General features: G+C 50.2%; 8 protein-coding genes, 3 long non-coding RNA genes and 1 pseudogene across 35 annotated transcripts in view; 5 read left to right on the top strand and 7 right to left on the bottom strand.

Moving 5' to 3' along the window:
* Positions 1 to 18,390: 18,390 nt before the first annotated feature.
* On the bottom strand, positions 18,391 to 31,338 carry LOC132532792 (uncharacterized). The gene is made up of 3 exons (XR_009544722.1): positions 31,244 to 31,338; positions 30,360 to 30,488; positions 18,391 to 18,800 (listed from the first exon to the last, which is right to left on the bottom strand). It is a non-coding gene; the product is annotated as an uncharacterized LOC132532792 (long non-coding RNA).
* LOC103114782 (Y-box-binding protein 1-like) lies at positions 26,773 to 27,992 on the bottom strand (annotated as a pseudogene).
* ASPSCR1 (ASPSCR1 tether for SLC2A4, UBX domain containing) lies at positions 31,277 to 59,803 on the top strand. Of its 5 annotated transcripts, none has more exons than XR_009544718.1 (16): positions 31,277 to 31,407; positions 32,207 to 32,262; positions 34,726 to 34,840; positions 38,952 to 39,052; positions 44,876 to 44,933; positions 46,604 to 46,677; positions 46,968 to 47,373; positions 55,987 to 56,126; positions 56,272 to 56,353; positions 56,570 to 56,636; positions 57,191 to 57,253; positions 57,502 to 57,554; positions 59,146 to 59,217; positions 59,326 to 59,395; positions 59,473 to 59,633; positions 59,721 to 59,803. XR_009544718.1 is itself a non-coding variant. In XM_060171736.1 (16 exons), the coding sequence occupies exons 1-16, from the start codon at positions 31,306 to 31,308 to the stop codon at positions 59,732 to 59,734; spliced, it is 1,611 nt and encodes a 536-aa protein (XP_060027719.1). In that variant the 5' UTR covers positions 31,277 to 31,305; the 3' UTR covers positions 59,735 to 59,803. The 5 variants fall into 5 exon arrangements, 3 of the variants coding, with proteins under 3 accessions (XP_060027719.1, XP_060027718.1, XP_060027720.1); XM_060171736.1 differs by having other exon boundaries at positions 57,194 to 57,253; positions 59,146 to 59,197; XM_060171735.1 differs by having other exon boundaries at positions 59,146 to 59,197.
* On the bottom strand, positions 50,423 to 60,489 carry LOC132532791 (uncharacterized). Of its 2 annotated transcripts, none has more exons than XR_009544720.1 (3): positions 60,355 to 60,489; positions 59,805 to 60,246; positions 50,423 to 51,373 (listed from the first exon to the last, which is right to left on the bottom strand). It is a non-coding gene; the product is annotated as an uncharacterized LOC132532791 (long non-coding RNA). The 2 variants fall into 2 exon arrangements; XR_009544721.1 differs by lacking the exon at positions 60,355 to 60,489 and adding an exon at positions 60,281 to 60,315.
* Positions 60,490 to 60,638: 149 nt separating this feature from the next.
* CENPX (centromere protein X) lies at positions 60,639 to 64,035 on the bottom strand. Its single transcript, XM_016188784.2, has 5 exons — positions 63,944 to 64,035; positions 61,544 to 61,595; positions 61,417 to 61,470; positions 61,185 to 61,273; positions 60,639 to 61,103 (listed from the first exon to the last, which is right to left on the bottom strand). Exons 1-5 carry the CDS (start codon positions 63,971 to 63,973, stop codon positions 61,089 to 61,091), a joined length of 240 nt encoding a protein of 79 aa, XP_016044270.1. The 5' UTR covers positions 63,974 to 64,035; the 3' UTR covers positions 60,639 to 61,088.
* LRRC45 (leucine rich repeat containing 45) lies at positions 64,006 to 70,572 on the top strand. 7 transcript variants are annotated; one of them, XM_060171731.1, is made up of 18 exons: positions 64,006 to 64,298; positions 64,559 to 64,632; positions 64,977 to 65,038; positions 65,389 to 65,459; positions 65,592 to 65,806; positions 65,978 to 66,106; positions 66,990 to 67,102; positions 67,254 to 67,312; positions 67,474 to 67,551; positions 67,689 to 67,824; positions 67,906 to 67,983; positions 68,058 to 68,169; positions 68,256 to 68,326; positions 68,860 to 68,952; positions 69,145 to 69,237; positions 69,607 to 69,780; positions 69,858 to 70,005; positions 70,142 to 70,572. In XM_060171731.1, exons 1-18 carry the CDS (start codon positions 64,021 to 64,023, stop codon positions 70,336 to 70,338), a joined length of 2,181 nt encoding a protein of 726 aa, XP_060027714.1. In that variant the 5' UTR covers positions 64,006 to 64,020; the 3' UTR covers positions 70,339 to 70,572. The 7 variants fall into 7 exon arrangements, with proteins under 7 accessions (XP_060027714.1, XP_007524529.2, XP_016044253.1 ...); XM_007524467.3 differs by having other exon boundaries at positions 64,161 to 64,632; positions 65,628 to 65,806; XM_016188767.2 differs by having other exon boundaries at positions 64,161 to 64,632; positions 65,628 to 65,806; positions 69,855 to 70,005.
* A 314-nt stretch (positions 70,573 to 70,886) lies between these two features.
* RAC3 (Rac family small GTPase 3) lies at positions 70,887 to 72,998 on the top strand. Of its 3 annotated transcripts, none has more exons than XM_007524466.3 (6): positions 70,887 to 71,146; positions 71,558 to 71,629; positions 71,706 to 71,823; positions 71,904 to 71,966; positions 72,280 to 72,439; positions 72,564 to 72,998. In XM_007524466.3, the coding sequence occupies exons 1-6, from the start codon at positions 71,112 to 71,114 to the stop codon at positions 72,692 to 72,694; spliced, it is 579 nt and encodes a 192-aa protein (XP_007524528.1). In that variant the 5' UTR covers positions 70,887 to 71,111; the 3' UTR covers positions 72,695 to 72,998. The 3 variants fall into 3 exon arrangements, with proteins under 3 accessions (XP_007524528.1, XP_016044268.1, XP_016044267.1); XM_016188782.2 differs by having other exon boundaries at positions 70,982 to 71,146; positions 72,280 to 72,443; positions 72,564 to 72,624; XM_016188781.2 differs by having other exon boundaries at positions 70,984 to 71,146; positions 71,904 to 71,930.
* A 5,840-nt stretch (positions 72,999 to 78,838) lies between these two features.
* DCXR (dicarbonyl and L-xylulose reductase) lies at positions 78,839 to 80,606 on the bottom strand. Of its 2 annotated transcripts, XM_007524465.3 has the most exons (8): positions 80,448 to 80,605; positions 80,279 to 80,376; positions 79,807 to 79,961; positions 79,676 to 79,718; positions 79,484 to 79,583; positions 79,327 to 79,391; positions 79,119 to 79,236; positions 78,839 to 79,028 (listed from the first exon to the last, which is right to left on the bottom strand). In XM_007524465.3, the coding sequence occupies exons 1-8, from the start codon at positions 80,497 to 80,499 to the stop codon at positions 78,925 to 78,927; spliced, it is 735 nt and encodes a 244-aa protein (XP_007524527.1). In that variant the 5' UTR covers positions 80,500 to 80,605; the 3' UTR covers positions 78,839 to 78,924. The 2 variants fall into 2 exon arrangements, with proteins under 2 accessions (XP_007524527.1, XP_060027712.1); XM_060171729.1 differs by lacking the exon at positions 79,807 to 79,961 and having other exon boundaries at positions 79,676 to 79,738; positions 80,448 to 80,606.
* Positions 80,607 to 83,513: 2,907 nt separating this feature from the next.
* LOC103114734 (carbonyl reductase [NADPH] 2-like) lies at positions 83,514 to 85,060 on the bottom strand. The gene is made up of 8 exons (XM_007524464.1): positions 85,009 to 85,060; positions 84,736 to 84,833; positions 84,496 to 84,650; positions 84,371 to 84,413; positions 84,188 to 84,287; positions 84,007 to 84,071; positions 83,728 to 83,845; positions 83,514 to 83,620 (listed from the first exon to the last, which is right to left on the bottom strand). Exons 1-8 carry the CDS (start codon positions 85,058 to 85,060, stop codon positions 83,514 to 83,516), a joined length of 738 nt encoding a protein of 245 aa, XP_007524526.1.
* Positions 85,061 to 85,247: 187 nt separating this feature from the next.
* Positions 85,248 to 86,323, top strand: LOC132532661 (uncharacterized). Its single transcript, XR_009544567.1, has 2 exons — positions 85,248 to 85,375; positions 85,424 to 86,323. It is a non-coding gene; the product is annotated as an uncharacterized LOC132532661 (long non-coding RNA).
* Positions 86,324 to 118,938: 32,615 nt separating this feature from the next.
* Positions 118,939 to 122,243, bottom strand: RFNG (RFNG O-fucosylpeptide 3-beta-N-acetylglucosaminyltransferase). Of its 5 annotated transcripts, none has more exons than XM_016188766.2 (9): positions 121,869 to 122,243; positions 121,313 to 121,361; positions 120,723 to 120,828; positions 120,491 to 120,644; positions 120,298 to 120,386; positions 120,028 to 120,193; positions 119,743 to 119,828; positions 119,537 to 119,614; positions 118,939 to 119,164 (listed from the first exon to the last, which is right to left on the bottom strand). In XM_016188766.2, the coding sequence occupies exons 1-9, from the start codon at positions 122,139 to 122,141 to the stop codon at positions 119,116 to 119,118; spliced, it is 1,050 nt and encodes a 349-aa protein (XP_016044252.2). In that variant the 5' UTR covers positions 122,142 to 122,243; the 3' UTR covers positions 118,939 to 119,115. The 5 variants fall into 5 exon arrangements, with proteins under 5 accessions (XP_016044252.2, XP_060027710.1, XP_016044250.1 ...); XM_060171727.1 differs by having other exon boundaries at positions 119,514 to 119,614; positions 121,869 to 122,242; XM_016188764.2 differs by having other exon boundaries at positions 120,723 to 120,825; positions 121,869 to 122,241.
* GPS1 (G protein pathway suppressor 1) overlaps positions 122,204 to 124,252 on the top strand; it is a 3,937-nt gene continuing 1,888 nt past the window's right edge. For 4 of the 7 annotated variants that reach the window (XM_016188760.2, XM_060171717.1, XM_007524463.3 and 1 more), the window contains exons 1-6: positions 122,204 to 122,307; positions 122,738 to 122,830; positions 123,186 to 123,367; positions 123,584 to 123,748; positions 123,829 to 123,964; positions 124,067 to 124,144. In XM_016188760.2, coding sequence (XP_016044246.1) covers positions 122,275 to 122,307; positions 122,738 to 122,830; positions 123,186 to 123,367; positions 123,584 to 123,748; positions 123,829 to 123,964; positions 124,067 to 124,144 — 687 coding nt within the window. In that variant the 5' untranslated portion in view covers positions 122,204 to 122,274. The remainder of the gene's footprint in view (positions 122,308 to 122,737; positions 122,831 to 123,185; positions 123,368 to 123,583; positions 123,749 to 123,828; positions 123,965 to 124,066; positions 124,145 to 124,252) is intronic. The other 3 variants (XM_060171719.1, XM_060171720.1, XM_060171718.1) reach the window with 1 other exon arrangement.

Here is a 124,252-nt window from a genome sequence, read left to right as displayed (position 1 = left end):
CAGGCCTGCAGGTGTTTCTTTCTCTCTGCCTCTCTATCGTCCACCTTCTCTCTTAATTTCTCTCTGTCCTATCCGATAAAACGAACAAATGAGTACCAGGAGAGTGGATTTGTAGTGCTGGCACCAAGCCCCAGTGATAACCTTGGTGGCAAAAATAAAATAATTCATGTATTTATTTTATGAGAGACAGAGAGAGAACAGGGAGAAGGAAAACAGAGCATAACTCCACCATTTTTAGTTCTGGGGATCAAACCTGGAACTCTACACACTCAAGTCCTGTGCTTTACCTGCGGAGTCATCTCCCCAGCCACAAAGAAAATGCTCTAGAGAGTTGGGCAGTAGCACAGCAGGTTAAGCGCAGGTGGCGCAAAGCACAAGGACTGGCATAAGGATCCGGGTTCAAGCCCTTGGCTCACCACCTGCAGGGGATTCGCTTCACAAGCGGTGAAGCAGGTCTGCAGGTGTCTTTCATTCTCTCCCCCTCTGTCTTCCCTTCCTCTCTCCATTTCTCTCTGTCCTATCCAACAATGCTGACATCAATAAAAACAACAACAATAACTACAACAATAAAAAAAAAACAATAAGGGCAACAGATGGGAATGAATAAATAAATAAATAATAAATGTTCTAGATTAACTGCAGTCTTTGACCACACAACATTGTGAATGTACTGAAAACTCCAAAAGTCGAATACCCTTGACTGGTTAGGTTAATGTGAATTTTGTCTACAAACAAACCCCCACCCAACCCAAACACTAATGGATCAGAGCAGTGCAGGCCAGTGCAGGTGGAACTTGGGTCACCATGGCTGTGGGGGTGATGCCAGGTGGGTGGGATAGGTCAGCCTCACTCTGGAAACCCTCCTGGACTGGGGGCTTCGGACCCCTTGTGCCCCCACTGGCCTGCTAGGCTGGTGGGAGCAGGGTGTGGGAGCAGCTGTGAGCACTGTTCAGTGACAGTTTTCAGTCGCAGGCGAGTCTGGCGATCCTTCAGATCCAAGGCAGAGCAGGGGGCACAGCAGGCTTGGAATATCTGGGGTAGTGGGATGCTCAGGTTTAGAGATAAGGACAGTGTTGGACCCAAGTAACTCCTGGAGCAGCCCCACAGACTATGGGCACTGCAATGCTAGACCTGGACTTAGCCTTCTGTGCCTACCAGGTCTGGGTGGGTTCTGCCTCTGCCTCCTGGCTTCTTGGCTCCTGTTCTATTACTTCTCCCATGGAGCTGAGAGCCCAGCTGCATGGGGACTAGGTTGGGCTGACTATCTAGGGAGGAAGTTGGGGGTCCCAGATGAGCAGCATGGACTCATGGTCCTGGGATGGACATGAACCCAGTCACTGGGAGAAATGAGTCAGAGAGGAATGTTCTAGAAGCAGGAGTGAGGACCAGTGTAGAGCTGGCCCAGGCTGGTGGTCAAGTCCCAGGGGAGTGAGCTCCCCTCCGTTGGCAGGGGTACTGGGCCTCTAGGGCCTCCAAGACATACAGCAGCTGCTGATAAGGGTGGGACTGGCCCCAGACCCTCAGTCTCTGCTGGGGCCCCTCTTCTCTCCAGGTGCTGCCTGCATCTGGGACCCAGCTGCTGCCTAGTGGCTTTAGCTACCACCTTGCAAAGCCACCTGGGCTGCCCCAAGTCCCAGACACTGGCCTCGAAGGCGCAGTTGGTGTCCACCCCTCACCACCTTGCTGTGAGGGGGATCCCTGGCCTTCAGTCAGCTAATGGCCTGTGGCCAGCTCCAAGCTGGAAGAGGGCATCCAGGCCAGGCCCTGCTGGACTCCCCTTCCTGTTCCCTGGAGCCCCCTTCCATCCGCAGGAACCTCCCTCCACCTCATAGCCTGAGACCAGGGTGACAGAGCCCCTAGTCTGGGCAGTCTGATGGGGGGGGGAGATGTGTGATTGTGTGTGTGTAGGCACTGGGTCAGGTCTGGGCCTCTTTGTGCACAGCCTGACTCTGTGAATCAGGTGGCCAACATGCCCTGACCTCAGGACTGAGAGCAGGGGGGCCAAGGTGCTTTAATTTGAGGGGTCTAGGGGCTCCTTGCCTGATGGCTGGTGCTAACAGCCCCATCCAAGGCTGGAAGAGAGAGGATGTGAGGGTGGGTTTCCGAGGTATCACAGGGCAGGGGCACCCCCATGCTGCTGGCTCCTCTGCAGGTGAGTTGGGCACCAGGGAGGCAGGGCTGCTGGGTCCTAGTCCCAGCAGGACCACGTGACCCCCAGCGCCGCCCTCACCCTGCACGTGGTCCCCCGGGCAGCAGACAGAAAGGCTCAGATTTGCCACCGGGAACCTTTCAGCGCCAGACTTCAAAGGGGGCAGCAAGGCGGTGGGGGCGGCGGCTGCCTCCCTTAAAGGGCCAGGCCGCGGTGTAATTAGAAACAGACTTGGAACTCCCCCATGGGCGGGCGTTTGCCCGCCTCTCCCGGGACCCTGGGTTTGCTCTTCGGGACTAGTGAGCGGGCCCGGTAGGACTGGAGGGAGAGGGCCACCCTCTCTGTGGGCTGTGAGCTTTCACCTCCACCCGGGGGAGTGGGGAGTGCGGGGGGCCCAGGTCAAGGTGGGGCTTAGACGCCCAGCTTAGAGACCTGGCTCCCTTCAGCAGCGTATGAGGGTCTTATCAGCCTGGGGGGGGGGAGCTGCTTAGAACAGTGTGTGTGGGAGTCTCATGGGGAGCACTACAGTTGGGATGAGTGGGACCCTGTCCCAGGTGAGGGGACACTGAACTGGACGTTTGGCTTACCTTCAAAGTAAGGACAGAAGACAACCGCCAGAGAGCTCCAAGATGGGGGGAGGGAGCCAGCCAAGGGGGGTGGTGAGTCAGAGAGGGTCCCCCAGAAGGTGAGAGTGGGCAGAGAGCCCTAAGCTGGGGGCCCTCCAGCAGAGCATGGAAGCAGAAAGTGAGGAAGAATGTAGGGCTAGAGAGGGGGCTCTACCAGTCAGGAGCCCGAGTTTTATTTTGTGAAAATTATTTTATTATTATTATTTTTTTACCAGAGCATTTCTTATCCCTGGCTTATGGTGGTGTGAAGGATTGAACCTAGGACTTTGGAGTCTCTTTGCATAACCATTATGCTATCTAACCTCACCCCAAAATTATTTTATCTAATGACAAAGAGGGAGAGAGAACCAGAACACCACTCTGGCATATGAGGTGTCAGAGATTGAACTTGGGACCTCATATGTACATCCTGAGCTCTCCTACTGCACTACCTCCCCACTCTTTTTATTGGGGTGAGAAGTCACTGCCTTGCTGATGAGATGAGTGTTTCCAGAAGGATCTGTGTCAGGAAGCAGATTGTAAACTGGGCCAGTGCAGTTACATAGGCCATGCCTGGGAAGTGGGGGAGGAAGGGCTGCCTCCCCTAGGGGCATAGCCACTTGCCTTTTGTGTAAGCCATCACCACCCCACCCACAGGTCAGAGGACTGTGAGTTCCTAGGCCAGCTATGGGCTTTTTCACTTGTCACATGTGACCTCAGGTCCTCAAGAGCCACTATTTAGAATAGTTTCTTTGGACAACCTTGGTCCCATTTAGTGACACCTACGAAAATGATCTCTAGGGGTCGGGTGCTGGTACAACTGGTGAGCACACGTTACAGTGCACAAGGACCAGGTATGAGCCCCCAGTCCCCACCTACAGGGGAAAAGCTTTGCAAGTGCTGAAGCAGGTCTGCAGGTGTCTCTCTGTCTCCCTTCCTTTTTTTTTAAGAAGTTGAAAGTTCTTTTTTAAAATATTTATTTATTTCTTCCCTTTTGTAGCCCTTGTTTTTTTTTGTTGTAGTTATTACTTTTGTTGTTATTGATGTCGTTGTTGGATAGGACAGAGAGAAATGGAGAGAGGAGAAGACAGAGAGGGGAGAGAAAGATAGACACCTGCAGACCTGCATTACTGCCTGTGAAGCGATTCCCCTGCAGGTTGGGGCTTGAACCGGGATCCTTATGCCAGTCCTTGCACTTTGCACCACCTGTGCTTAACCCTCTGCACTACCGCCCGACTCCTCCCCTTTTAAAAAATTATCTTTATTAAATAGAGACAGCCGTAAATTGAGAGGAAGGGGGAGATAGAAACAGAGAGACACCTGCAGCCCTACTTCACCACTTGAAAAGCTTTCCTGTAGGTAGGGACCAGGGGCTTGAACCTGGGTCCTTGCATACTGTCATGTGTGCTTTTAACCAGGTGCACCACTGCCTGGCCCCCTCTCTTCCTTTTTTTTTAAAAAAAATTTTATATTTATTTATTTTCCCTTTTGTTGCCCTTTTTTTAAAATATTTTTTTTTGGATTTTTTTCTTTTTTCTTTCTTATTTCCTTTTGTTGCTCTTGTTGTTTTATTGTTGTAGTTATTATTGATGTTGTTGTTGGATAGGACAGAGAGAAATGGAGAGAGGAGGGGAAGACAGACACCTGCAGTCCTGCTTCACCGCCTGTGAAGCGACCCCCCTGCAGGTGGGAAGCTGGGGGCTCGAACCAGGATCCTTATGCTGGTCCTTGTGCTTAGCACCACCTGCGCTACCGCCTGACTCCCTTGTTGCCCCTTTTTATTGTTGTAGTTATTATTACTGTTGTTGTTATTATTTAAAAATATAAATCTTTTTTATTTTTTTATTTTATTTATTTATGAGAAAGATAGGAGGAGAGAAAGAACCAGACATCACTCTGGTGTTGCTGGGGATCGAACTCTTGAGACCTCATGCTTGAGAGTCCAAAGCTTTACCACTGCCCCACCTCCCGGACCACACCCCTCTCTTCCTTTCTATCTCCTCCTTCCCTCTTGATTCCTGACTGTGTCTATCCAATAAATAAAGATAATTTAAAAAAATTTAGGGGGGCAGGTGATGGTGCACATGGCGCAAAGTGCAAGGACCAATGCAAGGATCTCCATTTGAGCTCCCAGCTCCCCACCTTCAGGGAGGTTGCTTCACAAGCAGTGAAGTAGGTCTGCAGGTGTCTGTCTTTCTCCCCCTCTCTCTGTCTTCCCCTCCTCTCATTTCTCTCTGTCCTATCCAACAACAACAACAATAACAATAACAACAACAAAATGGAATAAATGGCCACGAAGAGCAGTGGATTCATAGCGCAGGCACTGAGCCCCAGTGATAACCCTGTAGGAACAACAACAACAATAACAAAAATTTAAAAAAAAATTTTAAAAAGGAAAATTGGAGGGCCAGGTGGTGACACTCCTGGTTGAGTGCACATTACAATGTGCAAGGATCCAAGTTTGAGCCCCCTGTCCCCACCTGCAGGGGGAAAGCTTTGTGAGTGGTGAAGCAGTGCTGCAGGTGTCTCTCTGTCTCTCTTCCTCTCTATCTCCCCCTTCTCTCTCAATTTCTAGCTGTCTCTATCCAATAAATAAATAACTGTATTAAAAAATTTAAAAAAGAGTAAAGTTGTGAGTCAGGCAGTAGCGCAGCAGGTTAAGCACACATGGCACAAAGCACAAGGACCAGCGTAAGGATCCCAGTTCAAGCCCTGGCTCTCCACCTGCAGGGGAGTTGCTTCACAGACGGCAGCGAAACAGGTCTGCGGGTGTCTATCTTTCTCTCTCCCCCTATCTGTCTTTCCCTCCTCTCTCCATTTCTCTCTGTCTTATCTAACAATGATGACATCACTAATAAAAAACAACAATAAAAAACAAGGGGAACAAAAGGGGAAATAAATATATATATATAAAAAAAAGAAGAAAGTTATCTCTAGATCCCACTCTGAACCTTCAATGTTCAGGTCCAGGGTTTTAGGCCCCAGTGAATGAGGAGGGAAAGTAGGCAGGCAGGAGGGTAGATATGAGGCCCTGCACACTCCCTCAATAGTTTGGACCTTTGTGACAGCTACTTAACCACAGTGAGATGTGGGTGGTCCCAGAGGTAGGTCCTGTGTGAATCATTGGAACACAGATTTTTTTTTTAAAGATTTATTTATTTATTTATTAATGAGAAACATAGGAGGGGAGAGAAAGAGCTAGACATCACTCTGGTACATGTGCTGCCGGGGATTGAACACAGGACCTCATGCTTGAGAGTCTGATGCTTTATTCACTGCACCACCTCCTGGACCACTGGAACACAGATTATACATGTCAGAATGATACTCTGGTTCCCCATAAATAAATAAGTAAATATTAAAGACAAAAACATCCTGCAGAGTCAAAACATAACATCGTGCCAAAAAGGATGCGAAAGAAAAACCCTCTGGTCCGTATAAATGGAAGTGAAGAATTTATATGTCAACCTGACTATGATTGAGGAAAAACCAACAACTCAGATGGCTTCTGGGTACAAGGCTCTATTTTGATAATAAGACAGACATCAAGGACAAAAGTAGCTACATGGGCATTACCAACATAGCTCATTTGTATAGTGCGCTGCTTTGCCAAGAGTAGGACCTAGGTCTGGCCCCCACTGCAGTGGAGAAAGTTTTGGTGCTATGGTTTCTTTTTATTAATTTATTTATTTACTATGGTTTCTTTTTATTTATTTTTTATTTGGATTGCTTTAGTTCTTTTAAAAAATTTTTTATTTATAAAAAGGAAACACTGGGGAGTCGGGTGGTAGCACAGCGGGTTAAGTGCACATGGCACAAAGCGCAAGGACTGGCTAAGGATCCTGGTTCGAGCCCCCAGCTTCTCACTTGCAGGGGAGTCGCTTCACAAGTGGTGAAGCAGGTCTGCAGGTGTCTATCTTTCTCTCCCCCTCTCTGTCTTCCCCCCTCTCCATTTCTCTCTGTCCTGTCCAACAATGACGACATCAATAACAATAACCACAACAATAAAACAAGGGCAACAAAAGGGAATAAATAAATAAATAAATATTTTTTAAAAAGGAAACACTGACAGAACCACAGGATAAGAGGGGTACAACTCTACACAATTTCCACCACCAGAACTTCGTACCCCATCCCCTCTCCTGATAGCTCTCCTATTCTTTAACCCTCTGGGAGTATGGACCCAAGGTCATTATGGGGTGCAGAAGATGGAAGGTCTGGCTTCTGTAATTGCTTCCCTGCTGAAAATGAGCATTGACAGATTTATCCATACTCCCAGCCTGTCTCTCTTTCCCTAATGGGGTGGGGTTCTGGGGAAGTGGGGCTCCAGGACACATTGGTGGGATTGTCTGCCCAGGGAAGTCCGCTTGGCATCATGGTAGTAGCATCTGGAACCTGGTGGCTGAAAAAAGAGTTAACATATAAAGCTAAGCAGATTGTTGACTAATCATGAACCTAAAGGCTGGTATGTTGTAGATGAAGATTTGGGGGTCTTCATTTTGAAGATAGCTAGTAGGCCTATTTTAGTTATATTCCAAAGGCCCCATGACTATACTAGTTTTTTCCTGAGCCTGACATCTGATATACAGGTGAACCTAAGTTGTTGTCTGGGTAGATGATGTCACAACTGGAAAAAGGACCAGAAAACTGGATCAGGGAAGAGAATAGCTCCCAAATATGGGAAAGGTGTATAAATATTGTTGGTGATATGGTTTCTTTCCTTTTCTCTTTCTCTAACTGAAAAGTCATCCTGGAGTGGTGAAGCCCCAGAGATGATAAAAAGAAAAAGAAATACCTAAGTGACACCTTGAAATTTCCTTAGTGGTTAGTTGCTGATTTTCTGAAGTAATTTCAAAGCTCTCTGGAGGAACACTGGAGAAAAACAAATTAACAAGTGGAATGATATGATGAAAGTAATGCTTCTCACTGTGGAGAAAGGAATATTTACTGAAGCTGTATGGCTTTGCCATTTTCTGCAGTTTGGTACTGGCTGAATATTGGCAATTTCATATAAGGCAATCAAACACAAGTATGTCTGGAATGAGGGAAGGAGGAGGCTGTCTGGGAGATGAGTTGAGGTAAGTTCAGGGAGCTGGTTCTATACCCTCAGGGGACTCAGTGTCAATGGGCACTGTCACTCCAGCTCCTGATTTCCAAAGTCTGTCCCTGTGAAGTAGAGTTTCCTCAAGAACAGTTAGGCTCAGTGACAGCAAGAGTGTCTCAGGTGGCAGAAGTGAACAAACACTCAGAGAAAGGTAAAAATATGTAAAAATGATGCAGGGAAGATGGTTGTCTTGAGAATGGCACTATAGGTGCCATCAGCTAGGCTAAGGCCTGTAGTTAAATCTCCAATTTTAATTAATTAATTAATTAAGCCACTGTTAGAACTTTCTGCTCCAAGTTGACTTCTTCAGAGAGAGAGAGACAGACAGAGACAAATTGGTAGAGAAAGTCAAAGAGGGAACCAGGTGGTGGTGCACCTGATTGAGTATACACACTACAAGCCCCCGGTCCCCATCTGCAAGGGGAAAGCTTTGCAAGCGGTAAAGCAGTGCTGCAGGTGTCTCTCTGTCTTTCTCCCTATCACTCCCTTCCCTCTTGATTTCTAGCTGTTTCTATCCAATCAATAAATAAAGATAATAATTTTTTAAAAAATAAAGAAGTCTCCTATATATAAAAAAAAAGTGGTCCGGGAGGTGGTGCAGTGGATAAAGCACTGGACTCTCAAGCATGAGATCCCAAGTTCAATCCCTGGCAACACACATACCAGACTGATGTCTAGTTCTTTCTCTCCTATCTTTCTCATTAATAAATAAATCTTAAAAAAAATAAACAAGGGTGGAGAGTAGATAGCATAATGGTTATGCAAACAGACTCTCATGCTTGAGGCTCCAAAGTCCCAGGTTCAATCCCCCGCACCACCATAAGCCAGAGCTGAAAAGTGCTCTGGCTAAAAAAAAAAAAAAAAAAAACCCAAAAAACAAGTGGGCAGTTGGGTGGTAACACAGAGAGTTAAACGTAGGTGGCACGAAGTGCAAGAACTGGCTGTAGGATCCCGGTTTGAGCCCCTGGCTCCCCACCTGCAGGGAAGTCACTTCACAGGTGGTGAAGCAGGTCTGCAGGTATCTATCTTTCTCTCCCCTTCTCTGTCTTCCCCTCCTCTCTCCATTTCTCTCTTTCCTATCCATCAATAACAACAATAATAACTACAACAACAATAAAAAACAAGAGCAACAAAAGGGAAAATAAATGAAAAATTAAAAAAAGCATTGAATTCAGAGCTTTACATACAATTTATAAAAGGTTTAGAATCTAAGCAGGTAAAAAAGTCGATTCCCTCAAATATACACACAAAAAGGGAAAATAAATAAGTAAACATAAATAAACACATGAAAAAAACAAAACAAAACCAAAGCCTAAAAACAACGGCTGTCAAGGAGGTGGTACAGTGGATAAAGTGTTAGACTCTCAAGTATGATGTCCTGACTTGGATCCCTGGCATTGCATATGCCAGAGTGATGCTCTGGTTCTCTCATGTGAATTTCTCTCTTTCTCCCTCTCCCTCTCTCTTTCAAATGTAAGAAGGAAATAAATCTTTTTCTTGTCATTGTTGTTGCACCTTTTTCAGAGCTCTGCTCATCTATGGTTTATGGTGGTGCTGGAGACTGAACCTGGTGCCTTAGGCATGAAGGTTCTTCTGCATAACTATTATGCTATCTCTCCAGAAATAAATCTTAATGAAAAAAGGAGGGCAGGGGTAGATAGCATAATGGTTATGCAAACAAACTCTCATGTCTGAGGCTCCAAAGTCCCAGGTTCAATCCCCTGCACTACCAGAAGCCAGAGCTGAGCAGTGCTCTGGTAAAAAAAAAAAAAGAAAGAAAAGAAAGAAAACCCAAAGGTGAGACAGTATATTGGTTATGCAAAATGGCTTTCAAGCCTGAGGCTTCAAGGTCCTAGGTTCAATATGAGCTGCAACCCCCACCACACACACACACCACCTCCATTATCCAGAGCTGAACAGTGCTTTGGTCTTTCATTAAAATAAATAATACATAAAAAATGGTGTTGGGAAGTGGTGAAACTGGTTAAGAGCACATGTTACCATGAACATGGATCTAAATTCAAGCCCCCAACTCCCACCTGCAGGGGAAAGCTTCACAAACTGAAGTAGTGTTGCCGGTGTTCCTGCTTCTCTCTCTCTCTCCTCTCAGTTTCTCTCTGTGCTATCAAATTAGTTTGAGAGAGAGAGAGAGAGAGAGAGCAAGCAGACTACCTCAAATGGCAGCACATCACTCTCATACATGCACAATACAAAAAGGAGAGATCGACCTTGTTTCTAGGAGACACACAAAAAAGAAAGATGCTGTGTTCCCAACTGACTAGCAAATGACTCAGAGAGAGTTTCTGCATATGGAGGGAGATGAGAAGCACCATGCAAAGCAATGGGGAGCATGTTTGAAAGACACAGGGAGCCCCTCAGGCTGTTCTTGAAGCTTCAGAGTTTGAAATTATATAAATGTAAAAATTCACCTCCCGGGGATCGGGCGGTAGCACAGCGGGTTGAGCGCATATGGAGCAAAGCGCAAGGACCAGCTTAAGGATCCAGGTTTGAGCTCTGCACCTGCAGGGGTGAAGCAGATCTGCAAGTGTCTGTCTTTGTTTCTCCACCCCTGTCTTCCCCTCCTCTTTCTCTCTGTCCTATCCAACAATGACGGCATCAATAACAACAACAATAATAACTACAAGGCCAACAAAAGGAAAAAAATATTAAAAAAGAATTCACCTCCCCACCTTCACCCAAAGAGAGAGAGGGACACACACACACACAGACACACACACACACACACACACACACACACGTGCACAGGAGTCAGTTTGAAAGAGTTTCTCACCAGCAAATTGGATCAATTTGAGAATTTGAGCTTCAAACAGAATAACTGAATGAAAAGAAAAAAATCCATGACTTCATCTTAACTCAGTTTTTTTTTTTTTGTCATGTCTGGGGTTTTGCACATGTACTATTTCACTGCTTAGGGCCAACAGTTTGAAAACACACACATACACACACACACACACACACACACACACACACACTCGGGGTGGGGGAGAGAATGGTACCCTAGCACTGTACCATCATCCATAGTGCTCTTTTGGTACTGCCCAAGGGTACTCCCACATAGTTCCTGGGTTCAAACCCACAGCCTCACATGTGCTCTACTGTGTGGGCTAAATCCCAGCCCAGTTCACAGGGGTTTTGTGAAAAGGGGAGGCTTTTCTTGATTAAAAAAAAAAAAAGGAAATAAAGAAAGAAAAAAAAGAAAAAGTCTTAGAAAGTATAGAGGGGAGGGGCCAGGTGGCAGCACACCAGGTTAAACAGTCACAGTACAGTGCACAAGGACCCAGGTTAAACTTCATGTGTGGTGAAACAGGGCTTCAAGTGTCTGTTTCTCTCCCTCTCTGTCTGTCTTTCCTTCCCCATTCAATTTCTTTTTTTAAAAATTTATTTTATTTATTTATTCCCTTTTGTTGCCCTTGTTGTTTTATTGTTGTAGTTATTATTGTTGTTGTCATCGTTGTTGGATAGGACAGAGAGAAATGGAGAGAGGAGGGGAAGACAGAGAGGAGGAGAGAAAGACAGACACCTGCAGACCTGCTTCACCACCTGTGAAGCTACTCCCTTGCAGGTGGGGAGCCGGGGTTCAAACCGGGATCCTTATGCTGGTCCTTGTGCTTTGTGCCACCTGCGCTTAACCCGCTGCGCCACAGCCCGACTCCCATCCCATTCAATTTCTTTCTGTCTCTATCCAATAAGAAAGGAAGAAATAAAGAAACAGAGAAAGAAGGAAAGAAAGAAATGGATATGGTAAAGTCAGAAAGCCATGGCTTGGAACCATGGATACAGCGATATATCAGGGATAGTGTTAAGACTCTTGGGTAAGTAGATATTTGAAAAAAAAATCCTCCTGGGACTAGGCGGTGGTGCACCGAGTTCAAGCCCTGGTCACCACCTGCAGGGGAAAGTTTCACGAGTGGTGGAGCAGGGCTGCAGGTGTCTTTCTGTCTCTTGCCCTCCCAATCTCCCCTCCCCTCTCAATTTTGCTCTGTCTTTATCCAATAATAAGTAAATAAAAGTATTAGAAGAATGAGGAGAAGGATGAGGAGGAGATGACCTCCTAGGTCAAGAAATAGCTCATGGGAGCTGGGTGGTGGTGTATCGGGTTACTTGCACATGGTGTGAAGTGCAAAGACCAGCATAAGGATCCCGGTTGAGCCCTCGGCTCCCAACCTGCAGGGGAGTCGCTTCACAAGCAGTGAAGCAGGTCTGCAGGTGTCTTTCTCTCCCTGTCTCTGTCTTCCCCTCCTCTTGGTTTCTCTCTGTCCTGTTCAACAACAATGACAGCAATAACAACAACGACGATAAACAAGGGCAACAAAAGGAAAAACAAAAATAAATAAATAAATATTTTTAAAAAAGGATAGTTAACCTGGGTGGGGAAGTGTCTTGGTCTGCCTCATGTCCTGGCACCACATGGGATTCCCACGATGGCAGGGGAAATGCTGGTGCTGTGGGATGTCTCTTCTCTCTCTGAATGAAAAGTTGGTCCAGCAGAGGTGAAATTGCACTTGTGTGAGGGTCTGGCTCCCCCAATAACGCAGAACAACAGCTAAAACAGACCCTCATGTCTAACATCTATCCTGTACAGGCAACCTTGCTCTTGCAGGTATCTGCAGATCTCATCTAGACAGATGTTCAAACTCTGTTTCCACTAATAGGCCATGCTGATGTATTGGGTTCCTTGACAGCTGCCACCTGCTGCCTCAGTACCCTAAATATTTGGCCTCAGAAAAGGAATAGAGTCATCTTGTGAAGCAGCTTAAAGAAAACAGGGTCAGAGTCTTAAAAATTGTGATATACAACTTTCTGGGGCCTAAAAGTTTTTAACCCAAGACATAGCCTAATGGCAGCCTTCAGAAGTCTTCTGCTTCTACTCACTTCCTTGATTGGAATGTGTACTGGGCAAGAGACAGTGTCAGTAGAAGGCAGCCATTGTAGTCTTCTTGTTAGAGCTAAAAGAGCACAATTTTATGGAGGTGGCTTGATAGGTCCTGATGAAATGTTCCTGGGAACTGGCTGCCAGGCAAGTCGATTCAATGACAATGAAATTGAATTTGATTATCCTATTATTCTGTGTGGAACTCAGAAACAGAATTTCTTTGATAGGTCTGTCATTCATTCCTGGCTTACCTACTATCCAAGGTCTCTGGCAATTGCTGCTGAACTTCATCTGGAGTGTTCAGTTCCCAACCCATATGCCCTGTTGGATGCGAACTCAAGTATTACAGTGGAGAGCCCTGTACAGGTTCAACCTTGGTTCTTGGTACAGGATAGATACTGTGCAACTTGTGGCCTGTACCATTTCAGAGACCAGTGGTCACGGCCTTTTTATGGGCTCTCCCATTACTTATCTCAAAACAGGAATTCTTTCAACAATTAACTTCAGAAGTACATGCCCTTGAACCCTCGCTAGTGATACAGAAGTAATCCAGTCCGATGATGTCAGTGTCGTATTTTATATATTTACATGTTTTAATCAAATTTTAACCTTTTGTGATTTCTTTAGTGATGCCCTTGAGAAAAGGTTATTTGTATTTTTAACCATCTTTTAAAAATTATTATTATTATTATTTTAACCAGAGCACCGTTCAGCTCCGGCTTATGGTGGTGCGGGGGATTGAACCTGGGACTTTGGAGCCTCAGGCATGAGAGTCTATGCTAGCTACCCTCCGCCCTATTTGGAACTTTCAATGTGACTCCAAATCCATGAATAAAACTTGAGGTATTTTATTACATTTCTAAAAAGAAAAAAATTGTGATATATATTCAAGTGGAGAAGGCTGGGTGGTGGTTTACCTGGTAAAGTGTATAAGCTTATAAAGCTTCCCCTGTTTGGTGCTCCCATGGGCTCAAACCTGGGTCCTTGTGCATGGTAAAGTGGGCATTCTACTGGGTGAGTCATGTCTCAGCTCCTGACTTATTGTTGTCAATAAATAAAAACTTCATTTATTGTGGTCTGGGAAGTGGTGCAGTGGATAAAGCACTGGATTCTTGACCATGAGGTCCCAAGTTCAATACCCAGCAGCACATGTACCAGAGTGAAATCTGTTCTTTCTCTCCCTCCTATCTTTCTAGTGAATAAATAAATTCTTAAAAAAAAAAAAAAACACTTCATTTATTGAGAGGGGGAGAGGGAGAGAGAGAACCAGAGCATCATTCTGCCACACTGAGGACTGAACTCAGGGCCTCACACATGAAAGTCTCTACCACTACCTCCCTAACTGCCAGAATGGTCACTTTTATTTTTTAAAGATTTACTCATTTAGGGTGGGGGTAGACAGAATAATGGTTATGCAAAAAGACTGTCATTCCCGAGGCTCCAAAGTCTCAGTTTCAATCCCCTGCACCACCATAAACCAGAGATGAGCAATGCCCTCATTAAAAAAAAAATTCACCCACACCTATGGACATCTAATCTTTGACAAAGGGGCTCAGACTATTAAATGGGGAAAGCAGAGTCTCTTCAACAAATGGTGTTGGAAATAATGGGTTGAAACATGCAGAAGAATGAAACTGAACCACTGTATTTCACCAAATACAAAAGTAAATTCCAAGTGGATCAAGGACTTGGATGTTAGACCACAAACTATCAGATACTTAGAGGGAAATATTGGCAGAACTCTTTTCCGCATAAATTTTTTTTTTCCCTCCACGGTTATTGTTGGGCTTGGTGCCTGCACCATGAATCCACGCTCCTGGAGGCCATTTTTCCCCCCTTTTTGTTGCCGTCTCGTTGTGGTTATCATTGCCATTGTTGAGTTGCTTTGTTGTTGGATAGGACAGAGAGAAATGGAGAGAGGAGGGGAAGACAGAGAGAGAGGGGGAGAGAAAGATAGACACCTGCAGACCTGCTTCACCGCTCGTGAAGCGACTCCGTGCAGGTGGGGAGCCGGGGGCTTGAACCGGGATCCTTTCGGTCCCTGCGCTTTGCGCCACGTGCGCTTAACCCACTGCGCCACCGCCCGACCCCCTCCGCATACATTTTAAAGACATCTTCAATGAAATGAATCCAATTACAAAGAAGACTAAGGCAAGTATAAACCTATGGGACTACATCAAATTAAAAAGCTTCTGCACAGCAAAAGAAACCACTACCCAAACCAAGAGACCCCTCACAGAATGGGAGAAGATCTTTACATGCCATACATCAGATAAGAGTTTAATAACCAACATATATAAAGAGCTTGCCAGACTCAACAACAAGACAACAAATAACCCCATCCAAAAGTGGGGGGAGGACTTGGACAGAATATTCACCACAGAAGAGGTCCACAATTTGGGTTTTTTTAAATTTCTTTATTGGGGAATTAATGTTTTACATTCAACAGTAAATACAATAGTTTGTACATGCATAACATTCCCCAGTTCCCCATTTAACAGTACAACCCCCACTAGGTCCTCTGAATCCTTCTTGGACCTGTATTCTCCCCACCCAACCACCCTAGAGTCTTTTACTTGGGTGCAATACGCCAATTCCATTTCAGGTTCTACTTGTGTTTTCTTTTCTGATCTTGTTTTTCAACTTCAGCCTGAGAGTGAGATCATCCCATATTCATCCTTCCGTTTCTGACTTATTTCACTTAACATGAATTTTTCAAGGTCCATCCAAGATCGGCTGAAAACGGTCAAGTCACCATTTTTTACAGCTGAGTAGTATTCCATTTTGTATATATACCACAACTTGCTCAACCACTCATCTGTTGTTGGACATCTGGGTTGCTTCCAGGTTTTGGCTATTACAAATTGTGCTGCTAAGAACATATGTGTACACAGATCTTTTTGGATGGATGTGTTGGGTTCCTTAAGATATATCCTCAGGAGAGGAATTGCAGGATCATAGGGTAGGTCCATTTCTAGCCTTCTGAGAGTTCTCCAGACTGTTCTCCACAGAGGTTGGACCAATTTACATTCCCACCAGCAGTGTAGGAGGGTTCCTTTGACCCCACACCCTCTCCAGTATTTGCTGCTGTTACCTTTTCTGATGTATGACTTTCTCACAGGAGTGAAGTGATATCTCATTGTTGTCTTGATTTTCATTTCTCTGACAATCAGAGACTTGGAGCATTTTTTCATGTGTTTCTCGGCCTTTTGGATCTCTTCTGTGGTGAATATTCTGTCCAAGTCCTCCCCCCATTTTTGGATGTGGTTATTTGTTGTCTTGTTGTTGAGTCTGGCAAGCTCTTTATATATGTTATTAAACTCTTGTCTGATGTATGGCATGTAAAGATCTTCTCCCATTCTGTGAGGGGTCTCTTGGTTTGGGTAGTGGTTTCTTTTGCTGTGCAGAAGCTTTTTAATTTGATGTAGTCCCATAGGTTTATGCTTGCCTTAGTCTTCTTTGTAACTGGATTCATTTCATTGAAGATGTCTTTAAAATGTATGCGGAAAAGAGTTCTGCCAATATTTTCCTCTAAGTATTTGATAGTTTGTGGTCTAACATCCAAGTCCTTGATCCACTTGGAATTTACTTTTGTATTCGGTGAAATACAGTGATTCAGTTTCATTCTTCTCCATGTTTCAACCCATTGTTTCCAACACCATTTGTTGAAGAGACTCTGCTTTCCCCATTGAATAGTCTGGGCACCTTTGTCAAAGATTAGATGTCCATAGGTGTGGGGGCTCACTTCTGGGCTCTCAATTCTATTCCACTGGTCAGTGTGTCTATTCATGTTCCAGTACCAAGCAGTTTTGATGACAATGGCCCTATAATACAGTTTGAAATTTGGGAGTGTGATGCCTCTGGTTCTGTTCTTTTTTCTCAAGATGGTTTTGGCAATTCTAGGTCTTTTCTGGTTCCAGATAAAGATTTGTAGCATTTTTTTCTATTCTCCTAAAAAATGTGCTTGGGATCTTGATGGGGATAGCATTAAATTTGTAGATGGCTCTGGGTAGTATATTCATTTTGATGATGTTAATTCTTCAAGCAGCACAATTTGTAATAGCCAAAATCTGGAAGCAACCCAGGTGTCCAACAACAGATGAGTGGTTGAGCAAGTTGTGGTATATATACAAAATGGAATACTACTCAGCTGTAAAAAATGGTGACTTCACCGTTTTCAGCCGATCTTGGATGGACCTTGAAAAAAATCATGTTGAGTGAAATAAGTCAGAAACTGAAGGATGATCTCACTCTCAGGCAGAAGTTGAAAAACAAGATCAGAAAAGAAAACACAAGTAGAACCTGAAATGGAATTGGCGTATTGCACCAAAGTAAAAGACTCTGGGGTGGGTGGGTGGGGAGAATACAGGTCCATGAAGGATGATAGATGACATAGTGGGGGTTGTATTGTTAAATGGGAAACTGGGGAATGTTATGCATGTACAGACTATTGTATTTACTGTTGAATGTAAAACATTAATTCCCCAATAAAGAAATAAATTAAAAAAAAAAAAAGAAAACACAAGTAGAACCTGAAATGGAATTGGCGTATCGCACCAAAGTAAAAGACTCTGGGGTGGTTGGGAGGGGAGAATACAGGTCCAAGACGGATTCAGAGGACCTAGTGGGGGTTGTATTATTATATGGGAAACTGGGGAATGTTATGCATGTACAAACTATTGCACTTACTGTTGAATGTAAAACATTAATTCCCCAATAAAAAATAAAAAAATAAAAAGTAAATACTTTTAACTGGCAATCCTCCCCACCCCCATTCCTTAAGTGCAGTGCAGAGAAAGAATCCAGGGCCTCAAGTATGTGTGGCACCAGTGGTGACTTCCCAAGCTAATCTTTTCATTATTCCACTTGGAGTGAGGGTGGGGAGCAGCAGAAATTCCTCAGCACTGCTTTACCATTCATTGAGCTCTCCAGGTGCCTCCATGCTGCTCCCCTGTGGCCCCTGCAGAAACTGGAACCCATGACCTTATGCATAGCAAGGAATGTACTGTCAGGTGAGCCACCTGCTGGTCTTCAGATTTGTCTTTTTTAAAAAAACAATTTTTTTACACTTTATTTATTTATTCCCTTTTGTTGTCCTTGCTTTTTATTGTAGTTATTATTGTTGTAACTGATGTCATCGTTGTTAGGGCAGAGAGAAATGGAGTGAAGAGAGGAACACAGAGAGGGGAGAGAAAGACACCTGCAGACCTGCTTCACTGCCTGTGAAGCGACTCCCCTGCAGGTAGGGAGCCAGGGCTTGAACTGGGATCCTTGAGAGCTTGTTTGGAGGTTCTAGCAGGGAAGCGCAGCTACTCATATACCCTGGACTGAAGACTGGTCCGTCTCTATTCAGGAAAGGCCATCCTCTTTGACAGAGCACGCAGCTTCAGGAGGGACACACATGGAGTGGTGAGGGAGGAAGGGGACACCCGCCTAACCAGCCAGATCAACCAAATTAACCCTTCCAATCAATGGGGTGACAGATGTCCCAGCCAGATCACCCTCACATCCATGGAACTGGGATCCTTATGTTGGTCCTTGTGCTTTGCGCCCCATGCGCTTAACCCACTATACTACTGCCCGACTCCATTGATTTGTCATTTTTAAGATAATAAGATTAGGGAGCAGGAGATATAGCTCACTGGGAAGGGCATATGCTATGCCTTGCCTTTGTTCTTTTTTAAAAAAAATTTATTCATAAAATAAGAAATATCAACAAGACCATAGGATAAGAGGGGTATAATTCCACACAGTTTCTACTACCAGAGTTCCATATTCCATCCCCTTCCTTGAAAGGTTTCCTATTCTTTATCCCTCTGGGATTCTAGACCAAGGATCATTATGGAATACAGAAGGTAGAAGGTCTGGTTTCTGTAATTGTTTCTCCACTGGACATGGACATTGGCAGGCCGATCCATACCCCCAGCTTGTGTCTATCTTTTCCTTCATGGGGCAGGGCTCTGGGGAGCTGGGGTTACAGAAACATTGGTGAGGTCGTCTGCCCAGGGAAGTCAGGTTGGCATCATGGTAGCACTTGCAACTTGGTGGCTGAAAAACATTTAGATATAAAGCAGAACAAATTGTTTAATAATCAGGAACCTAAAGGTAAGAATTTAGCAGATGGGATTTGGGGTCTCCATTTTGGAAAAAGCTAGGAAGTCTACTTTAGGTATATTCCAGGGGGCCTGTGATTTTACTAATTTTTGCCAACAGCTAACATGCAGATAGGCCAAAAGTATTTTTTTTTTTTTTTTTACCTGTGTAACCTCTGAGTCCCTGTCAGTCTGAGCTCTGAGTTCATGGTCAGAGCTGAGAACACTCTAGACTGCACTCATTTCAGGACCTGTCTTCCTCGAGTGGCAGAGTAGGCTGACCCAGCCTCCCTGCGGAGAGTGGGGCAGTTTCTACCACTGTTGTTCTACATCGAAGACAATGTCCTGCCAAGGAAGAATGGCCCTTTTCAATGACTCATGTTTTCTTCATCTTTCATACTGCCAGATATTTAAATAATTCACACTAAACTCAGTCTCTATTCTTTTTTTTAATACTTATTTATTTATTTTCTTTTTGTTGCCCTTGTTGACTCAGTTTCTATTCTTTAGAATTTGTAAGAAAGTCCTATCTTGAAAAAAGCTCTAGTAATGCTAGAATTGGATATACTGTATCTCATTGTGTAGCTTGTTTGCCAGATGGCACAAAAAAAAACATGCTTCAAAAAAGTACAGAGGGAGTCTGGCGGTAGTACAGCGGGTTGAGCGCACATGGTGCAAAGCACAATAACCGGCATAAGGATCCTCGTTTGAACGCCTGGCTCCCCACCTCTGCAGTTCAAGGCAGTGAAGCAGGTCTGCAGGTGTCTTTCTCGCCCCCACTCTGTCTTCCCCTCCTTTCTCCATTTCTCTCTGTCCTATCTAACAATGACAACATCAACAACAACAACAATAACTACAATAACAATAAAAAACAAAAGCAACAAAAGGGAAAATAAATAAAAAATTAAAAAGTACAGAATTTCAGATAGTTCAAATATCAAATTGCCTTTCCTATGAAGGGATACAATACTTAAGTGATAAGGTATCTGCTAAAAGAAAGGGCAGTAGGACTTTCATGTTTATTTATTATTTTAATTTTTATCTTAATTTTTTTTTTTTTTTTGCCTAGGGTAATCACTAGAGCTCGGTGACTGCACACAAATCCAGTAGCCTTTTTTTTTTTCCTTTACATTTCTGTGGGCACCATTTTTTAAAAATAATTTATTTCTTTATTGGGGAATTAATGTTTTACATTCAACAGTAAATACAATAGTTTGTACATGCATAACATTCCCCAGATTCCCATTTAACAATACAACCCCCACTATGTCATTCATCATCTTTCATGGATCTGTATTCTCCCCACCCACCCACCCCAGAGTCTTTTACTTTGGTGCAATACGCCAATTCCATTTCAGGTTCGACTTGTGTTTTATTTTCTAATCTTGTTTTTCAACTTCGGCCTGAGAGTGAGATCATCCCATATTCATCCTTCCGTTTCTGACTTATTTCACTCAACATGATTTTTTCAAGGTCCAACCAAGATCGGCTGAAAACGGTGAAGTCACCATTTTTTACAGCTGAGTAGTATTCCATTTTGTATATATACCACAACTTGCTCAGCCACTCATCTGTTGTTGGACACCTGGGTTGCTTCCAGGTTTTGGCTATTACAAATTGTGCTGCCAAGAACATATGTGTACACAGATCTTTTTGGATGGATGTGTTGGGTTCCTTAGGATATATCCCCAGGAGGGGAATTGCAGGGTCATAGGGTAGGTCCATTTCTAGCCTTCTGAGAGTTCTCCAGACTGTTCTCCACAGAGGTTGGACCAATTGACATTCCCACCAGCAGTGCAGGAGGGTTCCTTGGACCCCACACCCTCTCCAGCATTTGCTGCTGTTACCTTTTCTGATGTATGACTTTCTCACAGGAGTGAAGTGATATCTCATTGTTGTCTTGATTTTCATTTCTCTGACAATCAGAGACTTGGAGCATTTTTTCATGTGTTTCTTGGCCTTTTGGATCTCTTCTGTGGTGAATATTCTGTCCAAGTCCTCCCCCCATTTTTGGATGTGGTTATTTGTTGTCTTGTTGTTGAGTCTGGCAAGCTCTTTATATATGTTGGTTATTAAACTCTTATCTGATGTATGGCATGTAAAGATCTTCTCCCATTCTGTGAGGGGTCTCTTGGTTTGGGTAGTGGTTTCTTTTGCTGTGCAGAAGCTTTTTAATTTGATGTAGTCCCATAGGTTTATACTTGCCTTAGTCTTCCTTGTAATTGGATTCGTTTCATTGAAAATGTCTTTAAAATGTATGCGGAAAAGAGGTCTGCCAATATTTTCCTCTAAGTATCTGATAGTTTGTGGTCTAACATCCAAGTCCTTGATCCACTTGGAATTTACTTTTGTATTTGGTGAAATACAGTGATTCAGTTTCATTCTTCTGCATGTTTCAACCCATTGTTTCCAACACCATTTGTTGAAGAGACTCTGCCTTCCCCATGTAATAGTCTGGGCCCCTTTGTCAAAGATTAGATGTCCGTAGGTGTGGGGCCTCATTTCTGGGCTCTCAATTCTATTCCACTGGGCAGTGTGTCTGTTCATGTTCCAGTACCAAGCAGTTATGATGACAATGGCCCTATAATACTGTTTGAGATCTGGCAGTGTGATGCCTCTGGTTCTGTTCTTTTTTCTCAAGATTGTTTTGGCAATTCTAGGTCTTTTCTGGTTCCAGATAAAGATTTGTAGCATTTCTTCTATTCTCCTAAATAATGTGCTTGGGATCTTGATGGGGATAGCATTAAATTTGTAGATGGCTCTGGGTAATATATTCATTTTGATGATGTTAATTCTTCCAACCCATGAACATGGAATATCTTTCCACTTCTTGTGTCTTTTTCAATTTCTTTGAGTAGTGACTCATAATTTTCAGTATACAAGTCTTTCACTTCTTTGGTTAGGTTTACTCCTAGATATTTTATTGTTTTTGTTGCTATAGAAAAAGGAACTGATTTCTGGATTTCAGTTTCTTCTAACTTAGTGTTTGTATAGAGGAATGCCACTGACTTTTGAATGTTAATTTCGTAGGCTGACACCTTACTGTATTGCCTGATGATTTCCAAAAGCTTCTTGCTGGATTCCTTAGGTTTTTCCATGTATACTATCATGTCATCTGCAAATAGGGAGAGTTTGACTTCTTCTCTTCCAATCTGTATGCCTTTAACTCCTAGCTCCTGCCTGATTGCTATGGCAAGAATTTCAAACACTATGTTGAATAGTAATGGTGATAGTGGGCAGCCCTGTCTAGTACCTGATCTGAGGGGAAATGCTTCCAGTCTTTCACCATTGAGTATGATGTTGGCTGTAGGTTTGCTATATATAGACTCCACTATCTTCAGGAATTTTCCATCTATTCCCATTTTTTGTAGTGTTTTGATCATAAAGGGATGTTGTATTTTGTCAAAGGCTTTCTCTGCATCTATTGATATGACCATGTGGTTTTTGGTCTTGCTTTTGTTGATGTGGTGGATCACATTGATTGATTTACGTATATTAAACCAACCTTGCATGCCTGGGATAAACCCCACTTGGTCATGATGAACAATCTTTTTGATATACTGCTGTATCCGGTTGGCTAGAATTTTGTTCAATATTTTCGCATCTATGTTCATCAGAGATATTGGTCTGTAGTTTTCTTTTTTGGTTGTGTCCCTGTCTGCTTTTGGTATCAGGGTGATGTTGGCTTCATAGAAGCTGGCAGGGAGTATTCCAGTGTCTTCAATCTTCTGGAAGACTTTTAAAAGTAGAGGTATTAGTTCTTCTTTGAAAGTTTTGTAGAATTCATTTGTAAAACCATCTGGTCCAGGACTTTTATTTTTGGGAAGATTTTTGATAACTGTTTCAATTTCATTAGCTGTGATGGGCCTGTTCATGTTATTCACTTCCTCTTTACTTAGTTTTGGAAGTTGTTAGGTATCTAGGGACTCGTCCATTTCTTCTAGGTTCTCTAGCTTGGTGGCATATAGTTGTTCATAGAAGCCTCGCATGATATGTTGAATTTCTGTGGTGTCTGTTGTGATATCTCCTCTTTCATTTAGTATCCGATTTATTTGGGTCTTCTCCCTTTTTTGTTTTGTGAGTCTGGCTAAAGGCTTGTCGATTTTGTTTACTCTTTCGAAGAACCAACATTTACTTTCATTGATCTTTTGTATGGTTTTCCTATTCTCAATGTTATTTATTTCTGCCCTAACTTTAGTGATTTCTGTCCTTCTGGTTGCTTTAGGATTCCTTTGTTGTTCTTCTTCTAGGTCTTTAAGATGTGCAATCAGGCTGTTTATTTGTGCCTTTTCTTGTTTCCTAATGTGTGCTTGTATAGCTATGAACTTCCCTCTTAGGACTGCTTTAGCTGTGTCCCAAATATTTTGATAGCTTGTGTCTTCATTTTCATTGAACTCTCGAAACATTTTGATTTCTTCCTTGATTTCCTCTTTGACCCAGAAGTTGTTAAGAAGTGTACTGTTGAGCTTCCACATTTTGGGATTGTTACTAATCTTTTGTTGCTTGTTAAGTGTTAGTTTAATTCCACTGTGGTCTGAGAAGATGCTTGGGATGATTTCAGTGCTCTTGAATTGGCTGATGCTGTCTTTGTGGCCTAACATATGGTCTATCCTTGAGAATGACCCAGGTGGATTTGAGTAAAATGTGTATTCCAGTTTCTTGGGATGAATGACTCTGAAAATGTCCAATAGTTCTAGTTTATCTATCTCTTCATTTAGCTCCCTTATGTCTTTACTGATTTTCTTCCTGGATGATCTGTCAAGTTGAGAGAGTGGGGTGTTGAAGTCCCCTACTATGATTGTGTTACTGTTAATATATTGCTGTAGCTCTTTCAGTAGAAGTTTGATGTATTTAGATGGCTTCTCATTGGGTGCATAGATGTTAATAATTGTTAAGTCCTCTTGATTGACTGATCCTCTGAGCATTAAGTAGTGTCCATTCCTATCTTTTTTAATCTTATCTATTTTAAAGTCTATCATGTCAGATATGAGAATAGCTGTTCCTGCCCTTTTTTGTGGGCCATTGGCTTGTATGATAGTTTTCCATCCTTTCACTTTAAGTCTGTGTTTGTCTTGTTGAGTTAGGTGAGTTTCCTGTAGACAACATATTGTTGGGTTGTGTTTTCTGATCCATCTTCCTACTCTGTGTTTTTTAATAGGTGAATTCAGGCCATTGACATTTATTGATATCAGACATGGAAGATATTTTAACACCATTCTTGTAGAGTTTTAGAGTGTTTTGATATATGTCCTATTTGTGGTGGTCTGGTTGTTTATAGGAGACCTTTCAGAAGTTCTTTCAGGGCAGGCTTGGTGATGGTTGCTTCCTTCAACTGTTGCTTGTCTGAGAAGGTTTTGATGCTTCTTCCATCCAGTCTGAATGACAGTCTAGCAGGATATAGTATTCTTGGCTGAAAGCCTTTCTCATTGAGCACTCGACAGATATCTTGCCATTCTCTTCTGGCCTGTAGTGTTTGTATGGAGAAGTCTGCTGCTAATCTTATGGGTTTTCCTTTGTAGGTGACTCTTTGTTTTTCAGGCCAAAAGTATTTTCTGAGGAGATGGTGTCAGAGTTGGAAATGGCACTAGAAAGCTGGATCAGGGAAGAGAATAGCTCTCAAATATGGGGAAAGTATATATGGTTAACTGAAAAACCCCGTCAATTTGATCTGGGGCTCATATTCAGTGCAGGCGCCTATGTAACCTCTGCATCCCTGTAGATTTGAGCTTGTATTCTGTGGTCATATCCAGGAACATTCTACGTTGCACTCATTCCAGACCCATCTTCCTCAAGTGGTAGAGTATTTTGGCCCAACCTCCCTTCAGAGAATGGGGCAATCCCTAGTGCTGTTGATCCATGTTGAGGGCAAGGTCCTATAGGGGCCCACAGAGGGGTCCATTATGTTGTTCCTGATGGAGATAACCAGTGACAGTGGAGAGAGGGTTCTATTAGAGGTCTAGGTCCATTATGTCTGTGTGGCAATCACAGGATTCCCCGACTAGGGCCCCGGGTAATGGGGTGGCCTGGTAGTAACCAAAAGAGCCATCATTAAAAGTATGCCAGTCTTCCGGGGCCCTATTCGGGGAGTCCTGAGATTCCCAAACAGACATGATGGGCCTAGACCTCAAATAAATCCCTCTCTCCATTGTTATCGGTCATTCCTATCAGGAACAACACAATAGACCCCTTTGTGGGCCCCCAAAGGACCTTGCCCTCAACTTGGATCAACAATGGTAGAGAATGTTCCATCCTCCGAAGAGAGGCTGGACAATAGACTCTATGCTACATCTGAGGAAGATGGGTCCTGATATTTGGGCAGTTTGGAATGTTCCTACTTATGACCACAGAATGTGAGCTCAGATCTACAGGGATGCAAATGTCACATAGGCTCCTAAGCTGAATATGGGCCCCAGATCAGATCAAATTGATGGGGTTTACAGTCAACAATATTTATATACCTTTCCCATATCTGGGAGTTACTCTCTTTGCTGATCCAGCTTTCTGGTTCTTCTGCCAGCCATGACATCACCTCCCCAGATAATAATTAGGATCCACCTGCATATCAGATTTCAGGCTCAGGCAAAAAAACAAAAAACAAAAAACACTAGTATAGCCACAGGCCCTTTGGAATATAACTAAAATATGCCTACTACTAGCTATCTACAAAATAGAGGGCCCCCCAACTCTCCATCTGCACTATTCCAGCCTTTAGGTCCATGATTGGTCAACAATTTGTTTGGCTTCATATGTTAACTCTTTTTTCAACCACCAGGTTCCAGATGTTACCATGATGCCAACCAGACTTCCCTGGGCAGACAAACCCACCAATGTGTCCTGGAGCTCTGCTTCCTGAGAGCCCTTCCCCACTAGGGAAAGAGAGAGGCAGGCTGGGAGTATGGATCGACCTGTCAACACCCATGTTCAGCAGGGAAGCAATTACAGAAGCCAGGCCTTCCACTTTCTGCACCCCATAATGACCTTGAGTCCATATTCCCAGAGAGTTAAAGAATAGGAAAGCTATTAGGGGAGGGGATGGGATACAGAGTTCTGGTGGTGGGAATTGTGTGAAGTTGTACCCCTCTTATCCTATGGTTTAGTCAGTGTTTCCTTTTTTATAAATAATTTTTTTATTATTTAAGACCTTTATTAACAGATGCTTGCAGCTTGTTGACTTTTTTTAAAAAAAATCAAGTTTTAAACTTTTATTACAAATTAAAAATGAGGTTCTTAAAAATCTCAACTTGACCAGTTATGAAACAATTTAAAAACCTTTAAAGGTGTATTGAGAAAAACCAGGCCTTTTTTTTATTTAAGAAAGGATTAATTAACAAAACCATAGGGTAGGAGGGGTACAATTCCACACAATTCCCACCACCCAGTCTCCATTTCCCACCCCCTCCCCTGATAGCTTTCCCATTCTCTATCCCTCTGGGAGCATGGACCCAGGGTCATTGTGGGTTGCAGAAGGTAGAAGGTCTGGCTTCTGTAATTGCTTCCCCGCTGAATATGGGCGTTGACTGGTCAGTCCATACTCCCAGTCTTTCCCTAGTAGGGTGGGTCTCTGGGGAAGCAGAGCTACAGGACACATTAGTGGGGTCTTCAGTCTAGGGAAGCCTGGCCGGCATCCTGATGACATCTGGAACCTGGTGACTGAAAAGAGAGTTAACATACGAAGCCAAACAAATTGTTGAGCAATCATGGACCCAAAGCTTGGAATAGTGGAGAGGAAATGTTAGGGGGATACTCACTGCAAACTCTAGTGCACTTCTGCTTTCAGGCATATATTTTACAGTAGTTTATGGATACGTGTGAACATATGCTCTCTCTCACAGAAACTGGTGTATATCTAGGTTTTGGGACTTTGTTAGATTTTGTTTAAAAAAAAAGAGTTTGTCGTTAGCAAAAAGAGACATCTTTAGGTAAAAATAATAAAAATGCCATGCTGCATAGATAATGCAGATAGTTCTGGTTATCTGGTCAACGGGCAAAAAGCAAGCACTTAAGGTCTTCAGCTCCAATCTCTTGTTCATTTCTTATTGCTGCAATTTCATATTCATTTCTTCTTGTTGGTGACTAAACTGGATGATGGTAGAGATGGTAAGCTGGCATTTACTCAGTCCCGCCCTGCTCAGCCTCAGGAGCGGACGAATTCTCAGCTGGTGGATCGGCTGCTTTTGTCTCTTTGCCATCTTGTGGTTTAGGGTTTTCTGGGCGTCTGCGTCGGTAATCGAAGGTGGCTGCTGACCTTGGGTCTCATCTCCTTGATTTTCCTTATCTTCTTCATTGCCATCCTCTCTAGGTTGTCTTTGGCGAGGAGGGCCCCTGAAGAATCGTGGCCTATAGCCCCGATACATGTTCTGTCTCACTGGTCTACCTTGTTCTCCTGCATCCTGGTTGTCAGCACTCCATCACTTCTCCCTGCATGGGAGGGTTGGAATACTGTGGTCAACGCCCATAAGGTCTCCGCATGTAGTAAGGTGGGAACCGTTGCCTGCATTGTTGGGCCTGGCCTTCGGGAGCACTCTTTGATCCCTCATTCTTTTCCCCACTCTCACTATTCTGGTAATTTTGCTGGTAATTGCGTGGAGGACCCCTGCGACGTGGATAGCGTCTATAATGGTTACGGTCTGCTGCATATTTACTGCAACTCCACCAGGACCTGTAACATTTGCTGCCTCAGCACCCTTTTCTCCTTCAACAACATCAGACTCCACAGTCTCTCCATCTCCTACACCGCGAAGGTACTTCCTGGGGTTATTCTTCTTTATGGCAGTCTGGTGTACAAATACATCTTCCTTGGTGTCATTCCTGTTGATGAAACCATATCCATTCCTTACATTGAACCATTTTACTGTTCCCAAAACCTTCCTTGCGATGACCTTCTTGTCCCTGCCAGCAGGCGCTGCCAATGTGAGGCTGCCTGGTCTGCCGCTCCCTGCGCTGCTGCCCACGGTACTGGGCTTGGTGTCAGCGCTGGGTGGGGGGTGGTGGGCGGCTGCTGGGTCTCAGCCTTGCTGCTCATGGTTGCGGTGATGGTGACTGGGGCCGGCTGCTGCAGCTGCGGCTCCTCCTGGGGTGTGATGGTAACTAGGCCGGTGGCAGTGGTGGGGCTTCTCAGGGCTCTCTGGGGTCCGCTCCATAAATAAATTTTTTTTTTAAAAAAAAGTATGCCAGTCTCTTGCACTTATCCACCTTTTGTCGTCCTTACTTTGTCTGACAAGGCTAACCTTGGAGTGATTGAGGGAAGTGAAATAGGAAATGGGTGGGGAGGATATCTAGGTCTAAGAAGAACCTATTTGACTAAGTAGATTATGGTGTCTTTTTAGGTCTTTCTACTTGCTTGCAGCACTTACTGGGTCACTGCAAACTCTTATGCATTTTTTTTTTTTTTTTACCAGAGCACTACTCAGCTCTGGCTTATGGTGGTGCAGGGGATTGAACCTGGGACTCTGGAGCCTCACACATGAAAGTCTCTTTGCAAAACCATTATGCTATCTACCCTTGCCCACACTTCTGTTTTAAGGTATATATTTTCCCCTAACTTATGGGTACATGTGTACATGTGCTCTGTCTCTTAGGCCCTGGTCCATATCTAGGTGCTGTGGCTTTGTTAGGAAGTGCACCACCTGAAATGGAATTAAGGAGTCCTATGAGCTAGGAAAGGTCTCACCAGAGTACTGGAGATGAAGGGTTGACATAGCAGGTCTGGCTTCTTCGGACATAGTCCGAAGTGAATCATGTCAAGGTGGTACTGGTTGCATTGATTAGGCTGAGATCATCAGATGTAGTATCAATTAGTATGGGTCAAGAAAAGACTGCTGAAAAAGGAGCCACACAGCAGAAGCCCCAGGACTGTTAGAAATATGAGTTTTATAGAGAATGGGGGGAGGATTCCTGCTGTTTTAGGGATTAAGAAGGCAATAGTTAGTTATTACTATAACCAAGTTATTTGGAAATTTGGTTGACTTTGAAAATCCCATTGTTAGGATTTTCTGTATCATACAAAACCTTACCATGATTTATGTCATTCAATGTTATTTACATGTAGCTGTATCTTATGTAGTGATGCAACCAGATGTTTCTGGTCTTTCTGGTCTAAAATTAGAGGTGACTTAATATTTCAAAGAAAAAGACATTATTAACAATTTAAGGCCACTGTTGAGATTCAATCAGGTTATCAATTTGAAGCCTTGAGTGCTTAGATTAAAGGAATATATATTCAGAACTGGGGTCTATACATCAAAAAGTTTGAGAGATTCAATCTATTCCCCCCTCTCATTTTAAATAGTGATTTGTAAGACTATAGGTTAATAGGAGTGTGTATTAATACCATTCCCACCATCAAAGGTCTGTATCCCTACCCCCACCCCCCCTAGAGTGAAGCTGAAAATCTACCCTCTCCCTCTCCCAGAATTTTTAACTTTGGTGCAATACTCCAAATTCAGTCAAATTCTGCTTTGTGTTTCCTTTTCTGTTTTTCTTTCTCAACTCCTATTTATGAGTGGAATCATCCCATACTCATCTTTGTCTTTCTAACATACTTAACATAATTCCTTCTAGCTCCATCCAAGATAGGTCAGTTTGGAGAGCCCTCATAAGGCAAGAAATGGATCTTCCCTATGACCCAGTAATACCTCTCCTAGGGATATATCCTAAGGGGTCAATCACACACATCCAAAAAAATATGTGTACACCTATGTTCACAGCAGCACAATTTGTAATAACCAAAACCTGGAAGCAACCCAGGTGCCCAACAACAGATGAATGGCTGAGAAAGTTGTGGTATATATACACCATGGAATACTAAGCTATTAAGAATAATGAACCCACCTTCTCTTACCCATCTTGCCTTTGTTCTTGGCCAAGGCTGGAACCCTGGCACTACTTGGGAGGTGCTGTGGCACCAAAGAAAGCTCCAGTACTATGGTGTCTCTGTCTTTCTCATCTTTCCCTCTCTGAATAAAAACAACAACAACAACAAAAATAGATTTTAGCACTGAAATCACATGTGTGCTGTGAACAAAAGAATCAGATTAGGAAAGAAAAATAAAGCCTACAAAAAGAGGCTGAGTTAGGAGACTGTCCCAGGGGTTGGGTCCTCCAGAGAGGCCTTTGACCCTGAGGCCACCATGTGGTCTTGTGTGTGAGTACCTTCTGGAATCTAGGTGGTGGGAGGCGGGGCCTGGACTGAGCTGAGCTGCCCAGGGCAGTTTTGGGAGCAAAACAGGTGGGAAGCTGCCTCTCCACAGAACAGAGGCCACAGGGCCAGCACGTGAGGGGCCAGTCACTTGACTGATGGCTCTGGCCTGAAATCAGTCCATTAGGGAAGGGACTCCAGAGACCAGCCAACTGGAGGTTCCCTCTCCTCCCAGACAGCCCAGCAGGATCCAGGGGTTGTTGCACTGTATGGGGTTTTCACCATATCTGGCCAGCCTTGCCTTGAGGGCAAAGGGTCTGGTCTGTCTCTCCCAGTCTGTGTCCAGAACCAGGTGGAGGGAGGAGCAAGTCTCCATACCTGCACCATCTGCCGCAATACAGGAAAGGGTTGTGTCCTTGCGGGGCCGTATCAGTGGTCATTTCCCAGCAATATCTGCTGGGTCACGCAGGTAGGTGGGAGCTCAGGAAGATGAGGGTGGGAGATAGGCTGAGTGGAGACAGCAGTAAACAAGAAGTCAAAAGTAAACAGGCTCCCAGAACACCCTCTCCCCTCACAGACTGATAAGCAGAAGTCTGGGCTGGTATGATGTGGGGAGTATGTGGCCTGGCTGCCACCAACTATTGGGGATTCTGATGGGTTAAGAGATAGAATCTGAGTGACTGCCTAGCTAGCAGAGGTCCCCAGAAATGCTGAGGCTGCGCTGCTATGGAGGGTGGAGGCGGCCGTGGGCAGGATGTGCAGTGCCGAGACCTCCAGGGCAGGGCGACACAGGACCTTGAGGTCATGCACTGTTGGAAGGGCGGCCCTATCTTTTCGCATATGTGGGCATGTGGGCCTGTGGGAGCTGGGATCGGCTGTCAAGGTGCGACAGAACTCACACAGGAGGGAGTGACTGGGCCCCACACGCCCTGCTTTCCATTCCAGATTTTTCTGTACACTTCATCTCAAACCGATGTGGTCACATCATGGCGGGCAGGCTTAGCTCCCAGGCTGTTAGGGCTAGGGGTGCGGGGCAGAGGCCACAAGGCCGATACCCGGGGCCACGTGGTGGTCGCTGGGGTGATAGGGGTTCCACGGAATCCCAGGCTTGCAGACTAGCTCTAGCTTCCTAGATTGAGGACTCCTACCCCTGGGGGGCGTGACTGGACGTCAGGGGCGTGGCTTGGGCGTAGTGGGCGGTTCCCGGAAAGGCGCGCCAGCCTCTTCACAGGCTCCGCCCCTTGCCGCGTGGCTGTACGCACCGGCTGTTGCCGATAAAGTTGTTTGAAGTCGAGCTGGCGGCGGCGGGTCACGTGAGCGGAAGATGGCGGCCCCGGCAGGCGGCGGGGGCTCCGCGGTGTCCGTGTTGGCTCCGAACGGGCGACGCCACACGGTGAAGGTGACGCCGAGCACCGTGCTGCTGCAGGTGCTGCTGCCGGGCGGGCGGACTACGAGGGGACGCGGCACCGGGGCGCTACCGCGGTTGGCTACAGGGGGTCTCGGAGTGGGGCGGGGCCTCGGGGGCGGGCCCCTCGGCGGCCAATGAGAGGCCTCCAGGTGTGACGGCGTCCCATTTCCGCGCCGGTAGGAGTGGGCTGCGGGCTCCGGGGGCGCGCTGGGCTGTCGCTCTGCTGGGTCAGTGGTTGTACTGCGGATCACCTAAGCTGGGGTGGAATCGCTTGTCCATCCAGTTCACGAGGACGCCGGACGGCAGAGCCTCGACTCGTTCCCCCGTCCGTTGCCCTCTATCTCCGGCTGGTCCCGTAGGGTCTGGGCCTTCCGTCTTTGTGTTGAGTCACTGGTTGCAGGTGGTGGACCCCAAATACATTGCATTAAAGATGTTTGCTGCCCCCTGCTGTGTAGGGAGGGCACAGTGCACGCAAAGGGTCTCAGACAGTGTCCTCCCTTAGGGTGGGGGTGGGGTGACGGGGAACAGTGAGTGTGTACTTGGTTCATGAAGAAAAGGGGAAGTGTTGCACACCCAGTGTAAGCTTTATTCCATCTGAGTGGAAAGTTGTCTGTGGTGTTGGGACTGTGAGGCAGAGTCTGGATGACATGGGAGAGGAGAGAGAGCAGGATTTAGAGGTGAAGACTTTGGAGCAGTCGATACACTTGGTCCAACTCACCCAGCAATGAGCTCTGGCCCAACTGCCTAACTGTCATAGTCCCTGCCAGCTAGCAATCAGACCAGACCTTGTTTCACCATTCTGTCCTCTCTCCCTTAGGTTCTGGAGGACACCTGTCGGTGGCAGGGCTTCAATCCTAGCGAGTATGATCTCAAGTAAGTTTGCTCTGCTTAGTCACAGGATCTGAGTCAGTCCCTCCACTCCCTGCCCCCGGCTGCTGGTAGCTTGAAGCAATAGGAATTGGTTTCCAAATAGAAGTTTACTGGTTTCACTCTGGAAGTATAGGGGAGGGGGTCGGTCTCTTCCACTTTGCAGCGGCCTCAGTCCTCCCAAGCTTTTTTTTTTTTTTTTTTTTTTCTAGTGGCATATCTTTATGGAATGACTGTCCTCACTTGGGGGCATAGAACAAGTGAGTCAAGGAAACTTTTGGTTAGGTAGGATTCTGAGGAGATGCTTTGAGGTAATCCCACTCTGCTACCTCCTGCCTGCCCACTGGGACACTGGGGGCCCCAGAGCTCTGCCTACTGCTCTCCTTCAACTCACCTGATGCCACTGCCTGGACTCTGAATGACTTCAAGTTGAATATTTTGGCCATTCTGAGTCAGATTTCCTCATGTCCATCAACTGTAATTTGTTTAATAAATATACTGCTGCCGCTGCTGCTACTGCTACTACTACTACTACTACTACTACTACTACTACTAGTTGTGTTTGTGTGTGTGTGTTGCTTCTTTACCTTTCCAGGGCTCCCAGCCCCCTGTGCTTAGGCTCCCTGTGGCCTGCTGCCCTTATAATGTGACACGAGTGTGTAACAATTTCCCACAGTTATTGAAGTGACTTCTTCCTCAGTACTGTCCACATCTCTGAGCTTTAGAAGGGGACCACAAAGGCAGGAGTAGATAGCACAGTGGATATGCAAAGAGCCCCTATGCCTGAGGCTCCAAAGTCACAGGTTCAATCTCCTGCACCACCAGAAGCTAGAGCTGACCAGTGTTCTGGTAAGATAAATTAAAAAAAGAAAGAGACCACAACACCAGAGCTTCATTCAGTGCAGTGAGGGCCAGGCTTGAACCTGGGTCTTGCATATGGCAAAGCAGTTCACTATCCAAGTGAGCTATTTCCATGGGCCCAGGAATACACTTTTATTTATTTATTTATTATTTATTTATTTTCCCTTTTGTTGCCCTTGCTGTTTTTTCATTGATGTAGTAGTTATTGTTGTTATTGATGTCATTGTTGGATAGGACAGAGAGAAATGGAGAGAGGAGGGGAAGAAAGGGGGGGGGAGAGAAAGATAGACACCTGCAGACCTGCTTCACAGCCTGTGAAGTGACACCCCTGCAGGTGGGGAGCCGGGGGCTGAAACCGGGATCCTTATGCTGGTCCTTGCGCTTTGCGCCACCTGCGCTTAACCCGGTGTTCTACCGCCCGACTCCCAGGAATACACTTCTTACCAAATGTGAGGCCTGGGGTTCAAACTCTGGCACTACATGAAAATATAGAAGGCACTGAGGGAGCTTCATGAATGGTAGAATAATGCTCTCCTTTTTCCCTTTTCCTCTCTCTTCTCTGAGTTGTGAGAATGACAAAGCAGGCACTCTGTCCAGGTAAGCTATCTCACTGGCCCTCAGAGTCTGGCTTTTGAGTGAAGTAAATAAGTGCTTGCATTCACTGTTCTGGTGATTTCTTCAAACCACCCCCTTCTCTAAACTCAGGGCTTTTCCAGAAGCTACTCTGTGTGTGAACCCTGGGGCTACTGTGGTTCTTGTTCCTGTATGTTCCTGGAGGTCAGAGGGCATTGTAAGAACAGGGAGCAGGGTTCTGGCTATTCCCATCCTTGCCCATGAGTGAGGTAGCACCTGCGACCCTTGCTGTAAGGAGCTCCACATACCTGTCCTAGCTCTGCCTGTATATGTCTGAGTGTCCTAGTTGTGTAGGTACTGGATAGACCTGAGGCCTGCTTTCTGGTAGGACAGGCTCTGGGATTCCATCTTGTTCTCAGATATCTCCTCGTCCTCTTTATTCTCTTCAATTGCTTTGCTGAAGCTGTTCCCCTGGACCTTCGAGTTTTCTGGGGGACTAGAGGAGGCTGATAGCCCACTCTGACCTTTTCCTGACCACAGGGAGGCTCAGCTACAGGTCCTATACAGTAGTTGATGCTTTACATGAGGGAGGACCTGGCTTCCCAAGTCAAAAGTGGCTCTAGATGTCCCTGAGTCCCTGGCCATTCTGTTTGTATTTCTCTAGAACTTGTTTTAGAGGACGACAGGAAGCAAAGTGATGGAGAAGAGGGTCTTTGGCTGACAGTTAACATACCTTGTGATACAGTTTTGGGCATGAGGCCTGCCCTGTTCTGTTTTCACTCTCTCACAAGGAGTCATATACACACTTGGCTTCTGGGTCTGGAGAGCAGCCTCCATGTGGCTGGAAGTCCTCCTGTCCTGTCGGCATCCCCTGCCCAGCTCTAGCTGTGTTGTACTTGGGTTCCTTTTCATTCCCTGGCAGTGGGATTCTGGGCCTGCTGCAGCCTGGGGTACTGGCAGTGGCCCAGCTTGTCCCCTGCAGTGACACACATTGGGATTTGCAGGGCAGCCTCAAGCAGTGGTCTGTTTTTGCAGGTTTCAGAGGAATGTGCTCGACCTCTCCCTGCAGTGGAGATTTGCCAACCTGCCCAACAATGCCAAGCTGGAGATGGTGCCCGCCTCCCGGTGCCGAGAGGGGCCTAACAATGTGGTAGGTGGCTCTCCTTCCAGCTCTGTCATCCAGACCGGGCTCAGGGCAGGGCTGAGTGCGGAGCTGGAGGCGCACAGACAGGAGAAGACCAGGCCTCATACCTTTTAGGCAGCAAAGATGGGAACTAGGACCCTTCACTCTTGGTGCTGAGTTTACTTCTAGGGGGGAGGGGGGTTGTTATTTGTGCTGCCAGCAATCTGAGCATCCTGCCTGTGAAGTCCCAGAGGTCATATAGTCCCAGAGGTCATATAGTTCTGTGGGGTGCCTAGCACAGCTTCTGTGACCAGAAAAGGGGACATGTGACCTAGAGTTCACCTAACTCCCCAGTATCACCTAGCTGTGCCTTCTAACCAAAGGCCCTTTGGGTCTTTCTTTCTCTCTCTCTCTCTGTCTTCCTTCCTTCCTTTCTTCTTCTCCTTTATTTATTTATTTATTTATTTAAGAAAGGAGACATTAACAAAATCATAGGATGAGGGGGTACAACTCCACACAATTCCCGCCACCCAATTTCCATATCCCATCCCCTCCCCAGTAGCTTTCCTCTATATCCTCTGGGAGCATGGACCCAAGGTCGTTGTGGGTGCAGAAGGTGGGAGGTCTGGCTTCTGTAATTGCTTCCCCACTGAACATGGGCATTGATTGGTCGATCCATACTCCCATTTTCTTCTTTTTTTTTTTAATGTTTGTTTATTTTTCTACCAGAGCACTACTCAGCTCTGGTGTATTACAGTACAGGGGATTTAACCTGGGACCTCTGGTGCCTCAGGTATGAAAGTCTTTTGCAGAACCACTCTGATATCTTCCCCTCCCCCAGCCATTGCATTCCACTAAGCCAGCAGCTTTCAAAGTTCAGAGGTGACTAGAGGGGAAGAATGACTTCAGTGAATGGCGCTGTCTGCCTTTCTGGGTCCTCCATATAGCACTAAGCCTCTGGCACCATGAGGAAGTTGCTTTCCTTCTGGGAAGACTTCAGACTGAGGAGTGTAGTTAGCTCTTCAGAACCTTCCATGGACCAAAGTGAGGGCATTGGCCAGGAGATGGCTCTCCTAGTGGAATGCATGTGCAGTTGAGCCTCTGTCCGCCATGTGTGAGCTCTATGCAAAGGAGAAGCTTCAAGAGTGGTATAGTGCTGTGCTGTCTCTTCTCTCTGTATCTGTCTTCTCTCTTACCCTCTATCTGAATAAATGAGTCTGCTGGGGTGGGCAGTAGAATCAGACAGAAAAAACAAAACAAAGCAAACAAACAAATGCATAAAAACCTTGGTGGTGAAGTAAAATATATAACCCATAGTGACTTTTTAAAAACATATCTGTTTTAAGAGAAAGAGAAGAGAGGACCAGAGTAGCAGTCAGGCACATGTAGCACTGGGGATTGAATTTAGGATTTCATATTGCAAATCCCAAACTCTAACACTCTGCTGTCTTCTGAGACAAAAGACAGTTATTTAAAAATTGAAAAATATGGGAGTTGGGTGGTAGTGCAGCGGGATAAGCGCAGGTGGTGCAAAGCACAAGGACCGGCTTAAGGATCCCGGTTTGAGCCCCCGGCTCCCCACCTGCAGGGGAGGCGTTTCAGAAGCGGTGAAGCAGGTCTGCAGGTGTCTGTCTTTCTCTTCCCTCTCTGTCTTCCATTCCTCTCTCCATTTCTGTCTGTCCTATCCAACAACGATGACATCAATAATAACTACAACAATAAAACAACTAGGACAACAAAAGGAAATAAATAAATTTTAAAAAAAAATTGAAAAATATGTGGCCCAGGCTATGACACACTGGATTCAGGGTGTTGGACTATCAAGATGGCATCTTTTTTTTTTTTTTAATATTTATTTATTTATGTTCCCTTTTGTTGCCCTTGTTGTTTTATTGTTGTAGTTATCGATGTCGTCGTTGTTGGATAGGACAGAGAGAAATGGAGAGAGGAGGGGAAGACAGAGAGGGGGAGAGAAAGACAGACACCTGCACACCTGCTTCACCGCCTGTGAAGCAACTCCCCGGCAGGTGGGGAGCCAGGGGCTCGAACCCGGATCCTTAAGCTGGTCCTTGTGCTTTGCGCCACCTGCACTTAACCCACTGCGCTACTGCCCCACTCTCTCAAGATGGCATCTTAAATTCAATCCCTGGTAATATATATGCTTAAACTGGGTGCACCATCATCTGACCACAAGTTCAATCCCTGGTATCACATGTATGCCAGAGTAATACTCTGGATCTTTCTCTCTCCTCAGTTTCAAATAAGTAAACAAATCTTAAAAAAAACAAGAAGAAAGAAAAAAGAAAAGAAGAAAAATAGGACTGGGGGACAGCTCACCACACAGAGTGCATACTTTACCATGCAGAAGTACCTGGGTTCAAGCTCCCAACCACCATACAGGAAGCTTCATGGGCAGTGGAGCAGTGCTGTGGTGTCTCTCCTTCTGTTTCTTTCTCTCTCCTCTTTCCTCGTGTTTTATTTTATTAATACTTTATTTATTAATTTTTTTTATGAGAACACTGCTCAGTTCTGGTTTATAATGGCGCTGGGAGTTGAACCTGGGACTTCAGAGTTTCAGGCATTGAAGTCTTTTTAGCATAACCATAATGTGTCTCCAGCCCTGGACCTTACAAAAAGTACCTTTTTACTTAAAAGTATAATCACTTCCATTTCCATCCATTTTGTCCCAAAGGACACAATGCCATCCTTTTAAATTGTAGAGTGGTATTATATGAGTATATATCCCATATCTTCTTTCTGATTGTTGGTGGACATTTAAGTAAGGAGTTGAAAGACATGTTAAATATAGAGAACTGAAAAATATAAACTTATGTATATATATTAAAAGGTAGCCAAATGGTATCTAAGACTTACAATGGGCATCTTGGGGAAGGGAGTGAGGTGCATAGAACTTTGGTGGTGGGTGTGGTGTGGAATTAATTATACCCTGTAATGTTATAATTTTCTAAACCACTATTAAATCAGTGGACTCATGCAGGTGCAAAACCCCCTATGAAGATCCTAGTGACAAAAAGGAAAAAACAAAACCAGAATCAGGGTGGAGGCCAAACCTAATGGCCCTCATTTGTGATTATGACTGCAGTTCTCAAACTTCCACAAGGAAGGAACCCTCAGGATCCAGGGATGGCTGGGGACTGACTAGAGATCCTGGGTCCTTTCACTCTTAAGTGGCTCCTTCCTCATTATTGGGATCTAATATAAACTCATGCAGGCAAATAGAGTCCAATAGCTCAGTAGCAGGAGGCTCTGTGACTTAGAGTTGGGCTGGATGTGGGATACTGTCATTGTGGGACACACATTGTGGGACACTGTGTGTGTGCTGCGTAGTCTGCCTGTCACTCAGTGGCGGACCAGAAAGAGGGCAATAGGAACCCCCCTTTTGGGGTTATGGGCCAGTGTCTGTATTGAGGGATTTTTTTTTTTTGTAGGGATTGAATCTAAAGCCTTATGTTTTATTTATTTTGAGAGAGAGAGACAGAGAGACAGAGAGGGAGACAGAACCAGAGCAACAAGGCCCAGAAGGATTTGCTGTACCATTGAACTACATCCTGGCTTCTGGGACATACTTCTTAGAAATGGACCCATGTGGGCTTGGGGGTGGGACTTGACTCAGGGAAGGGTACTCCATGCCTTCACACGTAAAGCTCTGGATTTGATCTCCAGCACCACATGGGAGAACCTCATGGATAGGTGAGTGGTGCTTTGCTCTTCTTCCCTATGTTGCCTTCACTCTTTCATTCCAAAATAGGAAGAAAAAAAGTTGGGCCAGGTGCTAGTTCAGTGGTTATGCACATGTAGGAGACTGCTTTATCTCCAGCCCTGCATTAAAAATAAAATAAAATAAAACAAGCAGGACTGATGAAAACTTTGTGATCTCTGATGAGAAGAAGATTCAGAAAGCACAAACACATCACCTACCCATGGCCATGTGACAAAGTCCCCCCAAACCTGGCAGCTTGAATCACTAAGAAGGCCACAGGACAGAGGGAAGAGGCTGCCCTTGAGGTGTCTCACTGCTGCCCACAGGCCATCAGTGCCCCAAAGGAGGGTGTACACTCTCCTGCCTGAGCCTCCATAGCTTTGGCTCTTGACTCAGTTTCCCCTCTTGGTCCCTTAGGTTCGCATCGCCTTACAGCTGGATGATGGCTCCAGGTTGCAGGACACTTTCTGTTCTGGCCAGACCCTCTGGGAGCTCCTTAGCCACTTTGCACAGACCAGGTGAGCACTGGCAGGGATAGGTCCAAGCCTTTGCCCCTACTTTGGTCAGCAGGCTGTCTGGTCCTCTGCTGCAGCTGGAGCTCAGCAGCCGGGGGGATGGATGACTTCAGATGTGGGCCACCATACAACTCTTGTACCCCCAACCTCTCTCCCACCCCTGCCATCCTGGTGGTTCATGCTTGTCATCAACCGTGGAGAGCAGGGCTGTGTGCTGTCCTCCCAGGGCCCCAAGGTACTGAAGGGCACATGGTATCTTAGTGATAACTTCTTTAGGTCTGAAACTCTCTCTTTGGTCCTGTTTGAGAAGAAAATCTTTGCCGATGTGTCTTGGCCTGTTTGTCAATGAGTGAATTATTTATTTGTTGACTTATTCATTTTTTAAAATATTTATTCCCTTTTGTTGCCCTTGTTTACTGTTGTTGTCATTGTTGGATAGAACAAAGAGAAATGGAGAGAGGAGGGGAAGACAGAGAGGGGGAGAGAAAGATAGACACCTGCAGACCTGCTCCACCGCCTGTGCAGGTGGGGAGCCAGGGGCTCAAACCGGGATCCTTACACCAGTCCTTATGCTTTGCGTCACCTGCACTTAACCCATTGCACTACCACCTGACTCCCGACTTACTCATTTTTTTATATTTTGTAGACATTGGAGTTTCACTACTCTGAGTCAACTTTTTTTTCAGATAGAGGGAGAGAGGAAAAGACACCAGAGCACTGAATCTTCTCCCAGTGCAGTGAGGGCAGGCTTGAACCTGGTTAGTGCTCAGGGTGAAGCAGCATGCTATCCAGGTGAGCTGTCTTGCTGATTAGTGAGAAATGACTGCTGCTTTCCTCCTGAATGTGGCATACAGCAGCTCTGTGAGTCTGGCTCTTCCATAACAAGATAGTGGCCTAGTCTGCAGCAGGAGGGCATGGTGGTCACTGTGAATGCGTTGCCTGCCCTTTGGGCATCCTGTGGGTAATGTGAGGTTGAGTGAGTGTGTCTGGAGTCCTGAGGATAGGTCCTGCCCTGTTGTTTGCTAGCTTGGAAGAGGGCACACTGGGCAAGGTCCCACAGAGTGGTGACAGTGCCTCTGAGTGCTGGCTCAGGCCCCTATGTTCCAGTCTTATCTTACTGGTGATCCCAGGTAAGCCCATAGGCCCCTGTCTGCTGTCTGGCCCAGTCCTTCTGCCTCTTGAGGCTATGGCCACTCACCTTCCAATACTGATGTGTGCCTCCCAAAGCCAATCTGGAGTCTCAGTCTGGTTGGAGGACTGGGTGGGACAAGCAGGTGGGCAGGAGACTGGAGGACAGTTTCAGGAACACAAGGAATGGAAGACACCTGGAGCTAGCTATGTCAGGTGTGTGAGGAGGGCTCCAACCCATGGGGACAGCATATATAAGGCCCTGGGGTAGAGCAGGTGGTGGATCAACGGGTGCTTCTCTTCCCGGAAGCTAGCCTCCATGAACCTGAGTGAGCACAACTGGTGAGCGGAGCGATGCAGCGGGACCCAGAGCACTGGCAGTGCTGGGGGCTGGGGGATGTCCAAAGATGCTCAGAAGCTGAATTGGTGCTAGGACTATATATATATATACACATATATATTTGATCATTTAGAGCTAGAAAGATGCATGTTGGGTAGGGTGTATTCCTTGCCATGCACATGACTCAGGCCCAAGGTCTGACACCACATGGGAGGTGTTGCAATTTCTTCCTCTCTTTAAATGAAAAAGTGAAAAGCGGCCCAGAGAGGTAAAATTGTGCACGTACAAGGTCCCAACTTAGAAAAAGAGAGAGAGATAAATGTACTTATCTATTATGAGAGAGCACACTGATTAGCCATGGCACAAGTACTGGGGATTGAACCTGCAACCCCTGGGACCTCAGGGCTGCAAGCTGGTGCTCTAACAGGCTGGGCTATCTCTCCCACTTTGGAGCAGGTTTCTGGGGAGTGGCCTTGTGGATCTCTGGACAGGGCTGTTTCCATGTTGTGAGCAGGATTCTGTAGGTAGGATTCTGCCCCAGGATGCTGGGGGCAGTTCTCCCTGGGTTACTGTGCTGGGCACAGCTATGAGTTGGCTACCCAGTGCTGGCGACTATGGGCAGAGTGACAGCATTTCGTCCTGTCCTCAGGACGGAGTTGCTGGAAAGGAGATGGGAAAGTGGGAAACAGGGAGGACCTCCCATGTGGGAGCTGTGTGGGGTCCTTGTATCTGTGTTCAGATGACTACAATCCTGACTGCATTTGACACCAAGCTGAGGTGACAGATAGCTAGAGGTCTGCTCATGTACTATGCAGAAAGCACCCCCCACTTTCCCCCCTCAGGGCTAAATCATAATTCCTTCTTATAAGTCCTCACACCTCTGTCCTCACATGTCACATACACCTACAGTTCCACCTGAGGAGCCTGTTTTCAGAATAGAACTGCTGGCCCCACCAGAGAAACTTCTGTAAGTTGAAAAAAAAAATTTTTTTTTTATATTTACTTATTTTCATGAGAGAGACATCAGAACACTACTCAGTTTTGGCATAAGGTGGTACCAGGGCCTGAACCTGGGGCCTCTGGGGCCTTTGGTGCCTCAGATGTGCAAGTCTGGTGCCTCACTGTTGCATGTTTCAGTGGTCTGAGACTGCAAACCTCATCTCATGTTCCCAGGAACGGGATTCCTGTGGGGAAGATGGTGGCTAAGGAGGCCTGGTAGCTGGTGATGGAGAAGGACTGTGGTGACTCCCCAGCTCTGGGGACTTGAATTTCCACAGAGCAGGGCCGGGCCGGCAGGTGATAGATACTGTTCTCATCTAACTCTTCTGGGAGGAGACAGCTTCCTAGAGCAGCTGGTGGCCAGGCTTGGCACGGCTCACATGGAGGGGAGCATGATGTTCTAGGCCCCCTGTTTGCTGGTGGTGTCTTCTCTGACTGAACAGGGGCACGGCAGTGGCTGGACATATCATGCTGCCACACGCTGGCCACAGAGATAACTTGGAACTTTTTAGTCGCCACATCAAAGTGGAAACAGGCACAGTCAGTTCCAGGAACGTGGTTAGTATGACTCAGTGCAGTCTGGTGTTAGGGACACGTTCTGAGCTTTGTGTTGTCTGCAGTGTTGTCTTCACAGTTGTGTCAGCGAAAGTGACCATTCAGAACTGGATAGCACAGGCTGCTACAGCCAGGGCCATACTGAGGGACCCCATTCATCCTTGTGGTCTATCACTGGCCAAAATGCCATCAAGTGACACATGACCTCATATCTGAACTTGGAATGTGGCAGCTGGAAGGAGGGGGTGTTTGGCTTTCTTGTAGGAGAGCTCTGAAGCCATCCTGTCTGTCTGTGGAGCAGTCTCCCTCGGGGCCACTTCACAGGCTGCCCTCTCTGTACCTCTCAGCTTGGGCCTCCCTCTCAGTCAGCGTGCCCCAGTTTCCTGGAGTCTGACCCTCCCTGGGGCCTGGGAAGCCTGTGCCAGGATCCCAAGTGGTCCATCTCGACTGTCCCTGGCCCACCACAGCCACCCACAATGCCTTGTCCCTGGAGCTCATTAGAAGCCAAGTGGCTCTTTTGTAAATGCTGGCCAGTGGCTGCTGCAGAGGGGACTGATGGCCAGCTGTGGCCTGTGGCTTTGGCTGTGCTGGATTCCTCCCCAGAGCCCTTTATCCCTCTGCCCCACACAGCCTTCACCCTGAGCCTGTTGGCTCAGGTCTTTGCATCCCACTCTCATAGAAAGAAGCATGAGCCTCTGCATCACCATAAGCCAGAGCTGACCAGTGCTCTGGTAAAAAAACAAAACAAAACAATATCTACAACAGTATTTTTGTGATCCAGGAGGTAGCGCAGTGGATAAGGCTTTGGACTCTCAAGCATGAGGTCCCAAGTTCAATTCCCAGCAGTACATGTAACAGTGATGTCTGGTTCTTTTTTTCTCTCTCTCCTATCATTTCTCATGAATAAATAAACAAAACTTTTTTTTAAAAAAAAAGAAAGAAGCATGAGTTCCAGTCTCCAGGAAGGGGTGGATGTCATGCATGTTTCTTGGGGTTCTGTGCCCCCTTCCCCCAGGCACAGTGGATGGTGGTCATACCTGTGTGTCCCAGCCTCTGCTGGCCCTCCCCAAACAAGTGATGTCCAAAGAAAGGGCTTCAGATACCCAGTTTGCACCTGGCACTCAGCATTGCCACCCAGGAGCCAACTTGAGTGGCTTTTGGCCATCCTGCTAGCCCCGACCTCACCCTGAGACGTGGGTCTGCTAGCCTTGGGTAGACAGAGGCCCCCATCTTTCCAGCCCTGCTCCCACTTGGCTGAAGCTCATGGGCTGCTGCCCTCACAAGCACGGGCTCTGCTAATTGGCTGGGAGGTCTGGAAGCGATTGCAGCCACCCTCCCCTCGCATGTTTACAGCCATTCCCTCAGATCCCACCCGTGGAACCCGATCCCTCTGAGGGGCTGCACATCAAAGCCAGGCTGCCTTTTGATGTCAAGAGCCTCTGAGGGCATGGAAGCAGCGAGCTGTCCTGTTTGTGATTTGTGGTTGCACTGGCACGGGTGCCCCAGGGAGGACCACGGGGAATGAAGCACTGCCTCCCTGCCCCCACCCACCCAGCCAGTTCTTGTTCTTATAGGGCCGAGGGGACAGGACCCTAGTGCTCTGCCTCGCCTGCTCAGTGCTGTCCATGGGCCTGTGCTGATGGCAGATCCTGGCTGGGGCCCAGGTTTTCTGTGGCCCTGTTGCAGGTCTAGTGTGTGGAGTGAGCCCCCGGGGGGCTTTCAGGGCCCCTCCACTGGCTTGTGAGTCAGCTTTAGCCCTGGGGAACACACAGAGGTAGACACAAATAAATGGTGGGAAACTCACAGGTTCATGGTCTCAGAGGGCCTGGGGGTTAGCCTGGCAGCCGTCCTCACACAGGGAGGGCCCAGTCACCAGCTGGAGAGCCCAGTCACCAGATGGAGGGCCTAGTCCCCCAGCTCTGGCCCCCATCTTCCCCTTCCTATGGGAGCGGAACATCTGGAATGGGTGTTTCTCTGGGGCTCACTCTACATCTGCATGTTAGGACTTACAGGCCCTTCCTCTGGTGTCCCAGTCCTGCTGTCCATAGCCGCAGTGCTTGTGGAGTTGGTATTCATGTGTTTGCGATCCTATCTTTTCACCATCTAGCCCTGCTTCTTGGGCTGATCTTTCCGCCACAGGGCCCAAATACTCTCACATGTGTGCTTCCTGGTGGCACTAGTCATTTTGGGGGCTCTTGAGAGCCCTCTGTGAACCTGTCCCCATCCTGCTTGATGATGTGGCCATATCTTTCCCCTTACCCTGCCCGCTCAGCATGGGCAACAGACCACCAACCTGGCTTGCAGGGCCGTGGGACCTGGCAACTCTCTTCAGTGATGGAGCTGGGCCCTGGGCTGGAGTTTTGGGGACCAGTGACTTTTCAGTGGCACCATTAGCAAGAAGCCTAAATGACAGCCCTCAGCTGAGTGACCATAGGGTAGATTGTGGCTCCCTGCCACACTGTGGTCCACTGAGCAGATGAGTCTTTGATACCACTGAGCTCCCCTAAACATCATGGCCCCCTCAGGCCAGGGCACAGCCCCCAAATACATGGCTGTCTTCCTTACTGTTGCCAACCTTGGGTGGGGTCCCTCAGCTCACAACCCCCTGTGTTGTGAGCCTGGAGCTGTGGGCAGGTGTCTATACCCAGGGCCAAGTACACTGACCATCCAGGCCTGGAGTGTGGCAACTCCTGCCCAGTGGTTAGCCACCTCTGGTGGCCCTGGGGTGGGCCTGCAGTGTGTCCTGGATAGGGCCTGAGGCAATGGCCAGGGGTTGCTAGTGACACCATATTTCCTCTCTGCAGAGAGCGTCTGGAACAGGCCTGCGGGACGAGTCCAGTCTGTGTGTACATGAGGGACGAGGTAGGTGAGCTGGCCGATCCACACCTACTCCCTGTCTGCTCCCTGTCTCCACACTGCCCGACCCTACTTCCAGCCTGGAGGCTCTGGGCCCCCAAACCCACCCTTGACCACAGCAGGGAGGCCCTGGTTCTGAAAGGGGATGTGTTTCATGGCAGAGAGCAGAACGGCCAGCTCCTTGGAACTGACCACTGCCGCCCTAGCTGCTCCCAGCTGCCCTCAGCGCCTGTTTGTTTGCTCAGCTTCGCTCGGAGCCCCAGAGTCACAAAAGTGGTTTCATTTTCACAAATATTTGCTCTGCGCTGTGTTTTCATCTTCAGGCCCGAGTAGAGTGTGGCGTAGGTGCGACTGGCAGCAGGGCTCCAGTCCCGCCTGCCCAGCCCCCATGGGGACCCTCCTGGCTCTTGGTCCCCTGACTCACAGGGCCTTTTTGTTTCCACCAAGCTGACTGCCATTTCCTGGCCAGTGAGAACGCTGTCCCCAATGGGCCCTAGGTGGGCCCTGGAGCAGACAGGATGTACCCAACTCCTACTTATCCTACTCTGAGGTCCCCAGGTGGGGGGAGGTTCCCAGGTTGGGGGCGGGGTGGCTTCAGGACAGTGAGGAGTGGGGGCTTGGGGGGATGTCCAGGCCAGTACCTTCACCAACTGGGCCTCAGCTGCCAGTCAGACTAGGACTGTTGTGGCCAGCCAGCCCCAGGCCCTAGTCCTGCCCCTTCAGGCTGAGCACCCCAGAATAGGACCTGGCTGTGGCTAAGGTCTGCAGTGCTCCCTCCACCTCCCTTGACAGACAGGGCTGGGGTTTGAGGAGGAGGCATCAGCATGTGTGCTCTACATTCAGTCATTAGGCCCTAGAGAGGCTGGATGGCATGGGTGGCCTCTCTGTCCTGTCCAGGGTCCATCCTCTACACTTGTGCAGTGCCTTGTAAGTTTCTTTTCTTTTTTTCTTTTTTTTTTTTTTCTGCCACCAGGGTTATTTCTGGGGCTCAGTGCTGGCACTATGAATCACAGCTCCCAGCAGTTAAAATTTCCTACCCCCCTTTTTTCTATTATACTTGATAGGATAGAGGGAAATTGAGAGGGGAGGGGAGATAGAGAGGAGAGAGGGGAGCCAGGTGGTGGCACCTGATTAGCACACATAGTATGAAGTGCAAGCACTGGTGCAAGGATCTGGGTTCAAGCCCCGGCTCCCCACACAATCAGTGAAGGAGGTCTGCAGCTGTCTTATCTTTCTTTCTCTCTATCTCCCCTTCCCCTGTCTGTCCTATCCAATAAAAATGGGAAAAAAGGGCCACCAGGAGTAGTGGATATGTAGTGCCAGGGCTGAGCCCCCAGGGATAACTCTGGAGGGAAAATAAAAAAGAGAAAGAGAGAAAGATAGATACCTGCAGCCCTGCTTCACTTGTGAAGCTCCCCCCCATAGGTGAGTAGCTGGGGCTAGAACCCAGGCCCTTGCACATGATATTATGTGCACTTAATTACCTACTTGATATGTGTACCACTGCCCAGCCCCCCCTTGTAAGTTTCCACAAGGGCTCTGGGTCTGTGGGGCTGGAGAGATGGGCCCGGGGCATGGCTAAATGCACAGGTGAAGGTGATCAGGCCTTAGGGAGGTGCCCTCAAGGAGGGACCCATGGCTGTCCCCAGGACACTGATTCCCCTTTCTCCTGATAGGTTAGCGGCAGAGCTGCCTTGCAGAGCACGACACTGCAGTCGCTGGGCCTCACTGGGGGCAGTGCCATCATCAGGTGGGTGGGCCTTACGTCTTGGTTTTCAGGGAAATGGGGCCCGAGTGGAGGAGAGTGCAAATATGCTGTAGGCCTGGGGTTGGCATTCTGGTGTCTCTAGGGGGAGAGTAGGTGGGCAGGTCCTGCATGGCACCCACATGGTTTTGGTCACATCAGAGTATGAGATGGGGTGGGGGGGAGAGTAGGTGGGCAGGTCCTGCATGGCACCCACATGGTTTTGGACACATCAGAGTATGAGATGGGGTGGGGGTAGGTGTTCTGTGGTCTCACTTGTTCTTTGCCCCCCATAGGTTTGCCATGAAGTGCTGTGACCCTGTCAGCCTTTCAGAGTCAGGAGGCAAGCCCCCAGGAAGCCCAGTTTCTTCCCTGTCAGCCGACCAGGCCTCCTGTAGCCCCCTGCTTCCGCTGAGCTCGGCGGACCTTAGCCAGGGTGACATAGGCCAAGAGGAGGAGGTGGGCCCTGCAGGAAGTCCCAACACTTCAGATGCCCAGGCCAAGCAGCTGCCCACAGAGCCTGCGCCTGCCACTTTTGTTCCTTTCTCTGGTGGAGGGCACCGACTGGGGGGCCCCCCTGGTTCTGTGAGGCCTGCAGTGTCATCATCAGCCAAGTTGCCAAAGTCCTTCTGCAGCCTTGGAGGCCCCTCAAAGCCAAAGAAACTGAAGCCGGGCCAGGAGCCCTCACGGGAGCCCGAGCAGGTAAGGGACATGCCAGCCTGGGGCAGGGCGGGGCTTTTCTCCTGGCCAGTCACTCTGCAGGCCTCTGAGCAGTGTGGCCTCCGCACTCCTGTTCCTTGTTTCCTTAGCCTGGGTGAACGGGAACTGCAATTGGTTCAGACACAGCGCTGGTTCTGCACTTACCCCTAAGCCTGCAGCCCCTTGCACCTGCCAGTGGGTCTGGGGCACATGTGGGTCCTGCTGTACAGCGCCAAGTTGTAGTTTTCTAGGTAAGTGAAGAGTTGGTCAGAACCCCCTCAGAGGGTGGCCTGTCAGGCAAGGCCAGCCAGCTCTGCCCTGGTGCCTTCTCTGTGCATCCCCTCAATTTCTAGCTCTTCTTAGGAGGCAGGATGAGGCCTCTGCAAATATGTCAGTTTATTTATTTTTTGTTTTCCTTTCTGTATTGCTGTGTGAGTGATAGAATCCAGAGCCTGGTGAATGCATGATACCTCTGAGCCACCTTTAAAGTTCAATTAATATTTTATGTATAAGGATTTATTTATTTAACTGAGAGAGACAGGACTATAGCATGCGGTGCCAGGGATTGAACTCAGGGCCTCATACTTCTAAGTACAGGCCTCTTCCTCTGTATTTTATTATTTTTTTGGCTCCTCTTGGCTGCTGTATTTTATTATTTTTTTCTTTTTTTCTTTTTATTTTTTTAGTTTAACCAGAGCTCATCTCTGGCTTATGGCGGTGTGGGGGATTGAACCTGGGACTTCAGAGCCTCAGGCATGAAAGTCTCTTTGCATAACCATTATGCTATACCCCCACTGTTGGCTGCTACTATATTTTACATTTTTATTTTATTGTTTAGTATTTTTTGGTGAAACCAGGGCCTCATGTAGGTGCACATTCACTGCTCTGGGCTACTTTTTTCATGGAGAGAGAGAGTGAATGAGCGAGTGTGTGTGTGTTGGGGGGGTGCTGGTACAGTGTCGCACCTGGTTGAGTGCACATATTACAATGCTCAAGCACCCGGGTTCCAGCCTGTCCCCACCTGCAGGGGGAAAGCTTTGCAAGTGGTGAAGCAGTGTTTCAGGTGTCTCTCTGTCTCAGTCTCTCTTTATCTCCCCTACCCTTTCAATTTTTTTTTTTTTTCCTCCACGGTTATTGCTGGGCTCGGTGCCTGCACCATGAATCCACCGCTCCTGGAGGCCATCTTTTCCCCCTTTTGTCACCCTTGTTGTTGTAGCCTCGTTGTGGTTATTATTATTGACATTGTTGATGTTGTTCGCTGTTGGATAGGACAGAGAGAAATGGAGAGAGGAGGGGAAGACAGAGAGGAGGAGAGAAAGATAGACACCTGCAGACCTGCTTCACCGCCTGTGAAGCGACTCTCCTGCAGGTGGGGAGCCGGGGGCTCGAACCAGGATCCTTACGTAGGTCCTTGGCTTTTCACCACATGCACTTAACCCACTGTGCCACCGCCCGACCCCCACCTTTTCTTTTTTTTTATTTTTATTTATTTATTTATTTATTTATTTATTTATTTATTTATTTTATTTAAGAAAGGATTAATTAACAAAACCATAGGGTAGGAGGGGTACAACTCCACACAATTCCCACTGCCCAATCTCCATATCCCACCCCTCCGCCGATAGCTTTCCCATTCTCTATCCCTCTGGGAGCATGGACCCAGGGTATTGTGGGTTGCAGAAGGTAGAAGGTCTGGCTTCTGTAATTGCTTCCCCGCTGAACATGGGCGTTGACTGGTCGGTCCATACTCCCAGTCTGCCTCTCTCTTTCCCTAGTAGGGTGGGTCTCTGGGGAAGCTGAGCTCCAGGACACATTGGTTACCCCCACCCTTTCAATTTCTGACTGTCTCTGTCCAATAAACAGTGGTCCCTGGACCTTTTGTAGGTTTAAAACGACCACTCCCATGCCAGCTTTTCTTTCCTTCCTTCCTTCCTCCCTCCCTCCCTTTCCTTCCTCTCTTTCTTTTTTAAAATTTTTTCCCCATTAGTGAGAGATAGAGAAAGAAAGAAAATCAGAGCATTATCACTCTGACACATATGGTGCTGGGAATCGAACTCAGGACCTCATGCTTGAGAGTCCAGTGCTCTAGCTACTGTGCCACCTTAGTGGCACATCAAGGCCAACTTTTTCATTCTTTTCATTTTAGATAGAAAAAGACAGAACAAAGACAGAGGGGAGAGATAGCATAGCATTGCTCTACTGTTCATAGAGCTTCCCTTAGTACTTTGGTGTGCCCACATGTGATTCTGGGGTTCAACCGAGAGGTACATGGCTAGGTAGGCACCTGACCAGGTGAGCTATATTCTACCCCTGCTTTATTTTTACTTTATTATTATTATTTTATGATTATTATTATCTTTTTGGCCAGAGCACTGTTGAGCTCTGGCTGATAGCAACAGTGCTGGGGTTAAACCTGGCACCTCACAGCCTTGGGCATCAGAGTCTGCTTTGAACACTGCTGTCTCTCTTCAGCCTGCCATGTTACACTTTTTTAAAAGTTATTTAATCTTGATTTACAAAATTACAAGATAAAACAAGAAAAATTCCACACCTTTCCCAGCACCAGAGTTCTGTGTCTCTGTTCCTTCCATTGGGAACTGCAGTAGTCCTCCCAAGGTCACAGATATGGGTTGACTGTTATAACTGTCTGCCTGTCTTGTCTGTCTATCTATCTACAGTTTTGCTCATTTTTCCTATGGTCCTGCCCTTTCTGCCTTTCAAAGTCACACCTACACCTATTACTACTTCCAAATGTTCTTCCTTTTTTCCTGTTCTCTCTTGTATAAATATAATTACTGTTTTCCATGTTGATCTGACCCAGGGCCCATATATCTTCATATTTAGCACAGAAGCCTGTGTAACCTCTGAGGTCCTGTCAGTCTGAGCTTGCAGTCCATGCTCACAGCTGGGAACATTCTAGGCTGTGGCAAGGGGCAAGTCCTGGGTGCCATCCTCTGAGCCCTGGCTGAGGGGCTGAGGGGCCTGTTAGTCCAGAGTCCCACACACACTCAACTTGGGGGCACCCTGCTGGCTTTTTTTTTTTTAATTTCTTTATTGAGGAATTAATGTTTTACATTCAACAGTAAATACAATAGTTTGTACATGCATAACATTCCCCAGTTTCCCATATAACAATACAACCCCCACTAGGCCCTCTGAATCCTTCTTGGACCTGTATTCTCCCCACCCACCCACCCCAGAGTCTTTTACTTTGGTGTGATACGCCAATTCCATTTCAGGTTCTACTTGTGTTTTCTTTTCTGATCTTGTTTTTCAACTTCAGCCTGAGAGTGAGATCATCCCATATTCATCCTTCTGTTTCTGACTTATTTCACTCAACATGAATTTTTCAAGGTCCATCCAAGATCGGCTGAAAATGGTGAAGTCACCATTTTTTACAGCTGAGTAGTATTCCATTGTGTATATATACCACAACTTGCTCAACCACTCAGCTGTTGTTGGACATCTGGGTTGCTTCCATGTTTTAGCTATTACAAATTGTGCTGCCAAGAACATATGTGTACACAGATCGTTTTGGATTGGGTGTGTTGGGTCCTGTTGGCTTCTTAGCTGTGGTGCCACCAGTGTGCAGGGTCAGAGTCTGATAGCAGGTCTGGTGGGACCCGTTGGTGCTGGGACTTGGTTCTCTGTGGGCACTCAAGTCTTCACTGGGATTCCTGTGTTTGGGGATTGTACCTTTCTCGCTGAACACTGGTGGACTGGTAGAGGGGGCCTTTGGGACCCTGGCTCTGTGTCTCTGGGGAACTGCAGGCGGGGCGGGGGCTGGGTGTTCAGGCCCTGGATTCCAGCATCCTCAAGCACTGACCCCAGAGGCCCACTCCTCAGGAAAGAGGGGTCCTAGGGGAGGGCCTGCCTGGCTGCCAGCAGTGCAGGCCTTTGATCTGGGAGCCCCAGCAGCTGGCTGCCTCACGCGTCCTGTCACTGACAGCCACACACTCAGTAGGCCAGCCACATGGCGTCTGCTTTGTGTCCCTTTTCAGTCCTGGGGGAGGGGAGCAGGGAATACAACAGAATGCTTTTTGGGGGAACTTCAAAGGTACGCCTTCAGTAATCAAAAAGAGTTTCCAAGTTTCCCATTAATGTTCTGCCTGTGTGTGGTTTAGGGATTTAAATAAAGAGTCAGAAGAAAGAGACAGGATAAAATACAGGCAGGTCCTCTGCTGAGGCCCGGGCTGCTTTACAGACCCACTGACCCCGCCTTTGATGTTGGTGCTCACTTGTTATTAGTAGGTAGTTCCCTGGCCGTCATCAGCCCTCTGACCAGGCTGCCCCTCTGGTCTTTGAAGTCCTTCCTCTTGCCTGGAGGCCACCCTGTGGATCTGTGTTGGTGAGGCCCCCCACACAGCTGGAATGGGGGTCCCTGATCAAAGGCAGGACAGGGAGGCTCATGGAACAGATTTGGACCTTCCTGGGTTTCTGAACATCCCTCCCCAGTCTTGGGGCGATGGACCTCCTGGTTAGGGGCAGGTTTAGAGCCTGTGGGCACAGTTCTGGGGCTTGAGTGGGTGAGCACATAGCCCCTGGATGCCCTCTGCTCTCAGCCCTGGGTACTGACCCCCCTTCTCATAGTATACCATGCTGCCCCCCACATGTGGTGCCCAGGCATGGTATGCAACTGGCTGGCCAGCCTCAGCATGCCCAGTTGGTATTTGGATGCTCACGGGCTCATGGTGGCTGAAGACCCAGCTGTTCCCAGAGGCCCAGAGTGACCTTAATTGGAAAACCCACTGAAGTTGGTTGGCAGATGGGTTGGTTGCTTTTGAAGGCACCAGTCCAGTCTTGCAGCAGATTTTGAAGCCTGGTGACAGGCAGGCACTTGCAAGTGTGACTGTCCTGCTGTGTTTCAGCAGCAGCTCAGCTTGGGGAGAGTACGCTGGTCCCTGGCCACCCTGACACCCTGGAACCACGGCTGCACACCCAGCCTGGGCTTCTCCCTACAGGTTGGCTTTGGGCACACAGGCCTGGCTGCTGTCTGCCCTTTGGACCTGCTAACCTCAAGCTGCCCCTTACTACCCCTCCACTCTGGAAGTGTACTCAGAGCCATTTCAGTAATTTTTTTTTTTGGGGGGGTGGGCTGTGGCTGTCCCCAAAGCCACACATTTGGCCACACTGAGGGGCAGAAGGTACAGCAGGTGGGGAGAGGCCTGTTAGAGCACATGTATTCTCATGCATGAGCACCATGGACAGCACTGGGGTGGCCCTCCATGAATGGTGGGAATGGATCAGTGGTGTCTCCTCTCTCTCTAAAAAAAACAAAACAGAATATTAGGCCATGAAGGCCCCTCAGTGATGTCCTGCACGTGCATGATCTGAGCTCCTTCCGGAGGGCACGTGAGAAACCAAAGTAAGTTTGGGGTGGGGGCTACAGATTTCACATGGGTTTCAGCTCAGCCCTATGTGGGAGCACCATACCCTCAGAGGAAGTACCACAGATAGTGGAGCAGCCCTGAGGTGCTTTTCCTTCTCTGTCTCTCACCCTCACTCTCTCAGTCTGAAGATCTGAAATAAAATATCATTGATTCAGACTCAAGGCAAGGCTACATCCTTCTAGAGGGAGTGGATGTGGGACTTGGGGCTGCGCCCTCCCCACTGAACAGATGCATCCGGGCTGCCTAGGGCCCTGGGGCAGCCTTGGTAGCAGCAGGCCTTCCTGCTGTCCACATGCTTGCCCTCTGCCTGCGTGCAGGCTGGGGCTCTGAGTAACTCAGGAGTTTTTGGCCAGGCTCTCCTGGTGATTCACTGAAACCCCAAGCCTCCAAGGAAAAGGCGCACATTCTCACCAAAACCATTGTTGGGAGGGGGGTGGGGAAAAGGACTGCTCCAGGGGAAACTAGAAAATCTGGGATTGAGGTCACCTCCCAATAGCTTCTGCATTCTTCTGTGTTTTATTGCATACTGGAAATTTACTGTCAAGGGGGGTGGTTGTACAGCAAGATCACTTGTGCTGTGTGCCCCACTGAGCAGGGGGCCAGGGGAGCTGTGGTGGCAGGCCCATTGTAGTGTGGCAGTGATGTTCTGAGGGCACAGAGATGTCCATAGCTGGCATTGTTCACCATGTGCCCCCCTCCCCATGGCCCAGCACCTATCCAGCCTGGGCAGTCATATAGGGCTGCTCTGAGTGTCCCTGTAGAGGGTTCTCCCTGGACCCCGGCCAGTGTCCTCCAGTGACAGCTGTGAGGTCACCACCCTGTCTAGTTCCCCCTGCCCTCATGCCCACTGGGGTCCCAGGCTTAAAAAGGGGGCATTTTTCAGGGGGCATTGGGTCAGATGCTGCTCTCAAGAGTCATAATCCTTGCTTGGCCTCCAGCGAGTGACATGGTGCCTTGTGCCTCAGTTTTCTCATCTGTCACACTGCATTCAAAGGACACCTGCCCTGCCACTGGGCTCCCCCATGTCCTCTTGTGATGGCAGCAGACGGCTTCAGAGAGGGACTGTCTTTGGAGACTGTCTAGAACCTGGAGCTGTCCGTAATTTGGGGCTGCAGAGGCTCCAGTTCCTCTGTGTGCTTCAGACTCCAGCAAGGGGGGTGATAATGTGTTCCTCAGTCCCTCCATGTGTGGAAGGTTCTAGAATCTCTTGGCTTATGTTAGCAACCTCATCAGGCAAGGGGCCTCAGAACTAGGCGACCCTTGTAGCTTAATCCTGCAAGCAGTCAGCTCCCACCAGTGTCCTTGGTACCAGCAGTCCAAGAAGGAGCTGGGCTGTTACATTCTAGACCTCATCTAGGAATGTCACTGTGGGTCCTTGGGGCAGGGTGCAGAGGGCTGCCATGCAGGCCCATGAAGCTCATGCCAGTAGGCTTCCTATTCTCATTGGGTGGCCCTCATGGAGTACAGCTCTCATCCTAGCCACCTCTGCCTGCTCTGTGCTCATGGGCCTGGGCAGCAGCTGTGGGCTGAGGCTGGTCTGGCCCCAGAGGCAGCAGGGTGTGCTATGAGCCCCTGACTCCAGCTGGTTTAAGGCACAGGGGGTGTGGAAAAAGGGCTGATGAGACAGCATAATGGTTATGCAAAAGACTTTTATGCCTGAGGCTCTGAGGTCCCAGGTTCAATCCCCAGCACCATCATGAGCTGAGCAGTGCTCAGGTATCAAAAAAAAAAAAAAAGAAAAGAAAAAGAAAAAAAAAAAAGAGGTGGGTAGGTGGGTGGTAGTGCAGCAGCAGGTTAAGTGCACATGGTGTAAGGTGCAAGGATCCTAGTTCGAGCCCCTGGCTCCCCCACCTACGGGTCAAGCAGGTCTACAGGTGTGTCTTTCTCTCCCCTTGTTTTCCCCTCCTCTCTCCATTTCTCTCTGTCCTATCCAACAACAACAGCAATAATAACAATGATAAACAAGGGTAACAAAAGGGAAAAAACAGCCTTCAGGAGCAGTGGATTTGTAGTGCTAGCAATAACCCTGGAGGCAAAAAAAAAAAATGTCTTAAGGGTGGGGGCCCTTGGACATTCCTCCCCCATCAGAGGGCTTTAGCTAACTTTACTGTCTGACCAAAAATCAGTGTCTCTGGGCAAGGGTCGGTGTCACCTGTGTCCCCCATGCTAGAAGGATTGAGGCCCTCCCATCACCCCACTGTGCTGGGGGCAGACTCACAATGCTTGGACTGCTGGGTTGTGGGGTTACTGAGTTCTCAGCCCACTGGCTGTGGCCTGGCCCTCCCCTAGGGCCTAGAGTGCTGGTTCTTGTGGAATGCAGGCTCTGTGGCTGTGGGCCGCCTGGCGCCTGACATCTTGTTATAAAGTCTCTGTTGCAGACCACTCGTGGCTGCCGGGGTTGTGGCTTCACAGGGGGTACCCCCAGGGGCCCTGGTCAGCCACCTAGAAACCCCCACAGGCCCTGGCCAGCCCTTCCTGTCCTGCTGCTGTGCCTCCAGATCAGAAGGGCTCCCAGTGGGGAGCCATGAGACTGTCTTTGGGATGTCTGGGGGTGCCTGAGCTACCTGGCAGCTTTTCTTGGGGGAGCTGGTCCCAAGCACAGGGTGGTTGCCTGGACCTGGCATCCCCAAGGACCATAGAGCAGGAGGGGGGACCTTGCGCAGGGAAGTGGACAGAGACACTTGTTCCCAAGCTCACCCCACCCCCAGGTGTCAATGGGGTGAGATGGGGGAGGGGTTGGACCATGGGTGGCTCTGGCAGTGCTCTCTGCCCTGGAGATTTAAGGCCATCCTACAGGGAGAATAGGGCTTGTTTGGCCCAACTGCCCCCCATGTCACCACCATGGAGGGGTCCCACCCCCAACCATTGAGGCAGCCTTGGCTGCAATTACCAGGAAGCACTGAGTGCAAGAGTCCTGCTTTGTAATTTCCAGCCAAGGATGCTGCCATCCTTGAGGTCCCATGCTATCCCTTCCTGTGGGGTAGGGGTAGGGGGGCAGGCTGGCCAGCCTGGTCTTTGCCTGCACTCTAATTTACGGCTGCTTTCTTGCAGAGGCCCTGACATAGCACTGCTCCCCATGTTCCTCATTTTGGGGGACCCTGATGGACAGTTAGTTCCTTGGGCTCCACTCACCCTGCTCCGCAAGTGCCTGTGTGGTCAGGCTGCCTCTGGGGGAGTGAACAGGGCAAGGAGGCCTTACTCCAGGGCTGTGGGTCCCTCCTTGCAGCCAGTGGAACGGGACCCTGTGGTTTGCCATCCTGACCTGGAGGAGCTGCTGCAGGCTTGGCCAGCGGAGCTGCCCGATGAGTTCTTTGAGGTGACGGTGGATGACGTGAGACAGCGCCTGGCTCAGCTCAAGAGCGAGCGGTAGGGGCACCCTGCTTCACCAGGGTCCCAGCGCCCCTGGGGGTGCAGATGGGAGGCAGCCCACTGTGAGATCACAGCCTCCAGTCAAGCCTGTCTGGGGCTCTGCTTGGCACGGGGACCTAGACCTTTCCCTGCACCCCCACAGGAAGCGCCTAGAAGAAGCTCCACTAGTGACCAAGGCCTTTCGGGAGACACAGATGAAGGAGAAGCTAGAACGCTACCCTAAGGTACAGAAGGGAATGTGAGGGGGCACCACTGGGATAAGCCCCTGCCATGGCAACCTGCTCCCTGGGGCCCACAAAGCCCGTGTCCAGTGAGAGCAGGGTCAGTGCGGATCTCCTGGGATCTGTCCAACTGCATGTCTGCTGGCTCAGCCCTCAAAGGCCCAGGGGTGCTACCTTTTCAGCTGGGCTTCAGGTAACCACACACCTGTCCTGGTTTAGGTGGCCCTGAGGGTCCTGTTCCCTGACCGCTACATCTTGCAGGGCTTCTTCCGCCCCAGTGAGACAGGTAGGCAGCCCCAGCTTGGGGATGGCTCCCTACTTCTGGGCCTGGAGACTAGTTGCCTGGCCTGTGTATATGTGTGTGTTCATAGTGCTGGGCTTCATGGCTGCCACCTGCCTGAGCTTGCCAGTCTTGGAGCCCCCAGCTGTGCTGTGTGTCTTGGACACCTACTTGTTCTGAGTATTTTGGGAGAGGGTGGGCCCAGGGGTACTCCTCCCTGGGCTATGACTCCTCTGAAAGGAAGGGAGGCACCCCTGTGATTCCTGTACAGGTCTTGGCCCCCCTGGTGTGTGTGTGTGTGTGTGTGTGTGTGTGTGTGTGTGTGTGTGTGTGTGTGTGTGTGTGTGTACGGGGGCTCTGTGGAAAGACCAGCTGGAATTCTCCCCTTCCAACTTTGATGGTCCCAGGAGGATGGCCTAGCCTTGGGGACAACACGAGGATAGGATCAAGTTCCCTGACCCCGCTTTTAGGATCCAGTCCAGGAGCATAATTTGGGGCTCCAGAGTGGGGCTGGGGGGCCTGTTTATGGTACCCCCCACTTACCTCACCCCATCTTGTAGTAGGGGATCTGCGGGACTTTGTGAGGAGTCACCTGGGGAACCCCATGCTACCGTTCTACCTGTGTGAGTCTGCCCTTGGAGCTGGGGGTTGGGCTGGAAGCAACTTTTCCTGAGGAGCCATCCTGACCCTGAGCCGGGGGGGGAACAGGGGTGTGGGATGCCAGTCTCTTTGGAGGTATCTGGGGATGACGGGTCCACCTCACTAGGGTTTTGCAGCCCTAGAGGTGGGTGGGGGCTGTGAGCCTCACCTTCTCAGAAGCAGCCCAGCAGATGTCCCCCAGCACCCCCTCACCCCATCCGTCTCCCTGCAGTCATCGCTCCTCCAAAGACCGTGCTGGAAGACCACAGCTTGACCCTCTTCCAGGTAGCACTGCCTGTGGGAGTGCAGGAGGGTGGCAGTGCCTTTCAGCTGCCTTAGAGCCAGTCCTGCCTGCTGGGGTGGGGCTGCTGGGTGGCCCCCAGAGGAAGAGTCAAGGGTCACAGGCCTTGGCTGCAGGTGGCCCTGGGGGCTGGCTCCTGGCTGAGGTGGGGTCTGGGCTGGAGGGGCCACTGGAGCGCAAGGCTGAGGAGCGGTGACCCAGTGCCTCACCTGGTCACCTTCCAGGCCAGGAGGAATGTCTTATCCTCTGGCAGAGCAGTGGGTCCCCCAGCTCCGACCTAATGGCTTCCTCTTCAAAGTCCATCTGGAGCTTAATTAGTAACAGGCTTCTGACTAAGTGGCCCTAGCCTTGCGGAGTTCTGGGTGGGAGCAAGGGGGGCTGCTTGCTGGCAAGGGCTGACCCTCTGGAGATAGCAGGGCACCCCTAGGAGAGGTGGCTGGTGGGTATAGGCAGGGCTGTGAGCTGTTCTCCCCCGGCCTGGAGCCCCACAGGCGCTGGGCCTCCCCCCCTCCTTGCTGGACAGCCTGTTGATAAACATTGAATTTGGAAGATGTCTTGGGATCAGAGAGGCGTGGTGCCCAGACCCCTGCCCCCCCCCAATTAGGAGTCCTGGGGTGCTGCCTGTTCTGCCTCCACGTGACATTGCCCCCTGCTCTGAAAGTTGCCTACTTTCATCCTCGGCCCTGTCAGGACCTTAGGGCGCCCAGTCCGGGTGGGTCCTCAGCCGCCTGCCATCAGAGAGCTGGCAGAGCACAGGGAAGGAAGTAGTGAGCGGCCACACGGAAGCCATGGGCTTTCATGTCCCTGGCAGGCCGCTCGCTCACTCTCTTGCTTGACGCTGGGGGAGGGGGTGTCCTGCTCCAGAGTGACAGCTGGGTGGGTGTGGGGTGGCTGCCTAGCTGTTCCCCTGGCCGCTGCACCAAGGGAGTGTGTGTCAGGAAGGACTGGCTGGAAAGCAGCTGGGTGAGGCTGAGTGTGGTGGAAAGCAGGGGTGTGTTCAGTGGGTACAGGGGTGCCTGCTACACTCACCCCACCTGGCCTGTCCCTGAAGTACCCTAAATTCCTGTCTCAGCCTCACCCCAAGGACCCTCTGTCCTGGTGCTCTCACTTTCTTCTGTGGTACCCTCAAGAGACCCTAGCAACAGGCAGGGGCTTTTGTGGCTGCTGAGTGGGTAGGGGACAGCCTCCAGACTGGGCTCCTGGGTGGCTGAAGTTATTTGGCCATGCTCTTCCATGTCCCAGGAAGGTTAGGGGCACTGACTCCTCCCCTTTCCTGCTCTGGCTCTTAGCCACCTTGTAGACCCTACCCTATGTTCTTTGGGCAGCAAAGATGGGGAGCCTGTGCCCCTTGGGCCTCACTGGCCACTGTCTGCCTCCCGCCAGCCCCTCCATGCTTCTGTCCTCTGCTGGCCCAGCAGTTCTGGCTTACAGCTTTAGTTTTTCAGGAGGGTCCCTGTAGGCTTCCTCTAGGGAGGGTAGGGGGTGCTGGTCTTGAGTAGTTGAGCTGATCAGCTAGTGGGCAGTCAGGAGAGTGGGGATCCTCGGGGTGCAGCCCTAGGTCCATTCCCCTTGCAGGCCAACCTCTTCCCTGCTGCCCTCGTACACTTTGGAGCTGAGGAGCCTGCAAGTGAGTGGGGGCTCCTCCAGGTAGAGGAGGGAGTCTCAGGACCTGTGGCTGGGAGGTCCCCCTCCCAGGGCTGAGTGGTGGTGGTGGGGGGGTTCCTGGCTCCCCAGGCCTGAGTGGGCTGCCTGCAGGTCTCTACCTGGAGCCCAGACTGCTGGAACACACGGTGTCCCCATCGGTGGCAGACATGCTGGTGGCCAGGTGAGCACTGGTAGGGTGGGGGACACCCTGGGGACAAACCTGCACCCTGCAACCCTGATGCTGGCCTTCCCCGGCAGATATATGTCCAGGGCCGCCCGGCCTGAGCCTCCGCTGCCAGCCCCCGAGGAGTTGGAGCCCACAGTAGAGGAGGCCCTGGAGCCCCCTGAGCCCAGCCCGGGGCCAGTGCAGCCTGTGAGGAGGGATCTGGGCAAGGTGCCCAAGTGGCTGAAGCTGCCAGGTAGGTACCCTGGAGGGTGCTTTGGGGTGGGGGTAGGGGTAAGGCCAAGATCAGAACTGAGGTCACCCCACTCCATTTCCCCTGCAGCAAACAAGAGGTGAGAATGGCCTGGAGGTACCTGCCCACCCACCCAGCCTCCCCCCAGCAGGAATAAAGATGGCTTCTCCATACCTCCTGTTCTTCCTCCAGAAAGGGACGCCGGGCCCCCTGGGCACCCACCCTTCCTGGCAGTGCCAGTGCAGTGGGGCCTCCCAGTCCTGGCATGGCGAAGGGGCACACCCTGCCTCCAGGCTGGGCTGGCCCAGGCTTCCCCTCCCACTCCCGCTCACCCTGCATCAGAGCACTTCAAAGTGGCCGTGGGGCACAGTTCTGGGCGCTTGGCACCGCCTCTGCCTTCAGGTCTAATTGCTTCCACATGTGCCTGGCTTTGAAGCCCAGATATGCCTGGAGGCGGGGGGGGGGGGGGGGGGGAGAACAGCGGGCTAGGCCAGGGAGGGCTTACCTACCCCCGTGCTTCGAGGTCCTTCTGGGATTTCTTTGGGTGCTGTAGTTGGTGGAGGTGACTATTGGCACCCCTTCTTCCCCAGCTGGGTCTGGCCTGCACACTACCTCCCTCTGGGACCCAGCCAGGCCTGAGATTCAGCTACAAGTGGGCCCCAGCAGCCAGGCCCGAGATTCAGCTACAAGTGGGCCCCAGCAGCCAGGCCTGAGATTCAGCTACAAGTGGGCCCCAGCAGCCAGGCCCGAGATTCAGCTACAAGTGGGCCCCAGTGGCTCCAACCCCCCGCCCCCCCATTCCTGTGGCCAGTTTCCAGGGGAGCAGCCACATGCACAGGCTCTGGGCTCTTGGTGGCCATTGGCAGAACCCCCACCCCCGCCCCCATGTGCTGTCCCCATGGTCCTTTCAGAATGCCCTGCCCTCATCCCACCAGGATGGGCAGAAGGGGTGAGCAGGCTTTGAAGCAACTTGACTTTGGGTGATTAATGACAATGAGAAAGCGGGGCCTGGGGGAACAGCTTTGACTTATTGATGTTGCTTTGTGGGAACAAATTTATGGCTCAGGAAAGCATCTTCTGAGGGGAGCCAGTGGTTGAAAGGGCGCACAGCGGCTTTGATGTTAGGGAGTGCAGCTGTGTCAAGTACACAGTAGCTACCTGCCTGCTCTGTGCTACCAGTGGGGGGTGGGGACGCTCCTCCGTCTGCACCTGCTCCTCCTGGGTGAGTGTGGGGTTCACTGCTCTAGAGGCAGGAGGGGTACCCCCCCCATGGGCCCACAGCCCCATAGCTCTGTCCAGCAGCAGTAAAGCAGAGAAAAGTAGAGGACAGGCAGCAGGAAGAACAACTCGTGGCTGGGACTGGGGTCCTGGTGACAGTGGGCCAGCGTCAGGTCCAAACCCCCAGGGACATTCAGGACTGCAAGCACTGTGGACCTATAGCTGCGGCAACATGAAGACCTAGAAATCCAGAAGCTGTGGGAGAGAGGCACTCAGGCTGGGGGGTGGGGTTCAGCCCACCCATGTCTTCCCCCCACATGCCCACAGGCCACTCACCAGCTGAGGCAGCACCTTCTCCAGCTGGTCCACGTCCACTTGCGTTAGGTCCTCTGCCTGGGCCTGTCGGACACTGCGGATGGCCGCCTCTGCCGGGAGGGGAGGGATTTTTGAAGGCCGGGTTCACTCCACCCCCCAACTCAGGCACCAGCATGGGGCAGGGATGCATCTCAGGTTTGCCACTGGAAGTCAGGAGGGAGGGTTGGGGGGGCATGACAGGCAGGCAGCTTACCCACAACAAAGATCTTGAGCAGCTCTGCCAAGAGGTGTAGCGCATCCCCACTGACTGTAAGGCAAAGGGACCTGTCACAGGCTTGCCCCCACCCTCCCCACCACAGGCCTCCCGCTGGGGCACAGACCTCTGGTCTTGTCATCCTTGAAGTGTAAGTGCAACAGTTTGCTCACCAGCTCCTGCAGGGGACATGGGACAGTCACTTATGGGTAGACACGGGGGGCCTCTCTGGAGACACTGTAGGATCTACTTGGGGTAGGGACACCCCTCCCTTGGATGCCTCTTGGGGAAGACTGGAGTTTAGGTGATGTGGCTGACAGATGACTGGACTCTAAGGAGCTAAGAGGCCCTTGAACCCAGGGCCAAGGGGTGCTCCTTCCTCAAGGCTGTTGTGCTTATGAAGATCTGGTGCTGTGCCCCCTCTTGGGAACCTGCTTTGTGTTGCTACAGAACAGACCCTGAAGCAGGTGGTTGGCACTTGTGAGGCATGTCCTTTGGGGGAGAGGGCTGGAGAGGCCAGGCACCTCTGCAGGATTTCCTGGGGGGACAAGGTAGGGCCCATATGTCATGGGGAGGTAGCACTCTGGATGGAGATGGGTGGGGAAGGGGTCAGAGACCTGGGAGGGATACATGTGAGGCTTCCCTTGGACCAGGGGCTGGCAGGCAGCTCTGAGGAGGCAATGGGGATGTGTATGTGTTGGGGGGCAGGGGATGAACCAAGCATGGCTGCCCAGGAGACTGGGGGTGTGCAGCTGGCAGAGCACTTGGGGAGTGAACACCAGCAGAGGGAGTCCTGTTGGAGGGTGAGTGGGCCCCTTTGGACCTCCAGTCTTTGTCACGGGGTCACACCCTGACCCACTTGCAGCACAGCAAGACCAGAGGGCACAGCAGAGGGCCAGGAACGTGAGTGGATACTAGACAGGTGAACAAGAGATGCAGCCCTGGCTTTGGAAGGCCAGGACTCTGCCCAGTTAACTGACCAGTGACTTGTCCTCTCAGCAGTGACCTGGGAGCTTGGCGCCACCTGCTGGCCATTCTTGCCGCTATCAGGCAGTGCTCAAAAAGCGCTACCCCTTGGGGTCCGGTGGTGGCGCAACAGGTTGAGCACACAAATTACAGTGCTCAAGGACCGGGGTTTGAACCCCCCCACACCCGCCCCACCTGCAGGGGGAAAACTTTGCAAGTGGTGAAGCAGTGCTGCAGGTGTCTGTCTCCTAATGGCTGTCTCTACCCAATAAATAAAGATAATAAAAAGTGCTACCCCTCTATCTTGGAGGTGGGGAGAGCTGTGTGACACCCCAGGGGGTCATCACAGGTTGGGAGGAGGGTTGTCCCATACAGGAGTGGGTGATAACCAGCTTGCAGGGACAGCAGTGTCTGGTATACCTCAGCCTTCGTCCCACTGCATGCAGTGCCACAGGCCCTTCCCTCCCTGTCACCTTTGCTGAGGACAGCTCTGCCTGCCAGGGCCGTTGGGCAAGCACTCCAGGACTATCCAGGGTGCTTCTCCTTCCCCCTGGTTTTCCCTTTTGATCTCTTCTGGGCCAGGTCAGAGAACTGAACCTGGGTGAAAAAGGAACAGACTCCCAACAGAGAACTGCAAGGTTGCAAACCCTTACACACACCCCCACACGCATGCAAAGCTCCTTCCTGGGTTTTCAGGACCATAGTCTCTTCTGGCTCACCTTCCTGAGATATAACTGTAACAGGTACAAAAGGGCAGTTTGGGGTCAGATCTCACCATATCTATCCAGTCTAACGGCCTGGGTGTGAGTCAGCCATTACCTTAGTTTCCTTACTTGGTAAATCCCCTTTTTAGGTTGCTAAACAATAAATAGGTCCATCTGTGTGAAGTGCCTGACTGCCAGGTGCCCAGTCTTACTGAGAAAGCACTTAGAAGACCGGGAAAAACAATTACAGAAGACAGACCTTCCACCTTCTGCACCACATAATGACCTAGGCGCATACTCCCAGAGTGTTAAAGAATAGGAAAGCTATCAGGGCAGGGGGTGGGATACGGAGTTCTGGTGGTGGGAATTATGTGGAGTTGTACCCCTCTTACCCTATGTTTTCTTGTCAGTTTCCTTTTTGTAAATAAAAAACAAAACAAAACAGGGAAATAGCACAGTGGTTCTTCAGACTAATGCCTGAAGCTCCAAGGTCTCAGGTTCAATCCCCAACACCACCACAAGCCAGAGCTCAGCAATGCTCTGGTTAAAATAAAATGAACTATTTTTGAAAAGCACTTGAATCCACACATCCCAGACAGCTTAACATGTGAACACAGCCGGAAGAGGTCTTTGGAACTCGAGAAGCTGGGCAGAACCATGATGCTCCCTGACTGCGATCATGAGAAGGCCTTTCAGTCCCGGATTCGAGCACTACGCTTCCCGAGTCCCCACGGATCTCCGTGGCTGCTTCCCGGGTGAAGCACCGCGGGTATCCAGCGTCGCCCTTTGCTTGGAGCCCCCAGCCCAGTGTCCCCGCGCCTCAGCCCGCCAGCCCCAGAGCCGACGCCCGCTCCCACCTTCCGGAAACCAGGGATAGCTCCCTCCATGATCGCCGCCTTGGTGCGCGTTTCCCTTACCCCCGCGCCTCCAGCCAATGAGGCTGCAGCGCGCGGGTTCGGTTCACCCCGCGCGACTTCATCTTCGCTCTCATTGGCCCGGGGCGAGCCCTGCAAAGCCTCCTGGGTGTTGTAGTTTCCGCCTGTCGGCTCCCGGTGCCTCCTGCTCTTCCTGGATACTGAGGCACCGGGCGGGGAGCGCGGCGCGAGGGCCTTGCCGCATTACGGAACTGGCAGGCGACGCTGGGGTCCATGCTGTGCCTAGTGCCGTGCTGCCCCAGGACTCCTCATCCTCGCGTCCCCACAGTGCCAGTTCGTCAGTGCTCCCCTAACTGTGGGGGCTTGAGGGGCCATCGTACGCCGCGGGGTGGCTGGGGGCTCGCCAGGCCATAGTGAGGCCTGCTTGGAGCACATGGGAGAAGCACCCCAGGACATGGAGGATTTCCAGCGCGCATATAGCAGGCTGTGCAAGGACAGTGGGGCCGAGCCCCAAGACAGTGTCCTGCAGCAGCTGCACGAGCTGCCCAGGGGCCGGCTGGACCTGGCTGCACAGAGCCTGACCGTGGATACCTGCAGGGCCCTGGGCAAGTTGCTGCAGAGCGCGCTGCTGAGGGAGCTGGTCCTGAGCGACTGCATGCTGAGCGAGGAAGGTGGGCAGGCCCAGAGTTTGCTGGGGACAGGTGCTTGCCCTGGCCACCTCACAGAGATGTCCTCCAGATGCCCCAGCTGGCTTCCTCTCACACTGTAGTGTGTGGGCAGGGCAGTTTGTTTTTCTGGCAGAAGCTTACAGGATGGCACTGTAACAGAGTTTCCAGATGCTTCCAACGTGAGACAAGTGGGGAAACTCATACTGTGAACCTGGGCCAAGAGGGTTGGGGGGGAGTACAGTCAGACAGAGCAGTGTCCCTCCTCCGTGTCTGGGATGTTGCCTATAGTGGAGCCTACAGTAAAGGGATGCAGGGCACAGACTGACACCCCCCCCACACACACACAGGTGCCACACTGCTGCTCCAGGGGCTGTGCGCCAACTCTGTTGTGAGGTCTCTGGATCTGAAGGTGAGCAGGTGTGCCATCCAAGAGCCTCTTGGAGATGCAGGGTCTGGCCAGGACCCTGGTCTATTTCCATTGGCAGGCAGGACCTCAGTGCTGCTTTGGGAATCTTTCCTGCACATGTAGGAGTGGGATCATTAGTTCCAGAATGTAAGCAGCAGGTGGAGCTCAGGGGTGGAGTATTTGACTGCAAGTCCAGAATGTTCGAGTAAGCCAGCTGGACCAGTAGGGGCAGGGGTCATTGTGTGAAAGCCCTGCTGTCAAAGCAGGCTCTCATCTGAACTCAGCCACTAGCTGGTCTGGGTCCTGTAGGGTGTGGACAAAGGGGGTGCCCAGCTAGCCTCTTCCCATCCTAGGGCAATAATCTGCGTGCTTTGGGAGCTGAGGCTCTGGGGAGACTCCTCCGGCAGAATAAGTCCATTCAGAGGTAAAGTGTCTCCACTCAAACTCCCTCCCTCCCAGATCCCTCTCTTCTGACAGATTCGGGGTTTATCCTGAAAAACAAGGCTCTGTAACCTTGGCAGTGACAGCTTATGCCCACCCTGGGCCCTGGGATCAGGTGCCCATCAGGCCATGCTCCTGACTCTGCCCACAGCCTCACGCTGGAATGGAACAATCTGGGCATGTGGGAAGATGCCTTTGCCACCTTCTGTGGGGCCCTTGCTGCCAACAGTGCTCTACGGCAGCTGGACCTCCGGAACAACCAGATCACCCACAAAGGTGCAGAGGAGCTGGCCCTCGCCTTGAAGATGAACAGCAGCCTGAAGGAGCTGGGTGAGGCCTCCCAGTGCCTCCCTGCCTGCTGCCACTTTCGTCTACTCCTAGACCAGGGGAGGGGAGTCAGGGGTGTGGAGCTCCTGCTGGTGATCATCTCTGGGAGGAGGTGCCCAGGGCCAGGCCAGGGCCCAGGTATGTTCAGTCTGGTGATGGCAGGTTTCGTTCCAGATCTGCGCTGGAATAACCTCGGCCTCTTGGGGGGCCGGGCCCTGGCAAGCTGTCTCCCCAGCAACAGAACCCTGTGGAGGCTGGAGCTGGCTGGGAACAGCATCCCTGGGGACATCCTTCGAGCTGTGGGTACGGAGCGGGGCTTCTAGCAGCACACACTGCCTGGAGTAGGGCACAAGATGGATCCTCTTAGGTTAGAGTGTGCGAGTCAACATGCATGAAGCCCTGGGTTCAAGCCCCTAGTCCCTACCTGCAGAGAGGAGCCATCACTGCAGTGGAGCAGTGCTGCAGGTGTCTTCTCTCTCTCCCTCTCTCTCCCCCTATCAAAAGAAAAACAACAGAATGAGATTGGTCTCATTAGAGGCCCAGCCACTGAGGGAGGTTTGGCTCTTGGCTGGGATACTACGTTCATCTCCATAGTACTCTAGGTTAGAGATGGGGAGAGGAAGGCTCTCCCTGTGTGCCAGGGTTCAGTACCTGCACCCACCCCCCACTTTACCCACACGTACTAAACTTAAGCCCTTGCCCTTGTATGATTATGTGGGGCTGGGGGCACCTGGACTTGAGCTTTTCAGGAACCTCAACTCGTCTCATAGAGGGGCCTGAGGTCAACCCCTGGACCCCAGCCCTATACAGCACTTTGCTGCCTCTAAGGCCCCTCTGCCTGGCTGCTACTGACAATGACAGAGCTGGGGTGGGGATCCCAGCCCCCTGCTGGAGAACCTACTGCCCTATCCAGCCTCAGTGACATCTCAGGCCCTGGGTCATGAGTCACCACCATGTGGTGGCGGCTCTGCTCTGATACTGATCTCTTGTGATGCTGCCTCAGAAATGTGACATTGTTCTGTGTAAGCAGGATGGTGCCTACCCTAAGGCCCAGGTGCCCCCCCCCCCTTTCTGCCTGCACATACATCTGGCCCTGCCATCCCCATTATCCCATGCTGGGGTGTGTCTGGTTGGCTGTGGGGCGCAGCCTGGATGACCCAGGTGGAGAGCTGGCTCTCCCCCACAGAGCAAGCCATGAGTCACAACCAGGACCAGCAGGCCTCCTTGCGGGAGAACCAGGCCCGCACTCAAGTGCTCAGCAAGGAGGTTCGGACCCTGCAGGAGGAGAAGTCCAGGCAGGTGAGTATGGGGACTGGGACTCCTCCCTCCTGGGAGCCCACAGGCCCCTTGGCCTTATCCCTCTGGGGTGCTTGCCCTGGGGATTCCAAGTTGAGAGCCTCTCCTCCCTCCCTTGGGCGTGCTGCCTGGGTGGGATTGACTCTGCCCTCAGTTTCTGGACTTGATGGAAACCATCAACAAGCAGCGGGAAGAGATAGCCAGGAGTGGCAGGTGAGCAGCCTAGGGGCTAACCCAAGATCCCCAAGGGCTTCCTGGAGGAAGGAGGCTATAGGATCAGAAGGAAAAACAGAATCCAGCCTGGAGTGGGAGAAAGAATTTGTGGGGCCTGGGAGCTCTGGTGACTGGCTTGGAACATTCCTTTGTGCTCACAGGGCTACAGCAGTACAAGTGGCACAGCTCCAGGAAGCACTGAATGAGCGGCACTCCATCATCAAAGCCCTCAAGGCCAAGTGGGTGCAGGGGGGCGGGGCAGCTTACACAGAAAGGTGGCAAGCCTGGGGCTCCCTGGAGGAAGTGAGCACTGGTTGGTAAGAGTGAGACCAACACGGCTGAGGGGGTGGAACAGACTGGCCATGCCAATCTTCAGGCTGCAGATGGCTGAGGCCGCCCTAGTGCTGTCCGAACAGAAGGCTCAGGACCTGGGGGAACTCCTGACCAGCTCGGAGCAGAAGCAGCAGAGCCTGGCACAGAGGCAGGCACGGGAGCAGCGGCTAGAGCAGCAGGTGGGCAGGTGGCTGTGGGCAGGTGGGGGGTGGCACCAAGTGGCAGGTGGTCAGAGGGCCCTGGCTCCGTGTGCCCCATAGGAAGCTGCAGAGCGGGAGGCCAAGCTTCTCAGAGACTTGTCTGCTGCCAATGAGAAGAACCTGCTGCTTCGGAACCAGGTGAAGGAGGGGCCAGGCATGGGGGTTCCCCCCACCCCCTGCGGGGCCTCACTTTCTCCCTGGCACTGGCCCAGGTGGATGAGCTAGAGCGGAAGTCGAAGTCTCTGCAGGAACAGCTGTTCATGGCCCGTCAGGAGCTGACCACCGTGTCTACTGAGCTGAAGATGCGAGCTGTTCAGGCTGAGGGTGGGGCAGGAGCCAGGGGCTGGTGAGCAGAGTGGGGACTGGGGGCGGGGGGCCTGGGGACCCATACTCTTACCCTGGGCTTCCAGAGCGCCTGGAATTGGAGAAGAAAAGGTCCCGGCAGAACTTGGAGGACTCAGAACAGCTGCGTTCCAAGGAGGTGCTGAATTTACTCATTTTTTTCTGTTATTTTTTTTCCCCCCAGAACACTGCTCAGCTCCAGCTTATGGTAGAGTAGGGAATTGAACCTAGAGCTCAGAGCCTCAGCCACGAAAGTCTTTTTGCATAAATATTACGCTGTCACCCTCCCCTTAAAAGATTGTTTTTCTATGAAAGAAAGAACAAATGCCATAGCTTTACTCTGGCACATGCAGTAACAGGGATTGAACTCAGGACACCTCATGCTTCAGAGTCCATCCAGAGCTTTATCCACAGTGCCACCTCCTGGGCCCTGAATTCACTCATTGGCTGCTGCCCACTCCTCACACCCACCCCCACCACCCCCAGGCTTCTGTGTGTCCCTTCAGCACATCCAAGCCTCTCCAGCCACACTTCCCACAAGCCACTCAGGGCTCCTTCTCCCCATAGGCATGGTCCCCACAGCTTGCCTTCCTCTTGGGATGGGTAAGAACTTTGGAGTGGTTGGGGGGACCCTGGGAAGCCAGCCTGCCAGTAGCACCTACCCCTGGGCAGGTGGAGCACATGACGAGGCACCTGGAGGACAGTGAGAGGGCCATGCAGGAGCGGCTGCAGAGGCTGGAGGCCATGCGCCTGTCTCTAGAGGAGGTGAGGCTCTGCTCTCTCCTGGGGGCCCCTGGGAGCTACTACCAGCGCTCTTGGAGGCCAGAGGGCCTTAAGAAGGTGGCACCTGCACTCCCCTGATCCTGGGAGGTATGAAGATAGAGGGGAGGATTTGGGTGGGGAGGATGGAGGAGCAGGTGGAGGGGAGGTCAGTGGGGCAGGTGGTTTCTGGCGCAGGAACTGAGCCGGGCCAAGGCAGTGGTGCTCAGTGAACGCAGCCAGGCCGAGGAGGAGCTCATCAAGGCCAAAAACCAGGTCCGCCTGGAGGAGGTGAGTTGATTCCACCACTTCTCGCTCCCAGAGCCACCAGACAGGAAGGCCTGGGGGGTGGGGATCTTGCCAGAGCGTGAGGGTGAGGTGGCAGAGAAAAGTGTTTATGAGGGTAATGAGCAGCTCCCACTGTGATCCAGCCCTGAGATGGGGGGGGGGGCTCCCTGACCACATGAATCCTGGGGCCATGTGGCCATGGGGTGGGGAGGGTGAGGGACCAGCGAGCACAGGCAATGCGGGATAGGAGATGGGGGGGTAGGATGGGGTCTCCCCGAAGGTCCTTCCAGTTTAGCAGGTTCAAGGGACCAGGTGGGTTGGGGTTGGTGGGGGCCGGCCAGCACCCACAGGCTGACTCTGTGCCCCCCGCAGCAGCAGCACCGGGCTCACCTGGAGGAGAGGCTGCGGCTGCTGACCCAGGCCCGAGACGAGGCGCAGGGCACCTGCCTGCAGCAGAAGCAGGTGGTGTCGGAGGCGCAGGCGCGGGCAGGCCAGCTTAGCCTACAGGTCGAGGGCCTGCGCCGGCGTCTAGAGGAGCTGCAGCAGGTAGGGGGGCCCTGAGGGCCTGGAGAGGGTGCCTCTTCCCCCCACCCCCCCACTGTCACCACCGCCCTTCAAAGCAGGAACTGAGCAACAAAGACCAGGAGAAGGTAGCTGAGGTGGCCAGGGTGCGGGTGGAGCTGCAGGAGCAGAACGGGAGGCTGCAAGCCGAGTTGACAGCCCAGGAGGCGCTAAAAGAGAAAGCGGCGGCCCTGGAGCGCCAGCTGAAAGGTGAGTGCGCCTGGTCCCCACCCCACCCTCCTATCTTGGGGGCGTGGGTGGACAGAGAGCCGACGGTTAGGCTAGGCTGGAGAGGGCACAGTAGGCAATGGCAGTGCCCTCTACTCACCAAGCATCCTCCACGCAGTGATCATGAGTGACCACAGGGAGGCGCTGCTGGACAGGGAGAGCGAGAATGCATCTCTCAGGGAGAAGCTGCGGCTCAAAGAGGCGGAGATGGCCCGAATCCGGGACGAGGAGGCACAGAGGGCCAGCTTTCTGCAGAATGCCGTACTCACCTATGTGCAGGGGTCCCCCCTGCGAGCACCGAGCCCCCAGAAGTGAGGGGGAGGCAGCCCGTTGTGTCCCAGCCTTGGACAGTGGAGTTGGTGGCCGGGGGTGGGGGGGCCCTAGCGGTCACTGGGCCCGGTGCTGGGTGCTGGCGCATGGCCTGGATGATCCAGAATTTTCCCCTGCCTGGGAAAGCAGCAGCATGATGGAAGGGGGTCGGCTGTAGCTTGTTACCTATGTGGCTGTGGGCCAGTGTCTGGAAATAAAGATGTTTTGCACTTTGTGATACATTTTTGGCCTTGCGCCTTTCTTCCACATGGTTGCGCCCCACCCCTGGCCCCCCCAAAAAAAACCGCAGGAGCCCCTCTGTCCACCAGCCCTGCGGGGAGCCCTCTGAAGTGAACGCTGCGGGGTAGAAATGGGGTAGAGGGGCTCCGCGAACACCTGCCCCCTCGCTCTCAGCTACCGCACCCCTCCTGGCCAGGTGGGCGGGGCTGTTCCGTCTGCTCTGGCCCGCCCCCTCGGGCGGGAAGCTAGGTGTGGAGAGCCCCTACACTCAGCGCACCCAACCCCTCTGAGGCCGCCGGGTTCCAGGCCGCGGCTCCGCGTCCTCGGGGGCGCGCCCACTGCTCGGGAGCCCCGCCTCCACTTTGGCCCGCGCCCCCGGTACGTCCCCCCGCCGGCCGCGCTCGGCTGTCTCCGCGCCTGGCGCTCGGCGGCGCTCGGCTGTCTCCGGCCGCTCGGCTAGGCGCTCGGGTCCGCGGCAGCTGCGGCGCCGGGCATTTCTCCGCAGCTCGGTGGCGGCCGCGCCCGCCCGGCCCGCGCCCATGCAGGCCATCAAGTGCGTGGTGGTCGGCGACGGGTGAGTGTGTGATGGCGGGGCCGGGGACCCTATCTGGCACGGGGTGGGGGCCGGGGCGCCCAGACGTCCTCTCCCGCGCCGCGTGCGCCCGGGACTGGCGGGGTGGGGTCCGGGCTGGCCGAGGGGTGCCTCCCCAGCCCCGCACACCTGATGCTGCCGGGTCCCTGCCCGCCCGGCTTCCCAGTGGGTGGGGCCAGACCTGTCACTTGGGGTGAACCCGCAGCCAGGACACTGCTCTTGGCGAACCCTGCCACCTAGCCCCGGCCCCCCGGCTCCAGCCTAGGGTGGCTGCGGAGGAGCCACTCAGCCGCGGCTCGGTGGGAGGGGCCGCCCTCCTGGGCTCGGCAGAGAGGCGGACCGGAGCCACGTGGGCCCGCAGTCGGTCTGTCCACACTGTCCGTCTGTCTGCAGCGCCGTGGGAAAGACCTGCTTGCTCATCAGCTACACGACCAACGCCTTCCCGGGGGAGTACATCCCCACCGTGTGAGTGAGGGCGGCGGGCGGGGCTCGGCAGACAGAGCGCTGGGGGGGGGACCACTGACCCCCGCTTCTGCCGCAGTTTTGACAACTATTCTGCCAACGTTATGGTGGACGGGAAGCCGGTCAACCTGGGGCTGTGGGACACGGCGGGGCAGGAGGACTATGACCGGCTGCGGCCACTCTCCTACCCCCAGACGGTAGGTGACAGCCAGGTGGCTGGTGGGGGGGGAGGGCTTGGGGTGGTGTCCTCTTGACCACGCCCTCCTATTCTCCCCAGGACGTCTTTCTCATCTGCTTCTCACTGGTGAGCCCTGCTTCCTTTGAGAATGTGAGAGCCAAGGTAGGGTTTGGCTGGGGTGTTCCTGGGGGCAGGGCATGGCTGGGCGAGGGGCCTTACCCAGGTCAACTGTCCCCAGGAAAACAAGAAGAGATGCCCATGGGGGGGGGATGGACCGGCTCTTCGGAAGGAGGTGGGGGCCCTGGTGTGTGTGTGTGTGGGGTCTCAATGAGTCTTATCACTTCACCCAAGAAACAGAAAGGGCTGAGTTCAGACCTGAGACCAGAAGGAAGGGATCCCCAGGTCCACGTGTCCCCTGGGCCAGGGAGAAACGCTCACAGGGCCACCAGCCCTGAGGAGTCAGCTGTCTCCACAGTGGTACCCAGAGGTACGGCATCACTGCCCCCACACACCCATCCTCCTGGTGGGCACGAAGCTGGACCTCCGGGATGACAAGGACACCATTGAGCGGCTCCGGGACAAGAAGCTGGCCCCCATTACCTACCCCCAGGGCCTGGCTATGGCCCGGGAGATTGGTGAGTAGCCTCAGCCAGGCCTTGGTGGAAGGAGGTGCTCTGGGCATGATGCTGCACTGCCCCATACCCCCTTGTCCTCCCTGTCACTGTCCCCGTGTCCCCATGCCCCCCTTGCTGCTCCCAGGCTCCGTCAAGTACCTGGAGTGCTCAGCCCTGACTCAGCGGGGCCTGAAGACTGTGTTTGACGAGGCCATCCGAGCAGTGCTCTGCCCACCGCCTGTGAAGAAGCCAGGCAAGAAGTGCACAGTCTTCTAGAGGAAGGCGCCCCCTATCTGCTGAGTCGCTGGTGTCCCCGAGCCTGCGGGGAGTGTTGTGGGTGGGAAGGGGAGGAGGGGTGGTGTGGCCAAGGGGCCCTGTTCACTGGGCCTGCACCTCTGGGGCTCAGACCAGCCTCCCCTGGTCCTGGGAGGGAGCAGGGTCTCCTGGGGAGGTTTGGCTGCAGGGGCAACATGGGGTGGCCCCAGGCTGGGCTTCCGTTATGGGGAGGGTGGGGGTTCTGGCCAAGCCACTGTTGGGCTTGGCCCCTTTTTGTTTTATACAATAAATTGTCTCCACCTCAGTGGCCTGTTTGTCTCACTTCCTGACGCTCCACCAGGGGGCACTTTTGCCCCCTCCCATCAGTCCATCCCTGGGTGCAAAGCTTGAGCTGGACCTGAGGAGGGAGAAGCAGCTTGCTGAGCCCTCAGCACACCAGATTAAATAGGAACAAATGCATTGAGCTTTTCCATGGATAGAAGCTGGAGGAGGATACACAGAGGAGGAGGGCTTCACTTAGGCAGTTGTTACAAGTTGTGGGGTACAGATTATACTTGGGGGGGCAGGAGGTGGCACCATGGATAAAGCATTGGACTCTCAAGCATGAGGTCCTGAGTTTGATCCTTTGTATCACATACAGCAGAGTGATGCTCTTATTTTCCCTAACACACACACACACACACTCTCTAATAAATAAATCTTGAGAAAGAGGGCTAGGAGACAAAAACAATGATTATGGAAAGGAGACTGTCATGCCTAAAGCTCTGAGGGCTCAGGTTCAATCCCTGGCAAAGCCATAAGCCAGATCTGATCAGATCTGGTAAAGACTAAAAAAGGGAGGGGGGGTGGGAGGTGGCATACTTTGTTAATTGCACATAATACTAAGCACAAGGATCTGTGTAAAGACCTGGGCTCGAGTTCCTGCTTCCCACCTGTAGCTAGGATGCTTCACAAGTGGTGAAGCAGGTCTGCAGGTGTCTCCCTCTTTTTTTTTTAACTTTTCGTATCTTTTATTTATTATTGGTAGAGAGGTGAGGGGATATAGAGGGGGTGAGACAGAGACATCTGCAGACCTACTTCACCATGCATGAAGTTTTCCCCTTAAAGGTTAATCCAGGTTCTTGCACACTGATGTGTGTGCTTAACCAGGTGTACCATTGCCTGGACCCTCTCTATCTCTCCTTCTGCTCACAATGTCTCTCTGTCCTACTGAATGGGGAAAAAAAAAAAAAAGCCAACAGGAATGGTGGATGGGTAAGAAAGAAAAAGTTTACACTTATGTGGAGAGAGCCAGGACAGCAGCCTTGCCCCAAGCTACCCCCACCATCAGGACTGGGGGCACTGGCCAAACACATCCTGGTGGAGTGGCCCATGGAGGGCAGGATGAGCCCAGCACACAGAGAACAGGGACAGTCAAGGGCAGTCTGGCACAGCTGGTCAGAAACTGGGTTTGGGAGCTCAGCCTGGGAGACCCCTGGAGGCATGGTCCAGGGTCTCAGCCTTCACCCCAAGGGTTCCTCCAGGCAGACACCTGACCAGAAGCCACAGGAGAGGGCTTATTCTGTTTCTAAAGAGCTAGCTGTGCTGCTGCATGCTGGAGAACGTCCTGGCCATGGTCCGGGAGGTGGTGTAGTGGATAAAGCATTAGATTGCCAAGCATGAGGTCCTGAATTTGGTCCCCAGCAGCACATGTACCAGAGTAAAGTCTGGTTCTTTCTCTCTCTCCTCCTACCTTTTTAATTAATAATAATAATAAAAGAATGTCCTAGCCAGCTGTCAGACAGCCACTGTTAAGTTATATAAATGTGTATCCCAGAAGGTGGCACAGTGGATAAGGCATTAGACTGTCAATCATGAGGCCCTGAGTTCAATCATCCAGTACTGCATGTGCCAGAGTGATGCTCTGTTTTCTCTCTCCATGTTTATAAAAAATATAATTACATCAATATCCTTGTGTTAAAACAGTGCTAATGATGGCTCACTTGCTAAAGCACTTGCTTGCAGCCCCAAGTTCAAGCCCCCAGTCACCACATGGGAGCAACATATACAAGAAGTGTCACTAGTGAGGGAACAGTGCTATGGTGTCTGTCTCTCTCCTGTTTTCTCTATCTGTGATTGTAAGGGGTGGGGTGGGGTCAGGTGGATCAGTGGAATTGTCCAAGAGTGAAGCCCTAGTAAAATCCCAGTGGCAGCCCCCACACCTATGGACATCTAATCTCTGACAAAGGGGCCCAGACTATTCAATGGGGGAACCAAAGTCTCTTCAACAAATGGTGTTGGAAACAATGGGTTGAAACATGCAGAAGAATGAAACTGAACCACTATATTTCACCAAATACAAAAGTAAAGTCCAAGTGGATCAAGGACTTGGATGTTAGACCACAAACTATCAGATACTTAGAGGAAAATACTGGCAGAACTCTTTTCCGTATACATTTTAAAGACATCTTCAATGAAATGAATCCAATTACAAAGAAGACTAAGGCAAGTATAAACCTATGGGACTACATCAAATTAAAAAGCTTCTGCACAGCAAAAGAAACCACTACCCAAACCAAGAGACCCCTCACAGAATAGGAGATCTTTACATGCCATACATCAGACAAGAGTTTAATAACCAACATATATAAAGAGCTTGCCAAACTCAACAACAAGACAACAAATAACCCCATCCAAAAGTGGGGGGAGGACATGGACAGAATAGTCACCACAGAAGAGATCCAAAAGGCCGAGAAACACATGAAAAAATGCTCCAAGTCTCTGATTGACAGAGAAATGCAAATAAAGACAACAATGAGATACCACACTTCACTCCTGTGAGAAAGTCATACATCAGAAAAGGTAACAGCAGCAAATGCTGGGGAGGGTGTGAGGTCAAAGGAACCCTCCTACACTGCTGGTGGGAATGTCAATTGGTCCAACCTCTGTGGAGAACAGTCTGGAGAACTCTCAGAAGGCTAGAAATGGACCTACCCTATGACCCTGCAATTCCCCTACTGGGGATATATCCTAAGGAACCCAACACATCCATCCAAAAAGATCTGTGTACACATATGTTCTTGGCAGCACAATTTGTAATAGCCAAAACCTGGAAGCAACCCAGGTGTCCAACAACAGATGAGTAGCTGAGCAAGTTGTGGTATATATACAATGGAATACTATTCAGCTATAAAAAATGGTGACCACCATTTTCAGCCGATCTTGGATGGACCTTGAAAAATTCATGTTGAGTGAAATAAGTCAGAAACGGAAGGATGAATATGGGATGATCTCACTCTCAGGCAGAAGTTGAAAAACAAGATCAGAAAAGAAAACACAAGTAGAACCTGAAATGGAATTGGTATATCACACCAAAGTAAAAGACTCTGGGGTGGGTGGGTGGGGAGAATACAGATCCAAGAAGGATGACAGAGGACCTAGTGGGGGTTGTACTGTTTTATGGGAAACTGGGGAATGTTATGCATGTACAAACTATTATATTTACTGTTGAATCTAAAACATTAATTCCCCAATAAAGAAATTAAAAAAAAAATCCCAGTGGCAGAAAAAAAAGTGAAGCTAGGAGATAGCTCACCCAATAGAGTGCACACCCTGGTGTGTATGTTCAGAGCCCTGGGTTCAAAGCACAGCACCACATGGGAGCATCATGGACATACTGGAGGAGCTCAGTGAGTGGTGTCATGGTGCTGTGGGATCTCTACCCAAAGGCAGTCTGGATATTCTGGTTTCTCTTGAGATTGTATAAATCTCTTGCTTCCCCCCCCCCATTATTTATCTTATTTGATAGGGCAGAGAGACACTGAGAGGGAAGGAGGTAGTGATGGAGAGAAGAGAGACACATGCAGCATTGCTTCACTGCTTGTGAAGCTCCCCCTGTAGATAAGAATGAGGGCTTGGGGGTGTTTCTCTTTCTTCTGGTGCGTGTGTGCGCGTAACTCTTTAACAAAAAAACAAGATGGGGCCAGGCAGTGGCACATCTGGTGAAGCACACACATTTCAGTGTGTTCAGCCCCAGGTTCTCACCTGCAGAGGCTTCATGAGTGGTGGAGCAGGGTTGCTGGTGTCTCTTTCCTTCTCTACCTCCTCTCCCCTCCCAATTTATCTGTCTCTACCCAATAATAAATAAAAAAGTAAAAAACAAAAACCCTCAAGGTACACACACACACTTTTTTCTGCTTCCAGGGTTATTGCTGGGGCTCAGTGCTGGCAGGCTCAACCTGACGCTGTTGACTGGCTACGGAAGAAGGGCAAACGCTAGAAGAAGAAGTGCTGGCACTATGAATCCACTGCTCCTGGCAGCCACTATTTTTTCTTTTTGTTGCCCTTGTTATTGTTGTCATTACTGCTGCTGATGTTGGATAGGACAGAGAGAAATCGAGAGAAGAGGGGAAGACAGAAGTGAGAGATAGACACCTGTAGACCTGATTCACCACTTGAGAAGCAACCCCCAAGCAGGTGGAGAGCCAGGGGCTCGTTTTTTTTCTTTCCCACTTTTATTAGCTAGGACGGAGAGAAATAGGAGGGGAGGGGGGGGATAGAGAGGAAGAGAGACAGAGAGACACCAGCAGACCTGCTTCATGGCTTGTGAAGTGAGCCCCCTGCAGATGGAGAATTAGGCCTCAAACTGGGAGCCTTGTACTTTGTACTATGTGCACTTAACCGGTGCACAACTGCCCAACCTCCCAAAAAGAAGTCTTAAGTTTGGGAGTCAGGTGGTAGTGCAGTGGATTAAGTGCAGGTGGCGCAAAGCGCAGGGACCGGCATAAGGATCCTGGTTCGAGCCCCCAGCTCCCCACTTGCAGGGGGGTCCCTTCACAGGCGGTGAAACAGGTTTGCAGGTGTCTATCTTTCTCTCCCCCTCCCTGTCTTTCCCTTCTCTCTCCATTTCTCTCTGTCCTGTCCAACAACGACGACATCAAGAACAACAATAAAATAACAAGGGCAACAAAAGGAAATAAATAAATAAATATTAAAAAAAAAAAGAAGTCTTAAGTTTGATTCCTGACATCACATGTACCAGAGTGATGCTCTAGTTTTTTCTTTCAAAATAATAAATCATTTCTTTTTAAAGGATAGTAAAGGAATTAAGGCCATGTTAAAATAAGCGCAATATTAACAAGTCCTCAAAACTTGATTATTATTATTTTATTCCTTCCAGAGCACTGCTCAGTGCGGCTTATGGTGGTGCTTGGGACTGAACCTGGGGCCTTGGAGACTCAGGCCTGAAAATCTTTTGCATAACCATCATGCTGTCTTCCCAGCCCTTGACTTCAATATTTGCAGATGTACTACTATTACCTTATGTTCTGGGCTTAGGATTGCTCTTCTCAAGTCCATGCTCAGGACATCATCCTAGCTTAAGATCTGCTGGGGTGTGAGAACTTACACTAGGAAACTGGCACCTCTACAGCCAATGTATTTACCATCAACCGTCTGTTCTCAGGCAAGCGGTGGAAGATTGCAGATGAAAGAAAAAGAAGCAATGCATTTGGTTTTGGCACATTTTGAAATCATTTGAAGGACCAAAGAAACTTCTAGGAATTTGAAAACTACCTTGACTCAAAAAAAAAAAAAAAAAAAAAACTCTTAGATCATGAACAACTCTCTGAGGTTCCAACACACACCTGGCACTGCACTTTTGCTATATGAAGTTCAAGAACTGTGGGTTGAGGGGCCAGGCAGTGGCACATCTGTGTGCAAGGCCCTGGGTTCAAGCCTCTGGTCCCCACCTGTAGGGGGAAAGTTTCACAAGTGGTTAAGCAGGGGTGCAGGTGTCTCTGTCTCTTTCCCTCTCTACCTCCCTTTGCCCTCTCAATTTCTGTCTCTATCCAATAATAAATAAATTAATTAAATAATAAGAAAAAGAACTATGGGCTGCCCTTCAGATCAGAATTGTACTAAGAGCTGGCTATTCAGAATACTGCTGTTTCTGCCCCAGATTCCTGTGGACAGGGCTGGAGGCCATCCTTCCTTAGAAGCTGGCCTTGTGGAAGACCCTAAACCTCCCTTGCTGGGGCAAGGGTTAACTAGGTCTAAAGAGCTCAGACTGGAGCATAAGGCAGGGACAAGTCACCCAGAGCTCAGCCCCACATTCAGTCCCCTGGTCTATTCTTAGCTGTGGCCTTGGAGTTAGTGTGACAGTGGTCAAACAGAAAAGCCATTTATTGAGGGATTGGGGATGGGGTGGAGGGGCTTAGTACTGGGCTTGGCTGAGTGGGGGAGGTAGGAACTCAGGTGGCCAGGAAACCCCCATCCACTGGCAGAGTGCAGCCCGTGGTCATGCTGCTCCGGTCACTCAGCAGGAAGAGGATGGCATCCACCACATTGTCCATCTCTATGAACAGGATAGGCAGGGCACAGGGGCAGGAGGCTGCCTGCCATGCTTTTCCACCCCTCCTCCCACACAGCCCTCCTGCCAACTCACCAGCAAACCTGCCAAGTGGGATACGGTCCAGCATGGCCTTGGCCTTCTGAGGGTCGCTCCAGTTGGCCTGGCCCATGGGTGTCATGACCACTGTGGGGTTCACTGCATTCACTCGAATCTGGGCCAGTACAGACAGGGGTCAGTGGGGGGAGGGGTGGGGATGTCTGGGCAAGGGGCCAGGTGGTGGGAGGCACCCCACCAGACTCACCTTGTGTGGCCCCAGCTCCAAAGCCATCACCTTGGTCAGCATGTCTAGGGCGCCCTTGGAGGAGCCTGTGAGGAAGCACAGTGCATGAAGCCTGAGCTAGATGCAGGTTGGGGTACAGGCTGGGAGCAGGGCATGGGGGGGGGGGGAGCGCACTCACAGTAGACACTGTGGTTAGTCAGTGCACGCTGAGATGCCTGGCTGGAGACATTTACTATGGACCCTGGGGTGCCCCGAGCTTTCAAGCCCCGGGCCACCATCTGGAATCACAAAGGGATTATGAGTGGGAAGAGGGCCCAGTACAGTCCTGTTCCTTGGACCCGGGTTCCGCCTGGCTGGCAGCACTGCTCACCTGAGACACCTGGATCACAGCTCGAAGGTTCACGGCAAAGGACCTGGAGGTGGAGGGGCAGAGCTGGTCCGAAGCTGGGGGTGCCCTGCAGGGGACTGCCTGTGCCCCTAGCCCCTCCACCTCCCACTCACTTGTCACACGCCTCCTTGGTGATCTCTAGGAAGGGCTGCAGCAGCGCCACGGCCGCGTTGTTCACCAGCAGGTCCACGGGGCCCATGCTGGCCAGCGCCTGCTCTGTGGCCTCCCAGTCACCCAGGTCCACGCACACGGGCTCTATCCCTGGGCACTGTGGGGGGAGGCTCAGCCACCAAGGACAGTGGGCTTCCGCCACCGAGTGTTGAAGGTGGTCTTCCAGCCACAAAGGGGAGGGCTCAGGGCCAGGGGGCCACCGCAGGGCATAGGGCAGCAGCCTGGCCCCGCCTCTGGCTAGCGGCTTCCTCCCTGGCCCCAGGCCTGCCCAGAAAGGCAGACCTCCTGGCAGCTTCCAAGCACTGGGGCATCGCAGTACTTCCCCCGCCAAGGGAGCGGGAGAGAGGCCGAAGGTCCTAGGGAGCCCCAGCGCCTGCAGCCCCCACCCCTGAGCTGAGACGGGGCGGCACCTACCTCGCGGGCCAGGCTGTCCAGGTCGGCTCGGGACCGGCTGACGGCCACCACCCGCGCCCCCGCCTCGTGCAGAGCCTGGACCGTGCGGCGTCCGATGCCTGCGGGACGCATGGGTCAGTGCGGGCGCTGGCGCGCTCCCGGACCCCCACCACCCCGCCCGCCGGCCTACCTTTGCCTGCCCCAGTGACGAGCGCCCGGCGGCCCGCGATGCCCTGCTCCATGATGGCGCACAGCAGCGCTCACCGCGCTGGTTGCACTGAGACTGAGGCGAAGTGTCCAGAGGGCAGGGGGCGGGACACGGAGAGGGCGTGTTACGGAAGGGGCGGGGCGAAAACGAAACCAATCGTTAGGCCGAGTGGGAGCGGGGTCTGCGGAGAGACGGGGCGTGGTCAAGTGGAGAGCGGAGTTCGCGGGACTGAGGCGGGGCGTGGAGCCGGCTGAGTTTGTGAGAGTGGGTGCGGGAGCAGGCGAGTCTTGGGGGCGGGGTTCAGCAGGGCGTGGAGCCGAAGAGCTTGGGCGAATTCAGTGGGCGCTGTCACCGGTCGGTTAGTTTTTCAAAGGTTGATTCAGTTTTTATTGAGAGAGAGAGAAAGAGACGGAGAGGACTAGCGAAGTAGCTCACGTGGACAGTGTGCTGTTTTGGCATGTGCGCCCCTCAGGTTCTAGACCAGCCGCCCACCACAATGAAGAAAGCTTCTGTGGTCCAGGAGGTGGCGCAGTGGATAAAGCATTGGACTGACAAGCATGAGGTCCTGAGTTCAATCCCTGGCAGCACATATACCAGAGTGATGTCTGGTTCTTTCTCTCTCTGCCTATCATAAATAAATTATAAATATATATATGTATACACACACACACACACACATATATATATATATATGAAAGCTTCGGTGCTATGGACTCTTTCTCTCCCTCCCTGTCTGTCTAAAAATAAAAAGAAGAGAAAGAACCAGAATATTACTCTGCAAAGTGATGCTGGGGATGGAACTGAGGAAACTCATGGTCACAAGTCCAATGGTCCATCGCTATATGGACAGTGCCATGTTTAGGGCTACTAGATCATAACTGTATTTCTTTAAAGATCTATGAGAGACGCTACCAAAGTATCACTGGTACATATGATGTCAGGGATCAAAGTGGGGACCTTATGGCTGAGAGTCCAACAATTTATGCACTACACCACCTCAAGGGCCACTGGGTTGGGGATTTTAAAGTGTAAAGTAGGAATTATCCACCAGGGCTGAAGGCACTTTAGCAAGCCCAGCCAGTATTTTTTATTCTATTTATGTATTTATTTTGTTACCAAGATTATTTCTTACAAGAACAGGAAAACCAACTCAGACGTGGTAGTTAATAACCAGGAAGGAAAGTAAGCTGCCTAGGAAATGGAGAACTCAGTGTAGCCTCTCATTTTCTCCTGAGACTTTAGACAAACAGGATCACAAATTGCACACCCAGGCATGGGAATAGGTACCTGGGAATAACCAGTAGCACCCACAGGGCAGCTGGCTAATCAAATCTACCTGAAGAATCCACTTTAGTCTCCAAGAGCTGAGCTCCAAGGTCAGACCACATGAAACTCCCAGCACTTTAAATTATGATACAGGGTGGTGAGGTATCTCACCTGGGAGGCTGCCTGCTTTGCCATCTGCTCTGACCCAACACCATATGGAAGGAAGTCCTATGGCACCAGAGGAAGTCTCAGTGCTATGGGGTGAGCCCTCTCCTTTCAATCTCTGTCTCTCTTTCTCTGTTATATAAGAGGGAAAAAGTTAGCTCGCAGTGGTGACAATATCTAGAATAAGATCCGGTGGTAGGAATGGGGTCACTGGGAGACAAGGTCTGGAAACAGAGCGCTCCTGCTCCTGGGACTATAAGCCCAAAGAGGTGATCAGGAGCAGAAGGTGGCCCAGGGCAGTGGAGAGGGGCAGCTGTGCAAGGGGCATGGAGTACTGGCACAGGGTCCTCCCCACTGGGCCTGAACTGTGGCATGGCAACCCATCAGCCTCTGGCCACTGGGCAAACCCTGCCCTCTGCTCCTCAAGGCTAAGTAAGGACTGCCTCAGCTTATTCTTCCTGCAAGGCCAGAGGCTTAGATTTCTCCTTGGTGGCTCTACCTTGTCCCCAGGATGCTGTCCAAACCCTGAGTGCCCTTGGCTCCTCAGTGTGCTGGCTGGACTGATCCAAACTAAGTCTGCTTGCTGGGGAGGAGGAAGTTCCCTGGGCATTGTCCACCCCCAACTGAACCCTGAGATCTCTCAGCACTGTGGTACCACTGCTCAGGTGGCCCCTGCCCAAGCGCATGTCACTCTGCCTCCTGGCTCAGGGTTGGACAGGGCACCAGCTCAGCCAGCTGACCCCTGGACACCCCACCAATATGCCCCAGCTAGGGCTGTTCTGCCAGAGGCAGTAGATAGAGTAGTGGGTGTGGGCCCTGCCCAGGTTGGGCTGCTCTCTCCTATGTGGTCTTGTGGGAGCGGTGTTCCCTGGGGCCGGTAGGGGGTGGAGGTGGATTCTCTGGAGTTGAATGAATTAGATTAGTCCAGCCCTGGTGCCTGCTGACCTCTCCTCGCCATAGATCAGAGTGGGGAAGCTGGGCTGAAGGGTAGGGCCATCGCTACAGGGGGGTGAAGGTGGGTGCCCTCTTCCCTCTAGCCCAGGCTGGTGTTTGTGTGGGGTGTTGCAGGGCAGGTCTAGGAGCCCAGGAACCTCTTCTTCGTGGAGGAGTTGCAGCCCTCCTCCATAGGCAGAGTCAGCAGTGGAATGCTGCCTACCTTTGTACCTAGGCCCCTCACTTCACAGTGTTGAAAGGTGTGCGTCCCCCACCTCATTCCCCAGTCTCTGACGGTCCCTTCCACAGCAATGGGACTGCCTATCCAGAATTCTCATGTATTGGCCCAAGAATAGGGCTCTCTTTATTTAGGTAGGTGGATCCCAGCAAGGCCCGGCTGGAGTGTGTGTGTGTGTGGGGGGGGGTGCAGAAAAGGGCGGGCCTGATGGTGGGAAGGCCCCAGTCATTTGATGGACTTGGTGAGCCGGGTTGGTTGGTGGGCGGAGCCTTGGCAGCGGGGGACCAGGAGGTAAGCCTGGGAGGGATCTGAAGTGAAACTGAAGGGGAGCGCGGCTTGGGCTAAACAGGATGCTGGGCGGGGCCAGGGGCGGCAGTGCCCACGAGGAGGAGCCTCACTTGGTGGCTAGCCAGCCTCTAGCTTCCAGTGGCACCAGGCGCCTGGCACTAAGAGACCAAGTACCCGCAGTCCACCAGGATGGACGAGCCGGTGGTGCTGGCGCTGCAGTCGCTGAGCAGGAAGAGGATGCTGTTGACCACGTCCTGCACCTCCGCTGCAGGTGGGGGAGGTATGGAGGGGGGGTGGTGTTAGCGTGGCTCTTCCTGCCTCTCCTGACCCCCTACACTCCTCCGCACCCCCCCCCCCCCCCCCCCCGCTGACCTGCTAACTTCTGCTGTGGGTGTCGTTCCTTCATCCTCTGGGCTATTTCGGGGTTCTCAAAAACACTCTGGCCCATGGCCGTCAGCACCAACGTGGGGTTCACAGAGTTGACCCGGATCTGGGGCAATGGGTCGAGACAGCCTCAGCCTCCGCACTAGCATCTTCTGTCTTCTGCTGGCTGAGTTCGCCGTGTGTGGCCAAACCCTGAGAGCCTTGTGGGGGCCACATTCCTGTCCCCCAGACCCCCACCTCAGTACCCACACCATGTCCCATTCTTACCTTGTGTGGCCCCAATTCCAGGGCCATGACTTTGGTCAGCATGGTCATTGCACCCTTGGTGGAGCCTAGGGTGGGAGCACAGCCATGAGGACCCCTCAGGGAGTCACTCCTCTTTAATTGAGTTCCACTCCTGTGGCCCACGGCAGCCCACATAGATTGGGAGTCAGACAGTGGTACTCACAGTAGACAGCCAGATGAGGTAAGGAGACAAGGCCAGCTATGCTGGAGATGTTGACAATGGAGCCAGGTACCCCTTGGCTGATCATGCCCCGTGCCACAATCTGGAAGCCAAGAAAAGGAGCAGCTTGACACCCTGCAATGTCACCTGTGCCGTCTGCTCTGAGCCACGTGTTCCCCAGCTCACCTGGGACACTTGAAGCACAGAACGCAGGTTCACATTGAATGACCTGGAGGTAGGGAGTGGATGGTCAGATGGCCGGCACCTTCCCATGTCCTGGGGCAGCCCTTCCCTATCCTCCTGTGCCCCACCTGTCAAAGACCTCCTTGCTGATCTCCAGGAAGGGCTGCTGCAGCGCCACAGCTGCATTGTTCACCAGCAGGTCCACAGGGCCCACGCTACCCAGTGCCTGCTCTGTGGCCTCCCAGTCACCCAGGTCCACGCACATGGGCTCCAGCCCTGGGCACTGTGGAGGCATGGTGGACAGTGATGGTTGGTCCCAGAAGGTCCCTGGCACCCCTCAAGTTGTGGGGTATAGATCTGGGCCTCACCTCCTTGGAAAGGCTGACCAGGTCTTCATTGGTCCGGCTCACGGCCACCACCCTGGCTCCAGATTTGCAGAGTGCCTTTACTGTGTCCCGTCCGATCCCTGTGGGACACACAAAAGGGCAGTGGCCCCACAAGCCTGTACCCTGAGCCCCACCTGTACAGCTGTAGTCTCAACACTGCCTCTCTGGGCAGCCTGGATAGACCAAATGCCTACCTTGGCCTCTAGGAGGTGGGGAGCAGCCAGGCACAAGGGGCCCCCTGACCCTCAAGCCTACCTTTCCCTGCACCTGTCACCAGGGCTCGCAACCCATTGAAGTTCAGCTGCATGGTGCTTACTGGGAGCTGGTTATCCAGGCTAGGCCTGGGCTTTATAGGTGCCTAGCCGTTGGTGGGGGCAGGCTGGAATGTGAATAGGGCTGAGTGGTTCTTTGTTGGGGGCATTTCTTGCCAGGTGTGGGCATGCCCCTCCTGCCACAGGGTGCAGCTTCTGTGTCCTTTGTTCTTGGACTCCACTCCCTGAAGCCACTCCCCTCCCCTGGATGGGTGTGAGACAGTGGTGTCAGATAAAGCATCCCCCAACCCAAGGTTGGAAAGAAAGTCACATGAGAGCGTGTGCACACAGCATGTACAAATTGGCAGCGGGTGGTGGGATAGGGGTGGCTAGGGAGTTTGCCACTAAATTGGCAGCAGGTGGTGGGATAGGGGTGGCTGGGGAGTTTGTGGCTTTTTGTTTCTTTTTTATCTGGATTGAAAGGTTACCCCTTGGCAGGTTTTTTTTTTTCCCCGGCAGGGGAATGTTAATTGCCCCTGATTTGGGGGTGTCCATGCTCTCTCTGGGTGAGTTCCCTGGGAAGGGGGGATGGGTAGGCATTTGTGGCAACAGTTGTTGTTCCCTGATCTGGCAGCAGCCAGTTGGTACCCTCTTCCTCCAGCTGACTGGGGACAGACAACCCAGAAGGGCTCCTGTAAGACCTACACTGGCACCTCCAGGTAGTAGCCAAGACTGGGCCCCATTCCTGCAGAGCAGACCTCACTCAGTCCAATCAGTGTTGGGGCTACTGTGGCCCTCAGAGTCTTCTTCATCTGCACCTTTGGATTCTCATGCCCCCCTTCCCACCCAGGGGTCATCCTCCTCACCTCTGAGGTGATACATTCTCCTTCCTCAGGGACCTTAACAGTGGACTGACTCTTTGGGGGGGATCTAAAGGAAGTGAGACAAGTCCTCTTTGCTGGGATAAGTCTGGAGGGAGTGTGAAATTGTGAGGGAAATTGTGAGGAGCCTCACAAAGCACCCTACATTCCTGATACTATGGACCATCTACATAATCATTGTTTTGCCTGAAAGATCCCCACCCATTCCATTCTTTTGATCTATCTTCTTTCTACCCTCAAGACCCTCCCTGCCTGCAGGGTAATATTAATCCTACCAGTTAAAACCCTCACAACAGTTGCTAAGGAAGTTTCTGCCTTCCCAGCCCCCTTTTGCCGTTCTCCACCCTTTCCTAGCCATTTCTGTTTCCGACTTGCCATGTCCAGGTCTAGCCTTTTAAAAGCCTAGGCTTTCTGATCAATAAAGAATATTGCATTGTCTTGCCATGTGTTTGGTTCCTGAGTCATCTCCCTCGCGTCACTGAGTGAGTAGCAGCCCAGGCTGGCTCTAGTTGAGTTCTCTCCAACCCAGAGAGTAGGCACCCAGGAAGAGGCACCCCCACACTAGCCCGGCAAGGGAGCTCCAGGTGGCCCTCAGTATAGGGAGCCCCAGTGCCTCTCAGTGCCCCTTCCCCACACTCCTGCTGTGGCCCCAGTAGGTCCTATACTCATCTTTGTCTTTCTGACAGTCCCCCTTCACTTCCTTTCTAAGTCATGCCTACATACCTTTTTTTCTTTTTCTCTCTCAGATAAGAGAAACAGTGCTGGCTTCCTCTGGTGTTTTCCAGATTTACTTCCCTTTCTATGATGGTAGAAAAACAAGCTTCGTGGTCCGGGAGGTGGCGCAATGGTAAAGCTTTGGACTCTCAAGCATGAGGTCCTGAGTTTGATCCCTGGCAGCACATGTGCCAGAGTGATGTTTGGTTATTTCTCTCTCCTCCTATCTTTCTCATAAATAAATAAAATCTTGAAAAAAAAGAAAGAAAGAAAGAAAAAGAAAAACGAGCTTCAGGGGCCGAGTGGTGGCGCACCTGGTCAAACGCATATGTTACAGTGCATAAGGACCCAGGTTCAACGCCCCCACCCCACCCCACCCCTGTCCCCACTTGCAGGGGGGAGGCTTCACGAGTGGTGAAGCAGGTCTACGAGTGTCTCTCTGTCTCTCTCCCTCTCTATGACCCCTTCCCTTTCATTTTATGACTGTCTGTATCCAATAAACAAATAAAGATTAAAAAAATTTAAAAAGGGAGTCAGGTGATAATACAGCGGGTTAAGCGCAGGTGGCGCAAGCGGAAGGACTGGCTCCCCACCTGCAGGGGAATTGCTTCAAGATGGTGAAGCAGGTCTGCAGGTGTCTATCTTTCCCCCTCTCTGTCTTCCCCTCCTCTCTGTCCATTTCTCTCTGTCCTATCCAACAACGATGTCATCAATAACAACAACAATAATAACTACAACAATAAAACAACAAGGACAACAAAAGGGAAAGTAAATAAATATTAAAAATAGAAAAAAAAAGCTTCAGGGGCCTGGCAGTAGCGCACCAGGTTAAGCACACATAGTTGGAAGCACAAGGATCCTGGGTTTTTTTTGTTTGTTTGTTTTTTTAAAAGAATTTATTTATTTATTTTTATTTTAAAAAATTATTTATTTACTTATTCCCTTGTTGTAGTTATTATTGTTGTTGTTAATGTCGTTGTTGTTGGATAGGACCGAGAGAAACAGAGAGAGGAGGGGAAGACAGAGAGGGGGAGAGAAAGACAGACACCTGCAGACCTGCTTCACCGCTTGTGAAGCGACTCCCCTGCAGGTGGAGAGCCGGGAGCTCGAACCAGGATCCTTATGCCGGTCCTTGCGCTTAGCGCCATGTGCGCTTAACCTGCTGCACTATGGCCCGACTCCCAGAATTTATTTATTTATTTAGGAGAAAGATAGGAGGGAAGAGAGAAAGAACCAGACATCACTCTGGTACATGTGCTTCTGGGAATTGCCTGGAATCAAGACCTCATGCTTGAGAGTCCAATACTTTATCCACTGCGCCACCTCCCAGACCACCCACCTGCTGGGGTGTCCCTTCACAAGCGGTGAAGCAGGTCTGCAGGTATCTGTCTTTCTTTCCCTCTCTGTCTTCCCCTCCTCTCTCAATTTCTCTCTGGCCTATCCAACAACAACAACAACAACAACAATAGCAGCAGCAACAGCAACAGTAACAGCAACAACAACAATGGGGGGAAAAGATGTCCTCCAGGAGCAGTGGATTGGTAGTGCAGGTGCCGAGCCCCAGTGATAATCTTGGAGGCAAAAGAAAAAAAGAGAAAGAAAAAAAGAAAAAGAAAAAAAGAGAAAGAAAAAAAAGAGAAAGAATAAAAGAGAAAGAAAAAAGAGAAAGAAAAAGAAAAAAAGAAAAACAATCTTCCTGGTAACAAATGCTTCAGGTCCTTGTGGAATCAGAGTTCAGAGCCCTTTGGTCTTCCCTTATTCTTCACCCCTTTGGGAGTATGGATCAAAGTTATTTTTTGGGGTGTAGAAGGTGTGTGTTCTAACTTGTGTAACTGTATCTCTGCTGGACATGTGTTTTGGCAGGTTGATCCATACATACCCCCAGCCTGTTTCTATCTTTCCCTAGTAGGGTAGAGCTCTGGAGAGGCGGGGTTCTGGGACACATCTGTGAGGTCCTCTGCCCAGGGAGGTCAGCACCTGTAGTTTTTTGTTTGCTTTTTGCTGCCAGGGTTATCTCTGGGGCTCAGTGCCTGCACTGGGTGGATCCATTGCTCAGGACAGCCATTTCTTCCTTCCTTTATTCTTTTTTAAAATTTATTTATTTATTTATTTTGCCTCCAGGGTTATCACTGGCGCTTAGTGCCTGCACCACAAATCCACTGTTCCTGGAGACCATTTTTTCCCATTTTTGTTGCTCTTGTTATTGTTGCCATTTCTGTTGTTGTTGTTGGATAGAACAGAGAGAAATTGAGAGAGGAGGGGAGACAGAGAGGGAGGAGAGAAAGATAGACACCTGCAAACCTGCTTCACCGCTTGTGAAGCGACCCCCCTGTAGGTGGGGAACAGGAGGCTCTAATGGAATCCTTAAGCCTGTCCTTGCGTTCCGCCATGTGCGCTTAACCTGCTGCACTACCGCCTGACTTCCTTTCCTTTATTTTTTACTCCTCTATTCTTTCTATTTCCTTTTCTCTATTTGATTTGATAGGACAGATAGAAATTGAGAGGGGGAAGGGGAGTCGGGCTGTAGTGCAGCGGGTTAAGCGCAGGTGGCGCAAAGCACAAGGACCGGCATAAGGGTTCCTGTTCGAACCCCGGCTCCCCACCTGCAGGGGAGTCGCTTCACAGGCGGTGAAGCAGGTCTGCAGGTGTCTATCTTTCTCTCCCCCTGTCTGTCTTCCCCTCCTCTCTCCATTTCTCTCTGTCCTATCCAACAACGACGACAACAACAATAATAACTACAACAATAAAACAACAAGGGCAACAAAAGGGAATAAATAAATAAAATAAAATATTAAAAAAAAAGAAATTGAGAGGGGGAGGGAAAGAGGCACTTGCAAACCCGCTTCACAGCTCATGAAGCATCCACCTTTGTGAATGGGGGCTCAAATTAGAGTCCTTGCACATTGTAACATGCATCTTCCAGCCCCAGCACCTTGTACATTAAAAAAAATTTTTTTTTGTTTATAAAAAGGAAACACTGGCAAAAACCATAGGATAAGAGGGGTACCTCCACACAATTCCCACCACCAGAACTCTGCACCCCCTCCCCTCCCCCAATAGCTTTCTTATTGTTTTTTAAAATATTTTTTTATTTTCCCTTTTGTTGCCCTGTTGTTTTTAATTGTTGTTGTTATTGATTTTGTTAGATAGGACAGAGAGAAATGGAGAGAGGAGGGGAAGACAGAGAGGGGGAGAGAAAGACACCTGCAGACCTGCTTCTCCGCCTATGAAGCGACTCCCTTACAGGTGGGGAGCTGGGGGCTCAAACCTGTATCCTTCTGAGGATCTTTGTGCTTGGTGCCACGAGCGCTTAACCCATGCTTTTCTATTATTTATCCCTCTTGGAGTATGGACCCAGGGTCATTATGGGGTGCAGAAGGTGGATGGTCTGGCTTCTGTAATTGCTTCCCTGCTGAACATGGGCATTGACAGGTAGATCCAAACTCCCAGCCTGTCTCTCTCTTTCTCTAGTGGGGTGGGGCCCTGGGGAAGTGGAGCTCCAGGATACATTGATGGGGTTGTCTGCCCAGGGAAGTCCAGTTGGCATCATCTTAGCATCTGGACACCTCGTATATTTTAAGGGAATCTTTGGAAAGTAGTTCCACGTGGAAGGCTGTGAAGACAGGTTATCTCACTGAATCACTGAGAAGCTAGCCCCAGATGGGGCAAAGGTCAAGAGTTTTAAAAAGGCGCATGGTCAGGGCCCCTGGCTTTTTTCTGTCCGTGGCCCTTCTGGGGGTTCTGTCCTTATGAGCTATCTCTGTACTTTCATGTCACTTCTGCTCATATTTAATCCTTATAATAAAAAAATAAGAAATTCGCATACCTAATCAAGGAGTCGTTTATAATTTTTTTCAAGACAGCACTGTGACTGAATCCTCCTGGGAGTGGACAGGTGGTACCAGGAATATCCTTGGACCATGGACAGTCTCCCCACAATGTATTTGGTGACCACGAAGGGACCATTAAAGGGAGATAGAAGGAGTTGGTCGATAGCACAGCGGGTCGAGTGCATGTGGCGCAAAGCACAAGGACCGGCATAAGGATCCCTGTTCGAGCCCCTGGCTCCCCACCTGCAGGGGAGTCGCTTCACAGGCGGTGAAGCAGGTCTGCAGGTGTCTATCTTTCTCTCCCCCTCTCTGTCTTCCCCTCCTCTCTCCATTTCTCTCTGTCCTATCCAACAACAACGATGACATCAATAATAATAATGATTAAAACAGTAAAAACAACAAGGGCAACGAAAAGGAATAAATAAATAAATAAATAATAATAAAAATAAAAGGAGATAGAGTGGAGTCAGGTGGTAGCACAGCGGGTTAAGTGCACGTGGCGTCAAGTGCAAGAACAGGCATAAGAATTTGGCTCCCCACCTGCAGGGGAGTCGCTTCACAGGCAGTGAAGCAGGTCTGCAGGTGTCTATCTTTCTCTCCCCCTCTGTCTTCCCCTCCTCTCTCTACTTCTCTCTGTCCTATCTTACAACGACATCATAAATAACAACAACAATAATAACTACAACAATAGGGAAAATAAATTTTAAAAAATCTAAAAAAAAAAAAAGGGAGATAGAGAAGGAGAGAGACAAACACAGACAGAACTGCTTCCTTCACTGCTTGTGAATTGTTCCCCTTACAGGTGGTGAGCAGGAGCTTGAACCTGGGTCTTTGTGCATGGTGATATGTGCACTTAACTGCATGCCCCACTGCCGGCCCCTCCTTCTCTTAATATTTTACAGGCCCTACATAGTAGCCTGTACTTATTCAACTGGGTTTGTTTTTTTCCAGTGAGGGAGAAAAAGAAGGATGAATTTAAGTTAGGAATGTTCTTTGAATTACTTTGTTCCACTCAGAGTTTCCCAGATTTTAAATTAAACACACAGTCTTTTAAAAAAATTTTTTTAAATATTTATTTTCCCTTTTGTTTCTCTTGTTTTTTATTGTTGTAGTTATTATTGTTGTTGTTACTGATGTCATTGTTGTTGGATAGAACAGAGAGAAATGGAGAGAGGAGGGGAAGACAGAGAGGGGGAGAGAAATATAGACACCTGAAGACCTGCTTCACCGCTTGTGAAGAGAATACCTTGAAGGTAGGGAGCCAGGGGCTCGAACCGAATCCCTCCGCTGGTCCTTGCTAAGCACCATGTGCGCTTAACCCGCAGTGCTACCGCCCAACTCCCAAACACACAGTCTTTAGGCATTTTAGACTATCCTGTTCTGTCTGAAATTAGAGTTCCTCCTCCATATTTAGCTGTTTGGGCAAGTAGCCTTTGCATGACTGCACCAGCTGTTACTTCAGTGGGACTGACCACACTTGTCACTGCTTCTATGGATCTGGCTACACCTGTTCTCCCTGTAGTCCCTGTAGTGGAGCCATCTACATCTCTAGCTGCTCTAGCAGTTACTCTGTTGGAGGCACCCACTTCCACACCAGCGTCTGCTTTGTCTGCAGCCCTGACTGATGATTCTGCCTTTAAGGATTCAATTTTTAGTCTTAACCACACTTGTAGTGGTAATTCTTATGATATTCCTTGGAGAAGTAGCAGACCCAGAAGATACTATTAAGGTCTAGGTACCTTTTTCTTGAGCTGATATTGAAATGTGTAGATAAAGTGGGTAATTATCCAGATAATCCTGATTGGTTTACGGATGGCTTCCGGCTCTGACCTTAGCATATGACCTTTCTTGGAGGGATGCTCAAATAGTTCTAGCTACCTGTTGTATGCCTATAGAAAGAACAGGATTAGGAGAGTCAGGCGGTAGTGTAGTGGGTTAAGCACATGCCGCACAAAGTGCAAGGACCTGCATAAGGATCCCAGTTTGAGCCCCCGGTTCCCCACCTGCAGGGGAGTCATTTTACAGGCAGTGAAGCAGGTCTGCAGGTGTCTATCTTTCTCTCCCCCTCTCTTTCTTCCCCTCCTCTCTCCATTTCTCTCTGTCCTATCCAACAACGATGACATCACCAACAACAACAATAACTACAACAATAAAACAACAAAGGAAACGAAACAGAAAATAAATAAATATTATTAAAAAAAAGAACAAAGAACAGGATTGGGTGGGGGTAGATAGCATAATGGTTATGCAAAGAGGCTCTCATGCCTGATGCTCCAAATTTCCAGGTTCAATCCCCCTCACCACAATAAGCCAGAACTGTGCAGTGCTCTGGTGTTGTCCTTCTGTCTCTCTCTTTATCAAAAAAAAAAAAAAAAAGAAAGAAAGTAAAGAACAGGATTATAGCAGAGGCTATAGCAGCACCATTAGAACAGTTTAAAGTAGATACTACTAATCATCCTTCAAGGAGAGAGCCCATTTCTGAGGTGGACACTCAATGGGACTATAGTATTTCTGCAGGAATGAAGAAGAATTTAAATATCTAGCTTCCTGTGGTCTGGGAGGTGGTGCAGTGAATAAAGCATCGGACTCTCAAGCATAAGGTCCCAAGTTCAATCCCTGGCAACACATGTACCAGAGTGATGTCTGGCTCTACTCTCTCCTCCTATGTTTCTCATAAATAAATAAATAAATCTTTAAAAAAATAAATATCTAGCTTCCTTAGTGAGAGGAATGAGGAAATGAATTTAAAATACTCTTAATCTCATCTGAAAGGGTAAAAGAGATTTTATCCTCTGGGTAATGACAATACCCTGCCTTGTTTTATAATAGACTTCAGCAGGGATTTTAACAGTTCACTAATTTACAGAATCTGTGGGAGGAAAAGTTTTAATAGGTCAACCTTTTATTAGTCTGCTCCCGATAGTAGGTGGGAAATTTCACAACAGCAGATGGGACTTCAAATTCCAATAACACAATTAACTGGTTGATTGGGCTTTTATTTTTTAACAGTCATGAGAATGAAGATGGAAACAAACAAGCAAACTTTTTTGCCATTGGGATTGACCAATCTATACAGTCCTGGAAAACTGCCAGAGTAAGTCAGAGTCCCAAGGAAAGAAGCTCTTCAAATACTTAAGTGCAATTATAGTAGACATCAGGCACATGCACACCTCTGTGCCTCCACCTGCACTCAGTGTGAGAGTATGGGACAAACTTCTGCACATTGGAGGGTTGATTGACCCTTTTCCTGAAGAGAGAGAGGGTCGCTCAAAACTCTCTTGGCGAGGAGCTGTGTTTCTCTCCTCTCTTCTCCCGGGTCAACTAGGAATACCAAAGGAGACCACCTGGGACCACAACAAGACAGGAACAGAATGACTTCAGGAACCCACCAAATCACTGGTGAATGCAAACATGCGTGGCTTGTGGACAGAGAGGCACCTAGGGAGAGATTAAGTGGCTGTTAACAGTCTGGTAGTTTACTAGTTGAGACACCACCTCCAGTATGTTTCACCAAAAAAATATGGCTGAAGGGTGGAGAGGACTCCCCTAAGACTCACCAAATGCAACTGTGAGTCTCCATTGCTACTGCCCTCAGAATCTGGAGTGGGGGTGGGGGTGGGGATGGGGGTGGGGGTGGGTGGCGGGGAGGCCCTGTGCTGAAACCAGGGGACAGAGAACTAACGAGGAAACTCAGGAGAAGATCTGTACCTTGGTGGCCTAGTGGTGGGGCTGAGAGTCTCTTTGCATAACCACTGGATTATCTCTCCCCCACCCTGCTTTATCTCTCGGTCAGGAGTGAGTGACTAAGCTAAGAAGCCTACTTATAGTTTAAAAGCCCTCAGGATCCCATAGCCTGAAGGGAAGAAAAAGAACAAAAGAGGCTTTTAAAACCACTGTGCTCCAACTCAGGGATTAAAATACTATTGAAGCAACTGTCAGTTTCCACAACTGTGAACCATTTAAGTACCTTACTTAGACACAAGTCAATCCAGGCAAGAGTGATCAGTAATTTGAAAAGTACTGAGAGATGGACCTCATAACATACTATATAAAATGTTTAAACCAACAAGAAGAAATACTGGAGAAACTACCAGGACAAAAGTCCATCTAAAAGCCCCCCAAAGGTTGAAGCACAAAATAATGAGGTCAACATCCAAGCACTAGTTAAGGAAATAATCACAGGAGTGAGTAAAGAGTTTGAAAGAATTTTCGTCAGAAATGCAGAAGCCACAAATGAGACTCTGGAAAAAAACACTAATTATCTCAAGGTTATTAGAGAGCTGAAAGCTGAAATAGCTGAGCTAAGAACACAACTAGCTGAACAAGCTAAAACAGTATCAGAACAGGGTAACAAAATAGATGAACTCCAGAAAACAGTAGAGGGGAGAGAGAATAGAATAAATGAGGCTGAAGACAGAATTAGCAAGATCGAGGACAATTAGAGACAACTAAAAAAGAAGTAAGAGATCTCAAAAAGAGATTAAAAGATACTGAAAAACAATAACAGAGACCTATGGGATGTCTTCAAAAGAAATAATATACGCATTATTGGCTTACCAGAGGAAGAAAGAGAGGGAGGGGAAGAAATCATTCTTGAGGACATAAAGGTTGAGAACTTCTCTAGTCGAGAACTTCTCTAGTCTAGACAACATAAAAGACATAAAGGTTCAAGAAGCCCAGAGAGTCCCAAACAGAATTAATCCAGACTTAAAGACACCAAGACACATAATATTTAGAATGGAAAGGAATAGGGATAAAGAAAGGATCCTGAAGGCTGAAAGAGAAAAACAAAGAGCCACCTACAGAGGAAAACCCGTAAGATTAGCAACAGACTTCTCCACACAAACACTACAGGCCAGAAGAGAATGGCAAGATATCTATCGAGTGCTCAATGAGAAAGGCTTTCAACTAAGACTACTGTATCCTGCTAGACTGTCATTCAGACTAGATGGAGGCATAAAAACCTTCTCAGAAGGCTTCCCAGCCCAGACAAAAAGGAATAAAAGATACTGTTCCTAATTTTGGGCTTCCTAAAAGTTTATAGTGTGACAATGATTCATCTTTTATAGCCCAGGACACTCAAAGAGTAGCCAAAGCCTTAGAAATAAGATACTATTTATTTTTTTAACCAGAGCACTGCTCAACTCTGGCTTACAGTGGTGTAGGGGGTTGAACCTGGGATTTTGGAGCCTTAGGCATGAGAGTATCTTTGTATGACCATATGCTATCTATCTTCTGCCCCCTCTTTCCCTCTCTATCTCCCCTACCTCTCTCTGTCCTACCAAATAAAAATAGAACAGAAAAAAAAAAAAAGAAAAATGGCTACTAGGAGTGGTAGATTCGTAGTTTCAATACCAAGTCCCGAGGATAAGCCTGGTGGCAAAAAAACAAACAAACACTATTATTAATTTTTTTGAATTTTTAAAAATTTATTTAATTTTTTTATTTATATATTTTTTAATTTATTTAAGAAAGGAGACATTAACAAAACCGTAGGATAGGAGGGGTACAACTCCACATAATTCCCACCACCCGGTCTCCCTATCCCATCCCCTCCCCTGATAGCTTTCCCATTCTCTATCCCTCTGGGAGTATGGACCCAGGGTTGTTGTGGGTTGCAGAAGGTGGAAGGTCTGGCTTCTGTAATTGCTTCCCCGCTGAACATGGGCATTGACTGGTTGATCCATACTCCCAGTCTGCCTCTCTCTTTCCCTAGTAGGGTGGGGCTCTGGGGAAGCAGAGCTCCAGAACACATTGGTGGGGTCATCTGTCCAGGGAAGTCTGGTCGGCATCGTGCTGGCATCCAGAACCTGGTGGCTGAAAAGAGAGTTAACATACAAAGCCAAAAAAATTGTTGACCAATCATGGACCTAAAGGCTGGAATAGTGCAGATGAAGTGTTGGGGGGTACTCTTGGCAGACTCTTGTGTAACTTCTGCTTTCAGGTATATATTTTTCCCTGGTTTATGGACACGTGTGAACATATGCTCTATCACAGGGGACCTGGTCTATATCTAGGTTTGGGGACTTTATTGGGGAGTGGAACACCTGGAATGGAATTAGAGAATACTATGAAAGGCAAGGTCTCACCCGAGGGGTGAAGCTGAAGGGTTGTCATTCCACACCTGAAGTCTCTGGACACAGTCTGAAGTGAAGCATGGTACTTGTTGCGTTGATTAATTTGTGATCGGCGGATGCAATATCATTTGATATGCATTGAGAGAAGCATGCAGGAAAGTGGGCCCCACCCTAAGGTTCCAGGACTGGGGGAAATATAGGCTCTATAGTGGAAATGTGAGGTTCCTGCTGTCTTAGGGTTCAAGAAGACAATGGATAGTTATTGTTGTCATCATATTATTTGGTAACTGGGTTAATTTTGAAAAGTCCCTTTGTTAGGGTTTGCTGTATAATGCCCAGTATCTTGTATATAGCGGTGTCACCGGTTGCTTCTGTTCTCCCTGGTCTAGGCTTTTGAGAGAGTCAACATATCAAAGACTCAGCCTATGTATTAAAAAGACTCAGTCTGTGTTTTAAAAAGTTCCAGACATATGATCAATTTTTCCCTTCTCATATTAATTAGTGATTTATATGACTACCCTTTAATAGGAGTGTACATAAACACCATTCCCACCACCAAAAGACTGTGTCCCATCCCACCCACCCCCCCACCACCGCCCTGGGAAGCTGAATGTCCACCCTCTCCCTCACCACAGGGTTTTTGCTTTGTTGCCCTATTTATTTATTTATTTATTTATTTATTTATTTACTTACTTACTTATTTTGCCTCCAGGGTTATTTTGGGGGCTTGATGCGTGCATCGTGAATCCATTGCTCCTGGAGTCTATTTTTTCCCTTTTGTTGCCCTAGTTGTTGTTATTATTATTGTTATTGCCATTGTCATTCTTGTATAGGACAGAGAGAAATTGAGAGAGGAGGGAAGACAGAGATAGACACCTGCAGACCTGCTTCACCACTTGTGAAGTGACACCCCCTGCAGGTGGGGAGCCAGGGGCTCGAACTAGAATCCTTACGATAGTCCTTGTGTTTCACACCATGTGCGCTTAACCTGCTTTGCTACCTCCCAGCCCCACAAACAAACATTATAAGGCATGACAGTCTCTCTACAAAACCATTATTCTATCTACCCCCACCCAATAAAGTACTATTTACATGCAGTTTGGTGTCCACAGTCACTGGGCAAGGCATGGCAGGTAGGGCCTGGCCCTTTTTTTCTGTCCACCTCCCTTGTAGGGGTCTGTCCTCATGAGCTGTTTCTGCACTTTAGTATCACTATTGCACAGATTTACATCCTTATAATAAATAAATAAGAAATTTGCACACCTGATCATAGAGTCACTTGTAATTCTTTTCAAGATAGCGCTATGACCAAATCCTCCTGTGAGTGGACAGGTGGTCCCAGGACTCTCCTCTGATCCTGGCTAGTCCTCCCTGCAATGAAATGGTAAGTGTGATGCTAACAGTTCATTGCTGGGTGACAATTTCCAGCTTCCTAAAAATGTTTATTATGAGAGAGGAGGAAGAGAGAGTGACGACCAGAGCACTGTTCAGCTCTGGTCAGCTTTCAAGAAGATTTCCAAACTGCCCCCAGGGTTCCTCTTACAAAATTAACCTTTTGCCAAAGACACGTTTTAGGGGTGGCAGATTTATCATATTTAATTAATTTATTTATTCATTATTGCCACCAGGTTATTGCTGGGGCTCAGTGACTACACAACAAATCTATCACTTCTGGTGGCCAATTGCCCTTTCAATTTTTTTACTTAAAACTCATTTATTCATGGGAGTCAGGCAGTAGTGCAGCAGGTTAAGTGCATATGGCAGAAAGCACAAGGACTGGCATAAGGATCCTGGTTTGAGCCCCTGGCTCTGCACCTGCAGGGCAGTCGCTTCACAAGCGTTGAAGCAGGTCTTCAGGTGTCTATCTTTCTCTCACCTTCTCTCTCTCCCCTCCTCTCTCAATTTCTCTCTGTCCTATCCAACAACATCAATAACAACAGCAATAATAACTACAACAATAAAACAACAAGGGCAACAAAAGGGAATAAAGAAATATATTTTTAAATTTCTTTATTGGGGGATTAATGCTTTGTGTTTGATAGTAAGCACAATAATTAAAATATTAAAATAATATTAAAAATTATTTATTCATGATTGGATAGAGACAGAGAGAAATTGAGAGGGGAGGGGAGATAGAGAAATAAAGAGACAGAGGGACACCTGCAGCTCTGCTTCACCGCTCGTGAAGCTTCCCCCTGCAGGTGGGGACCAGGGGCTTGAACCTGGTTCCTTGCACACTGTAATGTGTGTGCTTAACCAAATGAACCATTGCCTGGCCATTTTTTCCCCTTTATCTTAGGACAGAGAAAAATTAAGAGCAGAGGAGAACATGGAGATGGAGATGGAGATGGAGATGGAGATGGGGGAGAGGGTCCGAGTTGGTGGTCACAACTACTGGTCCTTGGGGTTGGAAAGTAATGGTTGCTCCCATCTTAGAGAGCAGGTTTCTCCCAAGAAGGGGGCAGGGACATTCGGGAATAAACATAAGAGAATGAGATACCTGTCCCTTCCCCAAGTCCACAGTCCTCTGGGTGGTCCAGGAATATTGTTTCATGCCAGTCACTCCTTGTACCCAGGTCTTTTGTTTGGATAGTTTTCCCATGGATTGGATTAACACTGAATGTTGAGCCCTGTATCTACTAGGAAGCTAACAGGTTTCCCCTCTATTGTTAAAGTTACCCTGGGTTCAGGGAGGGGACCCGAACCCCGTCGGCCCTCGTCACTGAGCTCACCCAGTTCTAGGAGTTTTGTCTTATTGGCCCCAGTGTCCTTTTCTCTCCCCTTTCTTCTCGGACACTCTCTGGCCCAGTGACCCATCTCCCTGCAATATGCACACTGATCTTTAAGTCCTTCTTTTCTCCCTCCACATATGGACCTCTGCTCTTTTCAAACCTTTGGGGAGGATGGGCCTCTCAGCCTTTCCACCAACGGCATTCTGCGGCAGCTGCCAACAGTACCTTAGTGAGGTTGCAAGTCTATTTGCTCATTAGCTGCTGTCACTGTCCGTAATTGACGTTCTTCAGGGGTCTCTCGGTTGTTAAAGACTTTCTATGCTACTTCCAGCAGTTCCTGTAAAGACTTATCTGCTAATCTATGTATTTTCTGGAGTTTTTTCCCGGATATCAGGGGCATCTTGGTTTACAAAGCCCATAATTACTGCAGACTTATTCTCTGGAGCTTCTGGATCTAGGGGAGTGAACATTTGATATGCCTCCATAATTCTTTCTAAGAAAGCAGCTGGGGGTTCTGTCTTTTCCTGTTGCACACTACTAACCTTAGCCAAATTGGTGGGTCAGCGTGGCGCCGTCAGGAGACCACCCATTAGAGTCTGGAGATAGACCCGGAGCTTCTCCTTACCTTCAGGTGAGTTACAATCCCAGGTGGGTCTTAGCAGAGGGAAACCAGCATCTCACAGGGCTGGTTAAGGTGGGCTTCCCGTCCGCCCCAGGCACACATTTTCGGGCTTCCGAGAGGATCCTTTCTCTCTCCTCTGTGGTAAACAGAATCTGTAGAAGCTGCTGGCAGTCGTCCCAGGTTGGCTGATGGGTCAAAACAACAGAATCTAACAGGTCAATGAGTGCTGCTGGTTTTTCTGAAAACTTAGGGTTCTGCATTTTCCAATGATAAAGGTCACTAGTGGAAAACAGCCAATATTGCATCAATTGTTCGCCATTCTTATACGGGGGTCCTAGGACTCGGAGGGGCAGGGCCACCGAATCAGGGGTTCTCTGGGCTGTACGGGCTCTCATACAAGGAGGGCTCCATAAGTCCTGGTTTGCTGCCAAAGGTTCCTGTGGGACTGAGGGAGGTTGGAGTTGGTAGGGAGGAGGGTATTCTAGGAGGTCTTCTTTGGGACCACCTTGGAGAATAGGGCTGGAGGGGGAAGTGAGAGGGGGTACAGGGGAGCAGTAGGTTAACGATGAGGATCCTTTAAAGAAGAACTGCGGGGTCATGGACCCTGTGGAGGAAGAAAAAGTTTTAGCCAAGATGGGGGGTTTTCTATCAGATCCTGTCAAGTAAGGATATAAGAAATCTGGTCCGGGTGTCCTGGATGTCCTAAAATGACGTCTTTGGTGACACAGATAGTAAGTAGGCAGTTCCCAGGTTCCTTCCGGGGGGCCAATTGGTAGAGAAGGCTGGCCACTCATTTTGACAGTAAGTGATCATCCGGTCCTGTTTTACCTCTAGACCCAAATTATGAGCTCTATGTTTGAATTTTCTAAAATAATTCAGGACCATAGTCAGAGGAGTCGAAGCAGCCTGACTCTTGACTTTGGACTTAAGGACAAAACTGATAATGAATACAGAGACAACTCACACAAAGAAAATACAGAGACAGCATACTCAAAGAAAACTCCAGCGGCCCAGCTGCCAACACTCTGAACCAACAGATGGGAGGACGCCTCTCACTGCTTCCCTACAGAAGGGAGGACAGCCTCTCACTGCTTTGTGGGTGTGACCCACTCTCTGCTTCAAAATTTGTGAGGGGATCCAATCCCCTACAGCAGGACCTGGGACGTCTCCCAGAACCCTGGACCCAGAGCCGCCCAGCGCTTCTGACTTCGACTCCAAGGGTCTCTCGCTACAGATGCCTGAAGTCTGACCGGTCCTGAAGGCTCAGTGAGGCTGGCGTTCTTTCAGTGACATAGGGATCCGGGATGAGCCCCCAAATGTTATGCCCAGAAGTTCGAGTCCCAATCTCACGCAAAGAAGACCAGAATCACATGCAATAGCAAGAGCCTTTCTTATCAAGCTTAAGCTTGGGCCGCTGACACCCTTCCAAGCAAGGGGAAAGTCTGCAACCCCGATCATTTTTCATCCCACCTTTTTATAGTTATCACAGGGTGGGTACAGGTGGAAATATTTATGCAGAACAAGGAACAGTTGGTTTTGGGTTAACGGCTGTTCTCAGTATTTGGAACTTTTTTCTAACCTCACACCCTTTCCCTCTTGATTTCTGGCTGTCTCTATGAATATATATTTAAAAGCCTGCATGGCAAGAAAAAATTTCTAAAGTAAGAAGAGGTAAAGATAGAGTGGTTTGGAAGATGGTGCAGTAGATAAAAGCACTGGATTCTCAACTATGAGATCCCAAGTTCAATCCCCAGCATCACATGTACCAGAGTGATATCTGGTTCTTTCTCTTTCTCCTATTATCTTTCTAATGAATAAATAAATAAATAAATAATTTTTTAAAAATGGGGGGGGGCAGAGGGTAGATAGCATAATGGTTATGCAAACAGACTCTCGTGCCTGAGGCTCCAAAGTCCCAGGTTCATTCCCTGCACCACCATAAGCCAGAGCTGAGCAGTGCTCTGGTGAGAGAGAGAGAGAGAGAGAGAGAGAGAGAGAGAAACATAGAGACCTGCAGACCTGCTTCACTATTCATGGAGCCTCTCACTACAGATTGGGAGCAGGGTCTTGAACCCAGGTCCTTGTGCATGGTAACACATGTGCTCATCCACCTGGTCATCTGTTTTATTTTCTTTTCACCAGGGCACTGCTCAACTCTAGTGTATGGTGGGGATGAGGGGATTGAACTTGGCAACTCAGGCATGAAAGTCTTTTTGCAGAGTCACTATGCTGTCTCTCCAGCCCAGGTGGCAGAGTTTTGTTCTGCCATAGTTCTGCCTCTGGAATTTATCAAGAAGGTCCACAGTTCTGAGGCTGATTATGTCATGACTCTGGTCCCTTAGTCCTGAGTCTAGATCAGTCAACTGTATTCAATTTGACTGCTTAGTTCAGGTCCCAGAGAAGGACCTGTACATGGGTCTTGAAAGTTAAGTCTTGGGCCAGTGAAATGGTTCACTCAGTTAGTGTGCTGCTTTGCCATGTGCATGACCCAGGTTCAAGCCCAGCCCCCACTGTGCTGGAGGAAGCTCTGGGGCTATAGTCTCTTTCACTCTCTCTAAAAAGAAAGGAAGGAGGGAAAGTTAGGTCTCCTGCAAGTAACATGGAACATTTATTTTTATTTATCATTGGGTAGAGACAGAAAGAAATTGAGAGGGGGAGATAGATAGGGAGAGAGACAAGAGAGACACCTGTAGCTCTACTTCGCCACTTATGAAGTTTTCCTCTTGCAGGTGGGGTCCAGGGGCTTGAACCTGGGTCCTTGAACATTGTAGTGTGTGTGCTTAACCAGGTGTGCCACCTCCTGGCCCTAAGAGACATTTCTATAGAAACAAAAATTTCAAAAGGAAATCAGAGCCAAAAATGAGAAATAAAGAGAGGTTGGAGATGGCTCACCAGCAGAGTGCACACTTTGCCATGTGCAAGGACCTACAATGAGCATGTGGTTGGCACATGGGAGCAGTATGCAATGGGGAAATGTCACATGTGATGAAGTAGCATTGTGGTGTCTCTCCTCCTCTTTTAGTCTCTCACTCGCTATCTGAGAGAGAGAATGGGGGGAATACTGGTGCAACAGCCTGGTTTGAGAGTGTACTGCTTGTCATTAGCCGCCCCTTTAAGCTTTGATAGTGGGGTCTCCTTCACTCTCTCTGCTTCTTTATTGGGGGTAGAGGAGAGACCACTATTAGCAGTGAATTGTGAGGGCTTAAGGCCCTGGTTGGGTGGGGGACAGGTGAAGGAAATAAAGAGGCATAAGAGGTTTGGAGAGATAGCATAATCACTATACAAAAAGATTTTCAAGCCTGAGGCATGAGAGGTTGCAAGTTCAACCCCCCCCCCGCTCCTAGCACCCACCATAAGCCAGGCTGAGAAGTGGTCTGATAATAAATACCTAAGGAGGGGCCAGGTGGTGGTGCACCTGATTTAAGTGCTCACAGTACAGTGCACAAGGACCCAGATTCAAACCCCTGGTTCCCACCTGCAGGGGAAAGCTTCATGAACAGGGCTACAGGTGTCTCTCTGTCTCTTTTCCTCTCTGTCTCCCTTTCGGTCTCTATTCAATAATAGATAAGTATTTAAAAAAAAACTAAGAAAAACCAAGCAGAAATAAGGTGGAGATAATTATTTTTTCTTTTTGAAAATAAAATAAGGGAGTTGGGCGGTTGCTTCACAGGCGGTGAAGCAGGTCTGCAGATGTCTCTCTGTCCTATCTCACAATGACGACATCAATTACAACGACAATCAAAAACAAGGGCAACAATAAAGGGAAAATAAATAAATAAATTTTTAAAAAAGAAAAAATAAGGGGGCCAGGTGGTAGCACAGTGGATTAAGTGCACATGGCACCAAGCGCAAGGACTGATATAAGGATCCTTATTCGATCCCCTGGCTCCCCATCTGCAGGGGGGGGTCACTTCACAAGCAGTGAAGCAGGTCTGCAGGTATCTAAATCTCTCATACCCTCTATGTCTTCCCCTACTCTCTCAATTTCTCTCTGTCCTGTCCAACAACAACAGCAATAACAACAACAATAAACAACAGGGCAACAAAAGGGAAAAAATAGCCTCCAGGAGCAGTGGATTTGTAGTGCAGTTACTGAGTCCTAGCGATAACCTGGAGGAAAAAAATAAAAAGAAAGAAAAAGAGAAATATATATACATACATATATATATTTTAAAAAGAAGAAGAAAGGGGGCAGGCGGTGGCGCACTTGGTTAAGCGTATACGTTACAGTGCGCAAGGATCCAGGTTCAAGCCCCTGGTCCCCACCTGCAGGGGGAAAGCTTCACGAGTGGTGAAGCAGGGCTGCAGGTGTCTCTGTCTTTCGCCCTCTCTATCTTCCCCTCTCAATTTCTCTCTGTCTCTATACAATAATAAATAAATAAAACATTAAATTTTTTTTAAAAAAAAGAAGAAGAAGAAAGAAAAGAAAATGAAAGTGGAAGTGATACTGGGCCAGAGATGTAACTCAGCCTGTTAGAGCACCAGCTAGCATGGTCGACCCCCAGGGACACCTTATACCAGAGCGGAGCAGCACTCTGATCCTCTCTCTCCCTCCCTTCCTCTCTTTCAGAATAAATAAATAGGGGGATGGAAAGTGATACACCTGTTTAAGTGCACAGATTACCATGTACAAGGACCAGGGTTTGAGACCCGCTCCCCACCTGCAGGGGGAAGCTTCATAAGTGGTGAAGCAGGTCTGCAGGTGTCTCTCTGTCTTTCTGTCTCTCTATCTTTCCCTCCTCTCTCAATTTCTCTCTGTCTGTATCAAATAAATAAAAAAGAAATAAAAACTATCAAATAAATTTTTTTTTTTTACACCAGAGCAATGACAGCTCTGGTTTATGGTGGTGTGGGGGACTGAACCTGGGACTTTGGAGCCTCAGGCATGAGAATCTCTTTGCATAACCATTATGCGGTCTACTCTCACTCTATATATTTTTCTTAATGAGATTAATCAGAAACTCCAATCCAGGCTCTGTGATTAGCCAGTGGAAACTAGGGAGGGGCCAGGCTCTCAGGGAGCGGTGACTGTGAAGCTATCGGCTCTCCATTTCTCTCTGTCCTATCCAACAACGACAACATCAACAACAACTACAACAATAATTAAAAAAAAAAATCAAGCACAGCCACCTGGCCTGCCTGCTGGTGTCCAGCTTGAACACTTCATCTCCAGTTTGTGTGACTGCAGGAAAGAGGGTTTGGCCCTCCATCCACTCCAGTCAAGAGAGCAAAACTGGAAATGTCAGAAACAAAAAGTGTTAGGAACAAGAAGAATCCAGCGTTCGTTCCAGTTCCCAGGCAAAACACAAAAAATCTTCAAAATGACTTCTTCTTTTTCTAGCGTTTGCCCTTCTTCCGTAGCCAGTCAACAGCGTCAGGTTGAAAGCTGTCAGGAGCTGCTTGTTGCTGGCTTTGAAAGTGACTGGGATCCATGTGGATTCAGTCGGCTAGGAAGGATCGTCAGTTTCCCCAATGAATGGGTACTCACGGGATGCAACACGAGAAGGTCGATCCAATGCATCCCTTCAAAATGACTGAGGACTAGTATCTGATGGCCACAGAAGGATAATTATTGAACTCTTTTGTCTCAGGAGCTGGGTTGTGGCACACCTGGTAGAGCACACATACTACTATGCAAGAAGACCTGGGTTCAAGGCCCTGGTCCCTCCCTGCAGGGAGGAAGTTTCACGAGCGGTGGAGCAAAGCTGTAGGTGTCTCTCCTCTGTCTCTCATCCTCATTCAAAATGAAAAAAAAAAGTGACTGTCAGGAATTATGGGAATAAGTAGATACCAAGCCCCAGTAATAACCTGGTGGCAAATAAATAAATAAATTTCCTTCCATCATCCTCATTCTATCAATTCAACACAGGAAAATTACTTCATTATACATACCACACACAAACATGCATGACACACAGGATACACAGCATATACACCACACATGCACCACACAACACACCTGTCGCATAAACACACTTCCTTCTCCATAAACATCACAGGTACCCAATGGCAACCAATACTTTCCCTACGCCCCGCCCCCCCCTACACACACACACACACACACACACACACACACACACACACACACCCCACTTGGACACACAGCCATGTGCCTGCACCTACACGCACTACTTTTCTTCTATAGGCATTTTGGGTTCTATGATCCCCAGAATTTGTCCTTCAGGGGATGCCCTCTGCACTCTGCCCTCATGACTTCTTCCCAGAGGGGCTGGCTCTGAGGCAGAGGGTGGGAGAAGCCTTACACTAGGGTGACAGCTGGAAGGCCCCAGGACTACGGCTGTCCATGCCTGCTTTGGGAATCTCTTCAAAAGGATAGTCAGGGGTTGGGAGGCAGCACCAACTTGCAGGCCTGAGGCCCCAGCCCTGCCTTATGCTTGAGCTGAGCTGTGCTCTTGTCCTCTCTCTCCCCTCCTCGCTCATAATATATACATGCAGTTTTGGTTGTCTCTGTGGCTTTGCTGTTCCAGGCTAACTTTTTCAGATAGAGACATTGAGGTTAAGAGAAAGAGTGAAGGAGACCACAGCACTGAAGCTCCCTTGAGTTCAGAGGGTGCTGAACTCAACCCCGTTGCATGCAAGCATGCTATCCAAGTGAGCTATTTTACCAGCCAATCTTTTTCTTTTAGAACTTTATTTTATTATATTTTTATTATGTTTATTTATTTATTTGGATAGAGACAGCCAGAAATTGAGAGGAGGAGGGAAGATAGACAGGGAGAGAGATAGAGAGACTGTCTCTCTGTTTATTTTTAAGAGATTTATTAATTAGTCAAAGAGAAGGGGATGGGAAAAAAGAGGGAGAAGCAGAGTACTATAGCACATGTGATACTATAAATTGAACTCAGGATTTCATGCCTGAGAGTCTAATGTATTATCTATCCACTAACGTCCCAGGTTTAATCCCTGGCACCACCATAAACCAGAGCTGAGAGATGTTCTGGTTGAATGAATGTATGAATGAATAAATGAGCAAGTTCCACAGAATAACTAGAGAGTCTGTGGTTTGGGTCCAATGCAGGCCACATGCTCGACCAAAGGGACCGGCAGGAACCTGTTGTGTGGGCGATCACAGGGGAGAGGGCTCCAGACACCCTCAGAGGCAAGCACCCGCCTCCCCTGGGCTCCCAGGGAGGCCTGAGCTCCGTGATCTGGCTAGGAGTGTTTACCCCAGTGACTGTTGCCAGCTGCCATGACTCAGGACTTTTCTGACCGTGGGAAGAGCAGCTAAGGGTCCAGAAGAGGTAGGGCTGGGAGGACTTAAGAGTGTTTTCAGTCCCCTCCTTGACAGGAGAAAACAAAATACAACTTCAGGCTGTTGTGAAAGCTCACTTGGCTACTGATCTGCTTTGCCATATGAGCTACCCAGGTTTGAACCTGGGCCCTGCTGCACTGGAGGCAGCTTTGGTGCTGTTATCTCTCTCTCTCTCTCTCTCTCTCTCTCTCTCTCTCCCTCCCTCTCCCTCTCCCTCTCCCTCTCCCTCTCCCTCTCCCTCTCCCTCTCCCTCTCCCTCTCCCTCTCCCTCTCCCTCTCCCTCTCCCTCTCCCTCTGCCTCTCCCTCTCCCTCTGCCTCTGCCTCCCCCTCCCCTTTCCCTGCCCCTCCCCCTCCCCTCCCCCTTTCCCTCTCCCTCTCTCTTTCCTTCTCTGTCCCTATCTTTAAAAAATAATAATGTTAAGGGGGCAGGTGGGGGCACACCTGGTTAAATGTACATAGTATGAAGTGCAAGGACCCATGCAAGGATCCTGGTTCAATCCCCCGGCTCCCCACCTACAGGGGGGTTGCTTTACAAGCAGTGGAGCAGGTCTTCAGGTGTTTTTGTTTCTAATTTTTAAATTATCTTTATTTATTAATTGGATAGAAACCATCAGAAATCAAGAGGGAATGGGGAGATATAGAGGGAGAGAGAGAGAGAGAGAGAGAGAGAGAGACACCTGCAGACCTGCTTCACCACTTGCAAAGCTTTCTCCCTGCAAGTGGGGACCAGGGACTTGACCTTGGGTCCTTGTGCATTGTAACATGTGCACTCAACCAGGTGTGCCCCGTCCTGGCCCTTGCAGGTGTTTTCCTTTCTCTCTTCCTCTCTGTCTTCCCTGCCCTCTCAATTCTCTCTGTCCTATCACAATAAGATGGGAAAAAATGGCTGCCAGGAACAGTGGGCTCGTAATACAGGCATCGAGCCCCAGCAATAACCCTGGATGCAAATAAATAAATAATACAACCTCAAGGGAGGGTCAGTTGGTGGCACATCCAGCAGAGCACACATGCTATAAGGCTCAGGCACCTGTCCCCACCTGCAGGAGGGAAATTTCACAAGCACTGGATCAGTGCTACAGGTGTCTCCCCATCTCTCTGTCTCTCTCTCCTTCTTTACCTGACCCTCTGTTAAAAGAAAAACAAATTAGCCACCAAAAGTGGTGGAGTTATCATGCAGACACCAAGCCCCAGCAGTAACCCTGGTGACAAAGGAAAAAAACAAACTGGGAGGCCGAGTGGTGGCGCACCTGTTTGAGCTGAGCGCACATGTTACAGGCTTGAGTCCCCAGTCCCCACCTGCAGGGGGAAAGCTTCACAAGTGGTGAGGCAGTGCTGCAGGTGTCTCTCTGTCTCTCTCCCTCTCTGTCCCGCCCGTCCCTCTCAATTTCTGACTGTCTGTATCCAATAAAGAAAAAGAAAAAGAAAAAAATTTAAAAGAAAAGAAAAAAACCAAGTTGGTGGAAACCCTTGGCTTCCTACCATGGGGGCAGGTGAGGACTCCTCAGCTGGTTATAGCCAGAGGCTCCAGAGTGGGGTCAGGGCCCTTGCACCTTAGTGTGGCCAAGCAGGGTCCCAGGGGCTGTTCAATAGCCAGGGAGCAGCCATTGCAGCAGCCCTAGTCACCAGGGTCACGTGTCTTCTGCCTTGCCCGTGTCTGCATGCATGTGACCATTCTTGGACGGTGTCAGGGCTCTGTCCCCTACCTGCCCCCAAACCATCTGGGAGGACTTGAGCCCAGTGGCAAGGCTGTGGCTTGGCCCCACACCCTGCTCAGATGTCCGTTTGGGACCTGACCCTGGTCTCATTCAAGCAGCTTCTTGCCTCACCCTGAGAAACAGAAAAAGTAAATAAAACCTTCTTTTCAAAGGAAGGAATTTGAGAAGGAGGCTCAGAGACTTCTAGAAGGATCTTTGCCCTGGATCAACCCCCCCCCCGGTCCTTGTGTGCAAAGCCCCTTGAGGCATCCAAAGCTTGTATAAACACACACACACACACACACACACACACACACACACACACACACACACACACACCCCTCAGCCTGCTCATGCACACAAGAGCATAGTGGGGCCAGGCCACACCTCTAAAAGCTCCTGGGGGGCTCCTGATTCTCCAAGTCTCCTCTCTGCATCTTAGAGGCACCAGTCCTCAGTTGTCCCAAGTCCTCCAACCTCCCTTCCCTCCAGAATGCAGCCCATTCTGCCCCCCGACCCACTTGCTCCGCCCACCTCACACATCAGTAGCTGAGTGTGCTTGCCTGTGAGTAAGAGAAAGCACATGCCTGCCAGTGCCTCCTCAGTCCCGCCATGATACCCCAGTCCCTAAGGCCACACTCACCTGAACACCAGTCGCAAGTCTGGGGGATCTCAGAGCCACTCTCTCTACAAATAGGCACCAAAGTGGCCTGGGAGGTGGTGCAGTGGATAAAGCATTAGACTTTCAAGTGTGAGGTCCTGAGTTCAATCCCCAGCAGCACATATACCAGAGTGATGTCTGGTTCTTTCATTCTCTCCTCCTATCTTTCTCATTAACGAATAAACAAAATCTTTTTTATAAAAGGCACCAAATTGGTGAAAGGACACCAAAGTCACTTTATTACCACAAAGCTAGCACCTCGGTAAGGCAGAGACTGGGGGACAGGAGGATGAAACTAGAGCAGGGCCCCTGGGAAGCCTGTCCACCCCCTGAAGCCTGGCATTTGTGTGGGGGCTCCATCGCCTGCCTCCTTAACTGACCCAGGATGGAAGTTAATCCCATGTCAACCTCTGGAGCCGGCCCAGACCAGAGAAGGCCCCTGCCCCACATGAGGCAGGCAGGCCTGGTCTTTCTCTAGGTCATCAGCATTCCATGCAAGAATGTGCCTGCAGGCACCCCCACACTCTTGGCATGGCCCCCGTCCTGTTGTGGCCTGTGTGCGCATCAGGCTCAGGTGAGTCACTCATGAAACTCCTCTCATGAAGAGGGAAACTACTGTCCTTTAAAAAAGAAATGGGGGCGGGGGTAGATAGCATAATGAAGACTCTCGTACCTGAGGCTCCAAAGTTCCAGGTTCAATCCCCTGTACCACCATAAGCCAGAACTGAGCAGTGCTCTGGTTAAAAAAAAAAAAAATTGGGGGTGGGTGGGTGGTGGTACACCTGGGTTGAGTGCACATATTACTGTGTGCAAGGTCTGAGGCCCCCCTTCCCATCTGAAGGAGGGTAGCTTCATGAGCAGTGAAACAACTCTGAAGATGTCCCTCTCCCTCCCTCTCCCTCCCTCCCCCTCTCCCTCCCTCTCCCTCTCCCTCTCCCTCTCCCTCTCCCTCTCCCTCTCCCTTCCTCCCTCTCTCTTGGCCACCAGTCACTGGGCTTGGTGCCAGCACTATGAACACACCACTTTTGGTGGCCATTCTTTTTTTTTTCCTTTTTATTAAAAAAATTTTTATTTACTTTCCCTTTTGTTTCCCTTGCTGTTTTTTATTGTTGCTGTAGTTATTATTGTTGTTGTTATTGATGTCGTCGTTGTTAGATAGGACAGAGAGAAATGGAGAGAGGAGGGGAAGACAGAGAGGAGGAGAGAAAGATAGACACCTGCAGTCTTGCCTCACTGCCTGTGAAGCGACTCTCCTGCAGGTGGGGAACCGGGGGCTCGAACCGGGATCCTTAAGCCGGTCCTTGCACTTTGCAATGACTCCCTTTTTTTTTTCCTTTTTATGTGATAGGACAGAGAAAGATTGAGATGGGAGGGAGAGGGGGCCAGGTGTTGGTGCACTGCATTAAGCACACATAGTATGAAGCACAAGGACCCCTGTATGCATCCCAGTTCAAGCCCCTGGCTGCAGGGGAGTTGCTTCACAAGAGGTGAAGCAGGTGTGCAGGAGGTTTCTCGAGCCCCAGCAATAACCCTGGAAGGAAAGGGAGAGAGAGAGAAAGAGAGAGAGAGAGAGAGAGAAGGGAAAGAGAGAGATAGACACCTGCAGACATGCTTCTCTGCTCATGGGAAATGGGGGCTTGAATCTGGGTCCTTGAACATGGTCCTTTGTGCGCTTAACCCAATGTGCCACCACCCAGCCCCCTTTCTCTCCCTCTCTATCTCCTCCTATCCTCTCAATTTCTCTGTCCTCTCAAATCAAATAGAAAAATGGGGGCTGGGCGGTAGCGCAGCAGGTTAAACACACATGGCGCAAAGCACAAGGACCTATGTAAGGATCCCGGTTTCAGCACTCAGCTCTGCACCTGCAGGGGAGTCGCTTCACAAGCGGTGAAGCAGGTCTGCATGTGTCTATCTTTCTCTTCCCTTCTCTGTCTTCCCTTCCTCTCTCCATTTCTCTCTGTCCTATCCAGTGACAGCAATAACAATAAATACAACAACAAGGGCAACAAGAGCAACAAAAATGGCCCCCAGGAACAGTGGATTTGCAGTGTAGGAACTGAGCCCCAACGATAACCCTGGAGGCAAAAAAAAAAAAAAAAAAAGGAAAGAAAAGAAAAGGAAAGGAAAGAAAAATAAAGAAAAGAAAAAGAAAACCTCTGCCTTTGTGACTAAGGGAATGTGCAACCAGGAGGGTCAGGTTTTAAAATAGAAAAAAAAAAAAAAAGAAAGAAAGAAAATAAAAAAGAAAAGATGGCTGCCAGGAGGCAGAAAAGTCATTTGCCTAACTTCTTACTGGTTCCTTTATTTATTTATTCATTCATTCATTGAATAGAAACCAAGAGAAATTGAGAGGAGAGGGACAGATAAAGGGAGAGGGAGAGGGAGAAAGAGCGATACCTATAGCACTGCTTCATTACTCATGAAGCTTCCCCCTTGCAGGTGAAGACTAGGGGTTTGAACCCTGGTCCTTGTGCATGATAATGTGTACATTCAACCAGGCGTGCCATTGCCTGGCCCCTGACTTGTTTCTTCACCTGCACCGGGCAGCCCCTACCCTGTTGCTAGGACCCAGAGTCTCACATGGTGCTGGGTTCTGCTGGAGACACCAGATGGAGGTGACTGTCCCTAGCAGCCCCGGTCCCAGTCTTCCTTGGGCGCCCTTCTTGGCCATGTCTGGGGTCCCTGCCCTGTGGGCAGCTGAATTGTTAGTGGTCCCTGCCCTGTGGGCAGCTTTAGGGCTAGGGGAGTGAAGGGACACCCTGACTCTTCTGCTCCTGGATCTGAATTCATATCCCTGGAGGCTCTGGGAGTCCCTGGTCGGGGCCTGTTGCCACAACTCAACTAGGAGAGCCCACAGTCAGTCTTCTGGGAAATGCCTTGGGACCTTACCCCTACAAGTGGGTAACTTGATCAAAGACCTTGGGCTGTTTCCTGCCCAGAGATTAGGCTCTTCTGGGTAGGGATGGGCTCTGATGTAATATGGGTATATGTGGGGGTGTGGTTCTAGAAATTTCCAGAGCACAAAAGCTTCATGGGGGTGCATAGAAAGGTAGGTGCTGGGAAAAGCCACCAAACTATTCTCAGGATTAGGGCAAGTCAGGACCCACCAGGAGGCTGAGCTGGGGCTGGGGTTCATTGCCCCAGCTGCTTCCCTGTGCCGCCCCCTAGTGGCCACTAGATGTCACTTTGACCAGCCACTTTGGCCCTCCCAAGCTCACCTGGGAGTGGACCCTGGAGCTGAAGGCCTCGCTCTTGGTCTGGGCTAGCTTTCTGGGGGGTGCAGAGGGATTTCACTTCCACAGGCCAGGCCATGAGTTCCTTGGGCTCTCCTGCCTGCCCCCAGCCTCAGCCTGCCTCTGTCAGGCAGCTCCTCAGAGGGGAGAGGCTTTCCTCCAGTATGACTCTGGGAAGCTCAGCAACTCTGCCTCCTTAGCTGGCCCAGCCCAGAGGTGCCTGTCCTCCAAAGCCCTAACAAGCCCTTCTCCCTGCTGATGCCTCCCTCTGAGGCTGGTCCTGTAGAAGCTTCTAGTGCATGGCCCAGGAGATGGTGTTGTGGGGAAAGCTTTAGACTTGAGAGCACAAGGTCCTGAGTTCAATCCCCAGCATCACATGTTCCATAGTGGTTCTTGTCTCTCCTCCTCACTCCTGTCCCTGTCTCTCAGAATGGTGGAGAGGCCATGCAGACTGTTACTTCTCAGTGAGAACCCTGATGGAAGAGAACCAGGGAACCATTCTGGTACAAGTGGTGTGAGAGGTGGACTCAAGACTTTATGCTTTCAAGTCTTGTATTCAAGTATTGCTGTACTACTGCCATGGCCACCCAATGAATACAGGGTGATCCAAAATTTTAATTTCATCTTTGTTCTTTTTTTCCCCTCATCATTGCGGTTTCACAGCTCCAGGTTGACTTTTTCAGAAAGACAAAGAGAGAGGAGGAAAACACTACATCACCCAAGGTTCCCTTGTTGTGGTGGGGGCAGAGCTTTGAGCCTGGGTTGTACCCATGATGAAGCAAATGGACTATCCAGGTGAACTACCTTTCTGGCCCTCTTTGTTCATTTTTTAAAACATTATTTTATCATTATTTTAATTTTTTTTTAAATTGCCACTAGGCTTATTGCTGGGACCTTCACATATCCACCACTCTGAAAAAACTTTTTTTTTCCTTTTTTATTTGATAGGATAGAGAAACTGAGAGGGAAGAGGGAGATAGAGAAGGAGAGAGAGATGCTAGGTGGTGGCGAACCTGGTTAAGCACACACACTATAGTGTGCAATGACCCAGGTTCAAGCCCTTGTTCCCCACCAGGGGGGAAGCTTTATGAGGAGTGAACTAGAACTGCAAATGTCTCCCTGTCTCCCTCCTTCTCTATCTCCCCCCTCTCAATTTATCTGCCTCTAACCAATAATAAATAAACAAAATTAAAGAAGAGAGAAGACAGAGAGAGAGAGACCTGGAACAATGCTTCACTGCTCATGAAGCTTCCACCCCTGTAGGTGGGGACCGGGGGTTAGACCCAGATCCTTATGAACTGCAATATATGTGCTCTACCAGGTGTGACACTTTTAAATGGATATCTATGTTAAGAAACTACCCATGTGTCAGGAAGTACACAGTTCCGTGGTCCAGGAAATGGCACAGTGGCTAGAGCTCTGGACTCAAGAGGTTCAGGGTTTGGTGCCCAGCATCTCATGTGTTGGAGTGACGCTCTGGTTCTCTCTCAATTGTCTTGTGTTAATAAATAAATAAATAATTTTAAAAGCGTAAAGTTTTTTTTAAAAAGTGTAGTTTTGAAGTTCACAGTTCTATTTTATTCACACAGCTGTGCAACCATCTCCATAATTACCCCAGAATCAAGTCAGTCCCTCCACTCAGGGTGATGTATGTTTCCATGAATTCTGAGTCAGGTAGCATGAAGTCATTGCTCCCAAGGGCAACTTACACATATTCTTTTTTTTTTTTTTTAAGGTTTTAAAAATTTATTTATTTATTCCCTTTTCTTGTTGCCCTTGTTGTTTGTTGTTATAGTTATTATTGTTTTTGCTATTGATGTCGTTGTCATTGGATAGGACAGAGAGAAATGGAGAGAGGTGGGGAAGACAGAGAGGGGGAAGAGAAAGATAAACACCTGCAGACTTGCCGGGGGCTCAAACAAGGATCCATAAGTTGGTCCTTGCACTTTGTGCCACCTGTGCTTAACCTGCTGTGTTAACGCACGACTCCCTACACATATTCTTGTATCCTAAACCCAACTCAGTTGGGTAAGAGCTTGTTTTTCTTAGTTTACCAGAGAAAACTAGGTTGGCATGGGGGCGGGGGCGGGGGTGGGGGGGAGAGGTGCTTCCCAGCCTCTGCCCACCAGCAGGTGGCAGCACTAGGCCACAGCCACAAGAGACTGGTTCCAGAGCATGCTTAGCTCTGTAATGCCCCCTGCTGCCTCTTGTCCTCTCCCTGCCTTCCAGGCCTCTGGTTTTGTCTGGGGAAAGGACATTGCAGGCCGCACTCGCTTCCACCATTTACGATGTTTATTTGTTTTACTTTTATTCTTTTTTTTTTTTATTTTTTTTATCAGAGCACTTATCAGCTCTGGCTTATGGTGGTGAGGGGGATTGAACCTGGGACTTTGGAGCCTCAGGCATGACAGTCTGTTTGCATAAACATTATGCTATCTACCCCAGCCCTGTTCTGCTTTAATTTTATTATTGATTTTTTTTTTTTTTAAGACAGAGGTAGGCACAGAGGGTGAAGGAGGCCACAGCACCTAAGCTTCCTTCAGTGCAGTGGGGGCTGGGCTTGAACCTGGGCAGCGCACCTGGCAAAGCAGCACATCATCCAGGTGAGCCATTTGGCCACTGTGGTTTTTGTTTTTTTTTCGTTTCATCAACTCTGCAAGGCATGTGCTCCACCACTGAGCCACCTCCCCAACCCTAAAGACTTATGAGATAGGGATTGAACTCAGGACTTTGTGCTTGAGGGCCCAACCTTTTTTTTTTTTTTAAATATTTTTTCCCACTTTTGTTACCCTTGTTTTATTGTTGTTGTGGCTATTATTGTTGATGTTGTCATTGTTGGATAGGACAGAGAGAAATGGACAGAGGAGGGGAAGACAGAGAGGGGGAGAGAAGGAGAGACACCTGCAGACCTGCTTCATCGCTTGTGCTTCATCCCCTGCAGGTGGGAGCCGGGGACTCGAACCGGGATCCTCACGCCTGTCCTGCACTTTGTGCCATGTGTGCTTAACCCACTGTGTTACTGGCCGACCCCCAAGGGCCCAACCTTTTATCCACTGCCCCACAACCCAAGCTGCGACAACTTTTTTTTTTTTTCTGGTTATGCACCTACTATATGTTCATTATAAGATGTATTTGGTGTAGTTTTGGAGTTGACTATAAGTAAACGTCTTGGTGTGCCTACCTGCTGGCTTTCTCTTTGGCAGAGCAGCAGCCCAGCTGCTGGTGTCCATGAAAATTGGAGATGGACTGGTCCCTGCCCCTAGGGGTTAGTTAGTCCAGTTGACGCAGGGTAGCCACTCCTGTGTGCTCACATTGGGCCTGTGCTCCCAGAACATGGGGTGGGGAGGGGTGCCTGGGCCTGGGGAGGAGGGCTACTGCTCTGCTGTGTCCAGGAATGTGAGGGCAGGTGGCCCCTGGGGACCTACTGTAGTCCCCTACTTCAACTGTGCCCAGGGACCACGCCCTCCTACAGCCCAGGTCAACTGACCCCTGTAGTGGGCAAGACCCTAGTAAGGTCAGTGGGAGGATCTGGATGGCAAAGTCACCTGAGTGGTCATGAGTCCTGGGGTCTGACATGATGAGAAACAGTCAGAATGAGTCACAATTATGGGGGGGAGTGTTTGTTGTTGTCCCAGAGAGTAAATAGTGTTTTGTTTTTTCCCAGACTGCTGTTCAGCTCTGATTTATGGTAGTCCTGGGGATAGAGTCTGGGACCTCAGTCTCAGACATGAAAGTCCTTTTGTATAGTCAAGATGCTTTCTCCCAAGCTCTGTTTAAGATTTTCTGAAAAAAATGATATATATATATATGTACATATCTATATATATATATATATTTGTAATTTGTGTTGGGGCAGAGGCACACCCAGCTGAGAGCACATGTTATCATATGCAAGGACCCAGAGTGCAAGTTTCTCAAGCAGTGAAGTAGTGTGCAGGTGTCTGGTTTTTTAAAAATTTTTATTTATTAGAGACAGAGATTGAGGGGAGGGTGAGAGAGAGGGAGATAGACAGAGACACCTGCAGACCTCTTTCAACACTCATGAAGCTTCCCCCTGCAGGTGGGGACCAGGGGCTTGAACCCAGGTCCTTGCAAGCTATGATGTGTGTGCTTAACCAGGTGACCACTGCCTGCCCCCCTTCTCTACATCTCAATTTATATCCTATAAAAAAAAACCACCCCACCTGCAGGGGAGTCACTTCACAGGGGGTGAAGCAGGTCTGCAGGTGTCTTTCTCTCCCCCGCTCTGTCTTCCCCTCCTCTCTCCATTTCTCTCTGTCCTATCCCACAACAACATCAATAATAACCACAACAATGTTAAACAACAAGGGCAACAAAAGGGAAAATAAATAAATATTAAAAACCCCAAATACACTGTTTTTGGGCTAGGAAGATAGCATAGTAGTTAAACAAAAAGCCTTTCATGCTTGAGCCACTAAAAGTCCCAGGTTCAATCCCCAGCACCACTATAGGCCAGAGCTGAGGTCTGATAAAAAAACAAATGAGCTTGTTCCTTTTGGCCCCTTATTTATCAGAACCCTGTGCAGGGAAGCTCTTAACTTCCCTACCAAGCACCCCAGCTTGCTCAATGTAGGAGAAGTGCCTACCACTCTGGGGCCTCCTGGCTGTACAGCAGGGATAACTATCCAGGGCTGATCTAGTTAGTGCTGGGCCCTCCAGGGAAACTGTCCCACCGAGCACCCCAAGAGTGTCATTTGCTGAACATGTGACCTGGGCAAGTCTGATAAGCCACCATAAGAGCATTCATTGTATACACACACACACACACACACACACACACACACACACACACACACACACACACACACACACAGTCATTGCCTTGGCTTCTGTTTCTCACAGCTTTCTTCAGTGTGGTGAAGGCCGGGCCCAAACCTGGGTGGTGCACATGGCAAAGCTGCCCAGGTGAGCTATTTTGCTGACCTTAAAGATTTATTTATATTAGGGCGGAGGGTAGATAGCATAATGGTTATGCAAACAGACTCTCATGCCTGAGGCTCCAGAGTCCCAGGTTCAATCCCCCGCACCACCATAAACCAGAGCTGAACAGTGCTCTGGTAAAAAAAAAAAAAAAAAAAAACCAAGGTTTATTTATTTGTGGTCCAGGAGATGGCACAGTGGATAAAGCATCAGACTCTCAAGCATCAGATCTTGAGTTCAGTCCCCGGCAGCACATGTACCAGAGTGATGTCGGGCTCTTTCTCCTCCTATGTTTCTCATTAATAAAAAAATAAAATATTTTTTTAAAGATTTATTTATAAAAGAGAGGAGAGAAAACCAGGGCACCACCCTGGCACGTGATCTGACAGAGTTCAAAATCAGGACCTCATGCCAGAGTCCAACATTTTACCCACCTAGCCATCTCTTTCTCTTTGATCAGCTAAGAAATATATGTATAAACAACCACCTTCCCTGAACCAGCTGATAGGGACCCAGTGCTTAGAGTTACCTCGTTTCTCACTAGTGGCAAGTAAGTCACAGTTTCCAGCAGCACCTTAGCACCATCTAGTAGACTGCACCCCACCCCCCACTGTGCTGCGCCCTGTCCGCTCTCAGAGACGCTGGGTGCTAAACTGCATCAGCCATGGAGAAGGTCCCAAAGCCACCACTCACAGACGTTGAAGCCCACCCTCTGGTGTGCACCCCACGACCTCTGTTCCTTGTGGGGGCAGCAAGGCGTGGGGGATCCCACATCTACCACAGGGTGGGGGGGAGGTCACTAAGTGAAGGGGGTATGTGCTTTCCCTCTTCCCCTTTAGTGAGGTCCTTCCTACCATCTGCTGTTGTCCCTTGTCATTGCTGTCCATCTGAGACTTGTTCTTACACATTTTGACCCCCAACACCCACTACTCTTCCTCCAGCCCGGGGCTTGGTGGTGCAATTAGTAGGGTACTTCACTCTGTCTGGGGGTGTGGCTTCCCCCTTCTGCACAGCTCTACAGAACCCCAGACACATGCACACCCATGCAGAGTCCCAGTACAGCTCCTGGTTCTTGCATACAGTGGGGACAGCGGCATAACACCAAGACAAGTTCCCATCCACCCATAGCTCAGCTCATGTGGAAGGCTGGCCACCTCAGGAGGGCACATCTGCCTAAGCCTGGAGCCTGGCAGGTGGGCAGGACTCCCTAGGAGGATCTGGGTGCTGTGTGGCCTGCAGTGAGGGCTGAGCTGGACTGAGGCATCGGGCCAGGAGAAGAGTAACAGTCAAGCCTTTATTCACTTATTATAGTAGCACCAAAGGAAGGCACTGGCTGCCCTCAGCCCCTATCCTCTCTGAGAGACCTCTGAAGTCAGAGGTTGGGGCCCCTTATGGAAGCTCCTGCTGTCTGTGGACTTGGGGCTGAGGGGGCATTGGTGAGTGAGAGTAGAGTCAGCCACCTGAGGCAGCAGGCGACCAGGATTGCCCAGTTTGATGGATTCTGAAAAGAGATTAACATCCAGAAAGGAAGGGGAGTAAGGAAGAGTCTGTGTGTGGGGCCCCTCAGACTGTCATCCCGGCTGGTGTGGGAGAGGGCATCACCCCAATGGCAGACTCTGTGCTCCCAAGGCTGGCTAAAGAACTCCATGTGGTATCCCAACCTGGGACCCCTCAGGCTTGGGGAGGCATCCCTGGGGGCGAGGCTCTGGAGGCAGCACCCTTTGCCTCCTCAGGGCGGGGCTCACACTCCCAGAGTGACCCCCAAGTGCTGTTGGGCAGCAGGCTCCTGGGTGGAATTGTGGACACTCAAGGAGGCCCACTGAGGCTGGTGGGTATGTTTCTGTGCCCACCTGCCCCTGGAGACAAGGGTCACCTAGAGGTGAGGGCACCCTGCTTCCGCAGTGGACACCAGTCTGTGTCTGGGTAGAGAAGACAGTGGACCGACTTGAACCTGGCGGGAGAGAGGGGTAGGAGATGCGGGGGCGGGGAAGGACCATGGGGAAGGGGGGTGTCATGTCTGTGGATTGGGTCAGGGCCATGGGAGGGACCGACAGCCATGCCTCCCCACAACCCACTCACCGAGTAGGGTCCTGCTGCAGACTGAAGCCCCCTGCCACATCCACCACATTCTGTGGGTTCTCGGGGCCACCATAGCTCAGAGTGACCTGGAGGGAGGGGCCACTCACTCCCAGTTCTGCTCCTCTCACCCCCAGTCCCAACTGAAGGGTGAGGTGGGCCAGGGAGCAGGAGGTCATCTGGACCCCTCCTGGTAGCCTGCCAGGACTGCCTCCCTCTGCCTTTTACAAATGAGTTCCCCTTCCCCGGAAGCATTGCTGCACATGGGGGGCAGCTGTGCTTACACACCTGCTGGAGCACAGCCTCGGGGGACAACCGCTGCAGATTTTCCAGGTGGGAGTGGAAGAGGGGGCTGGACAGCAGGCGGACGCCCAGCAGCCCCTCCACAATGTACCCCACTGTGCAGTCGTCGGGAAGGCGCATTCGCTCAGCTGTGCTCATGAAGCCGCCCAGGCTAGGGGGTTGGGGTGGGGGTGGGGGAGAGTGTGGCTCAGTCCTTGCCACACACCATACCCCACTTTCTACGCCATACCATGCCTGGCCAGCCTCCCCCCTCACCTGGCCCACGGGCTCATCTTGAGGGCCAGCCCTCTGCTGAGGCAGAACCCTGCCCCTCCTGTGGCGAACCAAAACTTGACAGTGGTCATCTGGGGAAACAGAGACACTGGTTAGAACACCATCTTCAGCCAGCCTCTGGCTGTCTGGGCTGGCTGTCTGGCTCATTCTCTATGCTCCCCAGCCAGGCACCCACCGTCCTGACCCCCTGGACCCGCTCTGTGGCCTCGATAGGGTGATCCAGGCTGGGCCGCCCCAGGTAGACGTCCTGGCTGGGGGAGAAGGTGGACAGTAGCTGCAGCAGGACCCCAGGGTTCACGAAGTTGTCATCATCGACGTGGCAGAACCACCTGGAGGCATTGGGGGTATCAGGAGCTGGGCCTGGGGCCAGCACACACTCCCCCCCCCCCCCCGGGGCCAGCACACACTTGCGTCCAGACTCGATGAACTTGTCATACTCCACAGACATCTTGCAGCACAGTGCCTGGCGGGTGTGCACCGCAGAGCAGTTGGTGTTGATCACGTGAGTGCCTGCTGGGCAGAGAAGGAGAGTGTAAGGGTGGGGAGCCTGCCCCACAGGGTTTGTGAGGGGAAGTATAGACATTTGGGGAGCTCTCTGCTGTCTGGCCTGCAGCCAGGTTTAACCCCAGCTTCAGCCTGGCCTCACTAGACTGACCTGGGGTCCTGACACTATCACTGGCCCTGGGTTCTGAGAGTGGAAGACCATCAGAAATAGGGGTTGTGATGCCAGTCTAAGGCTCAGTGTTCCAGGATGAGAGGACTGGTGTTTGGATAACTTAATCTGACTGAGCTGTGTGCACCACCACAGAGTACTCCACCACATAGTTGACATCAGGTGCGATCTGGGGATCCTCCTGAGGGTCCATATCAACCAGCATGGGCTCCGTGGCCCCTGCAACATGACAGTACCTTGACCTGCGCCTTGGAGCATAGCAGAAGGTGCTCGGCTCTGGGCTGGAGGAACCAGGAGGGACGTGATGATTTTGAGGACACTCACCTCCCTGGAGCTGGAGTTCTGGGTCGTCCCCATCGGTGAAGATGAAAGTCTGAGGGGAGACAACCTGTGAGATGTCAAGGGGCCCCCCCAGGGATGGGGTGTGGGAAGCACCGTGCCCAGGTGAGACTGGACTTCAGGACCAGTGGCTGCTCCCAGGCTGCCTCCCACGGGGTGTTGGGAGACAGGACACACCCATCTATGTCCCTAGCACGCCAGTGCAATTGGGACTCCAATTTCTGGGTCTCTCCAAGGTCTGCTGAGAGAACCTGCCCAAAACTGGAGCAAGTGGAGTGAGCATGGGGGTCCTAGGTTACCGAGCACAGAGCTGTGCCACCACGCTGGGGACACAGGCGGAGGCAGGGGTCTCCTATCACAGTGCTGTGTGCAGGGTCCTGGGGGCCCCAGGCTGTAGTCCCAGGATATGAGCTCGGGGTGGGGGGGTGAGTTTCTGGGACTGAGCTGCAAGGGTGGTGTCCCCAGGGCTGAGTCTCCTGCGCTGGGCCCCAGGGGTTGGGTTCCCAGGCCCCCAGGATCGGGCCCAGAGGCCGAACCCCACCTGCCGGCGGGCCCGGGAGATCCAGGTGCGCAAAAGCAGCGCGAGGCGCGGCCGGTGGTTTTTGCGGGTGGTCTTGACTGCTATGAAGACGTCGTCCGCGAGCAGGCTGGGGGCAGCGGGCCGGGCGGGGGCCGCGCAAGGGCGGGGAGGGGGCCCGAGGGCGGGGGGCGGTGTCCGGGCGCGGGGCACGGGTAGCGGCAGCAGTAGCAGCGCCGCCAGGGCTGCTGCCAGCGCGAGGCAGGCCCGGCACAGCGCCCCCCGCGCGCGGCTCATGCGGCCGCAGGACCCGCGGCTCAGTCTGAGGCAGGAGGGCCGTGGCCCTTTAAGGGCCGCCTCGCCCCGCGACCCGGAAGCGGTGTCTCACTGCCCCGGAAGTGAAAGTCGCACTGCAGCTGGGTGAGCGACAATGCCGCTCCCGGTTCAGGTGTTTAATTTGCAGGTAACCAGCCGCCCTGCACAACCCCACTGCCGCCGTGCCGGACCGAGCCGATGAGGCCGTGTGTGCCCGCGGCCTGGGGCCCGGGGATCCACCGGCAGCTCTCAGGGCCCCCCCCATGCCTCTTGCAGCAGTCCGACCCCCCCCCCCCGCCCGGCGCTAACGCTCATTTAGCTTCAGCCGCCTCTTGAGTCGGGGGTCGGGGGGTGCGGGCTCAGACAGGAGGGCAGAACTGCTCCGGACGGCCCGCCCGCCGCCTCCTCGGGGCTCGGAAGAAGCTGCGGCCTGGGCCCCGCACACTGCCGGGCCTTCGGATCGGGAAGCGGCCGCATTTGCGTGGGGAGCCCCCTGCCCTGCGGGGGCGGCGACGGAGCGGGCGGGGCTCGGGCACCCAGAGGCCCCAGCTCGAGGTCAAGGTGCTGCCGTGTTGCAGGGGGCGGTGGAGCCCATGCAGATTGACGTGGACCCTCAGGAGGATCCCCAGAACGCACCTGATGTCAACTATGTGGTGGAGAACCCCACCCTGGTACGGAGACTGGATGGGTGCTGCTGGGGAGCGTGGGGTTGGCATGCAGACCCCGCTTGGGTCCTGGCTTTCTCTGATCAAAAAGCTTTTAAGATTTGTTAGAAAACCAGAGCGTCTCTGACACAAGCAGGCTGTAACAAGGCCCCAGGCGATATCCACTGTGCTACCTCCTGGGGTGCACACAACTCTTTGTGCTCCCATCCAGGCCCGACCCCTTAGTTCACCAGAGCAGATGACGAGTCTCAGTGCTGCTGGCTGGCTCCAGATGACTCTTAAGTGGCAGCAGGTGGCCAGCGCGGTGGAGAATCCCTGGGGCCCACCATGGGGCCCCCACTGTCATCCCCTGCACCCCTAGGACCTGGAACAGTACGCAGCCAGTTACAGTGGCCTGATGCGTATCGAGAGGCTGCAGTTCATCGCTGACCACTGCCCCCCTCTGCGAGTGGAGGCCCTGAAGATGGCGCTGTCCTTTGTGCAGAGGACCTTCAATGTGGACATGTACGAGGAGATCCACCGCAAGCTCTCGGAAGCCACCAGGTGAGGCACAAGTGTGGACACATTTGCATGTCCGGGCACCTTCATTCAGCCTGGGTGGGCAGAGCCCCCACACAGCACCTGACCCCCTTCCTACACCAGGCTGTGGTCTGGTCAGTGTTGCCCTGTGCCTTGGGTGCTTTCCATGGAGGGCTGGCCAGAACTATGGAGAGGCACCTATCACCCACAAATCGGTTCCTGTGGGTTGGGCCCCCTCAGGGAGCTGCAGAACGCGCCTGATGCCATCCCTGAGAGTGGCGTGGAGCCCCCATCCCTGGACACAGCCTGGGTGGAGGCCACACGGAAGAAAGCCCTGCTGAAGCTGGAGAAGCTTGACACAGACCTGAAGAACTACAAGGGCAACTCCATCAAGGAGAGCATCAGGTGCAAGCCCATGGGCTGAGGGAGGCGGGCAGCTGGATCCGTGGGGACCCCCAGCCACTCACAGCTGGCCTGGCCCACAGACGTGGCCACGATGATCTGGGTGACCACTATCTTGACTGTGGGGACCTCAGCAATGCCCTCAAGTGTTACTCCCGGGCCCGAGACTACTGCACGAGTGCCAAGCACGTCATCAACATGTGCCTCAATGTCATCAAGGTGGGCCTTGCAGCAGTGGGTGGGCAGTGCAGGGGCTAGCACTGCTCTGGGCCTAGAGGCACCCCATGCTCAGCCCTGCTACCCCCTCCCCCCACTTCCAAGGTCAGTGTCTACTTGCAGAACTGGTCTCATGTCTTGAGCTACGTCAGCAAGGCCGAGTCTACCCCAGAGATTGCTGAGGTACTGTGGCTTAGTGCCCCCATGATGACTGTTCTCAGAAATCCTGGCCCTGCTGTCCTCTAACTCTGCCTTGGCCCCTGAGGTCCAACTGGAAGGTGGCTTACAGAT

The sequence above is a fragment of the Erinaceus europaeus genome, chromosome 14 (assembly GCF_950295315.1).
Source record: "Erinaceus europaeus chromosome 14, mEriEur2.1, whole genome shotgun sequence".
NCBI classification, from domain to species: Eukaryota; Metazoa; Chordata; class Mammalia; order Eulipotyphla; family Erinaceidae; genus Erinaceus; species Erinaceus europaeus.
The sequence above is the reverse complement of the archived record's forward strand: the minus strand, read 5'-3'. Positions and strand labels throughout refer to the sequence as shown.

Coding starts and splice junctions, on each gene's coding strand:
- CENPX (XM_016188784.2), bottom strand. CDS start 63,973: ATGGAGGGAGCTATCCCTGGTTTCCGGAAG. Junction 61,471..61,543: donor CAAGGATGACAAGACCAGAG/GTCTGTGCCCCA, acceptor TTTGCCTTACAG/TCAGTGGGGATGCGCTACAC. Junction 61,274..61,416: donor GCTCAAGATCTTTGTTGTGG/GTAAGCTGCCTG, acceptor CCCTCCCGGCAG/AGGCGGCCATCCGCAGTGTC.
- ASPSCR1 (XM_060171735.1), top strand. CDS start 31,306: ATGGCGGCCCCGGCAGGCGGCGGGGGCTCCGCGGTGTCCGTGTTGGCT. Junction 46,678..46,967: donor GGGGGCAGTGCCATCATCAG/GTGGGTGGGCCT, acceptor TGCCCCCCATAG/GTTTGCCATGAAGTGCTGTG. Junction 56,127..56,271: donor GCTCAGCTCAAGAGCGAGCG/GTAGGGGCACCC, acceptor GCACCCCCACAG/GAAGCGCCTAGAAGAAGCTC.
- DCXR (XM_007524465.3), bottom strand. CDS start 80,499: ATGGAGCAGGGCATCGCGGGCCGCCGGGCGCTCGTCACTGGGGCAGGC. Junction 79,719..79,806: donor ACCAAGGAGGCGTGTGACAA/GTGAGTGGGAGG, acceptor CTCCACCTCCAG/GTCCTTTGCCGTGAACCTTC. Junction 79,029..79,118: donor CCCACTTGGCAGGTTTGCTG/GTGAGTTGGCAG, acceptor TCCTGTTCATAG/AGATGGACAATGTGGTGGAT.
- LRRC45 (XM_060171731.1), top strand. CDS start 64,021: ATGAGGCTGCAGCGCGCGGGTTCGGTTCACCCCGCGCGACTTCATCTT. Junction 64,633..64,976: donor CTGCATGCTGAGCGAGGAAG/GTGGGCAGGCCC, acceptor ACACACACACAG/GTGCCACACTGCTGCTCCAG. Junction 65,039..65,388: donor TGAGGTCTCTGGATCTGAAG/GTGAGCAGGTGT, acceptor TTCCCATCCTAG/GGCAATAATCTGCGTGCTTT.
- RAC3 (XM_007524466.3), top strand. CDS start 71,112: ATGCAGGCCATCAAGTGCGTGGTGGTCGGCGACGG. Junction 71,147..71,557: donor TGCGTGGTGGTCGGCGACGG/GTGAGTGTGTGA, acceptor GTCTGTCTGCAG/CGCCGTGGGAAAGACCTGCT. Junction 72,440..72,563: donor GGCTATGGCCCGGGAGATTG/GTGAGTAGCCTC, acceptor TGCTGCTCCCAG/GCTCCGTCAAGTACCTGGAG.
- LOC103114734 (XM_007524464.1), bottom strand. CDS start 85,060: ATGCAGCTGAACTTCAATGGGTTGCGAGCCCTGGTGACAGGTGCAGGG. Junction 84,651..84,735: donor TGGTCAGCCTTTCCAAGGAG/GTGAGGCCCAGA, acceptor ATGCCTCCACAG/TGCCCAGGGCTGGAGCCCAT. Junction 84,414..84,495: donor AGCAAGGAGGTCTTTGACAG/GTGGGGCACAGG, acceptor CCCTACCTCCAG/GTCATTCAATGTGAACCTGC.
- RFNG (XM_016188766.2), bottom strand. CDS start 122,141: ATGAGCCGCGCGCGGGGGGCGCTGTGCCGGGCCTGCCTCGCGCTGGCA. Junction 120,829..121,312: donor AGAACTCCAGCTCCAGGGAG/GTGAGTGTCCTC, acceptor TTCTCTGCCCAG/CAGGCACTCACGTGATCAAC. Junction 120,387..120,490: donor GGGTCCAGGGGGTCAGGACG/GTGGGTGCCTGG, acceptor CTGTTTCCCCAG/ATGACCACTGTCAAGTTTTG.